Source organism: Dendropsophus ebraccatus, chromosome 6 (genome assembly GCF_027789765.1).
Source record: "Dendropsophus ebraccatus isolate aDenEbr1 chromosome 6, aDenEbr1.pat, whole genome shotgun sequence".
NCBI lineage: Eukaryota > Metazoa > Chordata > Amphibia > Anura > Hylidae > Dendropsophus > Dendropsophus ebraccatus.
Window position 1 is genome coordinate 124,285,827 of NC_091459.1, and position 144,179 is coordinate 124,430,005.

Sequence of the window (144,179 nt, forward strand, 5' to 3'; positions counted from 1 at the left end):
ATCTATCAAACATGGAGTAAAGTGAAAGGGTCTCAGTTGCCCCTAGCAACCAATCAGATTCCACCTTTCATTCCTCACAGACTCTTTGGAAAATGAAAGGTGGAATCTGATTGGTTGCTAGGGGCAACTGAGCCAGTTTCACTTGACACCATGTTTGATAAATCTCCCCCCAGGTGTCCGCAGTGTCTGCCCTCAGGCGTCCTCCTTTGTCTTGGTTGTCAGGCTGGATGTATATGGAGCAATGAGGACAGGATCCTCCGGTGAGTGGGGAGGTATATACTGGTCATAGTCTCACATAGGGTCATTCCTGATCAATGTAACCATTGTTAAAGGAAGGTTAACTGGTATATACTGGTTCTAACCAGTATAGGTAAAGGGGTTGTCCAGTGAAAATCTTTTTCTTTCAAATCCACTGGTGTCAGAAAATTATATAGATTTGTCATTTACTTCTATTTAAAAGTCTCCAGTCTTCCAGTACTTATCAGCTGCTGTATGTCCTGCAGGAAGTGGTGTATTCTTTCCAGTCTGGCACAGTGCTCTCTGCTGCCACCTCTGTCCATGTCAGGAACTGTCCAGAGCAGGAGAGGTTTTCTCTGGGGATTTGCTACTGCTCGGGACGTACAGCAGCTGATAAGTATGGGATAACTGGATATTTTTAAATAGAAGTACAGTAAATTACAAATCTATATAACTCTCTGACACCAGTTGATTTGAAAGAAAAAGGTTTTCGCTGGACAACCCCTTTAAAGAGATCCCAGGGGTTTCCATATTACCACATAAGGTCACCAGTTTTTAGGTTAATCTGGAGTGTGTTATTTGCCGATTTGCTGATGATGTCATAGTTATTATTGCCCTTGGAGAACTGTTTTTTTATATGAAGTTCTGAGGATTCCTCAATAAATTCCTGTGTTACACCGGCTGCGATCCTCGTGTATCCGTCTCTCTCCTGCAAGCGGTATAATCCATAATAAGAAGCCGCCTGGGAACAGAGACTCTAAGGTCAGTCTAATAAGGAACTGCTTCCGGATACGGACCGGTAATTGGACTCAGTCAATACATACATCACGACTACGACTACATACATCACGACTATGACTAGATACGTCACAACTACATACATCACGACTACGACTACATACATCACGACTACAAATAAATAATGACTACAACTACATACATCACGACTACAACTACATAAATAATGACTACGACTACATACATCACGACTACAACTACATACATCATGACTACAACTACATACATCACGACTACAACTACATAAATAATGACTACGACTACATACATCACGACTACGACTACATACATCACCACTACATAAATAATGAAAACAACTAAATAAATCACGACTACGACTACATTCATAACGACTATGACTAGAAAAAGTCATGTCTATGCACAAATTTTTCTAGTGCCCCCCCAATTCTTCAATCGAAATCTTGAAATCACATGAAGCAATCACATGACTTATACTAAAATGAGCATGAAAAACTGCTGGCCAATTTTTGGGTGTTTTTGTAAGATTTTTACAGCCCCCAAAAAAAACATCATGCAAAAACTTTGCCTGAGGGAAGCTGCAATACATTATATGCCCGAATACCTTCATGTATGGCCTCTATGTCTTTATTTGGTCATAATGAGCACCTTTATCCGCAGTGGGGAAGAGTCATGGAGGCGGGGTTTTTTGGCTTTTTGCTCTCAGTCCGGCCTAGGTCCATGATTATCAAGTATGGCCATGTACCATGTGTCTCCTGGTCCTAGCAGCTATGTGTCTGCAGTTTGGAACCTGAGTTCCATCTGACAGATTCCCTTTAAGGCTATGTTCACACATAGGCGGCTTCTAGATCATTGCACCCCCCTCCTCCTCAGCTTGGGTCTCTGTTCTCCTCATCTATAAGATACCGGGGTCAGGTGAGAGGTTTCCTGCTTAAAGGGCTTGTCAGCCTGTTATTGGAAGTGCATGACTCAAGGTATTGTTATTTAAAGGGGAGATTGCAGCGTCATGGCTGCAGTGTGTGGCTGTTGCACAAGGCTGCTCCGGTCAGGCTCCCGTTCTCCATTATACATGAGATGCCGGTAATGAGGTAACATAACCGGGCGGTGAGATCATCAGCTGTGTGCAGTCACCGGGGCACAGGCTGTGGGCGGGGCGGGCGCAGGTTCATTGTGACGTCACGGTGGGCGGGGCGTCCTCCGCCTGCTCCCGGCTGCCTGTCACTGAGGACTCAGTCCTCCGCTGCCCGTGGAGCCGGTGAGTGGCAGCTCCGGCTCAGAGATGGCCGCCGGTCTATGTGCCATCCAGCCCCGAGTACCCGCCCGCTGCCAGCCTGCCCTGCCGGAGCCCTGGCACTGCGGCCCCCAGCCCGGATACTGCTGAGAGCCGCCCGGAGCATGAGCTAACCCCCGCCCGGACCGGAGCGGCCATGGGGGCGACCTGGGAGAGGAAGGGGCGCAGCGCCCGGACATCTGCTGCTGCTGCTGCTGGCATCTGCCTGCTGGTGAGTGCCCGCCATTGTGTGCCAGGCCTCACCCCTGCTACTGCAGCTGCTGCACAACCTCTTCACAGGGACAGGACATCCAATGGCTAATGGCATGCAGCACTATATAGGAATCCAAGAGGTTCTGCAGCAGTATATAGGAATCCAAGAGGTTCTGCAGCAGTATATAGGAATCCAAGAGGTTCTGCAGCAGTATATAGGAATCCAAGAGGTTCTGCAGCACTATATAGGAATCCAAGAGGGCATGCAGCAGTATATAGGAACATAAGAGGTTCTGCAGCAGTATATAGGAATCCAAGAGGTTCTGCAGCACTATATAGGAATCCAAGAGGTTCTGCAGCAGTATATAGGAATCCAAGAGGTTCTGCAGCAGTATATAGGAACATAAGAGGTTCTGCAGCAGTATATAGGAATCCAAGAGGTTCTGCAGCAGTATATAGGAATCCAAGAGGTTCTGCAGCACTATATAGGAATCCAAGAGGTTCTGCAGCAGTATATAGGAATCCAAGAGGTTCTGCAGCAGTATATAGGAATCCAAGAGGTTCTGCAGCAGTATATAGGAACATAAGAGGTTCTGCAGCAGTATATAGGAACATAAGAGGTTCTGCAGCAGTATATAGGAATCCAAGAGGTTCTGCAGCACTATATAGGAATCCAAGAGGTTCTGCAGCAGTATATAGGAATCCAAGAGGTTCTGCAGCAGTATATAGGAATCCAAGAGGTTCTGCAGCAGTATATAGGAATCCAAGAGGTTCTGCAGCAGTATATAGGAATCCAAGAGGTTCTGCAGCAGTATATAGGAACATAAGAGGTTCTGCAGCAGTATATAGGAACATAAGAGGTTCTGCAGCAGTATATAGGAATCCAAGAGGTTCTGCAGCACTATATAGGAATCCAAGAGGTTCTGCAGCAGTATATAGGAATCCAAGAGGTTCTGCAGCAGTATATAGGAACATAAGAGGTTCTGCAGCAGTATATAGGAATCCAAGAGGTTCTGCAGCAGTATATAGGAATCCAAGAGGTTCTGCAGCACTATATAGGAATCCAAGAGGTTCTGCAGCACTATATAGGAATCCAAGAGGTTCTGCAGCAGTATATAGGAATCCAAGAGGTTCTGCAGCAGTATATAGGAATCCAAGAGGTTCTGCAGCAGTATATAGGAATCCAAGAGGTTCTGCAGCAGTATATAGCAATATAAGAGGTTCTGCAGCACTATATAGGAATCCAAGAGGTTCTGAAGCAGTATATAGGAATCCAAGAGGTTCTGCAGCAGTATATAGGAATATAAGAGGTTCTGCAGCAGTATATAGGAATCCAAGAGGGCATGCAGCAGTATATAGGAATCCAAGAGGGCATGCAGCAGTATATAGGAATCCAAGAGGTTCTGCAGCAGTATATAGGAATCCAAGAGGTTCTGCAGCAGTATATAGGAATCCAAGAGGGCATGCAGCACTATATAGGAATCCAAGAGGTTCTGCAGCAGTATATAGGAATCCAAGAGGTTCTGCAGCAGTATATAGGAATCCAAGAGGTTCTGCAGCAGTATATAGGAATCTAAGAGGGCATGCAGCAGTATATTGGAATCCAAGAGGTTCTGCAGCACTATATAGGAATCCAAGAGGTTCTACAGCAGTATATAGGAACATAAGAGGTTCTGCAGCAGTATATAGGAATCCAAGAGGTTCTGCAGCAGTATATAGGAATCCAAGAGGTTCTGCAGCACTATATAGGAATCCAAGAGGTTCTGCAGCACTATATAGGAATCCAAGAGGTTCTGCAGCAGTATATAGGAATCCAAGAGGTTCTGCAGCAGTATATAGGAATATAAGAGGTTCTGCAGCAGTATATAGGAATCCAAGAGGGCATGCAGCAGTATATAGGAATCCAAGAGGTTCTGCAGCAGTATATAGGAATCCAAGAGGTTCTGCAGCAGTATATAGGAATCCAAGAGGTTCTGCAGCAGTATATAGGAATCCAAGAGGGCATGCAGCACTATATAGGAATCCAAGAGGTTCTGCAGCAGTATATAGGAATCCAAGAGGTTCTGCAGCAGTATATAGGAATCCAAGAGGTTCTGCAGCAGTATATAGGAATCTAAGAGGGCATGCAGCAGTATATTGGAATCCAAGAGGTTCTGCAGCACTATATAGGAATCCAAGAGGCTCTGCAGCAGTATATAGGAATCCAAGAGGTTCTGCAGCAGTATATAGGAATCCAAGAGGTTCTGCAGCAGTATATAGGAATCCAAGAGGTTCTGCAGCAGTATATAGGAATCCAAGAGGTTCTGCAGCAGTATATAGGAATCCAAGAGGTTCTGCAGCAGTATATAGGAATCCAAGAGGCTCTGCAGCACTATATAGGAATATAAGAGGTTCTGCAGCAGTATATAGGAATCCAAGAGGTTCTGCAGCAGTATATAGGAATCCAAGAGGGCGTGCAGCAGTATATAGGAATATAAGAGATTCTGCAGCAGTTTATAGAGATCTAGAACGTTCTGCAACAGTGTATAGTAATCTAAGAGGTTCTGCAGCAGTGTATAGTAATCTAAAAGGTTCTGCAGCAGTTTATAGAGAAGAAAAAGGTTCTGCTGCAGTATATAGGAATCCAAGAGGTTCTGCAGCAGTATATAGGAATATGAGGTTCTGCAGCATTATATAGGAATCTAAGAGGTTCTGCAGCAGTGTATAGGAATATAAGAGGTTCTGCAGCAGTGTATAGGTATATATAAGGTTCTGCAGCAGTGTATAGGAATATAAGAGGTTCTGCAGCAGTATATAGGAATCCAAGAGGTTCTGCAGCTGTATATAGGAATCCAAGAGGTTGTGCAGCAGTGTATAGAAATATAACAGGTTCGGCAGCAGTATATAGGAATATAAGAGGTTCTGCAGCAGTATATAGGAATCCAAGAGGTTCTACAGCTATATATTTGAATCCAAGAGGTTCTGCTGCAGTATATAGGAATTCAAGAGGTTCTACAGCAGTATATAGGAATCCAAGAGGGCATGCAGCAGTGTATAGGAATATATGAGGTTCTGCAGCAGTATATAGAAATAGAAGAGGTTCTGCAGCAGTATATAGAAAACTAAGAGGCTCTGCAGCAGTATATAGGAATCCAAGAGGTTCTGCAGCAGTATATAGGAATATAAGGTTCTGCAGCAGTATATAGGAATATGGGGTTCTGCAGCAGTGTATAGGAATATGGGGTTCTGCAGCAGTGTATAGGAATATAAGAGGTTCTGCAGCAGTGTATAGAGGTCTAAGGTTCTGCAGCAGTGTATAGAGGGCTAAGAGGTTCTGCAGCAGTGTATAGACATCTAAGAGGTTCTGCTGCAGTATATAGGAATAGAAGAGGTTCTGCAGCAGTATATAGGAATCCAAGAGATTCTGCAGCAGTATATAGGAATATGAGGTTCTGCAGCAGTATATACAAATATAAGATGTTCTTCAACAGTGTATAGAAATATAAGAGGCTTTGCAGCAGCATATAGAAGTCTAAGAGGTTCTTCAGCAGTTTATGGGAGGGTGTTGCAAAACTACAATTCCCATCATCCCTGAACAGCTAAAATGTTGGCTTTGGCTGTCCAGGGATGATGGGAATTATAGTTTTGCAACAGCTGCAGGTCTGATCTAAGAGGTTCTGTAGCAGTGTATGATGATCTAAGAGGTTCTGTAGCAGCATATAGAGATCTAAGGTTCTGTAGCCGTGTATAGAGCTCTAGGAGGTTCTGCAGCAGTGTATAGAGATCCAAGAGGTTCTGTAGCAGCATATAGACATCTAAGGTTCCGTAGCAGTGTATAGACATCTAAGAGATTATGCAGCATTGTATAGAGATCTAAGGTTCAGCAGCAGTGTATAGAAATCTAAGGTTCTGCAGGAATGTATGGAGATCTAAGAGGTTCTGCAGCATTGTATAGAGATCTAAGAGGTTCTGCAGCAGTGTATAGAGATCTAAGAGGTTCTGCAGCAGTGTATAGAGATCTAAGAGGTTCTGCAGCATTGTATAGAGATCTAAGAGGTTCTGCAGCAGTGTATAGAGATCTAAGAGGTTCTGCAACATTGTATAGAGATCTAAGAGGTTCTGCAGCAGTGTATGGGAAAATGTAAGAAGTTTTGCATATGTGTATTGAGGTTCCACAATATTCTGCAGCTGTGTATGGATATCTGACTTACGCCTATAATTGACCATCCCTCAGCTATACTGATGTATTGTATAATATATATTGGTGCCTATTCCAAGAGGTTCTGCAGCGTCCAGTCTCCAGGCAGTTCTTTAGCCTGGTTCTGGTCACTGTCCCTGGGGGGCTGGGGCTGTCCTTGGGGGGCAGGGGCTAGTGCTGTACTTGGGGGGGATGTCACACTAGATGTCCATGCGTCACCCCAGCCGGTTAGTGATGTGACCCCTGGTGCCTTGATGGATGTGTCGGGGTACATTAGGGTCACACAGGTCACTGGAGCTAATCAGGTGACACCCCCCAGGAGCTTTGGACCTCATCTGTCTCCAGGAAAGCTGGGTGATGACCAATGCGGCCGCCTAGCCCAGACTGTTCTTTATACAGCCATGTAGGTGTAATTTTAAGGGGCAGGGGTTTAATCCCTTAAAACAACTCTGGGTGATGGAAGTGCTGTGACAGTAAAGAATCAGTGTTACCCATAGCAACAAACTAGACTTCAGTTATTTAGAATAATTAGTTGCTATGGGAGATCCCGACATGTTTCTTAAATGCACAGAGGGGCCAGCATGTTCCTGTATGACCTCAGAGCCATGGTAATAAAGCTGCAGGCTGTCAGGGCATGCTGGGAGATGTAGTGCTGACTGCAGACAACAGTGTACGATAACTCAGCGTTCTACATATATACCAGCACAATACACCACATGCAGGCTGTGTGCACATTACCGGCTAGAGTTACTGCTAGCATCCGTATTCACAGATCAGATAACTACAATTCCCAGAATGCAAATCACCACAGCAAGCGCTCAGATCTAATACCTGCTAAATAGAGAGTGCAGCTCTGGAGAAGTAATGTATGTACACAGTGACCCCAGCAGCAGAATAGTGAGTGCAGCTCTGGAGTATAATACAGGATGTAACTCCGGATCAGTACAGGATAAGTAATGTAATGTATGTACACAGTGACCCCACCAGCAGAATAGTGAGTGCAGCTCTGGAGTATAATACAGGATGTAACTCAGGATCAGTAATGTATGTACACAGTGACCCCACCTGCAGAATAGTGAGTGCAGCTCTGGAGTATAATACAGGATGTAACTCAGGATCAGTACAGGATAAGTAATGTAATGTATGTACACAGTGACCCCACCAGCAGAATAGTGAGTGCAGCTCTGGAGTATAATACAGGATGTAACTCCGGATCAGTACAGGATAAGTAATGTAATGTATGTACACAGTGACTCCACCAGCAGAATAGTGAGTGCAGCTCTGGAGTATAATACAGGAAATAACTCAGGATCAGTAATGTATGTACACAGTGAATCTTTATGTGGATGATTTCTCTATGTAACCTGTGATGAGAGGAGGCCATAGTGTTATCACTTTCTTACAATGTGGCACACAGCGTCGGCCATGTTTCTTCTCTCCTCCCGGCTATAGTGATATTGGGTGTGTGCGGTTACATAGAAGTCACATGAAGGTCTCCGTCTCCTTTCCTTGTCCATACGTTTCAGGTTTGCAAACTGCATAGAGCGTCAAATATTGTTTATGGTTTATTGTAATCCTATAACACAGGGCTAATCCCTATAGTCTGTCAGTGTGTATAATCCGCACATCCGTCTTGTTTAGAACGTCTCCATCCAGGAACTGAAGACGACACCAAGATGGAGGTTATTTGTTCAGCTTATGTTCCTTCTAATACAGTATATACATGTGTCAGCCACATACGGGATGATGAGATACATGTGGTCACAGGGGGCAGATTTTATAATATCTGATAGTGGTTGTTTGGGATTAGGGAAAAGGGTCTGATTTATCAAAACAGCGCCAATCTCTTTAAGAGGCCATGTCTGCTATTGCATCCCATTGATTTAAATGAAGATTTCCACTCTGACACTGTGCTCTCTGCTGCCACCTCTGTCCATGTCAGGACTGTCCGGAGCAGCAGCAAATCCTCATAGAAAACTTCTCCTGACATGGACAGAGGTGGCAACAAAGAGAGCACTGTGTCAGACTGGAAAGAAAACACCACTTCCTGCAGGGCATACATCAGCTCATAAGTACTGAAAGAATTGATATTTTGGAGTCTCTGTTGTTAGTGGGAACACGTCATCGCCTGAAGAGGTAGTCATGAGTCAGCACGTCCTCTCCTCATGACTCCATAACCTTCCTGCCGGTTACTATGTAACCTGTCATTATTTTTATAGACCATCAATTGTATCTTTTTATATTGCGCCGTTGGCGAACAAGGAAACAAACTATCTGCTGCCGAATGCTGAAACGTTGAGGAGATTCCTCTCTATTGTCTTGTGTGGTGACACGGACACGCCGCACTTATGGTCCCCATGTCTGCAGACGTCCCACACTTGTAGACTAGGGCAGATCTGTTTGTATATGGAACTGTCTAGGAACCCTGAGGCCTAAAAGCATCAACATAGTAATATGTATAGGGAAGGAACAATTACATTTTATTCAAAGCAAGGTTTTAATTTTGGGGTTATTTAGCCTATATACTATACTGTATGTGGTTATCTCAAAATATTCAAATATTCTAGTTTCCACAGGCTACTGGCACACACTTAACAGGCCGACTCTTCCTGTTTCCTGCAGCTCGCTTATCAGCTTTGCTGTATAGACTGGGATAGGATGAACAAAGTCATCTCATTATCATTAGAAGGTTGGTGAGTTAAAATGGTTGTTCAGGAATTTAAAATAGTGGCCAGGATAGGCTGAACAAGTGAAATCAAAAAGCTGTGCCCGCATGTTACGATCTCCTGCTGCCACCATTTCCTCTATGCTGGCTTATTCCTGATGACAAGAAAGTTCTCGGCTAATCATGGGCCATAGCGCCAATGTTTTTCAGATACCTAAGCGGCACTTTCTTGTGTGAGCAGTGGGAACCAGGCACCATCGGAACAGCAGTACTTTTTCTTTTGTAGTCTAGTCTTCTGGTTAACTCTGGCAAAATTGGCATGGTTGGCAAGTTTCAGTGCTATCTGTTTTCAGTAGAGTTCATCACTAATGTTAAAGGGGTAGTGCAGTCAAAAGGATTTTTTTCACTAAATAACACACATGACAAAGTTATACAACATTGTAATGTGTGATATTTAAGTGAATGCCCCCCCCCCCCCCCCTCCCCGATCGCGGACTCGGAAGTGTGATGCACTATACTTATGGAATCACTGTCAACCCGGCCGCCATCTTGGGTTGATCACGTTATCTTCACTTAAAAAACACACACAACAATGTGTTATTTGGTGAAAAAAGTTATACAACTTTGTAATGTATGTTATGTCTGTGAATGGCCCCCTTCCCCATGTCCCACCACCCCCACCCGTGTACCCGGAAGTGTGGTGCGCTATACTCACCTGTCACGTGCCGACACCCGTCCCCGATCTTCAGCGAGTGACGTCTTCTTCGGGCGGCCAATCGCGGCTGAGCACAGTTGTGACGCGGCGGAGGGGGGACGGGCGGCAGCGACTTGGATCAGGTAATGTATAATGCACTACACACTTCCGGGTACACGGGTGGGGGTGGTGGGACACGGGAAGGGGGCGATTCACAGACATAACATACATTACAAAGTTGTATAACTTTGTAATGTGTGTTATTCTGTGAATAATTTCTGAGCGCCGCACTACCCCTTTAAGTGGACTTAGTCAAACTATGTTGGATTCCCAGCGAAATTAGAAGTTGGATGCCGCCCTAGGCCTGCCAGAAAAAAACAAAGATACAGCCTAAGGCTGGGTTCACACTATGTATATTTGAGGCTGTATTTGGACCTCATGTCAGGTCCTCATAGCAACCAAAACCAGGAGTGGATTGAAAACACAGAAAGGCTCTGTCCATACAATGTAGAAATTGAGTGGATGGCCGCCATATAACAGTAAATAACGGCCATTATTTCAATATAACAGCCGTTGTTTTAAAATAACAGCAAATATTTGCCATTAAATGGCGGCCATCCACTCAATTTCAACATTATGTGAACAGATCCTTTCTGTGTTTTCAATCCACTCCTTGTTTTGGTTGCTATACAGCCTCAAAAATACAGCCTCAAATATACGTAGTGTGAACCCAGCCTAATGCCGTATCCATGTTTTGCAGGACTCCCTAGGGCAGCATCCAACTTCTCCAGTTGCGGGAAATCAAACAATGAGCATTCGGGTTCAGAGTACATTGCAGAACCCAAACAGTTTTTAACAGGTTTACTCAACACTATTTATCAGCAGGCATTTGTAATAGCTTCCTTGACGTGGCCGGTTTTTAAAACCCTTTTAAAGCTTTCTACACTGATGGCTACTCTTATGGAATGGAGAGAGCGCTCTTTAGAAAGGGAGCAACACAGGAGAAGTCTTAGGACTCTATTACATGGCCCGATATGATGTATAAGCAAATGCCAATCTGCTGGATCAGCATTCACTTACAGAGCCTCTTAGATGCCTCGATTATCACGTGAAAAGGGCTGTGTATATATCATTAGCGATGTCTGTGCAGTCCTTGCTTTATTTTGAAAATAATAAACATGTATACTTACCTGTCCAGGCTGCGCTGGTGCCTATTGCCTGCTGACCGGAGCCGCTGCTGAACACCTCCTAACCGTTCTCTGAGATGACAGGCCGATCAGCCAATCACTAGCCAAGTCAGGACAGCTCTGTGGCTAGTGATTGGCTGAGTGGCCTGTCACTTTAGAGACTGCTTAATAAGCTGCGGTGAGCAAGAAAAAGGCTGCAGGACACTGGAGGAGCCTGGACAGGTAAGTATTTTCTGTACACAGTCAACAGCCGCCGGCCACGGATCACTGTTACACGGAGCGATGCACAGTCAGCCGATGATTTTTAAACTTGTTGAAGGACAATAAGCAGCCGATGATCAGCTTTTTAGCTGATCGTTGCCTTTATTACACAAAGCGATATCTCCCTGAATCAGCCTGATTCAGCAGATAATCGCTTAGGCTGGGTTCACACTACATTTTTGCAGTCCGTTTTTTGTTTGCAAAAAGCTGATGAAGAAACGGATGCATTTGTGTGCATCCGTTTTGATCTGTTTTTCCATTGACTTCCTTTATTAAAACAAAACAAAAAAAATTGATCCATTTTTTTTAATGTTCACAAAAACATAGTCAACTTCATTTTTGCGTCCGTTAAAAAAAATGATCTGTATTGATCCCTTTTTATTTTGTTATGGAAGTCAATGGAAAAACGGAGGCACACAAATGCATCCGTTTCTTTCATCCGTTTTTTGCAAAAAACGGAGTGCAAAAATGTAGTGTGAACCCAGTTTTAGTGTAATAGGACCTTTAGATAGAGGAGCTTATTACCATAAATGAAGACAGTAGCTGGTCTTAAAGCGTAACTGTCATATTTTTTTTTATTGCAGAAATCAGTAGTATAAGCGATTTTAAGAAACTCTGTAATAGGTTTTATCAGCCAAAAAAGCCTCTTTCTGTACTCAAGAAGCAATCTCCCAGCCTCCCCCCCCTGACTTCTTATATGTGCATTATCAGGCAAACACGTCTTCATTACAGAGAAGCCAGTGAAGACGGCTCTGCTCTCTCCATTGTAAGCCTATGAAGGGGGGAGGGGCTGAGGGAGATGAGGGAGCAGGAAGAGGTGACATGAAGGTCAGCTGTTTGTAGACTGTCTGGGCACCTAAACCGCAGGATTCAGGGGTCAGAAAGGTCAGTGCTTATCTATGAACTTACTGAGAGAAGATTGCAGGGTGTTGTGCTTTGCAAGACTGCTCCGTGCTCAGTCACTCCTAACAGCCCCTCCCCTCTCCATAGCCACATAATGGAGACAGAAATCCTGCTTCTTCTGAAGTGAGGGGGGAGGCTGGGAGATTGCTTTTTCAGTCCATAAGGAAACTCTTTTGGTTTATAAAACCTATTACAGAGTTTCTTAAAATCGCTTGAACTGTTAATATTTAATGTTTTAAAAAAAAGTGACCCTGAAATGACAGTTACGCTTTAAGGCTGCGTTCACACTATGTATATTTCAGTCAGTATATGTATATTTCAGTCAGTATATTTCAGTCAGTAGTGCAACCAAAACCAGGAGAGGATTAAAACACAGAAAGGCTCTGTTGAAATTGAGTGGATGGCCGCCATTTAATGGCAAATATTTGCTGTTATTTTAGAACAACGGCTGTTATATTGAAATAATGGCAGTTATTTACTGTTATATGGCGGCCATCCACTCAATTTCAATATTGTGTGAACAGATCCTTTCTGTGTTTTTAATCCACTCCTGGTTTTGGTTGCAATACTGACCGAAATATACTGACTGAAATATACGTAGTGTGAACGCAGCCTAAGGCCGTACTAGAAGGTCGATCTCCTAGATGGCTTACTTACCGAGCCTCGATAATTCCAAATATTTCAGCTCTCCCAGCTCACATGCCAAACGTGCCAAAAATAAGACGTGAGCGGAGTCCCCTTTTGATCCTTGCGGCTTTCACTAAAGCAGTGTAATGGCCGTTGTTGTCCTGCTGTCTTTTATCTGGACCCTTTCTCAAGCAATTATTAGGTAGCAATTCATCAGGTTGCTCCTCTAATTGACATTGATTTCAATCTCTTTGTCTGAAGTAAGAGAGAAGTAAGGAGGATAATGGGTAGAAGAATCAGTGGAAGCAACGATCTGACAGACCCAGGACTATAGAGCAATGACCCAGGATACTGTATATAGATAGGGAAATACCATGCAGTCTTATTGGTGGACCATTGAAGGTCAGTTCCGGGAGGTCGTTGTATGTAGGGGCACTGACTTTTGACTAATGTATTTGTGGACGCTATAGCTAAATGCATGGGACTCCATGGTATTGTATGTCATATGGCTTGGTATGATGTTGGTACTAAATAGACATTTGAACATTTTAGAACTACAGGGATTTCCCAGAGAGCGTTGATTTCTAATTGTTGATAACCTTTGTTGTGCCCGAAAGTGAGGCAATGCCAGAGATAGCTTTATGTGAATAACTAATGAATCTAGTTTGACTATCCCAAGGACATGGTTGGGCTATCCAAGAGGGCCAGTTAAATTGTCCCATGGCACTGGTAAAGTTGTGTTTTAGGTTTGGTTGGGTTGTCCCAAGCTATTCATTCCCTATTAATGTACTAATAATTATAGGTTTTGAAGAGATCAAACTAACACTCATGGAGTCCATGACCCTTTAGAACAAAGTAGCGTGACCTTGATATTTAGATTGTTTCATCCCAAGGCACTAGTTGGCTTATCCCTTGACATTAGCTGAGGTTATTCTATGACATAGCTGGGTTATTCCTTGATGCTACTTGGATATCTCATGAGGCTAGTTGGATTGTGCTGAGAAACTAGATGGGTTGCCCCAAGGAGCTATATAAGTTGTCCCAAAACACCACTTAAGGTATGCCAATTTGCTAGTTGGGTTATCCTAAGAAACTGGTTGGGTTATCCTAGGACATGGTTTGGGTTATTCTAGGACACAGGTTGGGTTATCCTAGGACACGGTTTGGGTTATTCTAGGAAGACGGTTTGGGTGATTCTAGGACACTGGTTTGGTTATCCTAGGACACGGTTTGGGTTATTCTAGGACACTGGTTTGGTTATCCTAGCGCATGGGTTGGGTTATGCCATGACACCAGTTGGGTTATCATAGGAAATCTGTTGAATTATCCTAGGACACCAGTTAGGTTATCCTAGGACACTATATAGGTTGACCCTGTGCTCTGGTTGGGTCATCCCAAACTAGGCAACCCTTTAAGTAGCAATAGCAAGTAGTTATCAAAAGTTAAGGCTATGGGTGATATTTTGAAAGAATACTTTCAAGAACAAAGAACTGGAGTTTCCTCTTGATATCCCAACTTTTATCTCTGAAATCCCAACTGTATGGGGGACATTTATCAATGACTTTGCTCTATATTTTTGGCTAATAATGAGTTTTTATGCACGTTGTAGAAAGTCTGCAAGATTTATAAAGGGCTTTGCGCAAATTTTCTGTTTTTGCGCAAAAAAATGTGCATTAGTACACCACTCCTACCCTGGCATAATTGGGTTCCAAACAAGCAATGGATCAGACTTCCCGGTTTAGTCACATAGAGGTTCTTGATAGCAGCTTGTATGCCCATCACTTATATTATTAGATTGGAGAAACAAAGATGCTTTTACAGAATGAAATATATTATGGGAGCCGGAAGGCATTCCCATCTTTCTCACACGTTCCCGGCAGCCCATCCTCCTCTCCAGCTTTATCCCTGCTCTTGGAGATGCAGTAAAAGCTTCATCTGCAGATTCGACCCTGTAACCTCCATTGTTGCACTGCAGCCTCAGCATCTTCTGTTAGATCAGTGGGTGGATGTTGCTCTCAGGACAAGCCCAGGTTCCGTCCCGTCATTCCTGCAGAATATGCCATTGACACTAGCCCTGTGCCAGTCTTTGTCATCTCTAGTGTGGATGAGTCACGTTCCTTTAGGCTGGGATTTACGCTTGTTTTCTTCACCGTGATATCCGGCTTCTGCAGTGATCCGTGTCACGCAATCCTGTTTAGCGACAATTGAGGCTGTTACTATGTGAGTTATATCCATTCCCTGCAGACACGTGGACTATCCCATAACTCAGCACAGCATAACGTATCACCTCCATGCTCTACATCTTATGTGGGCCAGAGCCAAAGAGCTATTGAGTCATCGCTCTACTACACCAAACAGCAGAGCTGACAGATCCGCTATACTAATTAAAGAGCTGAGGTTGGCATAACCAGGGTACTCTAATACCCTATTCTGCCCTGCTGACACTGTTATGACAATGTCTGGGTTCCTGCTTATCTTCAGTATCTGGTCTCTATCCCTGTTCTCCCGGCTGAGACAGGTCAACGTTATGGCAGCTGATTGGTTCAGTGGAATCTCCTGTGTGTCGAGATCTGGATCTAGGAAGTGGAGATCAGTGGGGACCCGAGCGCCATCTGAACAGCAGTAGTAAAGGAATCAGCAACTCTAATCAACAAGTTTTTACAGTTAAAATTTTCAGTACGGTTACTACAATGTATCAAAAAAAATTGTAACAAGAGAATGGGGTATGGTGCATATATATGTAAGGTACGGTGCTTATGGATATAAATATTGGGTTTGGCAGGGAAGCATGAGAGAAGCCATGTCTATCAGTGGCTCTTCTTGGTCGTAAATATTGTCAGAGCAATTTTTTAAAAGTAAAAATCTCTCAGTACCAGGGTGGTTTCGCCACCAGGATGAAGATGAAACAGTCTTGCTCATGAATGAGTGCACCATAGTACTGACCAGACAGGATAAAAAGAAGCTTGCAGCTGGTGTAGGAGCCATTGGTAACAATAACGTCGATACCAGTCTCATCAGCTCGGTCCAGATAAGATCATGACTAGACGACGTCCCATCAAGCCATCATTGTCTTGTTGATGAGTGCATGCAATCCCGACTTCATTGATTTCTTGTTATTTCTGGAAAGCAATCATTCGTGTAGACCAGCTAGCCTGTAGGCTAGCATCAAACATCATTGTTCATAAGCTCTGCTAGAAATACTCAAGATGTTCCTGAGCGGGAAATTATTCAGACATAAAAAAAAATGTTCACTTCCTTTTGCAAAAATGACTGAGGCATCCGAGGGCCGTCTAGAGACTTGATGGATGGTTTCTTTCCAAAGCAGATTTTGCAGACCATGAACATGCCCTTGGATGTGGTTCTTTTTAACCATTCCAATGCTAAGTTTTTGACTAACTACCCTAATCTGCGCAGATTTCAGCATGTGGTGCATGTTCTTGACTTAGGAACCATTGGGATGAAGTAACTGGTTGTCCGTTTATGACCAGGGTGCCATGAGACCAAGGATGGCAAGGGTATAGATGCCCTCGTCTAATATATCACCAAGGACATATCCCTGAACAGTGCATTGTATATTCTTTGGGATGCAGGTCCTACACCCAATTCACTTTTTACTTCAGTAAAACTTTCGTACTTTCGTACTGGTCTGCGACTGATGCAACTCCATCACAATCCAGGTAATAAACACATTTTTCATCGGTAGTTTTGCAAATTAGGGCCCTATTCCACCGGACGATTATCGTTCAGATTATCGTTAAATCGTTCGAATTTAAACGATAATCGTTGGTTGAAATGCAGTTAACGATTAACGACCGAACGAGAAATCGTTGATCGCTTTATAAGACCTGAACCTATTTTTATCGTTGCTCGTTTGCAAATCGTTCGCATTGAATAAGACGTCGTTCGCTGTAGATACGAACGCAATAGCGAAGAAATAGCGAATAAAAAACTATCGCAAATACGATCATAAGTAACGATTATCGTTCCATGGAAATGAGTGAACGTTTTCAGGTCTTTCGCTATAGCGGTCGTTTGAGATCGTTAATCGATAACGATTATGTGAACGATAATCGTCCCGTGGAATAGGGCCCTTAGTCCTTGGGGACCAGTGGCTTTCTATTGTTTTTTTTTGAACAAAGACAAGGCACAATCCTTAATCCCTCAAAAGGTCTTCTGAGAACATTCATGTCCAGAGAGGTTGTTTGTGAACCAGGAAATTTTCAAGTAGTTTTGTTCATTCCTTCTCATAAGCATCTTCATATAATGATGTCTACAGCTTATAATCATATTCTATATCCTCATAAATGAACCATTGACCTGATAACACATTTCTCGACTCCATCGCAGTGATGACCTGTTGTCCATAATGAAGATCATTTCACCAAAATTAAAGAATAAAAGAAGTTCTTAAATCAGTCAAGTAAAGTCCTCCATTGGGTGTAGCCTCTATGAAGGAGCGAGATCTAGTTTGGCTGGGTGACTAATGCTAGAGCCCCTCCCTTTCCCTAGATCTGTTGTTCTTCGGTGTGTTCACATTAGCATCATGATGACTGTTATGGATCTATACGGGTTCTGATGAAACTCATTGACTCTAATGGAATTCATGAGGCTTCGGGGGACTAATGTTCAAGACATGTCAATGTCTAATGTCACAAAGTCGATGGAAACCCTGATGGCCTCGAAACGGATGGAACAGAACCTGGAAGGAGGGGAAGATAAAACAAATGCCTCCTGGAGAAGGTAGAAGGTGGGCAAGTGGATTGGACAACTCCTCTACCCAGACGCCAATGAAAAAGTCATGTAAAGCCCTGGCCTACTGCTAGAGTTGTTGACTGACTGATGGACAACACCCCATTTTTTTATTCAGTCACTTCAAGGAAATTCTGAACAGCATTTAAAAAAAATAACCATAAAAATGCGCTTTGGAGACCGCCTACGTGATAAAGCTCATTTATACAATTTATTTTGCCCGTTTCCTCCGGTTCCTGCAGCTTTATCTGCGATCTGTATTATTGATGAGCCTGACTGGGTGATAAAGGTGTTTTTTATGCTTCTGGGTAACAACTGCGATATATTTACGGCTTCTTGTTGGCGTTCAAGCGTAGTGTTGAAAGCAGATGTTACGAGCAGTCTCGAGGAGGCTTGGCGTGACCCACGTGTCATCAGGGTGACAGCTTTATTTACTGTCGTAAAATTGTTGTTTTAGGGCCATAAACTCTTTAGTCACGTGAAGCAAACACGGGACGCTCTTAAATAAGTCAGCAAGTCGGTGCAAAGGGATCTGTACCCTAACAAAACAAGAAATTATTCTGCTAAGTCGCCCATGTCTTCATATACACCAATAACATCAGCAACATATCTGCCCCCATATCAATGCATGACTAGGCAGGTTAGGAGTCTTAGGAGAAGGCTGGGGGACAATTCTTGTGTTCTGGATCATATCTAAATTGTGTTAAAGGGGTTGTCATCGTTAAAAACACATGGCTGCTTTCTTCCAGAAACAGCATCACTCTTGTCCTGTTTGGGTGAGGGTTTTACAGCTAAGTTTCATTGTAGTGAATAGAGCTGAATTGCAATACCACACGCAACCTGAGGACAGGGGGTGTGCTGTTTTTTTAAAGAAAGTAGCTGTGTTTCTTTTAATCCTCAGTATGAAGGGTCTGTCTAGCAGCACTGTTTTAAAGTGCTCAGGTTGGCTTAAACAGGGTACTTTCCTACTCTATCCTATGCTGCTGACACTGCTCTGACGGTGTGCTGGTCCTTTCTTATCATCAGTGCCAGGTCCACATCCTGGTCTCCCCAAAGAGCCTATAAGTGGCAGGTCAGCACTGCAGTAGCTGATTGGGTCAGTGGCACTATCTGTGTGTTGAGATCTGGACCAGTAAGTGGAGATCAGCGGGAACCCGAGCATCATCTGAACAGCAGAAGCAAGGGATCGGGCAGCTTTAATCCATGTGTTTTACAGTTGCAAATTTTGAAATGTAAAGTCACTACAATGTGCCCAAAAATTTTTTAGGCAGGGAACGCGAAATGGAGCTTTGACTTTCTTTATGAATTGAGGGTTTGGCCGGGAAGTATGATAGAAGCCATATCTATCAGTAACTCGTCTTGGTCATAAATATTGAGGCATGGGCACTGCAGTGGAATTTCTAAAAGTAATAATGTCTCAGTACCAGGGTGGTTTCGCCACGGATGTTTGTGGTCAGAATGAAGAAGGAACAGTCTCGCTCATGAATTACTGCACCATAGTACTGACCTTTTGATTCTACATTTAGAAGAAGGTGTTAAAACTAACATCTGGACTATGTGAAAATATTCTGACGTGTTTCTTCCTGAGTTCTTGTTGGGGCGTTGTTTTTTTTATACTCCCCACATCCTCTTTGATCAGCTTTTAAGTATATTCGAGGCCTGAGGTTTGTGGTCGACTTTTTAAAACCATTTATACTAGTAGAGGTGTTGGGTGGGGGACAAGCTTTTTTCCCTCAACTGGTTTAGATAGACACCTCCCCCTTAAAGGCCCTGATGGGGTGTTTTAAGACATATAATAAAGTCCCCAATTTTGGCCCTCCACAATGGGTAGGCCCATTAATTTTAGCAGACACCTATCTAGTAAGAGCTGAGCATGAGCAGATCTTGCGGTAGGATCCCTACATATAACTCATAATAGACTTTTCTAATGCGGGTTTGTCTCAGCTGGATAGATGTGATATAGGGGTAATTGAAAAACTCCTTTAAACATGTCAAAAGTGTGTGTACAGTAAGATAATTGAGGTTGTGTTTCATTGATGAGTCAAATCATGTCTTGAAAACTGGACTCCCACCTATGCGTGAAACAGCCAAGTGTCGATACTGAAGATGACTACTAAAGACAAATAGTTAGAAGTTGGACCCTCGTATACTGGGAACAACCAAGTGTTGGTGCTGAAAATGACCATTGAAGACCACCACTTGGTAGTTGGACCCTCATCTTTAGTGGGATCAACTAAGTATTAGCATTGAAGACGGTCATTGGTACCATTTGTTGAATACCAAATACCTACCCCGTTTCCTTGTGCCATCGCCAGATTTACCCTATATTCCAGGCCCATAGCTAGCAGAGGGGCAGTAGTAAGAGTTTCACCCAAACCCAAAGACCACATGGTAGGTTAGATCCCCGTTACAGATTTTTCATTGGGACCCGGGAGCTTCAATTTACACCTGTGCCAACCCCATTGCTAGGAAATTCTACTGTTGGTAGCAACCCCATTTGTTTATATGTCGGATACCTCCTCAGTAAGTAAGAGGCCTGCTGGGCGTGAAACATTGGCATGAATGGCATTTAGTATAAACAGAATGCTATGTTCTGGTTATTTCCCAGGAAGAGTCCTGGTCAGGTTTGAAGCTGTTGAGTTTTAAAAGCCATTTGCATGTATTATGTTGTAGGCTTTTATAGCCTTATTATGAGTCTGCACCTTGTGTTTGTTGTTTGTTCTCCATGGCAGCAGCCAGAGCAGATTATTCTGCATCCTCAGCTTATCAGGTCTCCTCTCAGTTCCCCAATCTTCTCTTGTAACCCCCCTCCCCTAGCTTATAATCGTCTGTGTACTGGTGACAGGATGTGGTGCATCTGGCTTCTTAGTGTAAAATAATATTTTCCTTGTTTTATGATATTTTCAGCAGTTACTATATGCGCTCTGCTTTCATCTGCCCTTAAAACAAAAAGCTTGAATGACTGGTTACACTACACTCCTCCCTGATAGGGATCGGCTCGAGACCGGTGTAGTACGTGAAATTACTGGAGGACAAACACATAAAATTAGATTTTTATTTATTTCAAACTGTGAACAATCTGTAGAGCCCTTCAGAATAGCCTTAAATCCATAAAAAGTTGAATAACCCTGTAATTGTTTAAATACTTATCCTGTACTGATCCTGAGTTACATCCTGTATTATACTCCAGAGCTGCACTCACTATTCTTTTGGTGGGGTCACTGTGTACATACCATTACATTACTTATCCTGTACTGATCCTGAGTTACATCCTGTATTATACTCCAGAGCTGTACTCACTATTCTGCTGGTGGGGTCACTGTGTGCATACATTACATTACTTATCCTGTACTGATCCTAAGTTACATTCTGTATTATATTCCAGAGTTGCACTCACGTTACACCCCCCCCCTCCCAAACTTGCTAACCTTGCAGTTTGTCATACCCATTGGAGCTCCTTCCTGTCTCCCCATTGTATACCCCTGTTCTCCTGTATACCCTTTACCTCACTTCTCATCCCTTTGCATTACTCAGAATAACAAGAAGAAATCTATTTTATCAGCTGTGTATAGATTATATGTTAATCTTAGGTTAATTGAAAAACGAATCTGAATAGAAGTGATTTTCTTTATTCCGTTACCGTGAACAGACTTCCAAGTTCATCCGATGTGCCTGAAAGAATTGTATCCCCCCCCCCCCCCCCCCCCCCCCCTTCACACACACATACATACTTAATGAGCCGCGTAGAACTTACATTTCTATAGAACAGGGAGATATTGCTTTCTACCTTCTGTCATTGGAATCTGTGTTGTATACATTGCGGCATCTATACAAAATCCGTCCAAATTATTGAGGTTGTGGCCAGTAACGGAAACCTCACCCATCAACAATACCCCAAAATGCTGAATTGGAAAAGCCTATAAATATCCTGTCATTTATATCACGTGATCCCACTTGGCTATGCTGCATTATTGGGACTACTCAATGGGTGGGAGCAGCCACATCATATGGTGAGCTGGTGGAACTCCTTGACTTAAGAAGAGTTCTGTTTCCCATCTCGGTGGGAATTGTCTATACGTCTTTTGGTACTCCATGCGGTTCTATAACGGATATATTTACAGGAGAACCTGTTCTTATTAGTCAGCTAGAAGGATCGGGATCTATTAGCTAGTTCTGAAGATCTACCTTGGTGTGGTACTTAGATGCAACGTTGTACAGTCTTAAATTTTAACACCATGGATAAGTCATGTAGTATTTTCTACAAGCTTCCCTTATAAATATATGTTGCACCTTTGTTATCTCTGATAGCTCGGGACTTTATTACACAGAATTCCCTTTCACATGTCCCGTCAGCCTCCAGGAATGCATCTAGTTATTCATTTGTAAGGTTCCTGTAACTAAACGGTGAGGTCATCCCGGCTCCTGCCAGTAACAAAGGGTTACGAGAGAGATGAAGCCGGTGACGACGTGTGTTTGCGGAAACTATCGGGTTATTCATGGGACTTAGTCATCAGCTAAACAGGTTGTATCTAATGATTTATTTGCCTGTTTTATTACGAACAATTTAACGTTCATTAACAGAAGCTGAAATCAGGAGGCGTACTGGTGCGTCATCGGCGGACGTGTTATTAAAGGTATCACTCAGGTAGAACGGAAATCCAGATCCTCCAGGGAAACAAGTGCCTATATACTGTATAATTCAGGAGTTCTCTAAAAAGTTGGAAGTTGTTGATGACTGTATACCACCTTCTCAGTATTGGTTAGTACTTTCGTGAGCCTTAAATCTGTCATTTAATGGGGAATTTTTAGGAAAATGGATACCCTGGATATTCTAATAACTCTTGTAGACCATAATGGAGAGAGCAGCACTCATGCTCATCCTTTGGAGAATGGGACATCTACCTATCAGATGCTTATGATGTACCCTATAGATGCACCATCATAAGGGTTTTCCAAAGAGGATGCTCACTACCTGATTTTTTTGGGATCCTCACTGATTATGAGAACAGGGGTCAATTGTACCTCTTTTAAATGAAGCGGAGCTGCCACATCATTCAGCTCCACGAGACACGGGGTCCTATTACACGGAGTGATTTTTAACGACTAACGATAAATGATCGCAAACGAGATTGTTTATCGTTAATCTGAAATTGTTCACCATATTACACAGAATGATAATTGATCGTTATTGCGTTCCTTATTATGATCATTTACTCGTTCTGATCCCAGCAAAACAATGATCAATGTGCAATTACACTAAACGATTAGTGAACAAATGCAGAACTTGAGCGAATGAATGTGGAATTGCAGCGAATGATTAACGATAATTTTAGGTTCAGATCTAAATCAACAATCAATGACATACAAACAATTTTTCGATCGTTGCCTGCCATTACATAGAATTATCGTTTAAATTTGAACGATATAACAATTTTTCGCACGACAATCGCTCCGTGTAATGGTGCCCTAACTCCATTGAGTTGATTTGGGTGGTATTACACAGAACGATCATAATTCGAAAAATTGTTAAATACTTCGGATTTCAACGATAATCCGTTTAGTGTAATAGCAGACAACGATTAAACGGCCACTGAGAAATCATTTAATAGAATTTGGACCTATTTTTATTTTTGATTGTTTGTTTGCAAATCGTTTCCATGTAATAAGATGTTGTTCAATTGTTCGCAGTAGTGGCGAACGCAGTTTCAACAACAGGTCAAACGCAATAACGATAATAAGTAACAATTATCGTTCCGTGTAATTGGGTGAACGATTTCAGGTTGTTCGCCATAGCGGTCGTTTGAGTTTGTTGATCGTTAATAGTTGAAAAATCACTTCATGTAATAGTACCCTTTAAGTTGAACCGCTCCATTGAACCAGGGATACATAGTACCCCTGTTCTTTTGATTGGTTGGACCTCCAATGGTCAAATAAACATAACCTATTTAAAGCGTAACTGTCATTTCAGGGCCATTTTTCTGAAAACATTAAATATCAACAGTACAAGCGATTTTAAGAAACTCTGTAATAGGTTTTATGTACTAAAAGAGTTTCCTTCTGGACTGAAAAAGCAATCTCCCAGCCTCCCCCCTCACATCACAAGAAGCAGGATTTCTGTCTCTATTATGTGGCTATGGAGAGGGGAGGGGCTGTTAGGAGTGACTGAGCACGGAGGATTTCTGCACAGCACAACACCCTGCAATCTTCTCTCAGTAAGTTCATAGATAAGCACTGACTTTTCTGACACCTGAATTTAGCGTTTTAGGTGCCCAGAGAGTCTACAAACAGCTGACCTTCATGTCACCTCTTCCTGCTCCCTCATCTCCCTCAGCCCCTCCCCCCTTCATAGGTTTACAATGGAGAGAGCAGAACCTGTCTTCACTGGCTTCTCTGTAATGAAGACGTGTTTGCCTTATAATGCACAGATAAGAAGTCAGGGGGGGAGGCTGGGAGATTGCTTCTTGAGTACAGAAAAAGGCTTTTTTGGCTGATGAAACCTATTACAGAGTTTCTTAAAATCGCTTATACTACTGATTTCAGCAATAAAAAAAAACATGACAGTTACGCTTTAAACTTTAGTATGTATGGTAAGACTACCTGCTAGGGGTGCTAATGTTAACATAGCCTAAGGCATTACTAGTTGATGGACTCTCATTGATGCATTACTTATAAACTAAGAAATTGTTGGTACATTGTTGAACTGCTTCCATAATAAAAATATTTTTTTCTCCTTTCCTTTTTTAGATTCTACTTTTCCATCTTGAAACCACGGGAAGTCAGCCAGTGCAATTTTCTGATAAAAAGACAATGATTCTACCATCTGGGAAATATCTCTACACCAATCCCGTGTCGAAGATAAATGTAACATGTGACAAATGTCCAGCTGGAACATACGTTTCCAAACATTGTACCCAGTTTGCCCTTCGAGAGTGTAGCCCTTGTCCCAATGGCACCTTTACAAGACACGAGAATGGGAATGACAGGTGCCATAATTGTAGTCCACCATGTGAACCACCAATGGTCATGAAAATGCCTTGTTCTGCCTTGTCTGACCGTGAGTGCTCATGTCCATCTGCAACGTACCTCCTCAATGGCACCTGTGTTAACCACACTGTGTGCCCCATAGGATGGGGTGTAAGGAAAAAGGGAAGTGAGACTGAAAATGTCAAATGTAAGACATGTGCCCACGGTACTTATTCTGATGTGCCTTCAAGTACTTTGAGATGTAAGACCCATACCAACTGCTCAGCTCTGGGCCTGACAGTCCTGAAGCCTGGTACAACTGAACGGGACAATATATGTGGACCTCTCCCCTCATCCCCTTCCAAAGACTTCTATACTCCACCCGCTGAATATGGTAAGTTATAAGTGATTTTGCTTTAAGAGCCTTTGTATGAGATTTTTTTCTCTCCCTCATCCCATTGACCTATCCTTCTGTGTTTGATCCCCTAGATCCTAGATGCCTCATCCCGTAGACCTGTCCCTCTGGGGCTCTTCCCCCTAGACCTGTCCCTCTACAGCTCTTCCCCCTAGACCTGTCCCTCTGGGGCTCTTCCCCCTAGACCTGTCCTTCTGGGGCTCTTCTCCCTAGACCTGTTCTTCTGGGGCTCTTCTCCCTAGACCTGTCCCTCTGGGGCTCTTCCCGTAGACCTCTTCCCCTAGACCTCTTCCCCTGTAGGTCTTCCACCTAGACCTGTCCCTCCGGGGCTCTTCCCCCTAGATCTGGGGCTCTTCCCCCTAGACCTGTCCCTCTGGGGCTCTTCCCCTTAGACCTGTCCTCTGGGGCTCTTCCCCCTAGAACTGTCCCTTTGGGGTTCTTCCCCCTAGAACTGTCCCTCTGGGGCTCTTCCCCCTAGACCTGTGACAATTTGTGTTTAAAAAAAAAAAAAAAAAAAAAGTCCATGAAATTTCTGCATAACTCGAAAGCTATAAAAGGGCTGTTTTGTAACATATTCTTAATTCTTTCACCAGGAAGTTGCATCTTCCCCCAAAATTTGAGGTAGGAGGTAGAAATCTCAGGGCTCCATGTTGCTGAAATTGCTCCTGCAGAGTTCTGCTAAGATATTTTTGACATGCTGAGTCATCTGTCCCGGCAGGGCTCTTTAGAGACATTCATAAGATGTCCAAAGCATCTGCAAGATGACTGAATCCTAAAGGCCCTTTTCCACAGAACGATTATCGTCCGTATTCGGCCGATATCGGCCGCTACGGACAATAATCGTCCCGTGGAATAGAGTGCAACGATCAGCCGACATCGTTCATGTCGGCTGATCGTTGCAGTCGCTTGTTTTTCAACATGTTGAAAAACAAGTGACTGATACAGCAACAATCTGCTGCCGTCGCTCCGTTGAATAGGGCTGCCCAGACGATCAGCAAACACCCGGGCAGCCGAGAGCGCTCGTTTTCTCCTCTGAACGACCCGTGAAATAGGGCCATTACCTGTAGATCTATACTGAGACATCCGCAAGATTCTCAAAGTTAGGGCCCTATTCCACAGTAAAGATAATCGGCCGGATCGGCCCCATTTGGCCCGACTCAGCTGATTATCATTCAGTGAAATAGAGAGAACGATCAGCCGATGATCCTGTCGCCGGCTGATTGTTCATTTAGGGCCAGACCTAAAATCATCGTTCCCCCACCGCAAATTGCTACGGTTGAATAGCGGTACGCGGCGGGCGACCGACGATTTGACAAGCAGCAGCATCATACATTACCTGTCCAGGCTTCTCCGCGCTGTCTTCATCCCCGGGTCCCGCGCCCTATATCTTCAGAATGGCCATGAAGATAGTGAGGATGAAGATAGCGCGGAGAAGAAGCCTGGACAGGTAATGCATGATGCTGCAAGGACATTGGTAATGATGTCCCTGCAGCCCTCACTCAACGATCATCGGGACGTGGAATAGGCCCAGTAACCGAGCGGCGATCTAGCAGATCGCCGCTCGTTTACATCGTTCATTGGGCCCTCCTTGGCCCGAGGAATAGGACCCTTACTCCTTCATCACTATGCCTTGCAAAGTTGCTTCTGGGAAGCTCTTCTAAGACGTACATGTTATGTCCCTGACCACCTATCCAAGCTTTGTAGAGACATCCCTAATGTGTCCAAAGCTGCTCCTGCAATGTAATGTTTGATACGTTCTTGTTTTAAAGAAAATTTTGCCTACAGGCAGATGAAGAAATTGAGTTATTTGACATGAAGTTGCACCCGATAAGCCCTGATATTCCGTTCCTTTGTTACTTGTGTTATTACATGGCCAATAGCCAAAGATAATCTGCTGAAACAGAATAAATAGTTATTAGAGATCACACCCGGAAGTAGCCCAATCCTCTGCTTCCATACAAAGCCCTTTTTTTCCATTGGCCTCCATCCAATGTCAACCCATTGTCATGTATTAAGGTCAACCGAAACCACACTGAGTGGGTGCGTGCGTCTTATCTGTGATGTAGAATGGATTACTCTATGATCTGTAAAATCAACATACAAACCTCCTACATTGGATGATAAGTTTTTACGTTAGTTTTTGAGTCATTTTTAAACATCACTTAAAGGATAGTTCCAGTCAGATCTTATATCTGTAACCATGACCATCATAGAGCGTCCTCATGTCTTAATTAGCCACAAAATCTCATAAGCTTATTACCATAGGGTCTTAAGGCCACGATATATAAATTAACCTTTTGGAGTGGTGACAATGTGATTTCAGTGTTGTTAATGTAGTTATTGATCACCTGAAAGTTGTGTTTTTGTTGCACAGCCACTTCTTATTCTTTCCATTTTAAGGGTAGGGACCAGAGCTAGTTTGCTAGTAGTATGTACACCATGGCTCTCTTTCCTCTGACTTCAATGGTCAATAACAGGACAACACCTTCTGCTCTCTGCTGTGCCATGGCATAGTTTCTGGAGCAGGTGCACTGGACTGAACAGGCTGGCCCTGTGCTAGGGGATGATTTAAGCACTGTAAGCAGAAATGTAATGATCTGTATTGGGATCAGCTAGGAAGGGGGCTACATCACAAAAATACCCCTATCAAACAATGAACTTCTGATGATGATGATTAGGTGAAGAAAGGAGGGAGGGCATTACTTTCAGGAGGCAGCACTGTGTACAAAGTAAGACCAGAAGTATTTACACAAGGAACAGCAGACATTAAACTTAGAGTGATAAGTGATAAGCCCTGATTTATCTGTGAGACAGAGTAAACTCTTTGGAGGATTTAGACAGGCTCACAGAGTGCTTATATATACAGTTTAGTCACAGTCTATACATAGCACAAACTAAGCCCCACCTCCCATGCTCCATCCTGGTCTGTCTGCTGCTAGAGACAGAATTCCCCTAACATCAGGCAGTGGACATCAGCTTTCACCTAGTGGCCAAGAGATCAGATGATGTGACTATAATATGGACAGATAATAGTAACACTTTTCTACAAAACCTGTAAAACGTGTTTTTAGGTCAACGCTTCGGTTGTTTTAGTAAATATGTTAAATAGTTCTATTCTCCAATAAATAACAATTCTAGAAGACCATTTCTTAGAACTCTTGTGTCGTACCTCTGTTGTTCCTTCTGAAAATCTCTGACTAAATAAATAATTTGGGGTTACTATTCCATTTGTTAATGGAACTTGCACCATAAATTCTGATATTGTCCCAACAGTGTTGATAGTGTCAGCTTGTGTTGGCACACACCCTATAAACACTTATCATGGTTACACCCACTTGTAAAGTTGTACATTTCTAGGAAGAATAACAGAGGAACTTGTTCTGGTATGTCATAGATATACTTGAGATGGTTGCATTGGTGAAGCCTAGATCAGCACTGATTGAAGGGCTCCATCAAATTAGATAGCTTGATCATAAACTGGCACATCTGCTAGATCAGCGCTCTTTTATTGAGCAATTAGATGGGCTGACTATCAGGCAGCAAGGGCTGCACGGGCAACGTTGTAATGACTCGCCTTACCACGTTGCCTGGTGTCCTCACACCTTCTCCGGTATCCTCGGAGGCCTTCCTGGTGTCTGCATCTCTGCCTTCTCTGCACTGACAGGCCGCCGGCCAGTCACAGGTCGTGGCCTGTCTCTGCCAGTGATTGGCTGAGCAGCCGACGCCCGATGATTTTACATCAGGACCTAAAGAAACATTCAGCCGATGATCGTTCTCTCTATTACAAGGAGCGATAATCAGCCGAATCGTCCTCATTTGGCCAATTATCGCTACGTGTAATAGGGCCCTAAGAATCAGCCCCTTTGGCAATTAGCACACCTACCTAACATAAATAGGGGTGCCAAATCAGTGGTAGTTTTAGACCTCTCCAATGTGATCTGTGTTGTGTATAAAGAGATCTTAAGGCCCTGTTACATGAAACGATTATCTGCTGAATACAGTGTAATAGAACACAACGATCATCCGACATTAACAATGTTGGCTGATCGTCGTCTGTCGTCTTTCAACATGTTGAAAGACAAATGACTAAGATAGCAATGATCTACTGCTGTCGCTCTGTGGAATAGGAGCGGTGGCAGCAGACCGCTGCTATCTTCTATGGGCTGCCCAGACAATTTAGCGATCACTCAGGCAGCTCCCCCTACTCTTACGGCTTGCTGCTGGATCGTGTAATAGTGCCGCCAGCGAGCAGGGAACGAGGAGCAAGCGAGCGCTGATGACGCTTGTTTGCTCCTGTGCATCGCCGTGTGTAATAGGAGCTTTAGACTAGACTTCCCCTTTTAAATTTCTTCTCCGGTAAACTGAGGTTAAACCAACAAAACGTATACAATTTTGGGTCGGGTTTAATAGCTGAATCCGCGAGTCATTAATTCAGCTCAGGTAATTAGGAAGTTCTGTGAGCTTTTTGTGCCAGGTATGGATGGCTAATGTTTAGAATGGAAAGCTAATGGGGTAAGACTTCCAAGTTCTCCTCTACCGCCCATGCCCCTTACACAAAGGTCTACTTCTTCTGCATTTTCCTTTCTCGGTGTTCACATCTGATTTCCTAAATTTTCCGAGCAGCAGGTGTGCGGTTTAGTGATCACTTGTCTGAGCTGGTTGAAGGCGCAGGCTCCTGCCAGAATAAATACTTGATGTCATAGAGGAGCTCGACAAAAGGGGTTGTATGTGAGTACAGGTTTTCTAAAACTAAGCTCCTAGCTGGAACTCTCATGTCTTTCTATAAGGAGCCGTCACTCGGAGGTTGGTCTTTCTCCAGAACATCAAGATTTGTAGGTTGCCAGATTCCAAGTTCAGATCTTCATGTCTGCTTTTAGCATGTTTGACTTCCTGGGATAATAGTCATGATTCCCGACCTCAATGCCGTCTTCTTCTCCTTGTCTTACAGAGCCGACAGATGTTTACAATGATACTGAGAAGAATGAAACAAAATACTTGAACACGACGGAAGATCAGGGCATGGGACACCAGCTGCAGACTTCGGACAGAAGGCAACCACAGCTGACAGATGATCTCCAGCAATCCGGCGTATCCAGAGGCGGAGGTGAAGGACTTAAGAACTCTGTTTATAAGACCACTAAGAGGGGTCCTCCCCGCCAGGTCCCCCACCACTTTGACATCAACGAGCACTTACCTTGGATGATTGTACTCTTTCTTCTGCTGGTACTTGTCATCATAGTTGTTTGCAGCGTCAGGAAAAGTTCCCGCACGCTGAAAAAAGGACCAAAGCAGGATCCCAGCTCCATTGTGGAAAAAGCTGGCTTCAAGAAGTCTACGGCATTGACTCAGAACAGAGAGAAATGGATCTACTACTGCAATGGCCATGGTGAGTAGTGTTAAGATTGGGGGGGGGGATTGAGTGGCCTTGTTGGTAAAGTGTTAGTTTCGTCTTGAAATGTTCCACCACAGACTAGTAACTCGCAGAGTACGAGTCTGGAGGTCAACAGGGAGGTGTTTAGGTTCTATGATAGTCCTTTACCATGTATAGACGCTATTAGCTTTAGCTTAAAGTGTCACTGCCGTTTAAACTTTTTTTGCAGAAATCAATAGTACAGCCGATTTTAAGAAATGTTGTAATTGGGCTCTCCCCCCTATCTTCATGATTGTCTATGGAGAAGGGAGGAGTGGAGGGAGATGAGGCACCAAAATAGGACAACAAAGAGTTAATTTACAGCTACATAACCGGGCTATCTCCTCTCTGACCTCTGAATACTGGTTTTCACACAGGTCTCGCTGTGTAATCCTTTGTTCTCTGCTTGCGACTAATCTCCCTCCTCCCCTTTCCCTCTCTATAGATTACACAGGGCCCGTCTGATGTAAAAGAGTCGTGATTTCCTGATAATGAGCAGTCAATGAGAGGGGGGGGGGACTGGGAAAGTCTTTTTGAATGCAGATGATGGCATATTTGACTAATAAACCCAATTACAAAGTTTCTTAAAATCGCCTGGACTATTGATTTAAAAAAAAAAACAAACAAAAAAACAGCTGTTTCTTTCACTGAGTGTAAGACTGTAGGGACCAGCAGGATACAGTAGGGACTTAGCCTTTGACCGCTTGTAAGCAGGCATGATGTTAGAGCTTTATAGGACTATTTTCTGCTTGGCTTAGATTAAGCTTTCAGAATAGTGATATGGAGATGTTAGTGCTGTCACTGCTATTATTGAGCCCCTGAGTGCCCCTTCCATGTTGCACAACTGTTTTTCATTGGGACCAGAGCTGGGTGTTTGTAGTCCAGTAGTACACAAACAGGACTTTTATTCCATTACTTTTCTGGTCAATTTAAATCACAAACTCCTTTCTGCTATGCCTTGGCACAAGTGCTGGTGAAAGATTTGCACTAGTACTAAAGTGTTGGGTGAGAAAGGGTTACTGATGCAGTGGGTTTACAAGTGCTATGCTAGCAGAAAGAAAAGAAACGGCAGCATCACAGCAAGGAAAGAGTTAAACTGGGCACTGAACTGCGGCTGCTCAGAAGCTTGAGGGAAAGGAAGATTACACTACAGAACTCTGTACATAGTGCAGTAGGTACCCTAGTATTACATTGACAGCTCCTCAGAGCTTTATAGGTGGAGAGAGATGATAGGGATGCCTAATTTATCTTTGAGGATCAATGTGGGTCATATACAGCAGGCAGACTAGCTCAGCTTGCAGGTACACAGCCCTGACTTTTTGTCCTGCACTTAGCCCCCCTCCTATGTTTTGTCCAGAGCTAGCTGTTACTAGAGACAGATTTCCCCTGACAACAAGCAGATTGCAGGAAAGTGAGAAGTGGCCTTTTTTTTTTTTCTGGGGTAAGGAGTCATTTGTTTCAGATCACACATGTTTGAAGCATCAGTGAGCGTTTAAAGGTTTAGTAATGACGATGTATAAAGGAATTGTGGCACTCGCTGATAATAATGCAAATTCAAGTTTTTAATCCATAGTGGTCATGACAGATGTAACAAAGAATGGCAACGGACTGTTTCACGCAAGTGCATGCGCTTCCTCTCGGCCTAATCTGTCACAACCATTATGGATTAAAAACTTGAATTTGCAATACTATCGCTGAGTGCCACAATTCATTTCTACATCGTTATTATTGGATGGACTCTCTTGCCTATATGTTGAGCACCGCCGGATGGGTAGTGAGCGTCGCTACACTCCAGGTCAGCAAGTGTTCCAGCTATTTACTAAATAGTACCAGAGAAAGGAGTGGTGCCAAGGATATTCCTCTGTTGTGCTAATAGTTTAAAGGTTTAGGATGGGGCTGGTTGCCTGGTCTTGATTTTAGAAGTCAAGTAGGCCACTAAAGGACACTGTTTAGTAGCCAGATTCATGTAAACCAATACAATATTTCTAGGCACGCAGCTTAATCCTTCCAGCTCTGGTTTGGGTTGCTTGTAGACATAATCCATCTATGTTTTATGATAACATGGGCTGAGATAAAGCATGACTGCTTCCCGTTTTTCCTAAGCACGTTGACAATCCTGTCAGTTTTCCATAGAAACCAGATTGTTAAAGCATTACTGTCTTGTATGGTGTTGCTAGGCACTGCTTCCCCAGCAACCAGTCTGTTTCAGATGATTTAGGCCAGGCTTAAGGCTGAAAACACACCAAACTGAAGACCGCTAAGAGACAAGACTGTTTACTGTGATTTCCGTGATTTAATTAAAGGGGTTATTCAGGATTTTCTTTAGCGGGCCTATCCGCAGGCTAGATTGTTAATGCATTATTGCAGGGGACACAAGAACTGTCTTTGTTGCCCATAGCAACCAAGCAGATTTCAGATTTCATATCCTGGGCTTAAAAATACAAGAACTTTATCTCAATGGTTGCTATGCGCAGTCAAGACAGCTATAGCAAAAAAAGTCTTTGTTGCTCTGGGCAGCGACCATAGTCTGGTACAAGCATGAGTCCGAAAACACCTGTGTCATGCTCCACCCCCTCCTGTTCTAGGCATAACAATGTTATAAAAATCCTTGAAATATATTCCATATATATATATATATATATATATATATATATATATACCAGTTCTGATCAGTGTCAGGAATTATTATTTTTTTCCGTGTGGGGGGGGCTGTCTTTCTGTGCAGAATTCACATATCTGCAGAGAATAACACTTTATATAAACCAGCCTCTCCCATAGATAACCCAACACCCTGTGTAATGTGATTTCAGCTGTGATGTCACCTTATTATCAATATAGTAACTCGGGAGGGTTTAAATGAGTAAGGGTCCTTTTACACTGGCCAATTATTTGCAACAAGCCTCTCACCACCTTAAAGGGGCATTCCCATCACACACTGAGGTGGCATAATGCTCATGCCTACCATCAATGGAGCGACCATTGTGTTCTCAGCTAGGAAAGTGCCATGCCAATTTGTCATCCTCATAGTCTTTGACCAAACATAAATAAAACTAGTAAGCCTCTCTGCTTGTATGGGTGCCATATGTACAGAGCTGTCCTCCTAGGAGCAATGCTCTGTTTGTATCTGATGGAGCGTGCCCCAGTGTTTCTCTACATAAGGCACATGAAGATGCAGTAGGGGCTCATTCCCGAGGCCCTACAGACATATCAGGGGTTAACCAGGGCCATCGCTTGGAGACGACTCCCATCCCTGCAATCTATTTTGTGAATCCGTCCTTGCAGCAGGCGCCACTCGTAGAGCGTTACTATTTTGGAAACTTAGAATAAGTGGGCAATTTCAAAGAATATAATCCTGTCTGCGGTTACCGTGGAAACGGCAGGCAGCAGTCCATACAGCGGCACCGAATCTGCAGGGTACATCTGAAAATAAAGAGGAACACGGTGAAACGTATCAGCAGTTGTGTTGTGACCTTGTGCGGGGCCGGTGGCTGCGGCGAGCCCTGTACTGGAGATGTTACAGATGAGCGGCGGACATGGACACTGTCTGGATGTTATACTCATCCTGATCTTCCTGGTTCCTGGATAGATTGCAGTGAAGACTCACACCTACACAGGCAGGGCTGTTTCTATAGGAGGGGGGATTGTAGGTGAAAGTTTTTCAGCTCATGTGACCCTGTGCTGGGGGTCCCGAGATTAAACATTAAGCCCAGTGGACCCCCATTATCCCCTCCGGCCGCTCATTAGCCATGAAGTATGTTGTTTGTCTTCTGTCGGACGGGATTTATGATGTGTAATAGCTATAACAGAACATTCATTTGTGCCAGGCTCCCCCGGGGTGAGGGCTTTATGAGCGACCACACTGGATATTAGACGCGTTTGGTTTCGGCTGATTAGCTGGGGACGTGCCTGGCGTGGATGGAACAGGTCTGAACCGGCTGCGAGGCCCCTCAGATGTGGGTGTGCATCGCTATTTGGAGGTTGCAGATGTATGGGCCGCATGATTCAGATGGCTTTAATTCTAGAAAATTCCCAGGGAAAGTGACTTTGTAATGCTCCGTCCTGCTGTGGTTTTCTCTAAGATCAATGTTGTCCAACCTGAGAACTACAACTCTCATCAGACCCTGAAGTGAGTTTGCCACAGTTAGGCTGGGTTCACACTGCATTTTTGCAATCTGTTTTTTTCATCCGTTTTTTTCCGTTTTTCCATCGACTTCCATTGTAAAAAAAAACAGATCCAAAAACGTTGCTGACACTATTTTTTTTGTCCGTTAAAAAAAACGCAGTGTGAACCCACCCCTAGAGAGATGCAGGTTGGAGAGCAATGTCTTGTGTACGTGTCCCTACCTACTTGTCTAAAGCATCGAAGAAAATGTAAAGGAGCATAGAATAGTGGGGGTCTGACTGCTTGGACCCCCACAGATCCCAAAAACAGGTGAATGGAGAAATCCACATGGTCAGCTATCATTCTTTGCAACCATTATGGGAGTCCCACCAAGTAGAGTGCTCACCTGTCATCAGACGTCCTACAGAGTTAATGAAGGACCTGCAAATAATCTGACTGATCACGAGAACAGGGGTACTGCTTCTTCCTGTTACAATGTCATCAGACCTCTGCACGACTGCTCCATTCAGCTCTATGGGACTGACAAAGCACTGTACTCTCTGTCTCTTTGTCACTCCCATGACCTTGGAAGTGTCACTGTCTTTAAAAAAAAGAAAAACAAAAACTACTTTTGATGTGTCAGAGAGGCATGTCAAAAGTATTGATCGGCCCGGTTCTGAGTGTTCAGACCTGACTGAACGATCCAGGAGAAGACCGCAGAGAAGTCCTCTCCCGGCTCTGTGTCATGTGATAAGTCGGACTGTTAAGTTTATGAGGTCAACTCTTTTCACTGCAGCACAGTCCCCTCCACGCTCATTCTCATCATTGATCAGGGTGTAACACCCGGACTGATCAAAACTTTTGATATTTCTCTCTGACCTGTGAAAGGGCTTTTTTATGTTCCTTAAAATCGCTCCATTCCCAGGCTTATAGCCTCCCTTCCCCCTTTACCACCTATAGACCTGATGTACGAGCTGCAGACTATTGCATCATCCTGGAGAATTCACTATTCCCGCTATGTTTTCCTGATCAGACTATTACAGATAAGCGCCGTTCTGCTCGCTGCCCGCTCCTGCCAGGTTCCAGTTTGTTTTTTCCTTCAAGGCGTCTAATAAATCAAACAATTTGGCTCGAACCTTGAATGAGTTTCAGTCCAGATACTTCCAGCGGCCACAGAATCTGATAGATGAGCTTCCTGTGTACCAGGATCCTTGTAGTTTTATGTCATTTCCCAGACTCCGACCTTGTGTTTAAAAAGCAGAGAACGTTGACTGTCTCTGTTGATAGACGATAGAAAACTAGAATTGGCGAGCCAGGTTGGGGGTTTGTCGGGATGGGCTTCATCAGCTATGGAACTATAACCTCCCATGTGGACAACTCTGTGGCAAAACATCTTGATGAGCAATTGTAAATTTTGATTGGAGATCCTTGGGGCCTTCTCCGATCATTAACACCCTTTCCTTGCCACACCAGACAGTGCTACGTCCTTACGAGTGCAGCTCACCTTTAAAGAGCAGTACCATGTGAACCAAGGCTTGCATGGATATCACCCCACCCCCCACCAATCATTCATTGTTGCCCTTTGTATAAACCAGAAGATTGGAAAACTTTGTTGGGAAGGAATCGGGATGAGCCAGATCAGCCTCTTATGCAGTAAAGTTGCAGTATGGTGAATCTTAAGAAGACCTATTTTAAACTTTAATGTGGTTTCTCGGGTGAAACAAGGATAGCCACCAAATTATTAATGAAATTATGTACCGAGAGAGGAGATAACCTCTCAGCCCTTCACGTTCTTATGTTTTAAAGCAAATCTTCACATGAAAATCAAAGCGTAGATGCTCCATGACCTCCTTCTCTTTGTCTATGTGCTGTGGTTTCTGCTGATCTTATCCCTCACCTCCTCTTGTAGCTTCAGGAAGAGCTCCGCTTCAGCAGCTGTTTCATCATTTTGGCATAAGTACAGATTTTTTAGCTTATCATGCATAGAACACATTTATTTTTAACAGGATTCTGATGTTTAACAATGTCTTGTATAGGAGAGTGTAGTGGGCATGCTCTATGACCTGTACAGGGAGTAAGATAGTTGTCTTCATCAGCCAACACCCAAGATTAACGGGTTTGGCGTCATTTTTCTAATATACGTTGTGGGACATTATAAAGTAGGAAAATTACTAAACGGAGGGTTTGGGTCCAGTTTTACATATAATTGGTATTGGCCATGAATCGTGTATTGCTGTACGATTTTTCACCATACCCGACTTAATAGATGCCGTACAATTATTCATTTCAGTAGGAAGGCTCGGGGCCTCAGGACTGAACCCTGCATGGAAAGGCCTTATCCTTGGGTGACAGTCAGCGGCTGTCTGAAGATGGATTGTTAAAATGTTCTAATAATTCCAGTTATGTTTGTAGGAGGAACAGTGTGACTTTGATCAATTTCATTGCACCAAAATGTAGACTATGCATGGGCTTTAGAGGGGGCCCAGGTCTTTTTTGGACTGAAGAAAAGGGTCTGCTCTTCCAGAAACATTGCCATTCATGTCTATAGGTGCTTGTCTGATATTACAGCGCATCCTCTTTAAAGTGACTATAGCTCAGCTGCAGTACCGAACTTGGCCATGGGCAAGGGTGGCTCTGTTTCTTGGAGTAAAAAACGTAGACCCTTTTGGATCCTGAATAACAGGGACTGTGATCTTTTGGATAGATTTGCAGATAACAATTGGTGATGGGATAGCAGAGTATGACTTTTGAGTTGTACTATGATGACATTAGGTGCCAAATCTTACGCCATGGCACTTAAAAGGAATCCCAAAATGTAGGAAGTGAATATTACAAATGCACCATCGGGTACGTCACTACAGGCCAGCCCCCCAGTGCTTGGGAAAAGACCAGCGCTGAGTGTGGGAACGGGGCGACATTTAAAAAAAAAAAAAAAAACTACTGCGCCGGCGGTATCTCTGCTCCAGGGTTTGAGTGGATAAGGTAACAAAATAAAAAGCGATCTACCTGATAGTACATTTGCTTTCAGCATTTGTCAAATAGGTCTTCTGTGAGGACCTGAAACAAGAAGTTGGGCCATAGAAATAGAAGTTCTTCATTGGTTTGTTGCCTCCTGGTTCCTTGGGGGTGGGGCTTAAAGGGGTGTCATTGTCTTTATTGCCTTTAATTGACTGTATGGGCAGTATTTTAGATTGTCTCCTAGTTAAGCTGTTCATATGGATAACTGGAATTTACGTTGAAGACCATTATGTGAATACCGCCATCCCCGGTGACTATCATTTTGTCCTTCCTGCAGGTATTGACATTCTGAAGTTGGTGGCAGCTCAGGTCGGCAGCCAATGGCAAGATATCTATCAGTTTCTTTGCAATGCCAATGAGCACGAGGTGGCAGCATTTTCCAATGGCTACACAGCGGATCACGAGCGAGCCTACGCAGCCTTACAGCACTGGACTATACGCGGGCCTGAGGCCAGCCTGGCCAAGCTCATCAGTGCCCTACGCCAGCACCGGCGAAATGATGTGGTGGAGAAGATTCGAGGCCTCATGGAGGATACTGTGCAGGTACTGTCACCTTTATACTGCTGTAAGCATGCTAGCTATGGTTCATGTCATACTCTGATTGGGAAGTGATGCATTATGTACACAGGGGATGGCGACTGTATCCATGTATAACTAATAGACTGCGTGCCGCACGGTGTAACATAGTGTTCTAGATGGAGTTCTCACAGAAATAGTACCTGATGCTCCCTCCTTAGCACATTCCTGCAGGGAACAGCTCCTAAATGTGTTGATGCTGAGCTCCTAATCTTAACTGCGACCTGATGCTAGAGCACAACGCCCCCACCTAGTGGTGACATTTGGCAGTCAAAACTATTACCAGTATGGGTACTCTGTTGTACTCTATTCTCTCCAATCTTGTTCTTGCTTTGATGCCAATTTTTCTAGGTTGATCTTTCCTGCCACTACCTGTTTGATCAGTGTCTGTTCAGTATTCGCAGTATAAACTCAGTCCATCACATACCATACTGGTCCCATCCAGACCCCTCCGACTGTGACATTACTCGCTGGATTTAGTTGCGCCACCTGCTGGACAGATATTCCCGTCTAGTTTCCTGACTAGTCTGCAGCTGCCAGGAGACGGATCATTTCTATTTTATCGAAGGGCGCGCTGTGGCCCCCGGCATCTCCTTCATGCTGCATCTCACTTATCAACTATGACAAGGCCGGGGTCAGTTCTCGGAGGAGATGTGGGGGGCTCGGGGAGTCTTGGCGCTGAGTAAACAGGCTGAGAAGTTGCTGCGTCAGACACTTGGTTCACAAGTTATTGGTTTTCTCTGGAGATGACTCCATGGCCTCTCTGTGCGAGGAGCGTTCCTAATTTATAACATGTCTCCGGGGGCCTTACAGCCAACTTCAGTGAGACAAAGACTTAGTTGACATGGGAAAGGGTCCTAATTTCATAGCGATCGTCTCCCTGAGAGGATAGACCATTTACTACCTGCCCTGACAATGCTGTTCTGGATTTGCAGTGTTAATACACTAGGGATGGGGCAGGACTATTCACTCTGGCACTTGTAGTGTTAATACGCTGTAGGGATGGGGCAGGACACAGCAGTCACTATGCGCTCCGGCACTTGTAGTGTTAATATGCCATAGGGATGGGGCAGGACACAGCAGTCATTATATGCTCCAGCACTTGTAGTGTTAATACGCTGTAGGGATGGGGCTGAACACAGCAGTTACTATTTGCTCCGGCACTTGTAGGGTTAATACGCTGTAGGGATGGGGCAGGACACATTGGTCACTATTCTCTCTGGCACTTGTAGTGTTAATACGCTGTAGGGATGGGGCAGGACACAGCGGTCACTATTCCCTCTGGCACTTGTAGTGTTAATACGCTGTAGTGGTGAGGCAGGGCACAGCAGTCACTATATGCTCTGGCACTTGTAGTGTTAATACGCTGTAGGGATGGGGCAGGACACATTGGTCACTATTCTCTCCGGCACTCGTAGTGTTAATACGCTGTAGGGATGGGGCAGGACACATTGGTCACTATTCTCTCCGGCACTCGTAGTGTTAATACGCTGTAGGGATGGGGCAGGACACATTGGTCACTATTCCCTCGGGCACTTGTAGTGTTAATACGCTGTAGGGATGGGGCAGGACACATTGGTCACTATTCTCTCTGGCACTTGTAGTGTTAATACGCTGTAGGGATGGGGCAGGACACATTGGTCACTATTCTCTCCGGCACTCGTAGTGTTAATACGCTGTAGGGATGGAGCAGGACACAGCAGTCACTATTCGCTCCGGCACTTGTAGTGTTAATACACTGTAGGGATGGGGCAGGACACAGCAGTCACTATTCGCTCCGGCACTTGTAGTGTTAATAAACTGTAGGGATGGGGCAGGACACATTGGTCACTATTCTCTCCGGCACTCGTAGTGTTAATACGCTGTAGGGATGGGGCAGGACACAGCAGTCACTATTCGCTCCGGCACTTGTAGTGTTAATACGCTGTAGGGATGGGGCAGGACGTATCAGTCGCCATCTGTATTGTTACCAGGGAGTACGGGAGATGTGCTGAGTGGCTGTGAATAATGGATGCTTGCGGTGCTGCGCTCCTGTTTCCCAATACTCTGTAATAAATCCTCCCCGGATTATTCTTAGCGCTGACGTTCTCCTCGTTCCCCATGCCTCTAGTAACCCATAATCCTACACACAACCGCTGATAGTGGGGACATTGCCCTTGTTTTCTGTCAGAACAGTTTTCCTCCCGTAAGTCTGACGGTCTGGTTGCTATGAACTTACTGGGTCTCTGTCACTTTCCTATACTGGGTCGTTGGGTAGTGGGTGTCCATAGCAACCAGTCCAAGGGAAAGATTTATGGTGCTGTCTTATAGTCGTCTTGTTGCCCTTAGCAACCAATCTCTGTTCAGAGTTTACTATTTGACAACTGAGCTGTGTTGCCCATGGCAACCAATCAAAGAGAGTCCTATTAATTATAAGAGGGTAGTCATACCCAGTGTCCCTCTTATCCACTATGCCATACTTCCAGTCTGGGGTCTAGGGAGCTGAGATATAAGGAGTTGTTTGATGAAGCCCCACATTATAGAGACGTGCTGGTTACATGGTGGCCATTGGTGATCTAACCCAGATGACCCATAGATTTCCGCTATAGACACACTGATACTAACCCTATAGGTCTAGGATTGGGAACTTTCGGCCCTCCAGGTGTTGCAAAACTACAATTCCCTTCATGCCTGGACAGCCAAAGCTGGGGCCTGCTTCTCCTGTCTCCAGACATGATGTTAATTGTAGTGTTACATCATCTGGAGGGTCATAGGTTCTCCATCCTTGGCCTATAAGCACACAAGACAAGCCGCCATTGTGGGTGATGGGGTGTTCTAGCCTGGACTTGGGTGTTTTTGCTCCTACATTGGAGACAAGTAGTGACGTCCTCTGCTCACCTCCTATATGTGGTTTGGATGGACGTGGTGTCTTCCTACTGTCAACATCTCTCGGAAGCTGAGCTCAGGGCTCCGGGCATAGGGTGTGATGTTTACAGAGGCGTCCGGATCTATATATAACCCAGTCCATTCCACATCATAGTAAACAAGCAATAAAAGGATCTGAGACGTCCGTAACCTGACGTGACAGTGTCTTGAGGAAGTCTTAAAATAAGATACCTACACCTGTTTGTGGAAAAATCTAGTGGTACAAGACATCATAAACTCCATCCCGCATTGTTGTCACTAGTTACTGATCATCACAGAGAAGGGATCAGCCATTGCTGGGGGGGTTCACATGATTTGAGGATCACTTTGATTCGGCTGCATAAGTAGAGGTATATAGAGTATAATGTTAGTGTATACATATACGCCTGGCCTCCTCATATCCATTGCAGCTTTAAGGAATGGTATACGTTCCTGTATATTATATAACACTGTTAGATCCGATATGTATGGGATACTGGTTAATCTTGTGATGGAGTTGTGGTGCGCCCTAGGAGTACAGTCCTGCCGGGCAGGATGAGGTGTGGATGTTATGTGTTCTCACATCTCCTCTTAGATCACTCATATAAACACTGATATTGTCATAATAATGTTATTACGAGCTTGTAGTCGGTGTAGGTCAGCCAGGGTTACACATGGGGTACGGCGTGTGGTCACACTAGGGCGTGGGATAGTCATGTACAGCTGAGGAGAAGGAGACGTTACTTTGTTTCCTCTTATTTGTAACATAATACACTGAGATTTATCCGGGAACCTGACACATCCATGAAGTCTATATATCGGATTGTCTAAAATTAGATACTGTTCCTAAGTAAGAGGTGTGTGCAGCGCAGCCTCAGCGGCTGGTAACAAAACTAATGAATACATAGCCGTCAGCCAGCTATACCTCCATATTGTGTATTATTGTAGCAGTGTGGCACAGCCGTCAGCCAGCTATACCTCCATATTGTGTATTATTGTGGTTGTGAGGTGTAGCCATCAGCCAGCTATACCTCCATATTGTGTATTATTGTAGCAGTGTGGCACAGCCATCAGCCAGCTATACCTCCATATTGTGTATTATTGTAGTGGTGAGGTGTAGCCATCAGCCAGCTATACCTCCATATTGTGTATTATTGTAGCAGTGTGGCACAGCCATCAGCCAGCTATACCTCCATATTGTGTATTATTGTGGTTGTGAGGTGTAGCCGTCAGCCAGCTATACCTCCATATTGTGTATTATAGCCTCCAGCTATACTTCCATATTGCCTGTTATTGTAGCAGTAAGGCACAGCCATCAGCCCGGTTGTGGTCTCGTAGCCTCCAGCTATACCTCCATGTTGTGTAGTATTGTAGCAGTAAGGCGCAGCCATCAGCCCGGTTGTGGTCCCGTAGCCTCCAGCTATACCTCCATGTTGTGTAGCATTGTAGCAGTGAGGCACAGTCATCAGCCCGGTTAAGGCCCCATACCTTCCAGCTATACCTCCATGTTGTGTAGTATTGTAGCAGTGAGGCACAGCTATCAGCCCGGTTGTGGTCCTGTAGCCTCCAGCTATACCTCCATGTTGTGTGGTATTGTAGCAGTGCGGCACAGCCATCAGCCCGGTTAAGGCCCCATACCTTCCAGCTATACCTCCATGTTGTATGTTGTTGTAGCAGTGAGGCACAGCCATCAGCCCGGTTAAGGCCCCATACCTTCCAGCTATACCTCCATGTTGTATGTTGTTGTAGCAGTGCGGCACAGCCATCAGCCCGGTTAAGGCCCCATACCTTCCAGCTATACCTTCATGTTGTATGTTGTTGTAGCAGTGCGGCACAGCCATCAGCCCGGTTAAGGCCCCATACCTTCAAGCTATACCTCCATGTTGTATGTTGTTGTAGCAGTGCGGCACAGCCATCAGCCCGGTTAAGGCCCCATACCTTCCGGCTATACCTTCATGTTGTATGTTGTTGTAGCAGTGAGGCACAGCCATCAGCCCGGTTAAGACCCCATAGCCTCCCTCCAGCTATACCTCCATGTTGCTTGTTTTTGTAGCTGTCAGGCGCAGCTGGTTGGCAGGCCTTGTTGTTCCAGTCGCTGTGTATTCAGAGCCTGCTGGTTAAACATTGACTCCGCTCGGCTGGGCTCATGACCCAAAATCACCTTAAATGCCAGGCACACGTTGCTACCTATTGTACGGCGCAGGTCGTGAGCGTCCGGCTTCACAATAAGCCACAAAGATAACTCCTCACAATGTCTTATTTCTGGCTCCTGTACTGCAGGGATCCCTATTGCTAGTACCGCACGTTATGCAAAAAAAGAGAAAGAAATGTTCCCGTTCTTCTCTTTTCTGCACAATTGGAAAGGAAACAATGTTGGCGTGTACGGATAAAATCTACATGTTGTGAGGGAATAATAGATACCGGAGGGAGCGATCCGAGCCGTGCGGCACACTGTATCCATTATATTGTCTCTTTTCTGCTCTTATTAGAAAACTCAGGATAAGGAGAAGAAGAAGGCGGCAAGGACATGGTGGGTGCAGGCTATGTTACATTATGGTTTAGTGGGTTTCGGCTAAGTGTCAGTCACCCCGACTTACAGAGTTTAATTTACATGCAAGGACTGCAAAATGGCACATAACAATTGTGTAGACAATGCTCTGTGAGCTAAACAGCCAGGAATCCAGACTGATACATTGTATATAGCTAGTCCTGCTCTCAGCTGAGAAGTGATATAATTGTATACAGTCTAGACAATGCTCTGTGAGCTAAAGAGGTTGTACTTTAGACTGATACATTGTACATAGCTAGTCCTGCTCTCAACTGAGAAGGGATACAATTGTGTCAAGTGTAGACAATGCTCTGTGAGCTAAACAGTCTGAACTCCAGACTGATACTGTAGACTGTACTGGATACAATTGTGTCACTTCTCACCTGAGAGCAGGACTAGGTATGTACAATGTATCAGTCTGGAGACCAGGCTGTTTAGCTCACAAAGCATTGTCTAGACTGGATACCATTGTTTCACTCCTCAGCTGAGAGCAGGACTAGCTATGTACAATGTATCAGTCTGGAGACCAGGCTGTTTAGCTCACAGAGCATTGTCTAGACTGGATACAATTGTGTCTCTTCTCACCTGAGAGCAGGACTAGCTATGTACAATGTATCAGTCTGGAGACCAGGCTGTTTAGCTCACAGAGCATTGTCTAGACTGGATACAATTGTGTCACTTCTCACCTGAGAGCAGGACTAGCTATGTACAATGTATCCGTCTGGAGACCAGGCTGTTTAGCTCACAGAGCATTGTCTAGACTGGATACCATTGTTTCACTCCTCAGCTGAGAGCAGGACTAAGGGGCCTATTCCACGGATTATCGCTCAGTGGAATAGAGACAACGATCAGCCGATGATCGTGTCTTCAGCTGATCGTTTCTTTAGGTTCAAACCTAAAATCATCCGGAACCGACCGCGCATCGCTGCGTGGAATATTGGTGCGCGCCGGCGACCAACGATTCCACAAGCACCATGCTTACCTAAGCATGTTGCAGGTCTTCTCCTGTGCTCCTTCTTCCTCCCGGTCCCGCGCGCAGCAGCAGCTTTGGTGCGGCCTGTCATAGCTGACAGACTGCTCAGCCAATCACTTGCCAGGACCGCCGCGGCCAGTGATTGGCTGAGCGGTCTGTCAGCTGAGACAGGCCCCACCAAAGCTGCTGCTGCGCGCGGGAACGGGAGGCAGGAGAAGACCTGCAACATGCTTAGGTAAGCATGGTGCTTGTGAAATCGTTGGTCGTATCGTATGGTGTTTAAACAAGGGCTGCAAGGACATCGGTAACGATGTCCCTGCAGCCCTCGCTAAACCATTATTGGGCATGTAATAGCAGATCGGCGCTCGTTTACATTATCGATCGGGCCCCCATCGGCCCGTGGAATAGGACCCTAACTATCTACAATGTATCCGTCTGGAATGTATACAGATATCTAGCTCTATCTAAATAAAAGAGGGATTTTTCTCAATTTCTCTCTCATTCCATGAACCCATGATTTGTAAGCTTGAGGCAGACGTAATATTTGCACGGATGGAACAGATCCTTTTGAAGTGACTCCCTACAGGGCTTCTAGTAGAACTGTGAAGACTTTGTTCAGTCGGTCAGGAAAAGTCACAAGTCCCGATCCTCTGACCTGACGGGATGCTCCGGGGTGAGCGGCTCACCATCTCGCTGACAGATGTGGTTTAGAGACTGTTCCGTCCTCTGTGTAACTTTCCAGAACTCGACAAGTTCATTTGAGTTCTCTGACCAGACGGACGCAGCTGCTGAGACTCATTGATTTTATATGATTCATCTCAGATGGCTTCAGAGTATAGATTAACATTCTGCAGACGCCCACAGGTAGAAAGGAACAGGTGCTACTGCTCGGAGCTTATATCTGACTATGAGAGCAAATAGCATGCATCTGATTAGCTGCAGAAAGAAGATGGCTGATGTGTTATATTTCATCATCGAATGTCATGTATTTTCTTGTTATCCTTAGGTTGTACCCCCCCCGTGTAAAAGTAGTCATACGCATCAAGAAGGGTAACAGGAGGGCACAGACAAGATTACATAAGTAAAAAGATCAGCTTGGGAAAAGGAGATTTCAGTCTGTTTGTTTGTTTTTTTTGTTTAGTTTTCTTTTACGTATTTACACTATACATGTATTATCAGATCAAGAAGGCTGACAGGGGGACACATCAAGCTTATTGGGTCTAAGAGGAGGTAATACTAACAGGAGGGCACATCAGGCTTATTGGGTCTAAGAGGGGTAATACTAACAGGAGGGCACATTAGCCTCATTTGGTCTAAGAGGAGGTAATACTAACAGGAGGGCACATCAGCCTCATTGGGTCTAAGAGGAGGTAATACGAACAGGAGGGCACATCAGCCTCATTGGGTCTAAAGGGCTAATACCTACAGGAGGGCACATCAGGCTTATTGGGTCTAAGAGGAGGTAATACTAACAGGAGGGCACATCGGGCTTATCGGGTCTAAGGAGGTAATACCTAGAGGAGGGCACATTAGGCTTATCGGGTCTAAGGAGGTAATACCTAGAGGAGGGCACATTAGGCTTATCGGGTCTAAGGAGGTAATACATAGAGGAGGGCACATTAGGCTTATTGGGTCTAAGAGGAGGTAATACTAACAGGAGGGCACATCAGCCTCATTGGGTCTAAGAGGAGGTAATACTAACAGGAGGGCACATCAGCCTCATTGGGTCTAAAGGGCTAATACCTACAGGAGGGCACATCAGGCTTATTGGGTCTAAGAGGAGGTAATACTAACAGGAGGGCACATCGGGCTTATCGGGTCTAAGGAGGTAATACCTAGAGGAGGGCACATTAGGCTTATCGGGTCTAAGGAGGTAATACCTAGAGGAGGGCACATCAGGCTTATTGGGTCTAAGAGGGGTAATACTAACAGGAGGGCACATTAGCCTCATTTGGTCTAAGAGGAGGTAATACTAACAGGAGGGCACATCAGCCTCATTGGGTCTAAGAGGAGGTAATACTAACAAGAGGGCATATCAGCCTCATTGGGTCTAAGAGGAGGTAATACTAACAGGAGGGCACATCAGCCTCATTGGGTCTAAAGGGCTAATACCTACAGGAGGGCACATCAGGCTTATTGGGTCTAAGAGGAGGTAATACTAACAGGAGGGCATATCAGCCTCATTGGGTCTAAGAGGAGGTAATACTAACAGGAGGGCACATCAGGCTTATCGGGTCTAAGGAGGTAATACCTAGAGGAGGGCACATTAGGCTTATCGGGTCTAAGGAGGTAATACCTAGAGGAGGGCACATTAGGCTTATTGGGTCTAAGAGGAGGTAATACTAACAGGAGGGCACATCAGCCTCATTGGGTCTAAGAGGAGGTAATACTAACAGGAGGGCACATCAGCCTCATTGGGTCTAAAGGGCTAATACCTACAGGAGGGCACATCAGGCTTATTGGGTCTAAGAGGAGGTAATACTAACAGGAGGGCATTTTGGACTTATTGGGTTTAAAGAAGAAGTCCGGCAAAATTTTTTATTTAAGTATTGTATTGGCCCCCAAAAGTTATACAAATCACCAATATACACTTATTACGGGAAATGCTTATAAAGTGCTTTTTTCCCTACACTTACTACTGCATCAAGGCTTCACTTCCTGGAAGAAATGGTGATGTCACGACCCGACTCCCAGAGCTGTGCGGGCTGTGGCTGCTGGAGAGGATGATGGCAGGGGGATGCTCAGTGTCCCTCCAGTGCCCTGTGTCCCTCAGTGTCCCTTTGCCATCATCCTCTCCAGCAGCCACAGCCTGCACAGCTCTGGGAGTCTGGTAGTGACATCACCATGTTATCCAGGAAGTGACATCACCATGTTATCCAGGAAGTGACATCACCATGTTATCCAGGAAGTGAAGTCTTGATGCAGTAGTAAGTGCAGGGAAAAAAGCATTTTATAAGCATTTCCCATAATAAGTGTATATTGGTGATTTGTATAAATTTTGGGTGGCAATAAAATACTTTAATAAGAATTTTCACCGGACTTCTCCTTTAAGAGCAGGTAATACTAACAGGAGGGCACATCAGACTTACTGAGTCCTTCACACGTTCCGTGTATGGTCCGTAAATATGGACGATGTGCTATAGAACAGAATTCAGAGTTTCCGGCATCATTGTTCATACATTTTGGGAGAAGTTAGGGTGGGCAGAAATCTTAAAGGGGTCTTCTTCCAAAAACCGTTTCACTCTTGTCCTCCGTTTGTGTGTGGTATTGCAAATGAATGGAGCCAAGCTGTAATACTTCACACAACCTGAGGACAGGGGTGGTGCTGTTTTTGGAAGAGAGCAACTATATTTTTCTAATCCTAGAATATCCCTTAGAACAGTGCTTCTCAAACTGTGAGGTGGGCCTTACCAGTGAGGCGCCCCCTAGTTGTTGGTGAGGCCCAGCTGAGGAGTCAGTATTTACAAAAGTGACTATAAGCTGTACAGTTCTTTCCCTAAATGCAACAATCTCTGGTTAAGGAACATTATTGTGACGGCCACGGGGGGGTCGCCTGCCGCAGCAAGTCCATCCCGCCTTGCAGCGGGCTCTGGTGAAAACCAGCGGCCCCTTAGACTCCGCTCCCTGGTGAGGTTAGTGCCATCGCTAGTGACGGTTCAGTGGATCCACTACTCCAGGCGTTACAATTATTGACTCATTTTGTGCTTATTTAATGTTATACAGAGGTTAGGAGACAAATGAAGGGTAGACTGAGCAATAGTTTTTATCTTTGCATGGACTTCTATCACAGATGGTGAGGCCCAGCATCTTCTTGGTCAGTCTGGTGAGGCCCAGGCATTATTTAGTCTATTAGGTGAGGCTCCAATAGAAAAAGTTTGAGAAGCACTGCCTTAGAGTATCCCAGTTTAGGCTGTGTTGCCAGAGATGTTGCTGTGCGGAGTTAACAGTGAAGGAGATGCAGCGTACTCTATTGATGCGGCACTTATTCTTGCAGTGGGGGTCATACAGGAAGAACCCCCTCTAGTGATAAGTCTTCAAGTTATAAGCTGGGAATTCCACTTTAAATTACTTCTATAACTGGACCTGCCCGGTAGCAGCCTTGATACCCATCTATATGCAGCATCAGGCATTGCTCTCTGTTTTCAGCTATTCTGACAACTCGGACATTGATTATGTGAGTTATAGATTGACAGCTAAGGGAACATTCTGTATAGACACGTCCCCATGGTGGTTTATTCCTACCAGCTGCTGCCGCCACCTTCTTGCCCATTACAGTTCGGGGTCTGGTGTTTTATTATGTAGTGAGCTCCCAGGTGCCGGATTAAGTAGATTAGTCGAGCAAAATGTTTCTGTGTTTGTGTCTGTAATTAACTTACTGGAAGAGCAGATCTCCTAGTTACGTCCTAATGCTCTCGTCTGCCAGAGACACCTGCATTGCAGAGGAATACTTATTGGCTCCAGGACCTGGGATCACAGTCTGAAGGTGCAGATTGGTAAGCCAAGGTAGAGGACTGCAAACATATCGGCAGTCAGCAAGAATACACTGATTGAAGCATATTAGCAATAGAGATGCTGTTCTATAGGTAACTCATATTAAACCAAAGAGAATGCCATGTACAGGATGAAATACTATGTTCAGGTTGGATCAACAAGAGAAATATCACTAAAAAAATAAGGAGGTTGCAATATGAACCTCCTGCACTTGGTGTCAGAAGTGGGACGAAGTATTGGAACTACTATATCATGAACACCATATGTGCAACTATACTGTACTATAGATACAGTCTCTGCTGGTAGGAGACCTTCTTTGTTTTAGAGGGGAAATGCATAGTTGCCAACAGTCCCAGTTTTGCCGGGACTGTCCCGATTTTCTGAGGAGACAGACCCGGGAAAACCATGTCCTGGGAATCCCCACCCCCTTTCAGCGCGAGTGAGGCAGAACAGGGACAGGAGTCCCTGGGGCACTAGAGGAACCATATTGGTGAGGTAAGTATAGCTTTTTTTTGTTTTAAATACAGATGAAGGAACAAGAGGATGCTGAAGGGGGTACTGGTATGATGCTGAAGGGACAGGAGCAGGATGAAGTAGGAATGAGTATGATGATGGAGGAGGATGAGAGGGGTAGTTCTATGATGATGGAAGCGCAGGAGGATGAAAGGGGGTAGTAGTATGATGATGGAGGGGCAGGAGGATGATGAAGGGGTAGTAATATGATGATAGAGGATGAAGGGGTAGTAGTATGATGATGGAGGAGAAGTAGGATGAAGGGGGTAGTAGTATGATGATATGGGGTGCAGCTGCATCATATGGGTACAAACTACCAGTATGTATAGTCAATCAGTATAATGCTATCTCTGAGTCTCAGCCTGCTCTAACTGGGGTGTGTTTTATATACTGGGGACCTAATACTGGGGTGTGTAATATACTGGGGACCTAATACTGCGGTGTGTAATGTACTGGGGACCTGATAATGGGGGGGTGTAACGCTCCTTTTGTGTTGTTCTGACTGTAAATTCTAACTGGAAAATGTTGAACTCGCACCCATGATAGGCCATACCCCTTTTTTACGCTAACTTGTCCCTGGAAAGAATTTCAAATGTTGGCAACTATGCAAATTATTGTGATTTTTCTTATACCCCAAACTAATGCCAGTCCCCATAAGCGGCCATGGACTTGTATCTGATTTAGCTGTCTAGGAAGTTGCCTATACCATGGGCTGCCTGTATAGATAAGAGTGCACCACTCCTATGACCACTCCCTGCCCCTCTTCTCTATTTGCAACCATCCTACAACCTTGGCTTTGTGCAGAAGTTTTTGCTGTGATTTCCACAATGTCTTATGTGGCTCCTGCAGATCTCCATGTGCTGATTGTAAATACTCATGTATCCCTTCACCATTACTGAAAATTTTGGGGGAGATTTATCAAAGGGTGTAAAATTTAGACTTGTGCAAACTGCCCACAGCAACCAATCAACAGAAACCCGTGTAAAAGTGACATTGATCTTCCGAGAAGCAGGAAAATGCGCAATCCTTGGCTGAGCACATCTTTTGGACTGCTTTAAAATTCAAACAATTGGCCTCACGTGTGTAAACAGGAGTAGTGTGACCGATAGCCAGTTCATCAGATCACACATGCAGTGCAAACATACCTAGTACGCTGCTGTGCGATCCTGCATCCCAGCCCTCCCATCCTTCTCTCCACAAGATGGGAGTGCAGGATGCCTGATCACCCAGCATCACAGAAGGTAAGTATGCACTACTTGTGTGATCTAGAAACTGACAGCATGGATATATATATATATATCGGGGAAGCAGTTTCCATGATCACTCAAATGATAAAAGAATCATTTGTGCGGGCCGGACGCTCTATTATTGTGCTGGGTAAAGGCACTGCAAATGAGCGCTGACCTGACTATTCGGCGCTCATATGCATCCTTGCAAGGCTTCATGTCGACCCATGTAAAATTACCTTTAGGTTACAAACCCACTTGGCGGGTCTGCAGCGAGTCTCCATGCTGCGTTTTTGCAGCGAGACTCGCTGCAGATCCCGGCCCTATGCTTTTAATGGCAGACAAACACGCAGCAGGGATGTACACGCAGCGATCGGGCGGCCGGGGCTGCGGGCGGCTGGCTGGAGCATATACTTCACCTGGTCCCCGCTCCGGCTTGCTGAAGACCTCGGGAACCGCCGGAGCCGGGATCAGGTGAAGTATCAGCTCCGGCGGCCGGGGAGTTAATGGGGTGGGCTGCAGACAAACTCGCAGCAGGGATGTACATCCCTGCTGCGTGTTTGTCTGCCATTAAAAGCATAGGGCCGGGATCTGCAGCGAGTCTCGCTGCAAAAACGCAGCATGGAGACTCGCTGCAGACCCGCCAAGTGGGTTTGTAACCTTAGTCTGTGACCTGCCACTTCTCTCTAATAGCTTTTTTACATGTTGACCATTGCCTGTCATTAAGCCTTGACCTCACAGGAGTAGACAGGTCACTGTCTCCCACAAGATCAGCACATGCGTTTGCTGCTGTCATTATTACCAAGGTTTCCTATCCCCACAGACGTCATGACCCTTGCCTGGTCATATGTTACCCTGTCCTTTATATCAGTATTAATATTATATCTCTACCGGTTACTGCCCCCTACCTCAGTATTTTTTTCTCTATCATGAGTGGACTGGTCACTGGCACAGTCATGTTGAGCACACTCCTCTTCTGCTGCTGCCATTTTTGCCTTGATTCTACAAAATGTGTCATTTTTTTGGTTTTCTTGTGTATCTGAGAGGCGTTCCCAATCGCCTGAAGTTAAAGGGGTAATCCAGCGCTACAAAAACATGGCCACTTTCCCCCTACTGTTGTCTCCAGTTTGAGTGGGGTTTTGAAACTCAGTTCAATTGAAGTAAATGGAGCTTAATTGTACACCGCACCTGAACTGGAGACAACAGTAGGGGGAAAAGTGGCCATGTTTTTGTAGCGCTGGATAACCCCTTTAAAAGGGCTGTAACGCCTCCTTGTTCCCCCTCCTTTCCCTTTTCCTGCTTAGTGCTCAATTTCCAGTCAAGCAGGGACAGGGATTGGAGGGGGAGCGAGGAGGCATTTCAGCTTGCTGCTGGTCAGGAGCCCGGGAAAGCCTTCTTTGACTCTTTGCACGGGATAATAAAAGTATTTTTCTATATTCTGGAAGCACAGACTGATATATGAAAGGCACCGTGTATCTTTTTGTCCTAAAAGCTAAATAACCGTGTCAGCATTTGAAAAATGATGCAGCGTTTTTCTGTATGCTGATTCTTTTGTGTAACGTGTTCATGTGGATAAGTCGGGAGGTGCTGGGTTCCACATCTACAGCTCTTCCATCTCCTCTTTAGCCTCCTGTAAGCACACAGCGCACATCTCTACAGGGGACAATAATTCTACCAGGTATATAGCGGTTTATTGCTCACACAGGTTATTACGGAGGAATTTATTGCTGATTGTCGCCTACTGTAGGATCTGTGTCCCTGCTGCTGTCTCCCTGTATGATTATGTATTACCTGTTTATGGTGCTTGGCTGCATCTATATACATAGGGGATGAGCAGCTTTACCCTGAACTTTCTATTTTTCCAGTTAATGGCGTTCTTCATTTTCTTGCTACTCATCCTCCTAGTCTTTCCCTTCAGCCATAGTTAATATACATAGAGGAAACTCCTTCATCCAGCAATGAGATAACTCTGCGCACCCATGTTGAGGTTCTCATGTATTCCTTATTTCTTCCTTGCCGTCCATGTACTACAAATAAGATCTTGTATAGCAATAGATAATGTGTACAGAGCTGCCGGCAGCAGGCACGTCCCCCCAGGTGTAGTCTCTAATAGACTGCACTGTCTGCCGGTGAGGGGCCAGTCTCGTAGACTCCTGGATCGACTAATCGACTCTGGCTGTATCACCGCGTAATTGAGTCAGTAATAAAATTTGCTGTGAAATAATAACTAGAGAAGCGCCAGACAAGTTTTAGAGAAAGAACTAGATGTTTTCATGTGACGCTCACAGACCTGAGATGGACGTTTTTTTCCCCCTGCACATTGACTCTCCCAGCCACCCACCTTTATAGGGACCTGCAGCAACACTCATAGCTATGTGAATGGGGCCATGTTACAATTCTATGCGGATGTGAGACAACATTGAGAAGGAGATGGGCTGCAGTGACCACACTCTCTTTATTCTCTGGATTGGAGACTTCATGCCCCCAAAGAGTATAGTGTTGTGGACTATTTTAGGGTATTTTCTTTGGACAACCCTTTCTATATCCTCGTATAGGCCATGGTATTTCCATATCATACAGTGATGGATGTACCATGATCAGTGGAGGCCCATTTAGTATGACACTCTTAGCATTGTTTCTGACCAGCCAACTGTGCATAAAACTACAGTCTCTATTTACCTGAATGGGTCCGGGCTACAGTTTTCCATGGATACAAGGGGCTGCAACCATTGAAGAAGATGCAGCCTTCAGCAGAGGTTCCAGTGGTTGGATCCCCGCGATCGCTGTAGCAAAATGCCATTACTTTATTGTTTGGCAATACCCCTTTTAAGTTGGGGCTCTTTTTTTTATAAATTTAAGAGGTTCCTTTATGGCCCAAATTTGGGAGTTCCTTTATGGCCCACTGGCTGTAATCTTGGAATAACACCTTTATCACCTATCCCCAGGATGTCTGATTGGATCCGAAGGCTGGGCTTCCCACTGGTCAAGAGAATAGGGGTCTCATGTACCCCTTTGTAAATAGAAGAGAGATCAAGCACGCACACTTCTTTATTGACCCTCTGCGGGACTGACAGAGATATCCAGACACTGCACTTGCCCATTTTCAAAAATATTCAAAATGGCAATCATGAATGCTTCACCACCATTCAATTTACCTAGCTTTCAGACCCCCAGCAATCAGACTCTATAATCACCCATCCTGACCCCTTAGAGCCCTGGTTGTCTTCCTGGACCCCTTTCACCTAGCCATTGCTTGCCATGGAGCCCTTGACATTCATGGTCCATCCATTCTGTCTTGGGCCTGGGGCCGGTTGTGCAGTATTTTTCTATCTAGGTAGATACAAGGACTCTTTAAGCTGCAACATTTTTGAGGACAAAGACTATGCTGGTGGGATCTTAATAAGATGCCATGACTAGTAATTGTACGGGAGAGTATGTGGGCCAGGCATGACTCTCCGTAGGGTACGCTTGTATCGGTTATTTATGAGGTTGTTATATTCCCCCCCCCCCCTGTTGTGCTGATACCAGTCGGAAGGCATTGGTATTCATACCGAGTCCTGTCAGACTTAGCTGCCAAGGCACGCGCTGAGATTCTCTGTCACTGGGAGCGTCTGCCCCGACGGTCTCCCTGTAATTGCTGAGAGACGTCTAGAGCCGCATCTCTTTACTGGTTACACATTACCCTTCCTGTCCTCTGACAGCCATCAAACTGGTAACCTTCATAAAGCCGGGGCTGTCGAATAATTTATCCCGTCTTCTAGGACAAGGTTGTGAGCAATAGAGAGGGCCCCTTTAGTGATTAGGGGCCCATGAGGTGGGGTGACTCCATTCTGATTGCTTCCATTGTTCATCATGTCCCCAACCTCAGGGTGAAAAAAAATATCTTCTCTTGGAGTATTGGTGACATGAACTTGAAAAAGATGTAAAGGATACTTTTTTTTAGGAGGTACCCCTTTTTAGGTGCCCCCCAATGCTGCACCCCATCCCCTGACGTACTTGTGCCCACTCTAGAAACCAGCCACGTATCAAATGGGTAGATGTAGTGGATGCTCTGTGTAATGTCATTTAGCGATGTCTTCTTTCTCAGACTTGGCAGCTGCAGATACAAATGTTTTTCTTCCGTAAGGAACGAACATAAATGGTTTTTGACAAAAATTAAATTTGCTTCCTAGCCGTTAGCTCGGATGTTCTCCGCGGCAGCAAGGAAATTAGATTGTAAGCTCCGCCGAGATGGGGAGCGCTGTGAATAAATTAACATCGTATCCTGCAGTAAATAATCAGATGTTGCCATCTGCATCGGGGAACCATTATGTCTCATATCTACAATTTGGCTTATGAACTCCACGTAACTCCCTCAACGTGCATGTAGTGATGTCCTCACCTTGCAGCTCCTCTCCCTGAGATCACTTTTTATTAAGACTTAAGTGACTGGTGATGTCATGAGTAGAGATGCACCATGACGTGATACACTGTTGTTGAGATGCACTATGACAACAGTATATCCACTGTATGACATGTCCACAAGGTTGCTGGTTAACCCTGGGTCACACCAGACCTTTTAATATTTTAATATATCTCAAAAAAATTACACAATTTAGCAACAGTTTGGGTTAAAAGAATCTCCAAACATCTTCTGTCTACAGCTCCTGTGCAGATCTATGGGTCTCCATGGATACAGACTACAAATAAACCCTGTGTAGTCAGATCCTATTGTCATGTCTTACTGTTTTAATGTTTACTGTTTTAAAATCAAGAAGAAGAAGCGCTCACAATAGACACTGTCCCTGATTTATACGACCATAAAAATTGTCATTCTCGGGTTTTTCTGACCCTAGAACCGGTTTTCTTTAAATCATGATTGTAATCTGGTCACCATGGGCAACAGTCAAAAAAAATCTCATAGCAACCATCACCCACAGTAAATTAGTCATCATTACCAAAACGGCAAGGGTTGGCACAGGAGCAATACCAGGTATGTTGGGTAAAATGTTCTAGTGATGGGCTGCCATTGGCATTAACTATCATAAAAGGGGCAGCTTAAAGCTACAGGTGGCACATGACAAGCTACCCCAAGCAACGATCATCACATGACAATCTGCCCTGGGCAAGGGCCAACACAGGAGCCAAAGCATTGTCCTAGTATTACATCCTGCTCAGACAGAATAACATCTCTAATTTACAGCATAGAACAGTGATTTCTGCTGTGAGGAGGGTGGGAGTTGTCTTCCTCCGTGCAGTGCCACACCCGTCCGGCTCTGCTGCATTCCCTGTATCAATGTGCTCTACGCCACAGGCAGCTGTCAGTGACAAATGAAAGCACTTACATTATCTGCTGAGGAGCATGGACTCTCTAATAGACTCTTACAAGATGAAATGCCTGCGAATATGAAACAGAATTTTGCTAAATGCAATGAATGTGTTGGTGTTGGAGTTGCTTGGAGTTGTAGTTTTGCAATAGCTGGAGAGGGTGGGGACCATAACGCTGCAATATGTAGACTGGACAGGGATATGGCAATAAATACTGAATCAAGAACAATACTGCAGCTTATATACTTAAAGGGAACCAATCAATACAATTGTGCTGATATGGTTTCCAGCAACACAGTATATACAAGTATATAACTACTATAATGTATGGAGTAGATAAATCAGCACTCACCCGATAGCAAAAACAGCTTAGTTTATTCCAAGATCCACAGGTAGCGGGGATGGGAAGGATGCAGGTGCTAGACGTGCTAGACTGGTCCCAGTGCGTGTCTAGCACCTGCATCCTTCCTCTCCCTGCTACCTGTGGATCTTGGAATAAACTGAGCTGTCTTTGCTATCGGGTGAGTGCTGATTTATCTACTCCATACATCACATATTGCTCTCATCCAGTCCTGCACCCCTGACACACAGCCGTTATTTCACAGATAAGACTTGTCTGCCTCTGCATACCGCTGATCCCCTGACATGGCATACTTGGAGTGTGGTGCGGGTCAGCTGTGTCTCTATGCTGCATAACTACTATAATACTGCCGCTATGTACAAGAATATAACTACTATCATGCTGCTCCTATATACAAGAATATAACTACTATAATACTGCCCCCTATATAGAAGAATATAACTACTATAATACTGCCTCCTATATACAAGAATATAACTCCGTGGGGGCCCTTTAGGGTCTGGTCCTGTGACAATGGGGTTGCAGGGCCATTCCGTGGCCCCCCTTCTTTGCTTGCGCACGTTTTGCGGGGATTGTGGTCACTGACCGCCACAGTGATGTTTTTTGGTTAGGGACTCGTGTATCAGAAGACCTGCGCATGGAACATGAGGCAATATGGTTTGGCCAAATTATATACTAACTTCTGATGTTGGTTTTAAATGTAGCTGAATAAGCTTTCGTGTCAGCCATGGGTGCGATGTGCAGCCATTTCTGTCTTTTTGGCTTGTGCATATAACTACTATAATACTGCTCCTATGTACAAGAATATAACTACTAAAATACTGCTTCTATATACAAGAATATAACTACTATAATACTGCTTCTATATACAGGGATATAACTACTATAATACTGCTCCTATATACAAGTATATAACTACTATAATACTGCTCCTATGTACAAGAATATAACTACTATAATACTGCTCCTATATACAAGAATATAACTAGTATAATAGTGCCCCTATATACAAGAATATAACTACTATAATACTGCTTCTATATACAAGAATATAACTACTATAATACGGACTTGGAGAGAAAGGAGCGCTGCACCTCACACCTATGGCTGACACTAATGCCTCTCGGCTACATTTAAAAACCAATACCAGGATATAATTTGATCAAACCATATTACCCAATGTACCACGTGCAGGTTCCCTGGTTCACATGAGTCCCTACACTAACTCAACACTATGGCAGTCAGTGACTGCTAACCCCGCAAGGCGAGCACAAACAGGGAAGGGAGGCCTTGGAATGGCCCTGCAACCCCAATGTCACAGGACCAATCCCCAAGGGCCCCCCAAAACCCAGCAGGCGCCACCGATGGAGAAAGCGGCCACCAAGCAACACAAGTGTGAACATGGTCTAACCACTCACCATTGCTCCTGCAGGTAGAATGGAAAAGATAGGAGGTACTTACCATGTGTGCACAGGTGCCTCCTGCTGATTGGGGTCACATGGGTCTTGCCAGGAGGAGTGCTAACACTAAGAAAAGAGAGAAACTCCATATACGGACTTGGAGAGAAAGGAGCGCTGCACCTCACACCTATGGCTGACACTAATGCCTCTCGGCTACATTTAAAAACTAACGCCAGAATGTTGGTATATAATTTCATCAAACCATATTGCCCCATGTACCACGTGCACGTCCCCTGGTCCACAGGAGTCCCTACACTAACTCACCACTGTGTCAGTCAGCGACCGATAACCCCGCAAAGCGTGCACAATGTTTCTCTCTTTTCTTAGTGTTAGCACTCCTCCTGGTAAGACCCATGTGACCCCAATCAGCAGGAGGCACCTGTGCACACATGACTAGTACCTCTTATCTTTCCCATTCTACCTACAGGAGCAATGGTGAGTGGTAAGACCATGTTCACACTTGTTGCTTGGTGGCCTTTTTCCTCTGCCGGCGGTGCCTGCTGGGTTTTGGAGAGGCCCTTGGGGATTGGTCCTGTGACACTGGGGTTGCAGGGCCGTTCTATGGCCTCCCTTCCCTGTTCGTGCTCGCTTTGTGGGGTTAGCGGTCCCTGACTGACACAGTGTTGAGTTAGCGTAGTGACTCATGTGAACCAGGGGACCTGCACATGGTACATGGGGCAATATGGTTTGATCAAATTACAGTGGTGCCTTGGATTACGAGCATAATTCGTTCCGGGACCGTGCTTGTAATCCAAATTTACTCTTATACCAAAGCAAGTTTTCCCATAAGAAATTATAGAAATGCAGACAATTGGTTCCACACCCCAAAAATAATGATTTATTGTTCTGAATAACATGTAAAACAGATGAAACAAACATTCAGAAACAGCAGAATATGTGATATTCTAAGTTACTGTACTGTAATGGAGAGGATGGGAAACACAAGGGCTGACAGAGACTGCAGGGAGCATGAAGGAATGAGCAGGGCAGATGTGGGCACACACATGCAGCGCTCTCTGTCCGGGGAGAGAGGGGTTACAGCTATGGAGAGATTACCTCCACAGTCCTGTCCCCTGATGTGAGCCCCAGCCTGAAGTGGATTTGCTATGATTTGGAAGGTGAGGGAGACTTCCTGGGTCAGAGTGCAGGGCTGTAGACCCCGCTATGCAGACCATGCCGCTCCCCCACTAGCGCTCCCACCCAGTACAGGGAGCTCTTAAACCAAAACAATGCTCTTAAACCAAGTCACAATTTTGAAAAACTGTGAGCTCTTAAACCAAAATGCTCTTAAACCAAGTTACTCTTAAACCAAGGTACCACTGTATATACCAACATCCTGGCGTTGGTTTTTAAATGTAGCCAAGAGGCATTAGTGTCAGCCAAAGGTGTGAGGTGCAGCGCTCCTTTCTCTCCAAGTCCGTATTATAACTACTATAATACTGCTCCTATATACAAGAATATAGGTACTATAATACTGCTCCTATATACAAGGATATAACTACTATAATACTGCTCCTATATACAAGAATATAGGTACTATAATACTGCCACCAAGCAACACAAGCGTGAACATGGTCTTGCTACTCACCATTGCATCTGCTGGTAGAATGGAAAAAATAGGAGGTACTTTTCTATGTGTGCACAGGTGCTTCCTGCTGATTGGGGTCACATAGGTCTTGCAAAGGAGGAGTGCTAGCTACTCAGAAAAGGGAGAAAAGCAAAATAAGGGACAAAAAGAGAAAGGAGAGCTGCACCTCACACCTATGGCTGATACTAATGCCTCTCGGCTACATTTAAAAAACAAGGCCAGGATGTGACCCTGTGATATGGGGGTTGCAGGGCCATTCCGTGGCCCCCCTTTCCTGCTTGCACACGCTTTGTAGGGTTGGCGTTTGCTGACCGGCACAGTGTTGTTTGGTTAGGGACTCGTGTATCAGAGACCTGCACATGGTACATGAGGCGATATGGTTTGATCAATTTATATACTAACTTCTAATGTTGGTTTTTAATGTAGCTAAATAAGCTTTAGTATCTGCCATGGGTGCGATGTGCAGACATTTCTGTCCTTTTAGGCTTGTGCATATAACTGCTATAATACTGCTCCTATATACAAGAGTATAAACACTATAATACTGCTCCTATATACAAGAGTATAAACACTATAATACTGCTCCTATATACGAGAATATAACTACTATAATTCTGCTCCTATATACAAGAATATAACTACTATAATACTGCTCCTATATACAAGAATATAACTACTATAATACTGCTCCTATCTACAAGAATATAACTACTATAATACTGCTCCTATCTACAAGAATATAACTACTATAATACTGCTCCTATCTACAAGAATATACTATATTACTGCTCCGATATACAAGAATATAATTACTATAATTCTGCTCCTATATACAAGAATATAACTACTATAATACTGCTCCTATATACAAGAATATAACTAGTATAATACTGTTCCTATATACAAGAATATAACTACTATAATACTGCTCCTATATACAAGAATATACTATATTACTGCTCCGATATACAAGAATATAATTACTATAATTCTGCTCCTATATACAAGAATATAACTAGTATAATACTGTTCCTATATACAAGAATATAACAACTAAAATACTGCTCCTATGTACATGTATGTGTAATGTATGACGCACAGTAAATCCCCTGGTTCTCTCAGACTTTGCAGACCTGTTTGTACTTGAATGTGTCCTTCATCCTTGGACATTTTGCTCGTCCTCCTCATTTAGCAGAGTGATCTTACTCCTTGCAGTCTCTCATTACCCACATGATGCTTTTCTATATAAGCTTCCTTTCTTCATTATCTTTATTTTTAGGGTTGGTTTTTTTAGTGATTTTATTAAGTGATACGGTATGTGATAATCTGCAGAGCTCCCCACGCCCTAACCTCTGACAGTACAGTATGTTCGTGTTATAGTGCCCACCGAGCCATGCGAAATGCGGCCAAGCCTGTCGACGGAGCCTTGGCTTTGTATCTTGGGAAATAAATAAATGAGTGCATTGTCTAGCGCTATTCATGTATATTTCTTCTGTTTGCTCTGACAGATAGAAGATGACAAGCCAACCCTTCCAGTGAATCCTAACCAGCCAATGCCAACTCAGGATCCTGCCCTCAAGGCACCCGAACCCGCTGCCCTGACAATTGAACCATCTCCGCTGGATAAGAACAAAGGCTTCTTTGCTGATGAGTCAGAACCTCTCCTGCGATGCGACTCTACGTCCAGCGGTTCCTCTGCCCTCAGCAGAACGGGCTCCTTTATAACCAAAGGTAACTTATCCAGGTTCTCAGTGGTGCCAGTCCCAGTCACATGTCTATGCATAAGGGGTCCAATTGATCATAGGGAAGGGACCAGTTGATTCAAAAGACAGGGCAGTTCCTTTGTCAGTGACCTTTTGAAGGTTACAGATTTTATTAACTTTATTAAATATTTTGATTACCAACAGTGTATTGCAGGCTGTTCACCCGCCATTTTTTTGTGCCTATTTTGCCGCTTAGCAGTGAAAGGGGCTCCCAGTGTGTCATAATGCTGACAGCAACATCCAATAATTGCAGATCAAGAGAAATGGGCAGGTGCTGGAGCTGGAAGGAGAGCAAGAGAAGTGGGAAGGGGAAGGAGCCAGAGCTGGAAGGAGAGCTAGAGAAGTGAGGAGGAGCAAGAGCTGGAAAAAGAACTAGAGAAGTGGCAAGGAGCAGGAGCTGGAAGGAGAACTAGAGAAGCGGGAAGGGGAAGGAGCCGGAGCTGAAAGGAGAGCTAGAAAAATGAGGAGGAGCAGGAGCTGGAAGGAGAGCAAGAGATATGAGGAGGAGCAGGAACTCAAAGGAAAGCTAGAGAAGTGAGGAGGAGCAAGAGCTGGAAGGAGAGCAAGAGAAGTGGGGAGGAGGAGCTGGAAGGAGAGCAAGAGAAGTGGGCAGGAGCAGGAGCTGGAAGGAGAGCAAGAGAAGTGGGGAGGAGGAGGAGCTGGAAGGAGAGCAAGAGAAGTGGGGAGGAGCAGGAGCTGGAAGGAGAGCAAGAGAAGTGGGGAGGAGCAGGAGCTGGAAGGAGAGCAAGAGAAATGGAAGGAGCAGGAGCTGGAAGGAGAGCAAGAGAAGTGGGGAGGAGCAGGAGCTGGAAGGAGAGCAAGAGAAGTGGGGAGGAGGAGGAGCTGGAAGGAGAGCAAGAGAAGTGGGGAGGAGGAGGAGCTGGAAGGAGAGCGAGAGAAGTGGGGAGGAGCAGGAGCTGGAAGGAGAGCAAGAGAAATGGGATGGAGCAGGAGCTGCAAGGAGAGCAAGAGAAGTGGGGAGGAGCAGGAGATGGAAGGAGAGCAAGAGAAGTGGGGAGGAGCAGGAGATGGAACGAGAGCAAGAGAAGTGGGGAGGAGCAGGAGCTGGAAGGAGAGCAAGAGAAGTGGGGAGGAGCAGGAGATGGAAGGAGAGCAAGAGAAATGGAAAGGAGCAGGAGCTGGAAGGAGAGCAAGAGAAATGGGGAGGAGCAGGAGCTGGAAGGAGAGCAAGAGAAGTGGGGAGGAGCAGGAGATGGAGAGCAAGGGAAGTGGGGAGGAGCAGGAGCTGGAAGGAGAGCAAGAGATGTGGGAAGGAGCAGGAGCCGGAAGAAGAGCAAGAGAAGTGGGGAGAAGCAAGAGCTGGAAGGAGAGCAAGAGATGTGGGAAGGAGCAGGAGCCGGAAGAAGAGCAAGAGAAGTGGGGAGAAGCAAGAGCTGGAAGGAGAGCAAGAGATGTGGGAAGGAGCAGGAGCTGGAAGGAGAGCAAGAGAAGTGGGGAGGAGCAAGAAGGAGGGGCAGGCAATGTTGAAGGGAGAAAACCATTGGGGTCAGGGGGAACTGTTGCGACAGGGAGGCAAATGGACAGAGGGGAAAGGAGAAAAACATTAGGGGCTGGGAGGGGTACAGCTGGAGCGTGCAGGAGGAGTGGGAAGTAAAACAACATTACAGAGGAAAACAGGAGGAGGGGGGCAATGGTGGTGGGAGGATCAGCGGGAAATGCTGGGAGGACCTAAATGGATATGAGCATATTTGTTGGTGAAAGTCAGGAATGCAACAGCAGACAACTCCCCAATTAGTACTGTACAGTGACTTTTGTTGGGGGTGGATAGTCTGACAAGGTATTGTTCAATCTTATGGCCAGAAATAGAAGAGACACCACTGCAATATTGGTATACTGTAGTGTGTCTTTAAATGCCCTTATGGTGCCTGCTTAAATGATCCCAGGAGGATTTTCACAGTGGTGGATTGTCTATGGGACTTGGAACAACACAACTGTTGGCACTGATGGGTGCAGCTCACCATTGCATTGCTTCCAGTTGGCACCTACTATCTGTTCCTTTCCTACCTTTTATTGGGACACACCTGTCTCCTGATGATGTTTCTAATGAGGGAAGCCTGACTAGTCACACTGTTATGAAATGTTCAACGGTTACACCATAAATTTTAGTTGACCCTAGTAATTGTTGCATTTCTGACCTTTTAAATCCGTATTGACAGTGTTTGCTCTTCCTCCTCCCACAGAAAAAAAGGACACGGTACTCCGCCAGGTTCGCTTAGACCCCTGTGACCTGCAGCCGATCTTTGATGACATGCTCCCCATCCTCAGTCCCGAAGAGATCCATATCATTGATAAAATACCACAGGCCGAAGACAAGCTGGACCGTCTCTTTGAGATAGCTGGCGTCAAGAGCCAAGAGGCCAGCCAAAAACTCCTTGACTCTGTCTACAGCCACCTCCCCGACCTGCTGTAGCCTTGGTAACATCTACCGTAAAACTGCTTGCCTTGAATGACAGAATAAGCGGGTACCTTGCTTTTCCGGGCCAGTCGTAACTAAACATCTCCACCTATTGCATTCACCCCGACCGCGGCATCGACGGGGATGCCGCGCGTGCTGCAAACGTATGTTGGATTTGCAGCTTTGTACATATCATGTCCCATTTTCAGTTCAAGGTAATTTGAGTCACCTCGTTCGCATATGAAGTGTAGCCCTGGAGGGTCTCGAAGGCATTCCACTACACAAAGTACACAGTATGTTGAGAACCATTACGTTGCATAATACAGACCACTCTTGGCACCACTCGTATCTTCTGGTTTTCTGTATATTGCTGTTGGTTATTATCACAGGGCTGGAGATGATAGCCTGCCCCACCGAGCTGCTGATGAGACTTACAATGCATGGTACTTACCTATATCACAGCCGGTGCAAGAGTATGGGGTCCTAGGATTCCTCGTGGGAGGGACTTCAGGTTCTGAAATGCTGCAGCTGTCTCAGTCACCACATCTTCATCCCGCCCATGAGGGACTCGTGTCTTATTGTTAGAGCCCACTTTATCGGAATCAGCAGTTTTTTTTTTTTCTCTACGTACTGTTTAAAAGTTTCATTTCTCACGAATGATTGCACAGACAGAAGTCACCTTTTGGGTTATTGATCGGTTTCTGGAAAAATGAAGTAAAAAATTATATATTTTGTCATAATTAGTCATCTGGACTAGTTTTTCTCAGGATGAGAGTACCTGCCATTTATGTATTCTTTTTTTTTTTTTTTTTGCATGACAACATAACCCAACACCCCCACGGTGGCAGGATCCATTTTGTGGGCTAAACCAATGCTTACTGTTATGGTGCGAGTCACGACTCCTCCGTACCTGGGTCATGAATGCTCTGGATGTTGGCCCCCAAAATGGCCACCTCGTCTCTATTTAGGTGCACTTTAATTCATGGAGATATCATGCAGAATTTTGTTGCTATAGTCAATGTATTTTTGGGCACCTCATAAAGTAAAGATCCGACTGTGTATGTACACAGCTGAAGAAAATATCTGGCACATTTGTTTGTATACCTATTTTTTCCTCTTCTTAATTGGTTTTTACTCTGTGTAAAAAAAAAAAATAAAAAAAAATCTCAAAACAATCAAGCAGACAAGCTTCTGTTGACAGATCTCATCATGGCTTTATGTTCATACATTTCATGCTTCCCTCCCGCCCCACCCCCCACAGATGCTGGTACCGTTGCATTCCTGTGGTCAATCCATGACTGGTCCCAGGGTCCAAATTGCTCCTGGCACCGCCCTTTTTATAAAAACGCACTTTTAATCTGGCAGCGCAGTGTCAATGAGGTGTGGCCTAGAACTTCCGTGTCCTATGCCTCCAGCGCCTCTCTTATCTTGCTGCCTGCCCTTTTTATTCGTTATGCTCCTGGGGTGGGTAGAGAGCAAGAAGAGAGAGGCACTGCAGGCCTAGGACATGAATGCTCTAGGCCCCGCCTCATTGACACTGTGCCACCAGATTAAAAGAGCGATTTCATAAAAAGGACAACACCAGGAGCAATTTGAACTCTGGAACCAGACATAGATTGACCGTGGGAACGCAACAGTACCAGCAGTCTAGGTGAGTCGGAGTGCCTACAGATTCCCTTTAACCCTTATGGAGGTGTTCCTCCAGTTACGTAATCCCAGAATACACAGCTCACCCTTCATGGTCGGGTTGTAGAGGCATCTGCACAAGGAATTGGGAATTCCTATTATTTAGGCCTCAACTGCCCTGCATGAGCTCCAATCAGCTTGCTGCCCCACTGCAGCAGAACATTGTTGTGTAAAGAATAAGATCTGCCAACAGCAGCTTGTTTACTGTTTCCAGGTAAAATGAATTTTTAAAAAATGAATACTTAAGTTTATATAAATGTTAATATTCAAGAATTTTTAAGCCACATCATCATCCTGGATCGTTCACAATACAGTCGATCAATCCCTTAAAAGCAGATGTTAACCACTAGCACTTCACCGGTTACATATGTATATTGCACTTACCAACAATCTTTGTACGAGGTCTCCGTGTATTTTATGTTACGTCTCTTAAAGGGAAATTCCATCTCCATAGTTTAAATTATTTTAACTATTCATCGTTTTCCTGCCTAAAATTGGCTGCAAACCACTCAGACCCTGAGACTTGTACCTGATCAAAGGTCTCCAATGAGTTCCAGCTGTTTCTATGATGATAGAGGTCGGTAAGGATGGCCAGCACTTTAAGAAACTTTCAGCAAGTAGCCCCTCTAAGGGCCCTATTCCACCAGACGATTGTCGTTTGTATAATCGTTAACGATTAATGATCTCAAACGACCACTATTGCGAAAGACCTGAAAACGTTCACTCATTTCCATGGAACGACAATCGTTACATATGATCGTATTTGCGATCGTTTTATCTTCGCTAATTCTTCGCTATTGCAGTCGTATCTACTGCGAACGACCGAATGGCATCTTATTCAATGCGAACGATTTGCGAACGAGCAACGATAAAAATAGGTCCAGGTCTTATTAAGCGATCAACGATTTCACATTCGGTCATTAATCGTTAACTGCTATTCAAACGAACGATTATCGTTTAGATTCGAACGATTTAAAGATAATCTGAACTATAATCGTCCGGTGGAATAGGGCCCTAAGTCTGGGTTTTTAGCAGGTAATTTCTGGCAGGTTGAGTCATCACCATTATTCTGAACTCTAACTCATCCTCCATCCATTCCGCTGTCATTTTTGGAATTGCCCTTTAAATTATTTTGTATTTTCAGGTGCTTTTTTTTTTTTTCTATGTTCTCCACAAAAAAAAAAAGTCTGACAAGAATGAGATTTGCCTTCGATAGAACTAATTTATTACTAGCCGTTTGTTACTGGACGATGCTTCTGTATGTTCACCTCATGAAGACGAGATATTCCGTGTACTTATCTAACCCTATTAGTAAGCAATCAGATATGTTAAGCATTAAGCAAGTGCGTTCTTTTTTTTTTTTTTTTTTTCTTGTTTTCTAAGAAAAATATTAAAAAAACCTATTTATATATCAAGAGCTGTTTGTGTTATTCTGTTCACGGTGACGAACACCAGGGGTCATGTGACGACGTGACTCATGCCAAGGCTGCGTGTTTGTGTTATGTCTGGTTGGCTGGCTGTATTTTTAGTACTTTTTTTTTGTGTTTGCACTATGACCCATATACAGTAGAAATACAGTATAATCCTCGGGCTTATTTCTTTTTTTCTTCTACCCTATTTTGTTGTATGTCAGGCCCATTAGGGCCTTCATGGAACGTTGCATCAAAACAGTTAACACTTAAAGGGAACCTGTCACCCCCGACCCCCATTGACAGGCTCCCGACCCCCATTAGAGCCCCCTATACTCACCTAATCCCGCCGGGTCCCGCTTCTGGAGGTGGTCGGGTGACGGAGATCTCAGCCGCTGCAGTCCGGCGCGCCACTGAGAGATGAGTCCAACGCTCATAGAGAATGACAGAGCGCTGGACTCTCCTGTCATTCTCTATGGGTGTTGGACTCATCTCTCAGCTCTAACGGGGGGTCGCGAGCCTGTCACCCCGGCACGGGGGGTGACAGGTTCCCTTTAAGACCTCTTACAAAATGAACCTTCAAGGGTAGAGTCTATACCTGTTACTTATCCCTATGCCTATTTGCACATATCTTCTCATAATCACCAAAACTCTCCATGGTCGAGAGACCAGTAAGCATCCAAGTCCACAAATAGTCAATGGAGGTTGTGCATGGAGAGGATGGCCGTGAAGGTGGCCATACAAGGCCTTCAACTTTTCCACATCTCCCTATTCCCTCCCCTTGGCTTTATTCTGAAGCTCTTCTTTTTCAGACTGGCTGCCGGGTATAAGCACAAGCCCGGCGCTCAGCAGGTAGCCATTACACAGAAAGATGACTTCCATTACAGGTAAGTATGGAAAATTTTAAACCTAAAAACACATTTTAATAAAGAAGAGAGAAGAAACAATTTTATCAGCTTTTCCTCTCCCTATTAGTAAGCAAAAAAAAGCTTTCTGGCAGTGGATCAGTAGATTTTAGATTCTGATTTCATAATTTAGATGAAGTAACTAAAGTTTCCAAATGGCTTTCGCTGCTGTAATTTGCCTTCTGGAGCCCCGCCAGCTGTTATGGATATTGTGCTGCGCCGATCAGGATTAGACTGTGTCCTGTCTCCGCGGTGAGCACAAATAGCAAAAACATGCCACCCTATCTTAGTAACAACCCCCAAATCTAGTACCTTCCAAACTGCCCAATATCCACCTCCAAATATACTACCTGCTGCACAACTGAATATTCACCCCCAAATATAGTACCTGCTACCCTGCCCAATATCCACCCCTAAATATAATACCTGCCACCCTGCCCTATATCCACCTCCAAATATAGTACCTACCGCACTACCGAATATTCACCCCCAAATATAGTACCTGCCGCACAACTGAATATTTACCCCCAAATATAGTACCTGCCATACTGCCCAATATTCACCCCCAAATATTGTACCTGCCGCTCAACCGAATATTCACCCCCAAATATAATACCTGCCGCACCGCCCTGTATCTGCCCCCAAATATAGTGCCTGCCGCACTGCCCAATATCCACCCCCAAATATAGTACCTGACGCACTGCCCAATATCCACCCCCAAATATAGTACCTGCCATACTGCCCAATATCCACCCCCAAATATAATACCTGCCGCACCGCCCAGTATCTGCCCCCAAATATAGTGCCTGCTGCACTGCCCAATATCCACCCCCAAATATAATACCTGCCGCACCGCCCTGTATCTGCCCCCAAATATAGTGCCTGCCGCACTGCCCAATATCCACCCCCAAATATAGTACCTGACGCACTGCCCAATATCCACCCCCAAATATAGTACCTGCCATACTGCCCAATATCCACCCCCAAATATAATACCTGGCGCACCGCCCAGTATCTGCCCCCAAATATAGTGGCTGCCGCACTGCCCAATATCCACCCCCAAATATAGTGCCTGCCGCACTGCCCAATATCCACCCCCCAAATATAGTGCCTGCCGCACTGCCCAATATCCACCCCCCAAATATAGTACCTGCCACACTGCCCAATATCCACCCCCAAATATATGCCCCATCATGCCTGGACAGCCAGGCATAATGATAATTGTAGTTTTGGAACAGCCGGAGGGCCGTGGGTTCCTCATCTCTGCTTTTCACTATAGCACCAACCCTATTTCAATGTCAGAAACAGTTCTAGACTTCCCACTGTCATATGTTAGCCATAGTACCCAAATACAGCACCAGTTGCACCGCCACATATAGCCCGTACCACCCAATATCTGCCCAAGTCTCCAAACTTAGGGGAAGATTAAACCATGGGCAGAGGATCGGTGGAGCAGTTGTTCATAGCAGCCAATCACATTCCAGCTTTCATTTTCTAGTTAAAGCTGTAATCTGATTGGTTGCTACGGGTGACTTCTCCCCTGTACAAACTTTAATAAATCTCTCCCATAGTGCCTGCCATATGGCCCAATGTTAGGGATGAGCAAACTTCAAGTTTATGTCCGTGTTTGGCAACTTCTCTTTACCCAAACACTCAGCATTTAACTCCTCGCGTCTGGAAAAATTGTTTTTCGCCCTCGGGAGTCCTGGAAAACATGGGCTTGTAGGCTATATCCATGTTTCAAGTGATAGTTCTTCCATTACAATGCCAGTAATACCTTCCACAGTCAACCATACCCATCATGCATAGTGCCAGCCACACTGCCTAATTTCATTCACCGACCCAAAGTATAGACCTTGCCACCCAGCTTAATGTCACCCATAGTTCTACAATCATGGTGCCACCATTCCCACTTTGCACCATAGTCATCAAATATAGCATCCACCATACCACCCATTGTCTGCCATCACCACCAAATAACTCGATGTCTTTGCCCACTGTCCCATACTTTTTGCCCTTTTTGTCTTTTTTTTTTTTTTAAATAAAACTACCAGCCAGCCATGTCTCACCAACAACTGGGGGTCCTTCACCAGTAACATATGGCAGAACCAGATAATTATCTACAGTAGTAGTAGTAGCAGGGACATCCCAGCTATCTTGCTGCAGATGATGTTGAGGAGGGAAGGATTGGGCAGTTGGGTGTTTACTGCCTGATCCTTTTGTTCTCAGGGAACATACGACAACACCAGAGGATGCATGACAGAAGCTCACTCCCCTCCTCCCAGGCATATGCACGCTCAGCCGAATACACTTGTTCCCGAGCCTCTCTACAGATGAAGCCAAGGGCCGACAGCTGCTCCAGAGGAGACGCCATTCGTCCACAACTCACCATGTCTGAAATGATAGCAAAATACTCAATCATTACTGACAGCTCCTGAGATGAGAGAGAGCGCTCTACACGTCCATTACAAGATGCGCAACTCTAACTCTAACTCACATCAATAGAAAAGAGACAAAAAAAACTGCTCGGGGTCTGGGGGAGGATTCACTCGCTGCATTAAAGTTATCAAGATATTTAAGTGCCTGGAAATTGACTGAGATCAAAAAAGAGATTTTTTTTTTTCATGACTGGGTTCATTTTTGAGACACAAAGAAAACGGTGGGGGCAGAGAGGAGGAGAAGTGCTCACCGCTGCCAGCAATAATAGGAGAGGTGATGACGGAGACGCCATGATTATGGGATTAGGTGCCGACGGCCAGAAGGAGTTTGGAGAGGAATAAAAAGAAAAAACTTTGCAAAAGTTTTTGAAGTGAAGACAAAAAAAGTGTTTGGAAAGGATGAAACCTGCAAGAAAAAAGCAGAAATTCATAATAAGTAGTGATGGGGGCAACTCTAACATGTTAAAGTCCATCTGAGCCCAGAAGTCTTTGCATTTGATTACCGGTGGCTGAAGAAGTTTGATGCCGCCCTAGGGGTGCCTGAAAACCATGAATATACCCATAGGCCATAGGCTGTATCCATGTTTTCCCGGACTCCCTAGGGCGGAATCCAACTTCTCCAGCCATCAGTAATGAAATGCAAAGACTTCTGGGCTCAGGTGGACTTCAGTATGTTCAAGTACACTCATTCCTAATTATAAGTCGTGTGACTATAAAAAAATGAGATCATAAAAAGGTGGGCATACAATAGGGTAGGCAATCAATGGGGTGGGCATACAATAGGATAGGCAAACAATGGGAGGCGAATACAACAGGGTAGGCAAACAATGGGGTTGGCATACAATAGGATAGGCAAACAATGGGAGGCGAATACAACAGGGTAGGCAAACAATGGGGTGGGCATACAATAGGCAACTGGTGGCAGCATCTGGGGCTGTAATGGGGCCCATAAAGAGAGAGCACATTGCTTGTCTTCATTGGTGGTAGAAGACTAAGTAAGGTTCCCGGTTGGAAACTAGGTAGCAGGTCATACCACCCCAAGGTAGATTAGTGAATCTGGAGAGATTCATTTCAGGTCAGATTTGGCAAATCTGACAGATTCAGAATTAGAAGTGTCCCAATTGCCCTGTAATTGGCCACTTAAATTGTGTACAGGGCCAGGGACTCCTGTCAAAGGCAAGAGATCTTGCTCCTGTACAGTGCACTGAGTGGCCAGCCTGGATTCTGAGACCACCAACAACCCCCCCTCCCCCCAAACACACACACAGGCTGCATGATGCTGGATGGTATGAGACAGGTGACTTTTTTTAGTTTAGGTGTTCTCTTTGCAAATTCCAGGTGGTTTTTTTCTGTCCTTTGCTGAGGAGTGGCTTGGTGGAGGCTGTAGCAATGGTGACCTTCTGGAAGTTTCTCCCAGCTGCACACAGGGTATTTAAAGCTCATCCAGAATGACCATTGATTGTTCTTAGTCTCCTCTTTTATGAAGACGATTCTCCCCCGATTAGTTTGTTGGGGCGGCAATTCTAGAATGAGTTCTGGTTGTTCCTAACTCCTACAGTATGTATGTCAGAATTATGTAGACCGCTGTGCACTTGGGAGCTTTCAGTGCAGCGAAAATGTGTTTGTCTCCTCACAATCCTCACACAATCCTGTCCCTGGCTCTACAGGCTGCTCTTTCCTACTCACAATCCTGACTCTGAGCTTTACAGGCAGCTCTTTCCTCCTCACAGCTTGGTGTTTGCTCTGATATACATTGTCAGCTGTAAGACCTTATATAGACCTTATAGATCCTGTCCAATCAGCTGAATTTACCACCAGTGACTCCAATCAAGAAGCAGAAACATTTCAGAGATGGTCAAGAGAAATGGGAGGAGCCAGAGCTGAACATCACATGTTTTTGCGAGGGGTCTGGATACTTATGTTCATTTGAAGAATTTGTAGTTTTTTGGGTGATGATCTGCTAAGCGCTACCCACATACACAGAGGTGGAGCTGTCCTGATTCCAGAGATCCACAGAAGTCCCGTTGGTTCGGACAAGAGCCATCAACTGTATTGGGCTCAAGGGAATAGTGGTGTTGTACATGCCCAATAGGCCAAAGTGGAGACCATTAAAAGTTATTGTTTGGCGTCATTCAAGAGTATTCATTGGAGAAACCACCAAGCCTGTGGCGTCACTAAGAGTGACTGTAACCCCCAAGCTTAAAAAATAAATTATTTGCCACATTTTAGCGATGTCCTTGGCACAATAAGAGTTAACATGTTCCTATGCAGTGCATGTGATCCTCGGTACGCATGACATTATCCAACGCAAATGCCATGGTACATGAACTTTCCAGTCTAGATGCGGTTTTGCCCCACATCAATATGTAAAACGGAGAACACTGAGTCTTTGTTATCTTATTCGGCCCATTCATTCCTATTACAACATTGTCCTTCCTGGAAAAAAAAAAGAGAAAACAACTGACCCATTAAAGGGCCGTCTGAGGGCGACCGCCCGTCTGAATGTACAGAGTGTTTGTCATCAAGGGGAATTCTCAGAATGATAGGAAGGAGTTATTTGTTCAGGCAGGAGAAGCTTGGTATTATATACATGACGTGGGCGTACGGCAGAACAAGTTGTATGGTCTCAGTGAAATCAGTAGACAAGTTGTATGGATGTGACGGCGCTTACACAATGGCTGCCACTGGTACAATCTCAATGATTAATCCATGTGACTTCAAATATAACAATGCCCTAGTGTTGGGTAACAATACAAGCTAATGAGAGATTTTATGGGGCCCTCCGGGGGTTGTCTTTTATGGGGCCCTCTAAGCATTGTGGCTCAGACAAATTGCTCAATTAATGTTGTAATTCTATGAACGAAAAGGCACTCTTCCTATACAGTGAATAATGGGATCTACATAGTAGTTTTGTTTAATTTTTTAAATTAATTCCATTCCAAGAAAAGTAGGAATAGGGGGCGCTGTTGCATAGGTTTCTATAGAAAATATATGTTACCCATTGAGGCCATAAATGGGATTGTAAGTGATGCAAGTTATAATGTCGTTTTGTTAATCGGCAGAGCCGGAAGAGGTCCGTGGATGGGACTTGTTTCACCAGCACATCCCACAGATGATCAATTGGATTGAGACCTGGGGAATCTGAAGGTCAAGTCACCACCTGATCTCTTGTCTGCAGTGTGGCAGGGGGCATTATCCTGCTGCCATTAGGGGGGACTTGGTGTGTACAATGGTTACTTAGGTGGTTGGTGTCACAGTAAGATCCACATGATGCAAGGACACAAGGTATCGAACAGAATATTGCCCATCACACTGCCCCCACCATCTTGTCTTCTTCCCATAGTGCATCCTGGTGCCATCTCTTCGCCAGGTAAGTGACGCACATGGAGAACGTGATCCATCAGACCAGGCACCTTTTTTCATTGCTCCATGCTCCAGTTCCGATGCCATTCTGTGGTACTCGACCGGTGACGTGCCATTCTGTTACTGGTGATGCCACTTCTGTGGTGGTCGGCTGTGCACTACTTGCCCAGTGATGGTACTGTTGTGACGCCAGTGCTTGTCCAGCACGCAGGTGTGATGTTGGTACCTGTTTTATTGTGGCTGGTCTGTAGTGTTCCCCAAATGGTCGGTGACCTGCCGGGCTGTAGTAGGTCCCTTGGGCTCTTCTCAAGGTAGTCCTGAGTGTCAACTGACCCACCCAGACTATTGGTATCACCGCCGACAGTCCAGGGAAAAATAACCCAAGGTGTACAGTGCTGTGTGTATGGGTCCTGTGCATACGAAATATGACCCAGTAACATAAAAATAGAACAGCTTTACTGGAAAGTCTTTCAGTAGTACAATACACTTCAGTAGAATAGATAAATCTTCACATAGACTTTAGTGCTGGAACTTGGTTGTGCTTGAGGAGGTGCTTAGAGAAGTAAAATAGCAGAGAGGCAGCTGTATCAGTGCTTGGAGAGTTGAGTAGAGTGGAGGAGAAGTGTTGGTCGAAGGAGCCCTGACCCAGTGTAGCAATGCACTCTGCCGGAACCATTGAGAATACTTTGTAGCGAGACGTTTACTTGTACCCATGTTTAGACTATGTCTGACCACCTTGTGTCCTACAGTGTCGAGTTACCCGTCCTAATAGGGTGATACAAGCACCAGTCATGGTTATCTGGGTGAAGCTAAGTTTCCAGGAGTGTCTCTGTTACCTGCACTGTGAGATAGGATATGTAGACCTTCCTTTGGTAGCTTTGTCCTATCCAGTATCCAGTGTTCCTTTTTTATTTCAGGATACTGCCTTTTTTAGACTTAGGTTAGGGTGTTCCTGGACTCTTCTCCTTTTCTCCTCTGCATAGTAGAACTAGTTGCTTACTTAGAAGAAATCTCTGTCTTTAGCTCCATCTGAGCTTGGCTCCTGTCAGGGGTCCTTGCATTAGCCAGGCCGTAGCTTAACTACAGCAGGAACAGTTGTCTTTTGTGTCCTCTCTCTGTGAGAATCTGGATAAGACTGAACTGCACTTCCTTCACCATGCAACTACTTCCTACAGGGACCTCTGTATGCCTCACTGTGAGTGGTGGGGATGAGTGTGTGCATAAGAAAGAAGGAAAGAGAGAGGTCAGAAGTAGAAAGCACCTCCTATCGATCAATAACAACACATGTTACATATAAAACAGTAACCCTTTACCTTCCTCAGCTGTGCAATACATAGAAATACATAAACACATAAAAGATACTAACATATAGTGGCGAAACTGTAAAGTTCCCTTCATCACCACTTAACCTGAAGGAAGGAGTTTTTTGAGAAGTGCACAGGAGAGATACAAAACCACCTTGTACCTTACATTGGACTGATAAAGGGGCGTTGCACATGGGTTGAATGGTAATTGTAGTCCCCCAGTGTATGCAGTGCCATTAAGGAAAGCCAGGCCTAGAGGTAACTACAAGATGGAGACACAGTATAAAAGTAAACAGCTTGAGCTGGGTTATCCAAGGTGTTGGAGCCAGTTTTCTAGGTTCCCAAGAGCTGGTCCTTATCAATAGTATTTGTTTTTGAGGTTTCTCCCTAAAGCAGGCGATAACTTGATCATGACAGGTGGCAAAACACATCCATTTGTCTCTCCTGTACAGCAATTCCCATTGGTGGGCTGCAGGACTGAAGAATCATCACTTCCTGTTCTCAGATTAGATGTATGGGAGAGAATACCTTGTGTTACAAACGATCAGCCAGTGCAGAGGGCATGGTTAGACTCTCACCTTAAAGGGGTTATCCAGCACTACAAAAACACTTTCACTTTCTTCCCGAAACAGCATCGCTCGTGTCTCCAGTTTGGGTGCAGGTTTTACAACTCAGTTCCATTGAAGTGAATGGAGCTTAATTGCAAGCCACACCTGACCTGGAGACAAGAGTGGAGCTGTCTCTGGCAGAAAGTGGCCTTGTTTTTGAAGCACTGGATAACCCCTTTAATGCCCCTTGGGCTTTGCGCGTATAACCCTCACGACAGCCACTGACTGACTGAGCGGGACGTCAGGGAGCCGGGAGCCACAGAAGCAGGTGGGAGCACAGACGGGTAAAGTATTCACTCGGCTGCGGGGGGTTAAGGGGGACAGGGCTTTACATACTTGCAACGGAATGAAAGACCCTCTGCAAATATGTGAACCCATACAAACTGACAGTAGCGGGAATGACAGGAACTTGCAGCGGGAAATCTGCAGCGACTCTGGTACGTGTGATGCTACCCTAAATCTTTATACATATACTGTAGCTGTGCACAGACCCAAGATGTCCCCTGCCATCGATGCTATATGAGCCGGCCATGACCCCGTAGCCCCCCGGCTTCACATCTATCCAGGTTCTGTGTGATCAGTAATAAGAATATTACAAGGGAGGATAGGAAGCGTCCCCTGGCTTTGATGTACCGCACGGGGCCAATGTATTATTCATGACAGGAGCCATGACTTTCAGATGATCTAATAGGAATACAAATAGCTTTCAGCGGAATTATTTCATTCATTTCCATCTTCAATCAGCGAACGGCCGCCTACTTTACATTGCAAAACAAGAGCAATCTGCTGCAGGAGGTAAAAGCTTCCTTAACCCCTGAGCTGCTGGAGTGAGCTGGGTGAACAGGACTGCCCCTAAAACCAACCCCTCTAAGGACACTTAAAGGGAACCACGACACTGTCCAATCTGCTAGTGTCATGTTACAAAGTAGAAGCTCAGCAAACCGACATATAGATCTTGTATTGATTGAATCTCTTCTTAAGAGTCTAATGGGCTGTCACTGATACAGACCGCCCACCAGACTCCTAAGGCCTAAAAAAACATAGATACAAATAATTAAAATACATAGGGAATGATAGCATAACCTTGAAATGCATCCACAGCCTTGCACACAAGACTTGATATTAACCACTTAAGGACCGGACCAAATTTCAGGAATATGACCTGTGTCACTTTATCCATTAATAACTTCGGGATGCTTTTACCTATCCAGCTGATTCTGAGACTGTTTTCTCGTGACATGTTATACTTTATATTTCTGGTAAAATTGAGTCGATACTTACAGCCTATCTTTATGAAAAAACCCAAAATAATGTGAAAAATTTAGAAAAATAGCATTTTTCTAGCTTTGAAATTTTGTGTTTGTAAGGAAAATGGTTATGCCACATAAATTAGATATGAAATAGCATTAGAAACATGTCTACTTTATGTTGGCAGCATTTATTAAACTTGCGTTCAATTGTTTACGACAGTAGAAAGCTTCAAAGTTTAGCAGCATTTTTCCAAATTTTCACAAGAATTTTAAAATCAGATTTTTCAAGGGACCAGTTCACGTTTGAAGTGTATTTGAGGGGGCTGTATATTATGAAGCCCCACAAAGCACCCCATTTTATAAACTGCACCTCCCAAACTGTTCAAAATCAATTCTAGAAAGTTTTTTTTAACCCTTTAGGTAAGTCATAGAAATTATATTGTGATCTAATATTTCTCATAATAGAAAACCTATTTCCAGAGAAATGCACCACAATTTTTATTGCCCCATGTCAGCAGTGTATAGAAATATATGATATGTGGCCCTATTGCGCTATTTGACGCAAGCACAAGCCTCAGATGTAAAGGAGCGCCTAGTGACTTTTGAAGCCTCCTTACAATTGGCCAATTTTCAAAGTACCACTTCTGGTTGGCAGAGGCATTGGGGTAACCTAACAAACACCCCTAAAGGGACACCATTTAGGAAACTACACCCCTCGAGGAATGTAACAAGGGGTATAGTGAGCATATGGACCCCACTGGTGACAGGCACAATGTGCTATGAAAATGAAAAATTAAATTTTTTACAATAAAACGTTGGTGTAACTTTGAATTTTTCATGTTCACAAGGGGTTAAAAGAAAAAATAAATGACTATTCATGTAGAGCAATTTCCCCCGATTACAGGAGTACCCCACATGTGGACACAAAGTGCAAAGTCGGTGCGCGGATAGCCTCCAAGGGGAAGGAGCACAATTTGGATTTTAGAAGCTGGATTTGTCCAGAATGGAGGACGAAGGCTATGTAGCGTTCGCAGAGCCCCCGAGCTGCCAAAACAGCGGAAACCCCCCACAAGTGACCCCATTATGGAAACTACACCCCTTAAGGAATGTAACAAGGGGTATAGTGGGCATATGCACCCCACTGGTGACAGGCACAAATGTGCCGTGAAAAATTTAATTTTTTACACTCAAACGTTGGTGTAACTTAGAATTTTTCATGTTCACAAGGGGTTAAAAGAAAAAATAAACCACTAATCATGTAGAGCAATTTCCCCCGATTACAGGAGTACCCCATATGTGGACACAAAGTGCAAATTCGGCGCACGGAAAGCCTCCAAAGGGAAGCAGAGCAATTTGGATTTTGGAAGCTGGATTTGTCCAGAATGGAGAATGAAGGCCATGTTGGGTTCGCAGAGCCCTCGTGCTGCCCAAACCCCCCACAAGTGACCACAACAAACTCAGGAATCTGTGTCTCGTTTGGGGTGGGGTCACTTGAGGGGGGCTTGTGGGGCTTCCTGGGGCGGCGCCTTGGGGGCTTATCATCACTAAATGATGATGACGATGAGGAAGAAGAGGAAGGAAGAGGGAACGAGGGATCTTCCTCTTCTCCCTCACTGGTTGTATCGGAGGCATTCATGGCGTATGCCTCCTCAGCCGAGAACAACCTGTGGGCCATTTTTATGTTTTTTTCTTTAGGGTGCCTTCACACACACACAGGATCCGCAGCGGATTTCACGTTGCGGATTCGCAGCAAAATCCGCTGCGGATCCAGTGTCAGTGCATCCCTATGAGAATATATACTCGCAGCAGGAATGACATCCTGCTGTGTGTATGTAAGTTAACCCCCCACTGGCCGGAAGCATACATCACCTCCTCCCGGCTCCGGCTTGCTTCGGGCCTCCTGGCGTCTGCTTATCCCGCGTAGCCAATCAGTGTGCTGCCACGCAGCAGCCACTGATTGGCTGAGTGGGACATCCTGCCGAGAACCCCTGAAGCAAATCAGAGCAGGGAGGAGGTGATGAATGCTTTCGGCCAGCGGGGGGTTAACTTACATATACACAGCAGGATGTCATTCCTGCTGCGAGTATATATTCTCATAGGGATGTACTAACACTGGATCCGCAGCGAATCTGCAGCGTGAAATCCGCTGCAGATCCAGACACCCTTAGAGGGGTGTGTAAGTGTAAGTGTTATGCTTTTACACGTGTTAGTGTGTGTGTGTGTGTGTGTGTGTGTGTGTGTGTTTTATGTACTGTTCTACATTTTTTGTGTGTTTTTGACTTCTTTTTTTACTTGGGGGGCACAAGGGGGGGCAGAAAAAAAAAGATTTTTTACTAAAAAAAACAGCAGGGGACACTACATCACCACCAATCCAGGGGAGAGGTTGGCAGGAGAGGGTAAGAGGAGAGAGTGGCAGGGGAGGCGAGAGGGTAAGAGGAGAGAGTGGCAGCGGAGAGGGTAAGAGGAGAGGACGGAGGGGAGAGGGTGGCAGGAGAGGGGCGGCAGGATGGAGGGGAGAGGGGAAAAGGTGGCAGCGGAGAGGGTGGCAGGAGAGGGACGGCAGGACGGAGGGGAGAGGGTAAGAGGAGGGAGGAGAGGGTGGCAGGAGAGGAGAGAGGGTGGCAGGAAAGGGGAGAGAGGAGAGGGTAAGAGGAGAGGGTGGTAGGACAGAAGGTGGCAGGGGAGGGGAGAGGGTGGAAGGGGAGGGGAAAAGATAGAAAGGGAGGGGAAAAGGTGGCAGGAAAGAGGAGAGAGGGTAAGAGGAGAGGGTGGCAGGAGAGGGGCGGCAGGACGGAGGGAAGAGGGTGGCAGCAGAGAGGGCGGCAGGACAGAGGGGAGAGGGTGGCAGGACGAAGGGGAGAGCGGCGGCAGGACAGAGGGTGGCAGGAGAGTGGCGGCAGGATGGAGGGGAGAGCGTAAGAAGAGAGGGGGCAGGAGAGAGTGACAAGAAGAGAGGGTGGCGTCAGGGAGAGGGTGGCAGCAGGGAGGCAGGGAGAGGGTGGCAGCAGGGAGAGGGTGGCAGCAGGGTGGCAGGAGGGAGGGTGTCAGGGAGAGGGTGTCAGCAGGGTGGCAGGAGGGAGGGTGTCAGGGAGAGGGTGTCAGCAGGGAGGCAGGGAGCTAGGAGGGAGAGGGAGGCAGAGGGTATCACAGGGTAGCAGGTAGGCAGGAGGGAGAGGGTGCTATAGTAAACAGCAGCCATGTTCCTGCGATCGCGACCCGGCCGGTTCCTTAAGTGACAGGTCAATAGTACAGGCGATTTTAAGAAACTTTGTAATTGGGTTTATTAGGCAAATCTCCCATTATCTGGATTTAAAGAGACTTTCCCCAGGTCCCCCCCCCCCTCCTCGCTCTCATTCACTGCTCATTATCAGGAAATCTTGACTCTTTTACATCAGTCGAGCCCTATGTAACCTATGGAGAGGGGAGGGGGGAAGAGGGAGAAGGGAGATTAGTTGGCCTCAGAGAGCAGAGAACAAAGGATTACACAGTGGGAGCTGTGTGAAAGCTGTATTCAGAGGTCAGAGAGGTCAGTGCTTACTTCAGAGGAGATAGCCGGTGATGTAGCTGTACATTAACTCTTTGTTGTCCTGTTTTTGTGCCTCATCTCCCTCCACCCCTCCCCTCTCCATAAGAGAACCATAAAGACAGGGGGAGAGCTTCAAACTGCTTTTTCATGATATAAATACATTTTTCAGCTAATAAACCCAATTACAAAGTTTCCTAAAATCGCCTTTACTATTGACACTTTAAGGATATGATAATGGAACTTGTAATGATGGTTCCCTCGAAAGCCAATGGCCAACAGGGACAAGAAACTCAATAGCAAATCCAGCTCTGCTCACTCCCTGACTGTCATCCTCATCAGCAGGATGGAGGCTTCAGATGCCATCTAGTCTCTAGTAAACATCATGCAGACTGTATATGAATCAGCTGGATTCCCATGGTTACTCTATGCTGCCATCTGGTGGTCATGTGCATGCATTTCACCTTTTCTAAAAAAAATTTTTTTTTAACTTTTTGTAGGTTTTGATTCATAATCATAACCCTTATTTCTCCAGCACATCCCACAGATGATGGATCGGATCAAGATCTGAGGCTGAGTTGTCATCTTGATCTTTTCTTCATATTCTTTGCTCCTGAACAATGTAGTGTGATCCCAGGGGCTTTATCCTGCTGACATGTAAAACGACCCACCATTCATGCCACTACAAGGACTACAACCAGGGCTGGTTCCATAGATCAGTGCTTCTCAATTCCAGTCCTCAGGCCTCACCAACAGGTCATGTTTTGGGGATCTCCTTAGTATTTCACAGGTGATCTAATTATACTCAGTCTATCAGGTATTATCACAGGTGTCCTTTGTATGGGAAATCCTCAAAACATGACCTGTTGGTGAGGCCTGAGGACTGGATTTGAGAAGCACTGCCATAGATAATGGGGTGTTAATAGTTAGATGCTTGTTGGTTTGTGCAGATGTTCCACAATGAATTGTTATTTATAGCAAACTCAGCTCTGCTACACTATGAGATAATTTTGTGGATTACTCAGGGAGATCAGATGCGACAAACATCTGAGCACCATGTGAGTGACACAACTTTCCTCCGTACGCTGCATTCCTCCCAGGACACGCGTTCATGCCATTCCTGTGACAAACACATTAGCGCTGTTCCATGGGGCTGAATTCCTCAGGCTATTACTATAAATACTGATGTAAAATCCAGTAATAAATTATACTGGTAATATAATGGAGCTCCCAGTCGCCCTCTAGGAATGTCACTCATTAGTTCTTAGAGGAAAATCATGTCACTGATTCATTGTGCCAGTAAATGGTTATAAGTGGGGCGTCTCACACCAGCTGTGCCCATAAGGTTTTAAGTTAAAGGGGTATTAAAGGGGTCTTCCTACTTTACTGATTTATAATATACACTCAATTCCAAAAAATAATGTACCAAGAGATAAAAGTCTGATTGCTGGTAAACTCATCCTGCCGTTATGTGTCATGCAGATATGTAATGATTATAGGTTAAGGCTGATTATATACTGGGTCTCAAATAGAAAATTTCTGCCATATAGAATTTTATTAAAAAAAACATTTGATCATTTATATACTGGGTCTCACCACAAGAGAGCGTAAAAGTGCTTCCTCTCCTGTCCTATAAAAAAAGACTCTCAGAGGCTAATTTTAGGTAGTGCAACTCTTGTACCTCTTGGTACACTAGTAGGCACTACAAGGCACTACAGGACGTTTTGTTCAGTTGACAGACTATGAGAGGGGTGCATCACTAGACTGAGAGAAGCAGGATGGTCATTCTGTTGGGACCAGCCTGACCAAGTTGTTAGGAGGTATTGGGGACAATACCCCTAAATATAATAGTGTCATATACGATACCCCCTAAATATAATAGCGCCAGACACTGCACCTCCTGAATATAATAGTGTGAGATACTGCACCCCCTGAATATAATAGTGCGAGATACTGCACCCCCTGAATATAATAGTGAAAGACACTCTACCCCTTAATATAACAGTGCCAGACACTGCACCTCCTGAATATAATGGTAAACACTGTGTCCACTGAATATAATAGTGCCAGACACTTCACCTCCTGAATATAATAGTACCAGACACTGTACCCCCTGAATATAATAGTGCCAGACTATGCACCCCCTGAATATAATAGTGCTAGACACTGTATCCCCTAAATATAATAGTACCAGACACTGTACCCCCTGAATATAATAGTGCCAGACACTTCACCCCTGAGTATAATAGTGCCAGTCACTGTACTCCCTGAATATAATAGTACCAGACACTGTATCCCCTGAATATAATAGTGCCAGACACTGCACCCGCTGAATATACTAGAGCCAGATACTGTCCCCCCTGAATTTAATAGTGCCACACACTGTACCTCCTGAATATAAGATGCCAGACACTGTACCCCCTGAATATAATATTGCCAGAAACGGTACCCCCCGAATACAATAGTGCCAAAAAACTGCACCCCCTGATTAGTGTCAGACACTGCACCTCCTGAATATAATAGTGCCAGACACTGCACCCTATGAATATAATAGTACCAGACACTGCACCTCCTGAATATAATAGTGAAAGACACTCTACCCCTTAATATAACAGTGCCAGACACTGCACCTCCTGAATATAATGGTAAACACTGTGTCCACTGAATATTATAGTGCTAGACACTGCACGCCCTGAATATAATAATGCCAGACACTTCACCCCCTGAATATAATAGTGCCAGACACTTCACCCCCTGAATATAATAGTGCCAGACACTTCACCCCCTGAATATAATAGTGCCAGACACTGCACCTCCTGAATATAATAGTGCCAGACACTGCACCTCCTGAATATAATAGTGCCAGTGTCAGGAATGTGACTTTGCGCTCCTCGGTCTGTACTGGGCGACCGAGGAAGCGCTGAGCCTCTGGTTGTTTTTTGTTTGCAGTCCTGTCTGAATGCTGTCTTAGTTTCCCAGCCACACCCGCATTGCCTGTTACACTCTGGCAGTGCAGGGGTTACTCCTTATAGACCTGTCCAGCTGAGCTGGGTGCTCGGATCAGGGCTGATCCAATCAAGTGCTGGACCCAGTCCCTGATTCCAGATAAAAAAGCAGCAGGCTCTTCATTTCCCTGCTGGCTATTGAGTGTTACTCAGCTAAGCGCTTCAGCTCTCCTGGTTCTGTTACTTCTGTTGCCTGACCTATTGCTTGATCTTCCAACCTGCTTTGTCTGCTGCCTGCCCTGACCTCCTTGCCTGTCTCTGACTCTTCTTCTGCCTTACGTTTTTGTACCTCGCTGACCGCCGTTGCTGACCCGGACCGTAGACTTTGCATTATTGTGTTTGTTTCGTCTGTCTTGTTTTGTGTATCACCTGGTGTAGGACAGGGACTGACACCGTGGTTGTCCACGGCCGTTTAGGGCCGTTGAGGTAAGTAGGTAGGGTCAGAAGGTGGGTTCTAGTGGTTAGGGCTCACTGTCTTGTTCTGTTCCCCACCTACGTCCGGCGAGTTTGTGACAGAATAGCCAGCCAGAAAGAAGATTTTTGGGTCACCTGCATCATGGACCCTATGAACACCCTGGTGACCCAGATGCAGGGTCTGAATACGTTGGTTCAGACCCTTGCTGAACGTGTGCAGGAACAAGAGTCCTTGCCCAGGCAGATGTGTCTGACCCCCCCGCAGGCTCCTGAACCCCCAGTGCAGCTCCCTGAGAAATTTAAGGGGGACAGGAAAAATTTCCGGACCTTTCGGGAGGGGTGCAGATTATTTTTTCGGCTACGTCCCCGCTCCTCCGGAGATGAGACCCAGAGGGTGGGCATTATTATGTCCCTCCTGCAGGGCCCACCCCAAGAATGGGCATTCTCACTACCTTCTGACTCCCCTGATTTAATGACCGTTGACAGATTTTTTTTCAGCCTTGGGCCTTCTGTATGATGACCCAGACCGAGCAGCAGAGGCAGAGCGCCAATTGACGACACTCAGACAGGGTAAGAGACCAGTGGAAGAATACTGTGCTGACTTTAGGCAGTGGTGTGTACCCTCTACTTGGAATGACCCAGCTCTGCGTTTCCAGTTTCGTGCGGGCTTGTCTGACCAACTGAAGTACTTGTTAGTAGCCTATCCTAATCCTGAGACTCTGGAGGAAACTATGACCTTAGCCATACGGGTAGATAGGCCAGGGCCGTTTTAATACATTGGTGGGCCCAGTGCACAGCCCTCAAGAGTGGGCCCCCCCTTACCTTTCTGCACATTGTATAATGTACTGAATTTGCCCCCACACTGTATCAGGAGCCCCAGTACATACAGTAGTTACCTTATAACACTATTTCCACCATTCAGTGATTACATATTACATAAAAACTGCACTAAACAAAACAGAAAGATATCACCATTGATACCATTACATAATACCGCCACACCATGACCCCTATCAGTACAAGCCTATAACAGAGTGAAGTTACATCCAGTGACTCACCGGGGGCGTCTTCTCCGATCAGAGTCTGTCACCTTTTCTTTTTCTCTCCATCCAGCGTGGGCCACCTTGAAGTCTTCTCCTGGCTGTGAATCTTCTCTCCAGAATCTGCCAGACAAATATTTTAGGCTCCAACACATACAGTAGTTAGGTCCCTTGTACCCCTATACAGTAGTTACACCCCTCTGTACCCCTACATAGTTACACCCCTCTGTGCCTCCATAGTTTTAAGGTGTCCCTGTAGTATATAGACCCTCATGTGCTCCTCCAGTTATATACAGCCCTCCTGTGCGCTCCCCCATTAGTATATAGCCCCCCTGTGCACTCTCCCCAGTAGTATATAGCCCCCTGTGCTCACCCACAATAGTATATAGCCCCCCTGTGCTCTCCCCCAATAGTATATAGCCCCCCTATGCTCTCCCACAATAGTATATAGCCCCCCTGTGCTCTCCCACAATAGTATATAGCCCCCCTGTGCTCTCCCACAATAGTATATAGCCCCCTGTGCTCTCCCCCAATAGTATATAGCCCCCCTGTGCTCTCCCACAATAGTATATAGCCCCCCTGTGCTCTCCCCCAATAGTATATAGCCCCCCTGTGCTCCCCCTCAATAGTATATAGCCCCCCTGTGCTCTCCATAATATATAGCCCCCTGTGCTCTCCCCCATAGTATATAGACCCCTGTGCTCCCCAATAGTATATAGCTCCCCTGTGCTCCCCAATAGTATATAGCCCCTGTGCTCCCCAATAGTATATAGCTAACCTGTGCTCCCCAATAGTATATAACCCCCTGTGCTCCCCCATAGTATATAGCCCCCTGTGCTCCCCCATAGTATATAGCCCCCTGTGCTCCCCAGTAGTATATAGCCCCCTGTGCTCCCCATAGTATATAGCTCCCCTGTTCTCCCCCATAGTATATAGCTCCCCTGTGCTCCCCCATAGTATATAGCCCCCTGTGCTCCCCCAAAGTATATAGCTCCCCTGTGCTCCCCCATAGTATATAGCTCCCCTGTGCTCCCCAATAGTATATAGCCCCCTGTGCTTCCCAATAGTATATAGCTCCCCTGTGCTCCCCAATAGTATATAGCTCCCCTGTGCTCCCCCATAGTGTATAGCCCCCTGTGCTCCCCTTAGTATATAGCTCCCCTGTGCTCCCCAATAGTATATAGCCCCCTGTGCTCCCCCATAGTATATAGCCCCCTGTGCTCCCCAGTAGTATATAGCCCCCTGTGCTCCCCATAGTATATAGCTCCCCTGTGCTCCCCCATAGTATATAGCTCCCCTGTGCTCCCCCATAGTATATAGCCCCCTGTGCTCCCCCAAAGTATATAGCTCCCCTGTGCTCCCCCATAGTATATAGCTCCCCTGTGCTCCCCAATAGTATATAGCCCCCTGTGCTTCCCAATAGTATATAGCTCCCCTGTGCTCCCCAATAGTATATAGCTCCCCTGTGCTCCCCCATAGTGTATAGCCCCCTGTGCTCCCCTTAGTATATAGCTCCCCTGTGCTCCCCAATAGTATATAGCCCCCTGTGCTCCCCCATAGTATATAGCCCCCTGTGCTCCCCAATAGTATATAGCCCCCGTTCTTCCCCATAGTGTATAGCCCCCTGTGCTCCCCCATAGTATATAGCTCCCCTGTGCTCCCCCATAGTATATAGCCCCCTGTGCTCCCCCATAGTATATAGCCCCCTGTGCTCCCCCATAGTATATAGCTCCCCTGTGCTCCCCCATAGTATATAACTCCCCTGTGCTCCCCAATAGTATATAGCCCCCTGTGCTTCCCAATAGTATATAGCTCCCCTGTGCTCCCCAATAGTATATAGCTCCCCTGTGCTCCCCCATAGTGTATAGCCCCCTGTGCTCCCCCATAGTATATAGCTCCCCTGTGCTCCCCCATAGTATATAGCCCCCTGTGCTCCCCCATATATAGCCCCCTGTGCTCCCCCATAGTATATAGCCCCCTGTGCTCCACAATAGTATATAGCCCCCGTTCTCCCCCATAGTATATAGCCCCCTGTGCTCCCCAATAGTATATAGCCCCCGTTCTCCCCCATAGTATATAGCCCCCCTGTGCTCCCCAATAGTATATAGCCCCCGTTCTCCCCCATAGTATATAGCCCCCTGTTCTCCCCCATAGTATATAGCCCCCTGTGCTCCCCATAGTATATAGCTCCCCTGTGCTCCCCCATAGTATATAGCTCCCCTGTGCTCCCCCATAGTATATAGCCCCCTGTGCTCCCCAATAGTATATAGCCCCCGTTCTCCCCCATAGTATATAGCCCCCCTGTGCTCCCCAATAGTATATAGCCCCCGTTCTCCCCCATAGTATATAGCCCCCTGTTCTCCCCCATAGTATATAGCTCCCCTGTGCTCCCCAATAGTATATAGCCCCCTGTGCTCCCCCATAGTATATAGCTCCCCTGTGCTCCCCAATAGTATATAGCCCCCGTTCTCCCCCATAGTATATAGCCCCCTGTTCTCCCCCATAGTATATAGCCCCCTGTGCTCCCCAATAGTATATAGCCCCCTGTGCCCCCCCCCCGTAGTATATAGCCCCCTGTTCTCCCCCATAGTATATAGCCCCCTGTGCTCCCCAATAGTATATAGCCCCCTCTGCCCCCCATAGTATATAGCCCCCTGTGCTCCCCAATAGTATATAGCTCCCCCTCCCATATAACATTGAAAAAAACAAACACTGTTACTCACCTGGGTCCACGCGTTCCTCTTCTCTTCCCTCCTGTGGCCGCACTTCCTCCGGTCACAAGAGGCTGCACTCCCCTCACCCTCGCGCCGACGCTCCAGTGACGTCGGGCGCTAGAGGGAGAGCGCGGCCTCTTGTGACCGCAGGAAGTGCGGCCACAAGAGTGAGTGACTGACAGGGAGGGAGCCAATGGCTCTCTCTCTGTCAGTGTCGCTGCTGCTGCAGCGCTGAAGCGCCGCAGCAGCAGCGGACGGGGGCAGCGGCGGACGGGGGGGCCCTGCAGGGGGCGCCATGGAGGGGTAAGTAGATTACTCATCCATGGCGCTCCCCCCTGACAGGCTGGTGGCCGGAGCCCTGTGCGACCGCACTGGTCGCACATAGCAACGGCCGGCCTGCTCGGGGGGGCCCCTTTAACCAGGGGGCCCGGTGCACGTGCACCATGTGCCCTCTGGTTAAAGCGGCCCTGAGATAGGCGTATGCGGGACAGACGCAAAGAGAGAGAAACGTCTAAATTTCCTTCTAGTTCATGTCCTTTGACCTTACCTCCTAAACCTTCTTCTTCCTCTCCTGTGTCCCCTCCGCAAGACGAACCTATGCAGATCGGGTCAACTGACGCCAAGGCCAGACGTGCATATCGCCTCCAGAACCATCTGTGTCTCTACTGTGGCAAAGCGGGGCATCAAGTACGACAATGTACCGCTAGACCTGGTTTACCACCGGAAAACTTCAGCGCCTGAATGATTATCGAGGGGGTCATTCAGGTGCACAGGTAACCTTCGACAAGAAAAAGAAGTTGTTGTTGCCTATTTCTTTGACTTTGGGAGATAAATTTATCTCGGGATATGCCCAGGTTGACTCTGGGGCTTCTGCTAACTTTATTAATACTGTTTTCTGGTCTGGTCTGGGGGCATGTCCGCTTCAGCTTAAATGTCCGTTGAATGTGACTGGAGCGGACTCTGCCCCTTTTGCTCAGGGTAATATACGCTACATTACCCCCCATCTTGAGGTAAAGGTGGGATCAGTTCATTTTGAAAAGCTTGACTTTTTGCTTATGGAAAATTTGTCTGCTGATATTATTATGGGGTTACCCTGGTTGGACCAGCATAACCCCGTGTTTGACTGGCCCAACAGGGAACTGGTTCGATGGGGACCAGAGTGTGCTCCTCATTGTATTTCTTTGTCGCTTGCTGAATGTTCTTCTAATAATGGGGAGATTCCGGAGTTTCTGCTTAATTATGCTGATGTGTTTGATGAGAGATCGGTGGATGGATTACCTCCCCATCGTCCCTATGATTGCACTATTGACTTGATACTAGGGTCTAAGTACCCTAAGGGTAGAATATTTAATTTGTCCTGTCCAGAAAGAGAGGCTATGCGAGATTATATCAAGGATAGCTTGCGTAAAGGTCACATCCGTCCCTCCACTTCTCCCATGGGGGCGGGATTCTTTTTTGTGGGTAAAAAAGATGGTGGTCTATGCCCCTGTATTGATTATCGAGAATTGAATAAGATCACTGTGAAAAATCAACACCCTCTGCCTCTCATTCCAGACTTGTTTAACCAAATTGTGGGAGCCAAATGGTTCTCTAAGATTGATTTGCGGGGAGCATACAACCTAATAAGAGTAAAGGAGGGAGACGAGTGGAAGACTGCCTTTAATACTCCTGAGGGACATTTCGAATACCTCGTTATGCCCTTTGGATTATGTAATGCTCCGGCAGTCTTCCAACATTTTGTTAATGACGTGTTCCGTGAACATCTGGGTCGTTTTTTGGTGGTATATCTAGATGATATTTTGATATTTTCTCCTGATTGGTGCTCTCATGTTCAGCATGTTCGTACTGTGTTAGAATTGCTAAGGCAAAATCACCTCTGCGCCAAGCTGTCAAAATGCCAGTTTGGGATACAGGAGGTCTCATTCTTAGGGTATAAGATCACCTCCAACTCATTTTGTATGGACCCCCTTAAAGTGACAGCCATTGAAAATTGGGAGCGACCCAGTAGCCTTAAGGCCCTACAAAGGTTCCTGGGATTCGCCAATTACTATAGAAAGTTCATCAAGGGTTTTTCTGTTATTGCTAAACCATTAACTGATCTAACCAAAAAGGGGGCAGACCTGGTTAATTGGAGTCCTGAGGCTATCCTGGCATTTGACAAGCTTAAGAGGTGTTTTGCTGAAGCTCCTGTGTTAACTCAGCCTGACTTTGAACAACCCTTTGTCATTGAAGTTGACGCATCTGAGGTTGGGGTAGGAGCAGTTCTCTCACAAGGTTCAGAGACCCTCACCAACCTCAGACCCATAGCCTACTTTTCTAGGAAGTTCTCCAAAGCCGAAAGCAACTATGACATAGGTAACAGAGAACTTCTGGCCATTAAATTAGCCTTTGATGAATGGAGACATTTTCTGGAAGGGGCTAAACATAGAATTAAGGTGTTAACAGATCATAAGAATCTGATATATTTGGATAAAGCCAAACGTCTCACTCCTCGTCAGGCCAGATGGGCTTTGTTCTTTACACGATTTAATTTTGATTTCTTTTCGACCTGGGTCTAAAAATGTTAAAGCTGACGCCTTATCGCGCAGCTTTGACATCGACACGGTTCCCAGGGAGCAACCAGAGACCATCCTGTCACCCGGGGTGGTGGTGGCCACTTTGCAACCCGATCTGGCAGCTCGGATTGCGGAATCTCAGTCTCTGGCTCCCCGGAACACTCCTGAGTCTAAACTGTTTGTTCCTCCAAACCTTCGCCTTAAGGTTTTGGAGGAGATTCATAATTCTGTGTTGGCTGGTCACCCGGGAATTGCAGGTACTAAGTACTTACTCTCACGGCATTATTGGTGGCCTTCATGGGCAAGAGATGTCAAATCATTTGTCGACGCCTGTGAAACTTGCGCCAGATCCAAGGTTCTGCGTAGACTACCTGAAGGTCTCCTCCATCCCCTTCCGGTGCCTACCAGACCTTGGACTCATATTTCTATGGATTTTATTACCGATTTGCCACCCTCTAAGGGAAAAACAGTCATTTGGGTGATTGTTGACAGATTTTCTAAGATGTGTCACCTTATTCCCCTGCGTAAGCTCCCTAATGCTCGCACCTTGGCTACATTGTTCATAAACCATATCTTACGTTTGCATGGTGTTCCAGAAAATGTAGTTTCTGACAGGGGGGTACAATTTGTCTCCAGATTTTGGAGAGAATTTTGTGGTCGGCTGGGCATCTCATTATCCTTTTCGTCGGCTTTTCACCCACAATCTAATGGCCAGACAGAAAGGGTGAACCAATCTCTGGAACAATTTTTGAGGTGTTTTGTTGCAGGGAGCCAAGATAAATGGAGAGAGTTTCTATCCTTAGCGGAATTTGCTCTAAATAATCGTGAAAATCAGTCACTCAAGATGTCGCCATTTTATTGTAATTATGGCTTTAATCCCAGATATTCTTCTGTACATGCGTCAGAGTCCGTAAACCCTTCGGCCGAAGGTATTTATTCTAAACTGTGCACAGTTTGGGCCCAAGCTCTTCAGAACTTGGTCAAAGCCCAAGAGACAGCTAAGAAACAGGCGAACAAAAGACGCATATCTGGCCCAGATTATGGTATAGGAGAAAAGGTATGGCTCTCAACTAAAAACTTGAAATTGAAGGTTCCCTCTGGTAAACTAGCACCCAAGTACATTGGTCCGTACGTTATCACAGAGATCATTAATCCTGTTTCATTCAGATTACGATTACCTGGGTCTATGAGAATTCACAATGTATTTCATAAGTCTCTTCTCAAAAAAATATGTTAATCCTGTGCTTCCTTCAGTCCTCCCTGCTCCTCTGGTCATCCAGGGGGAGCTGGAGTTTGAAGTGGACAGGATATTGGACTCTCGTCAAATTCAAAATTCCATCCAATATCTTGTCCAGTGGAAGGGATATGGTCCTGAAGAAAATACGTGGGTTGCCAGTAAGGATATACATGCCCCACGTCTCATCCGGAAGTTTCATGACCATAACCCCTCTAAACCGGGTCCTTTAAATAAGGGTCCTGAGGCCCCTCATAAGAGGAGGGGTACTGTCAGGAATGTGACTTTGCGCTCCTCGGTCTGTACTGGGCGACCGAGGAAGCGCTGAGCCTCTGGTTGTTTTTTGTTTGCAGTCCTGTCTGAATGCTGTCTTAGTTTCCCAGCCACACCCGCATTGCCTGTTACACTCTGGCAGTGCAGGGGTTACTCCTTATAGACCTGTCCAGCTGAGCTGGGTGCTGGGTTCAGGGCTGATCCAATCAAGTGCTGGACCCAGTCCCTGATTCCAGATAAAAAAGCAGCAGGCTCTTCATTTCCCTGCTGGCTATTGAGTGTTACTCAGCTAAGTGCTTCAGCTCTCCTGGTTCTGTTACTTCTGTTGCCTGACCTATTGCTTGATCTTCCAACCTGCTTTGTCTGCTGCCTGCCCTGACCTCCTTGTCTGTCTCTGACTCTTCTTCTGCCTTACGTTTTTGTACCTCGCTGACCGCCGTTGCTGACCCGGACCGTAGACTTTGCATTATTGTGTTTGTTTCGTCTGTCTTGTTTTGTGTATCACCTGGTGTAGGACAGGGACTGACACCGTGGTTGTCCACGGCCGTTTAGGGCCGTTGAGGCAAGTAGGTAGGGTCAGAAGGTGGGTTCTAGTGGTTAGGGCTCACTGTCTTGTTCTGTTCCCCACCTACGTCCGGCGAGTTTGTGACAGCCAGACACTGCACTCTATGAATATAATAGAATCAGACACTGCACCCTATGAATATAGTGTCAGACACTGTACTACCTGAATATAATAGTAAAATAGTGTCCTCTAACTATATAATGTGGAAAAATAATATACTGCTAAATATAACAGTACAAAAACTGGATGACTGAACAGAAACTATGATGACTGAATAAAATAGTACCCATAATGCCCTGCCTGATTAAGGCCATATAAAAGTGTTCCAAATATCAAAAGCTACAAATGTGGTGCAATCCTCGCCAGTTGTATTGATATTATTTGTTGTGACGCCAGTGCTAGTCCAACACACAGGTGTGATGTTGGTACCAGCTTGTATATGGCCAGTAGTGTATTCCCCAAAATGGTCGGTACCCTTCCAGGGTTTTTTGTGGGTTCCTTGGGCTCTTGTCACAGCAACCTGGAGTGGCAACCCACCCAAGATGTCGGTACACAGAAGAGGGGAAAAATAACCCAAGGTGTATGGTGGTGTTTGTATGGGTGCAGACAGAGGTAGACAGGGTCTTGTGCATTTGAAATATAAAACTGAAGAGCTTTGATAAGACAGTACATGTTTTGCAGATAGAAATAATCTTGACACAGACTTGAGTACTGACTTGGTGCTTGAAGTAGGCGCTTGGGAAGAGTAGAAGTAGTAATGCTTTGTAGAAGGTTGAAAGGAGAGGAATTTGCCAGAGGAGTCATTTTGCCCAATGTAGCCTTTGTACTCTGCCGGAGTGAAGACCTGTAGTAAAGTGATACTCATACTCATGTTTAGACTATGTCTGACCGCCTTCTACCCCCTGGTATTGTAGAACCCATCCCAGATAGGTAACATGAGCCCCAGTCATCAGTTTTCTGGGTGTAGCGTGGTGTTCGAGATTTTCCAGTTGCCTGCACTGCGCAGTAGAATACGTAGACCTTTTGTATAACGGTAGCTTTGTCCTACTGGGGTCAGCTCCTCTCTCTTCAGGAGTCTGTCCTGCACTTTTTAGACACATTCGTGGCATGGGCTAGGGTGTTCCTTGGTGGCTGCTCTCCCCTACTGTTGCTTAGCACTACATAGTAATAATAACTGCTTGCATAAGGAAAGTGTCCGTCAGAGCTAGTCTCTCACACATCTGTCCTCACAGATCTCCAACCACTAACTCGCCTTTTGTTCCTGTAAGGGGTCCTGGCAAAAGCCAGGACCTGGCTTAACTACAGCAGGGACTGTCTTGTTTTTGTTTCCTCTCTCACTAGAAATCAGACAAGAACTTTACTTCCTCCACCAGTGTAACTCCTCCTACAGGGGTGTTTGTGTACCTTCCTGTGAGTGGTGGGGCAAAGTGTGTGCAAGAGTAATGATAGAGAGGATAAGACAGACAGAAGAAGTCCAGAAGCTAGTCCAGCACACAGGTGTGATGTTGATACCTGTTTGTTATATGGCCGGCTTGTATTCCCCAAAATGGTCGTTATCCTTTTGGGTTGTTGTGGGTTCCTTGGGCTCTCGTCATGGCAACCTGGAGTGGCAACTGACCCTCCCAGATTGTCGGTACCGCCACCCACAGAAGGGGGGAAAATAACCCAAGGTATGCAGTGGTGTGTGTATAGGTGCAGGTGCAGACAGAGATGAGCAGAGTCCTGTGCATTTGATATAAAAATAAACTTTACTGTAGAGTTTTGGCAGGTTTACAGTACACTTATCACAGACAGTAGAACCCTTTGACATAAACTTGAGTGCTTGACATAGGTGGTTAAAAGAGAAGAAGAAGTAGTTGTATTAGTGCTTTGTAGTAAGTAGAGAGTAGAGAAGAGTTTGCCGAAGGAGCCCTAAACCTAGTGTAGCCTTGTACTCTGCCGGAACCTTAATAGATCTCTTTAGTTGTGAAGTGTTACTCGTACTCACGTTTAGACTGTGTCTGACCACATTGTGCCCTACAGTTGCAAGCTACTCAGCCATGGTTATCTGAGCATAGCTCGGTGTCCAAGGTGTCCCAGTTAGCTGTAGGATACGTAGACCCTCTGTCTGTCTCTCTTTACTTTAGATTCTTTAGAACTCTTGGTCTCTAGCTGCATCTGCTCGCTCTGGTAGCTAGACTTAATTGAACTAGTGTCCCTGATAGGGGTCCTGGCATAAGCCAGGCCCTTGCTTAGCTTCTGCAGGAACAGTTTTGTTTGTGTCTTCTCCTACTGAGAATCTGACTAGAACTGCACTCCACTTCCTCCACCAATTTAGTGGAAGGTCGTCATTAAATGGCAAATAATTGCCATTATTTTAAAACATTGTCCTTTGTCGTAAAATGACGACCATCCACTAAATTTAAACAGTGTGTGAACATAGCCTTTCTGTGTTTTCAATCCACTCCTGGTTTTTGTTGCAATATGAGGACCAAAATACTGAGCAAAAATACTGTGTGTAAACATAGCCTGTTGGTGGAATCAAGTTTTATTGCCGGAGGTTGATATAAAGCTGTAACCATATAAGGCTGGGTTCACACTATGTATATTTGAGGCTGTATTTGTGAGGCTGTATAGCAACCAAAACCAGGAGTGGATTGAAAACACAGAAAGGCTATGTTCACATAATGTTGTAATTGAGTGGATGGCCGTCATTTAATGGCAAATTTTTGCTGTTATTTTAAAACAACGGCTGTTATATTGAAATAATGGCAGTTATTTACCGTTATATGACGGCCATCCACTCAATTTCAACATTGTGTGAACAGAGCCTTTCTGTGTTTTCAATCCACTCCTGGTTTTGGTTGCTATGAGGACCTGACTTGAGGACCAAATACTGCCTGAAGTATACAGTGTGTCAACCCAGCTTTATAGTGGAAAAAAACAACATATAAATTATACCAGCAACATTGTAATATCTGTACAGTCCAGACATTACAGTACAGTCACCTTTGAATCATTTCTTATAAAAGTCTATTGTAAACCAAGACGGGAGAAAAGCAAGAGATAAGCGAAAAAGAAGAGGCAAGAAAGTATGAGGGTGATGTGCTGGGTTATAGCAATGGGAAGGTGGAAAGATTGGGAAATACCTTAAAGGGGTACTCAGACGCAAAAACAAACAAACAAAAACTTCAAATCAACTAGTGTCAGAAAGCTATACCGATTTGTAATTTACTTCTATCTATAAATCAGCTGCTGTATGTCCTTCAGGAAGTGGTGTATTCTTTCCAGTCTGACACATTGCTCTCTGCTGCCACCTCTGTCCATGTCAGGAACTGTCCAGAGCAATGGCAAATGCCCATAGAAAACCTCTCCTGCTCTCCAGACTGGAAAGAAAACACCACTTCCTGCAGGACATACAGCAGCTGATAAGTACCGCAAGACTGGAGATTTTTAAATAGAAGTAAATTACAAAGCTATATAACTTTCCTACACCAGTTGAATTAAAAGAAAAAAAATACCTAAGTACCGCTTTAATGGAGTTATCTAGGAAAGGTCTTATGGTCCTTTTACATGGAGCGATTATCTCTCAAATCTGCACAATGGGAGAAGATTCCTAGGACTGGATCCAGCTTTTCCCATTACTATATATGTGTGTGTGTGTGTGTGTGTGTGTATATATATATATATATATATATATATATATATATATATATATATATATCTGTCAGTTTATTATCTGCTATTCCTATGGCATTATAAAGAACAGCCAGCAGAGGGAGACAGCGCACCACACATCATACTGACTGCAGTCATAAGATTGTTCTTCATCCTGAGCACAAAATGCTCAGTGTCTGGTGAGAACATCTACATCCACCTGTAGTATATGTGTATGCCATGACTATAATAGGCAGCACCGTGTATGATCATGGCTGCCGTGGGGGTTTGATGTCATTTGTTCAAGTCAGGGTAACTTGTCTTTAGAAACATTGATCTTGTTAACCTCTAAGTAATATGTGGTCCTGAATACTGACTCCACACTTATCAATCTCTTAAGCCAATATCTTATATTATCCCAACTTATTATTATTATTATTATTATTATTATTTATAGTGTTTACAGGTTTCTTACACATCTGGAGGTCAGCAGAGCACCCAGGCAAGGAGTAAGCAAAGCTTGAGCCATCACTTATTGCGCAGTCTAAGGCTATGTTCACACCTTGTATGAGAATGGCCGGGTGATCTTTCCGGCCGCGGAGCTCTGATGCGGGCGCATCAGTTTGCGCCCGTATCAGAGCTTACCATAGCCCACAGTGAAGCGAGCGGCCGGAGCCGCTTGCTTCACTGTGTGAACTGACAGGTCTTTCTGCCGCCGGAATTCACTGAATTCCGGCCGCAGAAAACTGACCTGTCAGTTTTTCCGGAGCCGTATGGGATCCCGGCCAGAGCGTATACCATGTGTGTACGCTCCGTCCGGGATCCCATTGCACATAAGGCTTTGTTACACACCGCAAAACTACGGCCGTAGTTCTGCGGCGAGAACTACGGCCGTAGTTTTACGTTGTGTGAACGTAGCCTAAGATGGCACCAGACGCCAAGCCACCCACCAAGAACACGGACTCCTTCACAAAAGTTCAAAAAGACGTATTCCAGCACAATGTCCAGCACAAAATTCTCAGCCTGGGCCTGTTCTTCACATATATGGGGGTCCAGGAAATGTTCATCCTCAACCACAGGGATAGGAAACCTTGGCTCTCCAGGTGTTGCAAAATGACATCTCCCAGCATGTCTGGACAGCCAAAGCTAAAGCTGCTTGGCCTGCTGCCAAAAAAACAATAACAGTGCTGACACAGTCTGATCCTGGGCAGTTTGATTGCCTAGATGCTGTATGCTGTCCAAAGTGACTGCAGCATCTAGGGGGTTAAAAATGGTGCATATCACCTGATCCCCCCCCCCCCATCCCTACAAAATGAATGTGGGTTGCCAAGGCCTCCAGGTCTGATATGATAGAATATAGGATAGGCTTCCCAACTTGTCATGATTGTACTCCAGGGTGAAATAGGGGATCAGCAAAATAATAGTGTTCTAGTGCATAGCATGGAGTGTAATGCAGTGTACTGGAGGGGGACTAAAAATGGAGCCAAAAACAGGGATCAAAAGCAACTTAAAGGGACCTACTCAATAATGATATCATTAAAAACTATAACCCACCCCACATAAAAGGTGTCCTCGTATCTCTGTAGAAGGAAAAATCTAAAATAAATGTTTTATATATTTAATTTAATTACATTGTAAAATATTAACACAGCTAGTTTAATAAAAAAAAAAAGAAAAAAATAAACAAAAAAAGCCCATATAGTGCTCTGTTGATGGAATGATAATAAAGCTATGGAAAGTGAGGAAGAAAAAAATAAAAAATAACTACATCCTTAAAAGTGTACTCACCTTTTCTGTTCCCCTACCAACCTCCATTCCAGCAGTGCCCAGTCCTGCTGCCCAACACCTCCCAGTGTTAATCTCAATAAAAGGTTCAGCCAATCAGTGACTGAGGCGGGGCACTGCTGTGGTCATTTATTGGCTGAGCAGGCACTTTTTTGTGTTAGTGGGGGAGCCAGGATGATGATTTTTTCTCCAGCCATTTTAACTCTGACGATTCGTTTTAAACCTCTGTTCACATACAGTATTTTTGTCAGTATTTGTACTCAAACACAAGAGCGGATCCAAAACACTGAAAAAGGTGCAAAAATTTCCACTATCGCTTTTCACTGCATTGTTTTCACTTCGAGTCTTCTAGATTTGACTACAAGCAGAGATGAAAATCCGATGTGTGAACACAGGCCAAGTAGATTGGAAGAAACGTAACACTTCACGTTAGGCTTGGTATCCCTAGTAAAGCTTAAGGCGCTCGCTCCACTTGTGTCAACCTATAAAAAAATGTTTTAAATTTTAGCCAATTTTTTAAAATTCTTTTAAAGCATAAATCTGATAAAGAGACACAAATGTAAGAACAAAGGTGGATTTTCTAGAAAGTTCCGAGCGGTGACGATATTGTCCTGTCAGGGCTGTTCACCACCCTTCCCTTCTAGCTAAGATTAATTGTAAGTTTTTAGTCATTTTCTTGCTAGAATCTAGGCGTTTTCCCCTAACAACGGGACAGGCTGTGAAGATTTAAGGAACTGGAACTTGTATGGACAATAAGAGGAATTCAGGTGTCAATGGCCGTGATGGATGGTCATCTGTAAACGTAAGCGGAGAGGGATGGGAACTAAGCATCCTCCATATAAGTGATCCTGAAATAGCTATAAAGGCTGCATGTGATCACCCCAACTTCAAGGCTGATCCCCAACATTAACGTGGTTCATGATTGTCTCCATACAGTTGGCTCCTCCACCAAAGAGGTCTATTCAGGTCCCGATCAGTGGTCACTATGAGCTGCCCAGGAATCTGTATAGGACAAAAGGTCTTTGCATGGACCCCTATGAAGGTGCTCTTGGATCTCTGGAATGGTGGAGATGGTTCGAGCCTTCCTTCAGCTTCTTCCTCAGGGAACTATGTCCATATAACAGCCCCATACTGTGCCCTTATAACAGCTCCATAAGGTGTCCATATAACAGCCCCATACTGTGCCCATATAACAGCCCTCTACTGTGCCCATATAACATCACCATACTGTGCCCATATAACATTTCCATACCGTGTCCATATAACAGCCCTCTACTGTGCCCATATAACAGCCCCATACCGTGCCCATATAACAGCTCCATACGGTGTCCATATAGCAGCCCTTTACTGTGCCCATATAACATCCCCATACTGAGTCCATATAACAACCCCATACCGTGCCCATATAACAGCCCCATGCTGTGTCCATATAACAACCTCAATACTGTGTCCATATAACAGCTCCATACTGTTCCCATATAACATCACCATATTGTGCCCATATAACAGCCCCATTCTGTATCCATATAACAGCCCCATACTGTGCCCATATAATAGCCCCATACGGTGCCCATATAACAGTCCCATACCGTGCCCATATAACAGCCCCATACCGTGCCCATATAACACCCCTATACCATGCCCATATAACAGCCCCATACTGTGGCCATACAGTGGGGAAAAAAAGTATTTAGTCAGTCACCAATAGTGCAAGTTCTCCCACTTAAAAAGATGAGAGGCTTCTGTAATTTACATCATAGGTAGACCTCAACTATGAGAGACAAAATGAGAAAACAAATCCCGAAAATCACATTGTCTGATTTTGTAAGAATTTATTTGCTAATTATGGTGGAAAATAAGTATTTGGTCACCTACAAACAATCAAGACTTCTGGCTCTCACAGACCTGTAACTTCTTTCCTCCTCTTTCTCTCCTCTTTCCTCCACTCATTACCTGTAGTAATGGCACCTGTTTAAACTTGTTATCAGTATAAAAAGACACCTGTGCACACCCTCAAACTGTCAGACTCCAAACTCCACTATGGTGAAGACCAAAGAGCTGTCAAAGGACACCAGAAACAAAATTGTAGCCCTGCACCAGGCTGGGAAGACTGAATCTGCAATAGGCAACCAGCTTGGAGTGAAGAAATCAACTGTGGGAGCAATAATTAGAAAATGGAAGACATACAAGACCACCGATAATCTCCCTCGATCAGGGGCTCCACGCAAAATCTCACCCCGTGGGGTCAAAATGATCACAAGAACGGTGAGCAAATATCCCAGAATCACACGGGGGGATCTAGTGAATGAACTGCAGAGAGCTGGGACCAATGTAACAAAGCCTACCATCAGTAACACACTACGCCAATAGGGACTCAGATCCTGCAGTGCCAGACGTGTCCCACTTAGGCCAGTACATGTCCGGGCCCGTCTGAAGTTTGCTAGAGAGCATTTGGATGATCCAGAAGAGTATTGGGAGAATGTCCTATGGTCTGATGAAACCAAAGTGGAACTGTTTGGTAGAAACACAACTTGTCGTGTTTGGAGGAAAAGAATACTGAGTTGCATCCATCAAACACCATACCTACTGTAAAGCATGGGGGTGGAAACATCATGCTTTGGGGCTGTTTCTCTGCAAAGGGGCCAGGACGACTGATCCATCAGCAAGGGCATTGAAGATGAAACGTGGCTGGGTCTTTCAACATGACAATGATCCAAAGCACACCGCCAGGGCAACGAAGGAGTGGCTTCGTAAGAAGCATTTCAAGGTCCTGGAGTGGCCTAGCCAGTCTCTAGATCTCAACCCTATAGAAAACCTTTGAAGAGAGTTGAAAGTCCGTGTTGCCAAGCGACAGCCCCAAAACATTACTGCTCTAGAGGAGATCTGCATGGAGGAATGGGCCAACATACCAACAACAGTGTGTGCCAACCTTGTGAAAACTTACAGAAAACATTTGACCTCTGTCATTGCCAACCAAGGATATATAACAAAGTATTGAGATGAAATTTTGTTACTGACCAAATACTTATTTTCCACCATAATTTGCAAATAAATTCTTACAAAATCAGAGAATGTGATTTTCGGGATTTGTTTTCTCATTTTGTCTCCCATAGTTGAGGTCTACATATGGTGTCAATTACAGATGCCTCTCATCTTTTTAAGTGATGGAACTTGCACTATTGGTGACTGACTAAATACTTTTTTCCCCCCACTGTATAATATCACCATGCTGTGCCCGTATAACAGCCCCATACCGTGTCCATCTAACAGCCCCATACCGTGTCCATATAACAGTCCCATACTGTGTCCATATAACAGCCCCATACCGCGCCCATATAACAGCCCCATACCGTATCCATATAACATTACCATACCGTGCCTATATAACAGCCCCATATCGAGCCCATATAACAGCCCCATACTGTGGCAATATAATATCACCATACCGTGCCCATATAACAGCCCCATACTGTGGCCATATAATATCAACATACTGTGCCCATATAACAGCCCCATACCGTGCCCATATAGCAACCCCATACTGTGCCCATATAACAGCCCCATACTGTGCCCATATAACAGCCCCATACCGTGCCCATATAAGAGCCCCATACCATGCCTATATAACAGCCCTATAATGTGCCCATATAATAGCCCCATACTGTGGCCATATAATATCACCATACCGTGCCCATATAACAGCCCCATACCGTGCTCATATAACAGCCCCCTACCGTGCTCATATAACAGCCCCATACCGTGCTCATATAACAGCCCCATACCGTGCCCATATAACAGCCCCATAACGTGTCCATATAACAGTCCCATACCGTGCCCATATAGCAGCCCCATACCGTGCCCATATACCAGCCCCATACCGTGTCCATATAACAGCCCCATACCGTGTCCATATAACAGTCCCATACCGTGCCGATATAGCAGCCCCATACCGTGCCCATGTAACAGCCCCAATTCCGTGCCCATATAAGAGCCCCATACTGTATCCATATAAGAGTCCGCTACGTGCCCATATAGCAGCCCCATACCATGCCCATATAACAGCCCCATAACGTGTCCATATAAGAGCCCCATACTGTATCCATATAACAGTCCCATACCGTGCCCATATAACAGCCCCAATTCCGTGCCCATATAACAGCCCCATACCGTGCCAATATAACAGCCCCATACTGTGCCCATATAACAGTCCCATACCGTGCCCATATAACAGCCCCAATTCCGTGCCCATATAACAGTCCCATACCGTGCCCATATAACAGCCCCAATTCCGTGCCCATATAACAGCCCCATACCGTGCCAATATAACAGCCCCATATCGTGCCCATATAACAGCCCCAATTCCGTGCCCATATAACAGTCCCATACCGTGCCCATATAACAGTCCCATACCGTGCCAATATAACAGCCCCATACTGTGCCCATATAACAGCCCCATACTGTATCCATATAACAGTCCCATACCGTGCCCATATAACAGCCCCATACTGTGCCCATATAACAGCCCCATACTGTATCCATATAACAGCCCCATACTGTATCCATATAACAGTCCCATACCGTGCCCATATAACAGTCCCATACCGTGCCAATATAACAGCCCCATACCGTGCCAATATAACAGCCCCATACTGTGCCCATATAACAGCCCATACTGTGCCCATATAACAGCACCATCCAGAGATGTCCAAGCCCTAAGACAACCAGTTATCTCTGTGCCAGAAGATGTACATGTGATGTTTCCCTTACAGGGTTTGATATAAGAGGACTCTCACATTCTGCACAGTGTATGTATCTGATGTCGTGTGTGATCGCTATTCCTGCTGCTGGCGGCCATTTCCTGTTCCCCACTGATAAATTCCTCACATTTCCTAAGCCTTGCATCCTCTGGAGTGACATTCCTTCCCATTGTCAGCCGGAGGAGCTGTAGCTTGTTTGTGTGAGGACGCTGGCCCTTTAAGTCGCTGTGCAGTAGAGCGCACCATCCCTGGGGATTTCATCTTTGTTTTAATTGATTGCTGGACGGTGGGAAGCTATTTCCTGCCATTGTGCGGCCATCCGTTTCTTCTCCAGAGGGACTTCCTCTTAATATTTGACAAGATCTGTTGAAGTATCCGCCATCAATGTTTGCAAATTCTGTGACAAAAGTTACGCAACACCATTCCCGTCTAGCATTCTTTTGCAAAGTGGCATATATATTGAATTTAAACACAACTGGCGAAGTTGATGCAGTGATCAGATGATCACTATTGATCTGTAATGCTGGTAATGCCCTTTCCCTGCAGTGGCCACTACAGGTGAAATATAGTACTGCATGGTGGCCATTCAAATACATGTGTGTCCATGTAGGACAAAGGGTTTCCAAGACTCCAGACGTGGATGTCACCTAAGGTTTCGAGGTCCTCTAAATGTTCATCGGTTTAAAAATGGTTACTGTGGTACATCAAATGCCCTCCAATCACTCGCACCATGTTGCATTGAAACTTTTGGGACCGTGCAGTCACTTGATGTTAAACATCCCACAATATAAATGGATATGCTGAGGATTTTACAATAAAAGACAAGAGGGTGTAGCTGGGGGAATATTCTTGACTTCAAAATTTTCAGGGCAACAGTTCCTGATTTTTTTTCTTTCCAGATTTCACCAAATTTTGGACATATTCCACAAGCAACACATAAAAATTTTTAATTAAATTTATCTACATTTTTCCCTCCATCAATTGCAAACTCTTAAAGGGGCTTCCCAGCTCCATAAAGTAGGTGACAGTAATAATAATAATAATAATAACAATAAAAAACTGATACTCACCTGCCCCTGATGGTGCCTGGTCTTTGCTAGGCAGTACTTTCTAAGGCCACTCACCACTACAGCTAGTGAATGGCTTAGTGGCACTTCCTGTGTATCGAAACAAAAAATGCAGTAAAGCTGCTGCCAGGACCTGGAACTGTCAGTATGGAAGTGTCAGAGGATCAGGGGGAGGTTAGTATAACTTTTTTTTTTATGCCCATGAACAAATATTTTGTGTAACCAGACAATTACTTTAGTATATATTGGGACTTTCTTTACCTCCATATTCTGGAAATGGTATACTTATTCTATAAGGGAGAGTATCTATTTATATTGGGCACCTTACAGGGCACTATACAGTTCCATACCTACAGACAGAGGCCTTAGATTGTTGGACAAATAGTCTCCTTCCATTACTGGCCAACCATAGATTTGCAACTGGAAGGCATGAAGCCACCTCTATATCTAGTTGTAGCCACCGAGTCCTAATAGCCTGCCGAGGGTGCTCTTTTATTATCTATTAAAACTTCTACTATTTTAGTTGTAATTTCCTTTTCCTTTGCAAAGTCTAAAATAGCAAAATACCTATTCACGTCCATCAATGGCTGATTGTGGTCCCCAGTGCCCGGGAGGAAATTATTAACAAGGGGCGTAGCATTATTTTCGCTGCTGTTGCCTCTGTTTACTTGCTCTGTGCTGTGGACAAGTCCAGTTCCTGTTTGATTTTATTTTTAACTCTATAACAAGTTGCTCCTAGTAGTTGTGTCTTTCTCACACTCCAGGAGCAGTTTACACATTCATGTACACACGTCACTGAGAACTCCTGCAGACATAGCAACACAACGCGCACTGATTGCTGGGCGTAGTTGTTTGTCAGTCATCACTTTAATGGGAAAGTGGTATATATGTTACACTCAAGCTGCAACCTCCAGCTCCCAACCGGTATTCTCTGTTGGTAGTATCGTCTAAAAGCAGGTTGACTGTGGTTTGCAGGTGCAGTAAAATTGGGGACCATAGTGTAGGGGGTAATAAAAGGTTGCAAACTATAGGTAGACAATATAGGATTAACAGAATAACAGTTGTTCCCATACTTATTCCAAGCTTTTGGAAAGTAGTAGCACAGTCTTTATACATACAAAATTCCTATACTGCATACCCACTTTTACAATATTAGCAAAGTGCTAGGATTATGAGAAAATGCATTAACCCACCAGGTGCTGGTGTTGGGAGTGCAAAGACAAAATACTATCGATCCAGGCAGTGGGACACTGCATACCCCCTCACTGTTGTTGGCTGCAGAGATGTTACTTAATGCTCCTAAGTCATGTGCCATTTATAATATTTCCTTCTTCTTATGTAGTAGAGGAGCTTTGGACTTTTTTGTGCACCAGGGCCTAGATGACACACTGCATCCTCTTTGGCAATGCACGAGTTGCCACAACTGCCTTTATACAACATTTTAAAGGGCCTGACAGGTTTTCAATAGCATCTAAGTAGAAGACAATTTGCCTGTATGACAGAGATAATCACCCATAGAAGCAAATATACTTAGGATTGGAGGCAACATATGGCAGTACCAGGTCTGACCGCTGGGACCTCCAATACTGTAATTTCAATCTTTGTATAATACTCAACAGTGCAAATCCTGAGGGTCAAAGTCTAATGATCATACATTGAAGACCTACCATAAAGATACACCATCATTGTATATTCCTGGAAAGACCCTTAAAAGGATTTATACGGTTCTATTGCAACTTTCCATTTCAGCTTATGGCTATGGAAACAACTGCTGAGGTGTCACAGACTGGTCTTAGACTTGATATATACTGAGGCGACTTCTTGCTATAAACAGATTAGTCCACAATGATTATTTTTGAAATGTAATTTCTTTAAGAAAAAAAAAACCCATTAGATCCCGGAAATGTTCTGAATTGCTGACAACGAGGAGCGGATTGTTTAACATTCTTCACATTCAGGATGTCATCAATGTAAGATGCAAAGACCGCACAACAATGCAGCCAGGGGACAAGAGAGAGCAAGGTAAAAGCCGGGATAAAAAAAAAATGTGCAAGGATTAACGTCTAGAGAATACATGCGAGGGCACGATGGTGGGTTCAGAACAAATGTATATACACTGAGGTCAATGGTATAGGCAAAGAGAGATATAATGTGTAATTCTGCTATATATAACTACTATATATACAAGAATATAACTACTATAATACTGCCTCCTATGTACAAGAATATAACTACTATAATACTGCTCTTATACACAAGAATTTAACTACTAGAAAACTGCCTCCTATATACACGAATATAACTGCTATAATACTGCCCCTATATACAAGAATATAACTACTATAATACTGCATCCTATGCACAAGAATATAACTACTATAATACGAACTGGAGAGAATGGAACGGCTGCACATCCCATCTATGGCAGATACCAATGCCGCTAGGCCTATATTAAAAATCAACACCAGAGTGTCTGTATATGAATTGATCAAGCCATATTGCCCCGTGCCCCCGGTTCCATTCTCTCCAGTTCGTGTTTCACAGTTCTCCCTCTCTGAACAGCTAGCACTCCTTTATAAGACCCACGTGACCAAAATTAGCAGGAGATGCCTGTGCTCACATGTCTGGACCCTATGTTTTCCCCATTCTGTGAGAGCAGCAATGGTAAGTGTAATACCATATCCATACTTGTGTCGTTTGGGGGCAGCCTTCCCCGCTGGTGGTGCTGGCTGGGTTTTGGTGGGGCTTTTTGGGTCTGGTCCTGTGACATTGGGGTTGCAGGGCCGTTCCATGGCCTCCCTTCCCTGCACGTGCACGCTTTGCGGGGTTGGCGGTCGCTGACCGACACGGTGTGGAGTTAGCGTAGGGACCCGTGTGGACCAGAGGACCTGCACGTGGTACACGGGGCAATATGGCTTGATCAATTCATATACAGACACTCTGGTGTTGATTTTTAATATAGGCCTAGCAGCATTAGTATCAGCAATAGATGGGATGTGCAGCCGTTCCATTCTCTCCAGTTCGTGTATAACTACTATAATACTGCTCCTATATACAAGAATATAACTACGTCGGGAAGACAAAAAGAGCCCTCAATATACGATACAAGGAACACTGCTATTCTGTGAAAACAGGGAAGGGGGTACCTAGGCATATCTCCTACGTTCGGGAGGCGCATGGTGGAGACACCAAGGTACTACAATTCCTGGGACTAGAGCGAATTTTTGGTAACAGCAATGGCGGAGATCGCCACCAATGTTTGCTCCAGAGAGAATCCATGTGGATAAGTAGACTGTATGCTTTGGGACCCATGGGTCTTAACGAACGCAATGACTTTGGATCCTTTTGGTAACAGCTATGTTTTGTTTTTAATTGTTTTTCGTTTATTCACCTGTTACGTATATATACAAGATCCTTCCCCGGTAGTGACGTCCCTGGGCCTGACGAAACTTGCGAGTGCAAGTGAAACAGCCTGTTTCCTAGACGCACCTGCCTTCACCTCCCTCCCCCGTACCCATGCTGAATTATCCTGAATAAATGGACTCTATTTGCAGCAGACGGTGAGTGCTAGCTCTTTTTGGCTCTTGGACTGGATAACTACTATAATACTGCCCCGATATACAAGAATATAACTACTATAATACTGCCTCCTATGTACAAGAATATAAATACTATATGTTACTATATATTGGTGATGTCTTTGGAGTTTTTATATCTTTCCCTGGTGCTGATGTTTTCATTATTCTTCTCTCTTGCTGGGGTCATAGAGACAGATTCTGGATCTTGGAGAAGGAAGCCATGCGGCAAGTAATAGGAAGAGAGTAGAGTCGTTTGCATTGACTTCAGCCACTGATGGAAAAGGCCTTTGAACCTAAAATCACTGTACAAACAATATGCAGCTATACAGGACGGTGAAGGGAAATATGAGAGGTGCGGGGGACGTCACTCCAAAATGACATGGAAAAGCTTTGCCAGACCTGGCTTTTAGGATATAAAGCAAATCCAGAAGAAAGCAATGTACAGTAGATACAACTTAAAGGGGCTATCCACAGACTAGGTGATCAGTGCAGATTATTGGAGATATGACCACTGAGACCCCACCAGTCATGGGAACTATTGTCCAGCGTGTCCCTGTTTGAACAGATCAGCAGTCGAGTCCTTTGCGGCTCCATTCACATTCTATGGGGAGCACTGCCCTTGGCTATGTCTGTCAGTGGGGATAATCCTTTAAATCTCTTATTTTGTGCAGTCCACGGTCATTCTGATAGAAAGTCCTCATCTCTGCTTCTCTCTTTCCTGAATGACAGTGTTTAAAGATTTTGGTACTGAATTTTCAACACAAATCATCCATTACACACTGATAAGGAAGATCAGCAGTGACGCCAGCACTGCCCTTGCTTCCTGTTTTCTCCTATATCCTCTTTGTTGTTAGCCGGCAGCAGCATAAGCTGTACTGATGATGACCTAGAATGATACTGGGGCTATATGCGGTCTATAGGATGTCTTTAGTACTTTACCCATCTGAGTATTCACTTCCTGTTGTGGATCTATTTGTACATGTAGTATGGGTTATAGAGGGTACTGGCCGTTACAGAGGCCTGGACTCCATAGGGAAACTGTCTGGTTGTATCTGCACCAAGAGGTCAGCAGTAGATCCTGTGCGGTGTGAGGTTTGGCCTCCATGATGGGACCTGTTTCTCCAGCAGATGATCGATCACAGTGAGATCTGGGGAATCAGGTGACCGAATGACCACTTTGACCTCCTGTCTGCAGTGTGGCCCCCAGGTCATTATCCTGCTGCCATTAGGGGGGCCTGCTGCCATGAAGAGGGGACTTTGTGTGTACAATAGTTAGTAAGTTGTACGTGTCACAGTAACATCCACATGATGCCAGGACACAAGGTCTCCAGCAGAACATTGCTTATTACACTGCCCCGCCATCTTGTCTTCTTCCCATAGTGCATCCTGGTGCCATCTCTGCCTCAGGTACGTGACGCACACAACCGGCCGTCCACATGATGGAGAATGGAATCCATCAGACCAGACGCCTTCTTCCATTGATTCGTGCTTCGGTTCTGATAATCATGACACCACTGTAGATACTTTTAGGGCTGGAGAGGGGTCACCTGGGCTTAGACCGGTCTGCGGGGCCCCATACACAGCAAGTTGCCATGTCAGGTGTAATCCGACTCCTTTTAATGATAAGCAGTATGAACTTTTTTAGCAGTTTGCCCCATAGCAGATCTTCTAGGGGCCTTCATCCTGCATATGCATTGGTGGGCTATAGTCACCCTTAAACCCATGGTCAGTTCACTAGTTGCACTACCTTAGACTACTTTTGGTTAGTACTAACCAGTTTAGCTAATGAAGCACCACCTCCATCCCCCGGAGCCGACCATTCCTCAGCATATAAGGCTCTATGTTATGTATTCAAAGGTAAATTTTGTCTATCCATATAATGGGGTGTACTATTGTTATTAGCGAATGTTTCTTAGGAGGAACACATGGGCTTCCCAGAATTTTATGGGCAGTTAGAGTGAAGCCTTAATTTAATTTTTAGGCACAGTGTGGATCCTTTAGAGGAGGCAGACTGGTTCTCAGGCACACAACACAGGCTCACTCTTCCCCTCTCCTGCCCATAGCACTAGCAATGCCGTGTTCCCACTCCTTGTGTTCTGTCTTGGTTTCACTGCTGCTAAAGACAGAATTCCCCTAACAACAGACAGTAGACAGCAGTGTGCAGTAAAGAATGACACCTAGTGGCCAAAACATTAGAGTTATTTTTTTCTGGAGTAAAGTGTCTTCTTTTGGCAAATGATGTGATTTACATTGGGCCCAAGAACTCCAAGTTATACTGTATGTCTTGACTGAAGAACTTGTTATAAATTTGTGGTGTCCGATATTATATTACATTTCCATGAACCTAAGTGTGAAAGAACGATTTTTTTGTTGTCTCTCCTTCCATCTTCCATATTGTGTTTTATATCTGGATCCAACCCAGCGTCCTGTAACTTCTCAAACCCTTGAAGCTCCCTAGAGACTTATGTCTTGTTCCATCTGCTGTACGTCCCAGTGTCATCCACATTGCCCCGATGACCCAGAGATCCGCTCACGGAGTCGCTCCCACATGTCTCTGTAACACATTTCAACACATTTTTCTCAGTCGTATAAAGATAAAAGGGTTAATGCCTGGTATCAAAAACGTTGGTTTTCCCATGATTTCTTAAAACCGGCCCTGGGGAAGATAGAATGGATCTTGTTCTCACAATGTTCCCAGAACTGAGAATATCATCATGAAATACAGAAGCTCTTCGCAATTACGAGTGACTTATATGTGATTTTGAAGGGTCTGACATTTTGAACCGTCCTATGGCGAAGAATGTTTGGACCAGACTATGTTACTTTATCTGCAACCTTCTTAGCTGGAGGGATTGAGCATCTTCGTAAAAATAAAAAAGTTTTCTGAGAAATATGTAAAAAAAGGTTCAAAAGAACCAAAAAAGGAAATGTGGGGAAAAACATTTGAATAAGCTGATTACCCCAGGGATCTGTTTTATTTGATAGATATGATTTGACATTGATAAAAATTACTTACTGGCTGCCTTTTCTGAGAGTCAACAAAAGTACTGTGCACACTCTGCAAGTATAAATTACCGACAAGTAGTGTTGAGCGGACTTGCTGAACTTTTCAGGTTCAGCAATGTCTTCCGAACCCAAGCGCTCGACATTTGACTACCAGCTAAAAAAGTTCAATGATGCCCCAGAGAGTCCTGGAAAACATGAATACAGCCATAGATGGTTCGGAAAACGGTGCCAAATCCAAACGATTGAGCAAGTCTGCTCAACACAACATACAAGGGAATCTGGAAAGAGGCATTGGACCCAAGGAATTGGACCCAAAGGCATTTGAACATGACCATTCACTGTGATCACTATTACCAATTTTGGAAGGATCATCTAATTTATAAGGCCCATTTCCAACTACTGGAATTCCAAGCAGGTCAGCAAACCAGGATCCTCACCTACTAGGCAGAAAAGATGTCTTTAAGGACCCAGCATGTTCCAATATTCCATAGGCTGCATTTATGGAACTATTCCATACAAAAAGAACCTTGCATTGTCAGCAACTGGACTTATGGGGTCCACTATTGTGTCAGAGTCAGAACCTTCTGGACATTCCTTTGATAATTTTATGGACTCGTCAATTCCTGTTAAGGCACATATCAGCAAAAAGATATACCTTAAACCTTTATGGACAGGATAAGTTGCCTTTAGGTTAATGAATCTATAAAATGCCTGCACAAAAATGAATAGTTAGTCAAGTTTATGCCCAATGCCTACTTCTTACTGCTGTGCCATGACATAGTGCACTAGACTGAACAGGCTGGCACTATGTTAGGGCATGATGTACAGTACACCACTATAGATGGCATGTGGGGTGGAGAAGGGGTCATTGATGCACTGGGTTTTCAAAGTGCTATGGGAGCAGAAAGGAAAAAACAGCAGCAGCAAAGCAAGGAAAGAATTACATTTAGCACTGAACTGCTGCTCAAGTCTTAAGGAAGGCAAAGATTATATTTAGGAAGCAGTACTGTGTACACTGTGTAACTTTACAGGTAGTGAGCGCTTAAAGGAAAGTCTTAATTTAACTTTCATTTATAGTATGAATCATTTCGAGAAGGCTCACAGATTGAATGTACATAGTCCAGACTCTCTGACACTCCCCACTATAGCACAAGCTAAGACCTGCCTCCAACTTCCTGTGTTCTGTACTGGTTTGTCTGTTACTAAAAGATGGACTGTGCCTAAGGACAGGCAGTGAGATACCTAGTTGTCAAGACTTTAAAGCTTTTTTCTGGGAGCCATTTTTAGTAAATTAAGGTAATTACAGGAACCATATAGGCAACAAATGGAGGTAAAGATAGTTACCACTACAGCAGGTACCTTTTGACGTTTTTCTTTGCTGGTCTATTCCCAATAGGTGTAATGGGGAGTCACCATATGTCACCGTAATTAGTAAACAGTATATGGCGTTCTATGCCCCAACCACCTTTGGGAAGGACACAAATAGCCACATTTAATAGGCAGACAAGCCACTGAACAAAAGATGTCTTATACAGAGGAATCAGCACAGTACTTCATACGAATTGACAGCGATAAGATTTATGTAGAGCTCCATCCAAGTTATATGACATCTACTTCATAAGATAAACACCACAAGGGCTTTTCTAGACGGGTTCACACAACCGCTCTGTGACCAGATGAGAACCGGCAAACAATATTTATTTTTTTTTTTAAGATTTTGGTTTCCTATCCTGGGAACACATGAAAAGTAAAGACATGATGTTTCAAGCGCGCTCTTTATCTTGTCTTATATTTTTGGCAACCCAAGACTTTTATGTGTACAGACATATGTTAGCACCCAGGACTAGAGATGTTCGAACACCAGAAAAAGTTAGGTTCTTTCGAACCTCAAACCCAGGTAATAGGCTGCATCCCAGAATTCCAGTCTCCTCCTTCCCCACGGAACGGGAAGGCATCAGGAATCAAATGCGAATGGTTCATCAAGGTTTGAGTTCGATAGAACCTAAGTTTTTCCGGTGTTTGAACATCTCTAGCCAGGACATGTAGCCCCAAGGCCCCCCCCCCCCTTCCCCGGTCCAATAACTGATGGTTGGCGGATCCTGTCGCAGATTTTGCATGGACAAATGGATTTGTAGTTAGGGTGTTAGAACATAGTATATTTTATAGTTCACCCTTTTCTGAGCAGCTGGCACTCCCCTTCATAAGACCCACATGACCCAAATTGGCAGGATATATCTGTGCTCACATGTCAGTACCTTATGTCTTTCCCATTCTGTCTGCAGCAGCAGTGGTGAGTGCCGGCTGGGAATTGGTGGGGCATTTTGGGTTTGGTCCTGTGACATTGGGGTTGCAGGACCTGACCCTGCATAGTGATATAGTTTACAGGAATGTCATTTTTCCATCTTCATCGATTCTCACCAGAATAACAGCAGGCGTCCACCAGAGAACATCGAGACATATGTTTCCTATTACGACTTCTGTACAAGACTGTGGTTTTATACATTTTGGAATTTTTTTTCTTTGAATCCCAACATATCATTTCTTTCTTCCAGAAAGATCACGTGTTCTGCCAGCCTCACCCTCTGCTAACATTAGTAAAGTGCTCTTACAACGTGAGGCCATTGGCACACACATGCAAGCGTAGTATCGCCCCCATGTGGTGGTCACAACATATGGTTCGCCCTATTGACAGAGCCCACCTCCTGCAGACAGACAGGAAAGTAAAAAGCAGTGTCGGCACAGTCCCTGAAAGTTGAGTGATAGAGGGCAAGACTATGTAATACCATCTGGGATAACCCCTTTAAAATCGGTTTGGGGCCGGTAAAACCAGTTCAGTAGGTGCCAGCCAAACATTTGTTCTTCCATACATACACGTACGTATTACATCTGAAAGGGACGACAGGAGCTAAGCTGCTGCCACACAGTGCTGTCGATAGCTTATCTCCCTGACAGTAAAAGGTAGTTGAAATCCAATATAGCCGATCCTTCTCTATGTCAACATCATCTGTCAGAGGAGAGCCTGGAGGTCTTAATACCCATTAGACAGTTGACCAGCCCCACTGAAATTGGAAGGTTTAGCCAACATTTTAAGGTATCTTTATTTTATTATTTTTACTCGAACTCTTTATGGAAGTATGGCTTTTTATAATCATATATCTAGGAGTCCACCCTAAGATCCCCATGTTTCTACCCAATGTAAAAAAAACAAAACAAACAACAGCTGAATAAAAACAACTGAAAAGGGAAGAACTCCAGGTTTCTACCCTAAGAGTCTCAGGTTTCCACCCTATGAACCTCAGGTTTCTACCCTAAGATCCCCAGGTTTACACTGTAATAACCCCAGGTTTCTAACCTAAGATCCCCACCCTAATATAGACTTGTTTCATCCCTAAGATACCAAGGTTTCCACGTAGATACATAGATTTCCAACTTAAGATCCCTAGGTTTCCACCATAAGATCCTCAGGTTTCCACCCTATTATTTCTCTGCTAAGATCCCTAGGTTTCTACCCATTGTCAAAAAAACAGCTGAACGGAAGGGAATGAAATGGTAATGCCAGCATCGGAAAGGACTGGTCATTGGAAGTAGACACCATTGATGGTTCAGCATCCAGGGTTACAATGGATATATCATAGACAGAGCAAATCAGGATTCGATCCTCAGTAGCTGAACAAATCCAGAGGTGTTAACTAAAAATGCAAAGCAGATATAAGCAGAATGTGAAGCCAATGACACAAGACAAATGTCATCAAAAATGAAAAGGTTGTCACCAAAACACAGTGGCGGTTTAGTAGCACACCCAGAAGTTTTTTACAGCAAGATACTTGTGCAGAACCGAAAGAGGAAGTGACCCTTTAAATTCTCATACCAAAAACATTACTAACCTGCACCAGTAAAAAGTCCTCCAATGTCTGACGCATAGAGAGCAGTGTGTAGCTGATACATAGTCAGCCACTATCTTCAATGACTCTTCTTTCTTTGACCATTGGCCATCCTTACTCATAGTGACAAAACCCTGCCCATTACAGCCACCATATGCCATTTGTAAGACTGATATTTCGTTATCTAATAGAGGGGCATTTGGACCTCCTCAGACACCAGGGCCTTGGTGCAGTAGTGGATTATAATAAGTCAATTTCGGTCTGTAACCCAAGGCCCTGAGTTACTAGGGGGCCCATTGCCACCCAAACAGACATACTTTCAGTGGTGTATTGTCTCCTAGCCACAGTTCTGCCATAATAAGCAAAAAAAACTATCCCGTATATGAGAGCACCATGCTAGTGTTGCCATGGTTACAGTGAGGTATAGGGGGGACCAAGCTTGATGAACAGCCCAGGGCCTATGGTAAAGTGACTATAAGGGATGGTAAGGAGTAGTTCAGGGTAAAAGAAGTTGATTTATTTTCAATTTTGGCCTTAAAGGGAACCTGTCACCCCCCGTGCCGGGGTGACAGGCTCCCGACCCCCCGTTAGAGCCCCATATACTTACCTAATCCCGCCGGGTCCCGCTTCTGGAGGTGGTCGGGTGATGAAGATCTCAGCCGCTGCAGCCCGGCGCGCGCGCTGAGAGATGAGTCCAACACCCACAGAGAATGACAGGAGAGTCCAGTGCTCCGTCATTCTCTATGAGCGTTGGACTCATCTCTCAGCGCGCGTGCCGGGCTGCAGCGGCTGAGATCTTCATCACCCGACCACCTCCAGAAGCGGGACCCGGCGGGATTAGGTAAGTATAGGGGGCTCTAACGGGGGTCGGGAGCCTGTCACCCCGGTAATACAATCCATTTTAAGGTAGCGAATCAATCTAGAGTAAAACTGGACATCAATGGTACCCGAGGGAGTTGTCCCTGGCCCACAGCTCTGGGTCCAGCACCAGTTGTCGCCCCTCCAGGATGACGCATGTCTAAGCGGGGCTCTCTCTTTCTCCTGTAACTGCGGGATGATCTTATAAGGTACTTTCATACCAGTAAAATTAGTGAAAAATTAAGTCTGCAAATCCAGACACGCAAAGTGTTTTCTATGTTACTCAAACCAAATATCTTATTTTACAAAAATATATTGTATAAGCACGGGCTCCGCCACAAAGTCATCTGAGTTCGAAGACATTTACGGAGACGTGATTGTTCTTCATTTTTACAAGAAATTTCTGTGGTAATGAGACTGGGGGGGATTGTGACTTTTATAACAAGGACTAAACCAAGTAAGGTGAACGTATCCATGGGCATTCAAGGAAAAACATGTGAAGCACAATATGATGAAACAATAACATGGAGAAATATGGAAAAAACACCAATGTGAAAAATGCTCAAAAACGTTTATTGACTCACAGGAAGCTATCACTAATCTGAACACCCAGAGGGACATAATGATGGACTGTGGTTCTCTCTAAAAACAAACAAACAAACAAAAAACTATCAATGACCATTAAGCCACAGTTCCACCCTTTACCCAGGTTGTTGAACTTGTTGGAGAGGTTAAGTACTTTACTGTGCCCAAGTGTCTGGTATCATTACAGATAATAGTGGTTACAGTGATGTCAAAGCCAATCTCTGTGCCCAGAGCGAGCTTGTGGTGTCCCACCAAGGTTGTTGCTATTTGTTACACCCTTCGCAAAAGCCTGGACTTACTGTAAGTGGTGATGTAGAAGTGATAAAGTTTTGCCACTAGATGTCGCTATTGTTGGTATATGTACTCAGTTGCTGCACAGCTGAAGTATGGAAAGGGTTATTGTTTACTTATGTGTCACATGGATATGTGAACCTATGGGAGTATCTTCTTCTTCTGTCCTATCATCTCTTTCTTTACTTCTTTTTTATGCACTCTTCACCCATTCACAGCACACCTTACAGGGAGCTGTACATAGGAAATCATGTGGGTAAAGGAAATGTAGAGTCTTTTTGTATTGGACATTGTAGGGAAGGACTCAAGGTAGAATGCTCCCTACAGTGGTTCCTTTGGGCCCTGGCCCTCTGCCAGGTCCCCATCAGCATTCTTAGTCAGGTTCCTGTATGGTGAGGAAGCAAGATGCACCTAACAGTTTCTCTTCAAGTAACCTTACTCAGCACTATGCAATGTTAAAACCCTCACAGGAGAGGACAAGTCAGAGATTATCTTAACCCACGCTGAGGACTAGGAGAGTCACAGTGCCGGACAGTATCCACAAAGACAGCAAGATAGGAACTGATCCAGATAGAGCAAAGTTAATGGAAGCCTATGAACTCTCGCAGTGCTGTTGTCAGCAGGAAACCCTCAGCATTCCGCTCATCCCAGGTAACAGGGTCTGGGGCTTGTGTCACCCTCCAGGACGGGTCGCACGACACTGGTAGGGCAACAGGTGGTTCATTCTGACCAAGGTCGATGCACGGGAACAAGTATTCTCTCTCAAGTATTCTTATATCTCTACCTCCTGCTCCAACATCCCGGCAGAGCACAGTACTACTCGGGTTGGGACTCTCACGACCTCCCCCACTCTGCTCCTCTGATTCTTCTACGTATCTCAAAGCACGCTACCCAGTCAGCACGACTGTACTACTCTCTACGCTCTTATCACAGATCTGGATCCTGTACGATCCTGTATTATCAAGTCTAATGTATCCTGTCAATGCACAGCTGTAGGTTCTGCTGCACACAAGTACTTTTAGAGTAAATGAGATATTATTTATGGTAAAGAGACTCTGTGATTCTTCGTCCCACACCAACACAGTATACACACACTTTTTGGGACATTTCCCCTTTTTGTGGGTGAACGTACCAATAGTCGGGTGGGTCAATACTCCACTCCGGACCACCGTGACTACAACCCAAGGACCCCTTAGCAACCTGGCAGGTCACTGACCACAGGGGAACAAGCTGTAACTGGCCCTTTAAAATAAAAGCAGGTGTGCCCTCATACCTGTGTGCCCAACCAGCACTGGCATCACAACACAACATCCTAGGGTCCGGCTACATCTCGGCCAACCACCACGGGAGTGGTGTCACACTCTACCACCTGGCAAGTGACCGGCCATCCCTCTACCATACCTCTGCAGGGGCTCACCACAAGCTTTTAGTTTCACCACCCAAACCATTTAAAGGGGAACTCTGGTTAAGAAAAATTTAGCCCTGTTCAATCCCCACCCATAATCTAAGCTTGTTTGTAATAGGTTATTATTACATGAATTGGGCTGTTTGTCTGCAGCACATCCTGACTCACATCCGGAAGCTGCAGAAAATCCTCACTTCCTGGTCCACTCTGGCTCCACTCCTCTGTCCTCCCCCCTCCCTTCTGAAAGAGGTCACATGATCTCTGTCTCTTCTGTTACAGGGCAAGCTGTGACACCTCATGCGTAACCCCACCCACCACAGACATCACACAGTGATCAGCTGGCCAAAGGCGGGAAAACAACAGCCTCTCCTGAGTAGTATAGGGGATGTAGCAATATGTATATGCTGTATGGCCTCTAGAGGTCTCACTACTTACAGTATGTAGGTTCAACTGTATTGTTGCAAAGGAATCTGTTCTTTCATCTATCTCTTGAATCTGGGGATAGAAGCAGCGTAGACAAGTAGGAAAGGTGTCAAACAATTGGGGAGGATCAGTTAGTGCATCTATATGCTGTTTGTGCATTTAATTTATTTATGGGATAGCTGGAGTTTCCCTTTAAGTCATAGCTTGGCCCACCTCCTCAAGAGTACAGTTTCAATTCACTCCTAGGAGGCAGTAGTCCCGCCCCCAGTTCACCAAAATGCCAAATTAGCATAAGGAGAAAACTCTTAATATCACAGAAACAGAGCTGAGAATAAACGTAAGAATCCTTTATCCCCAGCGATCCGTGCGCTATAGGGAGATATCAGCAGGCTAGCATCAACTAGTGACAGAAATGCTGAACAGATCAGTGTATTACTTGTATAATTCTCTTTAGCCGTTCTGCTAATATGCAGAAGAATAGTATTCCCCTCCCCCCACTCTCCAGCTGATGATTGACAGTTGACTGCCTATACACAGCATGGATAGCTAACTGCCAATCAGCAGGTGGTGGGCAGAGTTTTCTGCTTCTCATGAATATCCAGGACTACTGAGCTCATGCACATAACGGAGAGGACTACTTATTGTCCATGTTATTCAGGAGGAGATCTCCGGATCAGCTGCAGAGAACAATGTAAGTGATACATCATTCTGTTCAGCTTCTCTGTCACTAATTTATGCTACTCTTATATAGGACGGCATAAACCTGCTGACAGAGTCTCTTTAAGGGCCCTTTACATCCACACATATGGGTAGACCTGTAACATCATTGGTCGTCCGTTATACTCTCTATAGTCATATGAAGTGCATTGCCAGTAACCTGATTTTACACAGTACAGCTGAGCTCCAGACTCAGGACATTGTTGTGCAGCAGCCAGACGATGAATCGACAATGGTCGTGGTTTTATCTCAGGGTAACACACAGCCGTCTCGCCCATGTCTGCCTGTTGCTGTTACAATAGCTGATCTGACCTCTGTACAATATTATAAGTGAGGAGCGTAACACTTCCCGCACTTCCCAGTAGCCATTGGCCGTAATCCACAGTAGAAATAACAGAGACTTATTTATTAAAGATGTGTGTGTGATACGGCCATTATTAGTATTAATATGTGTATATATAATGGAGAAAATGTGTCGCTAGATAACAAGAGAAACAATGATATTAACGTCAATATAAAAACTTCAATCAAAATCAATTTCTTAACCCCTTCCTGCCTAATAAATGTTGACCCCAGTGTTTTAGTCCTTTTCCTTCTTGACGTAACTTTTTGTACTTACCTCGACAGAGCTTTTTTTTTTCTTTTTGCACAACAGGTTGAATTTTTTATTGGCTTCCCTTATTTTACCAAATATATGTTCTGCGGGGTAACATGGAAAAAAAATAAAATTCTGCTACTTTGCAGGGGTGTTATGTGAGGCATTTACCCAGTGGAATTATGTTATCTGCATTCTACATGTTAGTACGGTCGCAGCGATGCTAAATTTCTAGGTTTTATTTTACTACTTAAAAAAAAACTTTAACTGAAAATTTTAACTTTAAAGTTTAAATTTAATCTAAAATTTGAAAGTTTTTTTTTTTTTTAAATTAGTATAAAAGAAAACTCGGTTTAGCATCGCTACAATTAAAAACATTTGACCCGTACAACTTAAAAAAAATTTGCCTACAGAACTGTTGGAGGACTTGAGAGCTGGTACCATTGGTACCATCTTGGGGTGGATGTTACTTTTTATGGCTTTTTAGTTTGTTCTTTCTTGGGAAGAGGTGACAAAAAAATTCTGGGAACTAAGTGAAACCTTATAGATTAACCATTTACAGTACATGCCAAGGTGAAATCATGATCAGGACATGTAAAGAATCTATTCTACCCACTGGCGTCCTAGCAGCATGATCTCTATTGATGGCAACTAGGTGGTTAAGTGACCTAAATCAGAGATAACTGCATCTGCCTGATATACATTTGACATAAATATATGTCAAATTTCAGGAAGAAGTTAACATCAGAGATGAACACAACTCAATCATTCGACATTTGAATACCGACTTTGGAGGCAGCCCTAGTGAAAACATGGATAGAGCCATAGGACGTAGACCATATCCATGTTTTCTCAGACTCTCTAGGGCTACATCCAACTTCTTCAGACACCGATATTCAAATGGCGAACAATCAGACTTGTGCTCATCTCTAGTCAACATATCTTTATTGAAGTCAGAGCACTGTCTTTCTAATTCTAAACTCCAACTCCCATAATAATAAAATTCTGGCCACCACTAGAGGGAGCTTAGGAACTTACTGCATACAATATTTACACTGAACCCAATGATGACACAGTATACGGTAGCCTCCCTCTTATAGCATCTGAGGCAGCTTAAATAGAATTATTGAGTTCTGAAGACTTATGAAGCTAATAGGGTAAAAAACTAAAATAAGTAAAAAAAATAGTGCTGGTAGATTGATATTCAAGTTTAGGCCATGTTCACATGGCTTAATAGACTGGCCGTTCTGTCACCCGCGGGAGCCGCTCGCTTCATAGTGTGAACTAACTGAGCTTTCTGCGGCCGCTATTCAATGAATAGTGGCCGCGAAAAACTGACATGCCAGTTGTTTGCGGCATGTGTGTATACGCTCCAGCCAGGACCCCATAGACAGCAAGCCAACGCATTTGTTTGTATTAACTACGGCCGCTGTTGCAATCGGCAACAACAGCCGTAGGAATTAGAAAAAATACATTGTGTGAACATAGCCTTATAGTGTTGCCAGCTCTGTTTTTACAGAACTGTCTGTAAAACAGATGAGGTAGTCTGGAGATTTTCTGTCAGTGCCAGAAATAAATCCTCAATGATCAGTCTTATGAGGTGATATTACCACATCTAAAACTTAAAGGTCAAAGCCTTTCTCTACAAGCACAGAGGTATATGGATTGTGTGGATTTTTGTGCTGATATGTTGGACTTGCTGAAAAAAATTAGGAAATTTACTAAAGTTTAAGATTGGAAATTGAAAGGATACAACCATCAAACAAACCAGTAATAAGGAAACTGTTTAGTATCCATTACAAAAATAAGAATGTAATATTGCAGTTTGCACATTGACCACTAGATGTCAGCACAACAGGCTGTAATCCAGAGAAGCATCTCAATTTACAGCCTGCTGCAGAGCAAAATGTCATGTTATCATCTGTTGAAGTTAGAGGTCACAAAAAAAAGAATACAGCATATCTTATAGTTGTACATGATTAACGTAGTTATATATTTATCCTTCTGAATCTTTTTTGCCAGTTTTGACCCCCCCCACCCCCAATCATCTGTAGGTTGCAGCTTAGTAGGGAAGGGGGATGATGATACTTATTAAAGAGACTTACTTTTAGGCAGGGCTTGATGGGAAATAAATATGCAAATTATGCATATTATTCTTTAAACCTTTTTTTAAGAAAACTAGAATAAACCTATTGGGTGCGTTCACACCTACAGGATCCGCAGCAGATTTGATGGTGCAGATTTGTTGCTGTGTGCAGCGGATCCGCAGCGGAAAATACCTGCGGATCCGGTAAGTGTGAACGCACCCTTAAGGAAGAAAATATCCTAAATAAACATCTTGTGATGGATCAAAAACACTTATAGGGCTCCTCGCTGCTGTCAAGTCAAACGTCTCACATGACATGCCTGTGTTTCGATGACATGACATGCCTGTGTTTCGATGCTTATCTGACAGGCGATGTCCCTCTGAGAGCAATTCAGTCTTGTGGCAGCGCCCCCTGTAATGACACAAACACATGGACTGTTCCTTCTGTGTAAGGACAGATCTTATCTACGTCCCTCTCAGCGATGGCCGATGGTTGCTATGTGCGGTCATGGTCTCCAGCCAATAATAACATTTACCTTCCTGCCTGAGGTCCTGCAGCCATAACACAGACTGCGTCCTACCCCAGTGGACTTTTATCTAAGGAGCCGTGATTGACATTAGAGATGGTCCTCAGTGCTGGATGTATTTGGTTTTTAGTAGAGATGAGCGAACCTGGAGCATGCTCGAGTTGATCTGAACCCGAACTTTCGGCATTTGATTAGCGGTGGCTGCTCAACTTGGATAAAGCTCTAAGGCTATGTGGAAAATATGGATATAGTCATTGGCTGTATCCATGTTTTCCAGACAACCTTAGAGCTTTATCCAAGTTCAGCAGCCCCAGCTAATCAAATGCCGAAAGTTTGAGTTTGGATCGACTTGAACCCGGACCCGGTTCGCTCATCTCTAGTTTTTAGCCTTCTGTGGCTTTTTCTTTTTGGAGTATATGATGCATCTGACTATCGGACGTGCCCAGGGTTACACAGGCCACAAGATATAAATATTATGGTATATATGCACACCATGTCCAGCTTCCTCTAATGCACTGAACATACAGGTGACTAGATCGAAAAGAGGACCCAAAAGCTATGATCAGTCACACAGTTCCCTCAGTGATCAGGCAGAGGATTTATGAGCATTCTGCCTGATCATTAAGAAAACAATCAGGGGTATTTGGTGCTGTCAGTCATCCCTAGGGCTAGGATAGACCTAATTCTTTAGAGGGGCATTAGAAGGGGATGTCTCCATCGCAGCATTTAATGAAGTCACAATGTACCACCAACCCAGCTGGGTTGCTGTTGTAACTTCCTTGCTCAAGGAGAAAGCAGGGTGACAAATGTGTATAGGGGCCTCACAATTATATCTAGACTTGGGTGTATAGGGAGGATATTTCACATGCAAGTTCTTAAAGGGAACCTGTCATCACTTTCCTGCTGCTTGAACTACAAGTAATGGGGGGCAGTCCCTGGTGGTTTCTCGCTGCCCCATTGATCTTGATGGATGTGTCCCCTATCCCCAAACAGGGAGAAATCTATCAATCAAGGAATGTGGGGTGAAGCTGTTGGGGGCGCCCCAGGGACTCAGGTTCAGGTAGCATTAAAGGGGTACTCCAGCGTGGGGGCCCTTTTTTGCTGGGATCGGGGAGGAGGTGGCCGAGGGAAAAGATGTCCACTCACCTCCCCGGTTCCAGCGGCAGGTCCCGCATCGCGGCGCTCCGGTGCCCAGTTCCCGGCCGCTTCTGGGTCTCGGGCCCGAGACGTGACGTGATCTGTGCAGACTTGAAACGGATCCCGCCTCCTTCACAGAGCGGCTGAGCGAACCTGAGACGTTACGTCTCGGACCCACGTCAGACACCCGGAAGCGGGCACCGGAGCGACGCGATGCGAGACCCACCGCTGGAGCCGGGGAGGTGAGTGGACATCTTTTCCCTCGGCCACCTCCTCCCCGCTCCCAGCAAAAAAGTGTCCCCTACGCTGGAGTACCCCTTTAAAGTGAGAAGCTATATGAGACTATCAGTCTATAGGTACTCACTAAAGATGAGTGAACCGAACTTCTTGAACCAAAATTTGTTCCAAACTTTGCAAAAACATTGGATTGGTACCGAACCAAACTTTTTGCAAAGTTTGGAACAAGTTTGGAAAGATGAAGACGGCACATCGAAAACCCCCCAAAATTGTTTTCTCACCTGTCTGCGCTCCCCCAGTGTCCTCCTCTGGGTCTCCAGCCACCTCTAGCCCATTCAGCCAATGCTGAGCGGGCTGTCACTCTCTTCTCTGGAGAGACAGATTTTGATGGCTGGGGGGACACCAGAGAAGAAGGACACAGAGAGCACGGACAGGTAAGTATAGATGAGACATTTTCTAAAATGCACTAAAACTGCTACACTGCAATGACTGAGCTGTTTTAGTGCTGTATGTTTAAGGTTTAGTTTGGACAAAACCGAACTTTACAATAAAGTTCAGCGGACCTGCCAAACAAAACTTTTGAAATGTTCACTCATCTCTAGTACTCACCCCAGTTTTGTCCCACATTGTGCTGCTGTTTTATGTGCAGGCCGTACCCTAGCAGTCCACCTGCATCCCTAATGTGTTTCAGTACGATGTGGGGAAGCAGAGATGATGACAGGCTGCCTCAGGATGTGAACAAGAAGCATGGTTTTGTAGGAAGGCAGGAGAAGACCTTGAGTAGATCATGTCTTGAGACCTAGTACCATGAAGCTACTTGTCCAGTGGGCAGATCTGCTGTCTATCCCTAGGTCACCACCCAAGTCTGAACAAGATTCAAGAATTGTTGTCCCCTAGACCTTAGAGGGTCCAAATTAAAAAAATATATATATTTTGTAGCATGTCATGTTTAAAAAAAAGTCCTCACCTAGCTTTACAAATGTAAAAAGAAAAGATTGGTCTGACTATGAATTAACTTATATTCAGGATAGGCGAGATACGGGCTGGAGACTTTAGGCTCTTTTACATGGCCTGATGTTTGCTGCATACGAGCACAGATCAGTAAAAGAAAAATTTTAATTAAAAACCTACGGATCATTTTTTTTGCACCCTAATAAGTACAAAACATGAATAAAAAAGCATTCATAGGTGTCCAGTGACCTGCAGCGCAGATTGTATTTACCCCATTGTTCTGGTGACTGTGGAGGTCTCTTTACTCAGACCCCCACCAATTCCCCCATAGCTAAACTTTTATAGGATGACAGCAGCCCATAACCATTGTCCACATTAAGATCTTGAGTTATAATGACAGGGTTTAAAGAGACGAAGGCAGACAAACTTTATAGGCTTGGACTGGCAGGACGTCCTGTTGCAGATGATGTTAGTGGTAATTGGAAAATGAGAGATGAGTGGAGCCAAGAGGACTGGAATCATCACCCGCTCTATTACTGCTCTGTTTATTTTCTCTTCGGGGATTATAAACTTTAGCGTTCACATGGCCGGCACTGGTCTACTCAGAAAATCCCAATATATTTCAGTCACTTCAATGTCCAATTTTGCACAGTATCATGACATTAAAGGGTCACAGCACGCCAGCGCATTGCGACCTCTTACCCCACACTTTGCATTGACATACACTACACTTTCCGTGGTGCCCTAAACTATCAGGTACAATACAAAGTATATACAGGAGCAGGGACATCAGTCTTTGATAGGAGTCCCTGCTACTGTAGGTATATTCAATTGTTCCCTACCCTAATAGTATAGCTATTCCTGAGAAACATTCAGCACACCTCCAATAAAGCCTGCAGCAGCTACATCTGTAGCCGAGGCGCATAAGACTGAAGAACTGACATGGACTTGAATGGACTTGACAAGTTTAGGGGGAAAAATTCATAAAGGGGTATTCCTATCTGGGGTAGTTATGCCCTATCCACAGTATATTCAGGATAAGGCATAACTAAGGGATTGCAGAGGGTCAGACCACCGAGGCCCCTTGTGATCTCTAGAACGGAGTCCCCAAAATCCCCCAAGAATCCCTACATGCTGCATCTCTATTCATTCTCTATGAAGCTGCTGAAGAGAGTCAAAGCTGCATTTGGTTCACAGTAGCAGCTCCACAGAGTATGTATTCCTGGGCCCCCATGCTCGGGGGCCCTGGTGGTTAAATCTCCCAGAAAAATCTTTTAGTTATGCCGTATCCTATGTGTATTTCGGAAAGGGCATAAGTACCTCAGTGGAGAATACCCCTTAAGGGTGCCTTCACACCTACCGTATCGCAGTAGAAAATCCGCTGCGGATCCGCAGCAGATCCGCAGCGGATTTAACTAAATGAATGAACACAGCAAATCCGCACTTACAAATCTGGTGCGGATCCGCAGCGGATTTGACAGTGCGTATTTAATGCTGTGTTCATTCATTTAGTTAAATCCGCAGCGGATTTTCTACTGCGATACGGTAGGTGTGAAGGCACCCTAAAGCTTATCTGTACTCTGTAAAAAAAAAAAAAACATTGCTAATTTTCCTAAACTGGCCAAAAACATCAGCGAGGTGGGGTGTCAATGAGACGGGGCCTAGAGCATCCATACCTTAGGCCTGCACAGATGCTCTAGGCCCAGTCTCATTGACACCCCGCCACAAAGCCATAATAAGAGTTGTTTTTAGCCAAAATACAGGCCCCAGGAAAAAGCAGACCTGCCATGAAAAAAACTACCATCAGTTCTCAGTTAAGGAAGAACTCCAGTGACAATGATAATTTGCCCATAGGCAAGGGCAGGGGGAAAGATAAACAATCACTAGAAACAGGCTCTGGGACCCCTACTCAAAATAATTTTCCTCCTATTTCTAATGTCGTCACAACTTGGTGGAAGAACCCAACCCGGTTAATGGACTGCCTGCTCCGCCAATCAGTGACTGCAGTGGTGTGCCGCCCCAGTCACTGATTGGCTGAGTGGGTAATCTATCGGCCTAGTCTTTACGTCCCTTGAGAAGCAGATCCAGGAAGTCTTGGTGCGGTACGGCACTGCGGGGGCACTAGGAAAAGTGAGTAGTTCTTGTTTTTAATATTATTATTCTTATATTCTTATCTCTTGGCCAGTATGGAGTGCAGCTACAAAGAGCGTCTCTCATCCTGGAGGACCTGTCCTCTTCATGTTAATAAGTACAGTGCAATACTTCATTCTTCCTGTGGTGGCACTGCAGAGAATCTGATCTCTTAGTTCCAGGTTTCCACACAGATTAAGCTGCTCACTGGGGATTACTGTCAGTTTATTGTCACAGGACTCTTCCCACAAGTAAGAATAGCCAAAGTTGAGAACTCCTTTAAGATTTAACACTTTTTAATTAGGGAAAAAAACATATAAGGTTCTGCAGAACCTCTTTAAATCTTTATTGACTTGTTAACACATTGTGTAATCCCTCCGTGATGCCAAGTTATGCGTAAAATATCACTATAATAGATATTATGTTCAGAAACATATCGTAAAAAATTGATCTTTATTAAGTGAAGGGGAATATTTTAGGAATGGAAGAAAACGTCTGTTTGTTATAAGGAGCGTGAATTCATTATCGCCCTCTCAGGTTATGGAAACTTTGTCCGAAGCAAACTAAAAAGAAACATTATTGCATATGCAGATCAACCAGAACATTAAAACCACTGAAAGATGAAATGAATATCATAGGATTATTCGGTGACAATGGCGTCTGTAGGGGATGGGATATATTAGGAGCAAGCGACCAGTAAGATCTTGTTGGGATCTTTAGAGTGATCCATATTCCCTACATAGACATTGAGTTACATAATTAAATTTTATCTTCCTTCAGTCACCACTAGGGAGAGCTCAAGAGCTTACTGTGCACTGTGATCTTATTGAGATGAATATATAAGCAGTATGCAGCAAAGATTTTACCATTCTATCTGTGGCATTTGTCAGTATAGAACATCTCATGATACGTCTCAGAATTTTCATCCCATCCCTGAATCTTTGCCCCTTTGTTTATAACGTTGTTTCCTTTCTCAGATGAATGTTCCAGTGTCGTTCTCTGTGACAGACAATGTTATGTTTGGCTTTGGGCAGAGTCCTTGGCCTCTAATTGATAGCAGATCACTCTCACTATGAGAACACGCTCATTCTTTGCCCTAAAACATTGCAGTGTCTTTGATCTTCTGTGCAGCAGAGCTAAGTTTGTCATTGAACTGTTCCTTTTATGCAATGCAACTCATTGTCATTGACAAACTTGGCTCTGCTACATCACTGTGTAACTAACAATCACTTACTGGGGCTTTAATATTGAAGCGTTATCCATAGGGTCGATCATTGAGCGTCCAACTCCTGGCTTGGCCAATGACAAGCTGTATGAAGGGGCCATCGGGCTCAGGTGTTCTGTAGAGCACTGTACATAAAGATATGCCTAGTATTATGCCTTGTAATGGGACTAAGCTGCAGTCTCAGCTGAAGCCCCACCCTACAGCTTACATCACCATCTCCCTATCATATACACAGATACATACAGTGGCGTAGCTACCATAGAGGCAGGGCAGGAAGCTGCTATGGGGCCCTGGGGGAGGGGGGCCCAGGGATGCACGGGGAAGATAAGAGCCTCCTGTGCCCTTCTGCTTAACCCCTTATGTACTGTAGTGTAGCTGCAATTAGCTCTCTGCTTCACTGCATTGATAACTTCTGACCTCTGTAGGAGCTCAGAGAACAGAGGTCAGAGGTTATCAGTGCAGTGAAGCAGAGAGCTAATTGTCTTATGCTTATTAACCTTTTTTTGTGTTGCAGCTTGTAAGAGAACACTGGGTCACTTACACACTGCAGTACATAAGGAGTTAAGCAGAAGGTAGTCTGCTCCTGCACCTATGTATATAACCATAAGGGCCCCTAATAGGCTCTTATAGTTAAATACAGTTGACTGACAGAACAAGCAGCCATTGACTTTCTGCTCTGCCAGGCACTGTTGTGGCTGCACGCAGGACTCTGCTTCTGCCCACAAGAGATTTTATTTTTTGGCCACATCACTGAGTGTATATATATATATATATATATATATATATAGTGCGTAGGGAAGGGGGGCCCCTTACAGTTTTTTGCTATGGAACCCCATGAATCCTAGCTACGCCCCTGGATACATATATATCTTTATTAGGACATTTAGGGAAGAGTGAGGAGTGATTACAACATGCTGCCTTGTGCTGAGCTATGACACAAGCAGAGGAGGAAACAGGAAAGGAATACAGCAGCGGCAACATTCTGCAGTGGTATGCAATGTTCTGCAGTAGCTGGGCATGGGAAGTGCTGTAGGAGAAGAGTGAGCAGGGTGGGAGGGCATGATTATTTAAGTGAATGGCTTCAATGCCAGAAACAGATATTAGAGAAGAAAGACGCTGCTTTCTTCAAATCAAACACAAATCACAAAAATATCACATCTACTGCAAACCTACCTCTGGCCAACAGGTGGCGACGGCATCTGCTTTCTCTTCCTGAAAGACCTTTGTTCACTATGTTAGGGTAAGCGGAGTTTACAGGAGGGAGAGAACTTTTTATATACATACCACACATGTCATGGGCTGTACAGTTCATGGCCACATTTTCCCTTTCATTTTATAAAATTTATAAGAAAAAGGTGATTATTGTATAGCCTGACCGGTGTCCTCTACTTGCCCTGGACCCCCCTAAGCATTAAAGGGGTTGTCCAGCGAAAATCATTTTCTTTTAAATCAACTGATATCAGAAATTTATATAGGTTTGTAATTTACTTCTATTAGGAAATCTCAAGTCTTCCCATACTTGTTATCTGCTGTATGTCATGCAGGAAATGTTGTTTTATTTTCAGTCTGACACAGCGCTCTCTGCTGACATCTCTGGCCGAGACAGTAACTCTGTCTCGGTTTTCTATGAATGCCCATAGAAAACCCTTCCTGCTCTGGACAGTTCCTGTCTCGGCCAGAGATGTCAGCAGAGAGCACAGTGTCAGACTGAAAATAAAAGTACGAGAAGATTTTTTTTTATAGAAGTAAATTACAAATTAAGGGTGCCTTCACACCTACCGGATCCGTAGAGGATCTCACTTCTGCGGATTCGCAGCGAGATCAGCTGCGGATCCAGTACCATTGATGCCTATGTTAGCACATACCCGCAGCGGGATTGACATCCCGCTGTGACTATGTGCTTTAACCCCCTGGCGCCCACAGCCCCGCCGCTCGCATTAGCCCCGCCACCGGCAAACTCTATCCCCGCCGCCCACATCCTCCATCCCGGCCCCCCATCCTCCCCGCCGCCCGCATCCTCCATCCTCCCTGCCGCCCGCATCCTCCATCCCTACCGCCTGCATCCTGCAGCCCATCGCCGAGAGCATACATTACCTGCTCGGCGGCGTGGCTTCAGTGAGGCTCCCAACTCCGGTCCCGCTCAGCCGATCAGCGCACGGCAACACTGATCGACTGAGCGGGACCGGGAGCCTCACTGCAGCCGCGCTGAGGAGCGGGTAATGTATATGCTCTCGGCGACGGGCTGCAGGATGCGGGCAGTGGTGCTCATAGGGGGCGGGGATGGAGGATGCGGGTGGCGGGATGATGGGGGGCCGTGATGGAGGATGCGGGCGGCAGTGCTAATGGGGGGCCAGGATGGAGGATGCCGGGGGCTAGGCTGATGGGAGGCCGGGATAAAGGATGCGGGCGGCGGTGATGATGGAGGCGGGGATAGAGGATGCCGGTGGTGGGGCTAATGCGAGCGGCGGGGCTGTGGGCGCCAGGGGGTTAAAGCACATAGCTGCGAGTATGTGCTAACATAGGCATCAATGGTACTGGATCCGGAGCTGATCTCGCTGAAAATCCGCAGAAGTGAGATCCGCTACGGATCCGGTAGGTGTGAAGGCACCCTTATATAGTTTTCTGACACCAGTGGATTTGAAAGAATTTTTTCTCCCTTTAATAGGGTTACCCCTGAGGGGTGTTATTAAATATTTGTGGGGCATAGTGCAAAATTTCAGCTCCCCTCCCCCCCCACACACACACAGATGGCAAACTACAACTCCCAAACTCCCAACTCCTTTAAGCAGGACATAGTGGGGGGTATAGTTCTCTGTCTAGAGAGCCACAGGTTGGGAGGCACAGCCCCCTGGGTAATCTCACCTGTCCTGGCGCCTGCTCTTCTCCAGTGCTCTGGCCTCTTCTGGTCAGGTCTGCCTCCTGTGTAATGGGGGCGGAGCTGTGCCAGCATCACACAGAAGGAAGTGGCAGAACAGGGAGCTCAGGGCTCCCCTCTCTTGTCACTGCTGATACAATTGCCAATACAATGGGCTGTCACTATCACAGCTGATTTAGGAGAACTACAGATCAGCATGTGGTGAGGGGGTCCAGTGGGCCCCCCTGGTGTGCAGGCCAAATCATAAGGGCAACCGTTGCAACCCCTGTAGGGTTACTACAGTGCCAATTCTCATGCCCAGCAGATGCCAGCCTCCAAATCTGAGTATGGTAAGTGACTCTACACAAAGTACCCTTCATCTGTCCGGTTATGGCGCTCCCAGTATGGAAACAGAGACCCCCATTCTCCCCGTATCCCTGATTTTCCATGAGGGGTGGTGTAGTAGCCAGCAGACATGGCTTGTTACCAATACAATGACCATAAATCTGGGACATCCGCTTGGATCTATTTCAGGCTGCGGCCGCCGGACCGCACAGCTTGAAGATTTTATTTTTCTTTTATAGCTGATTTAAGCGAGGAAAATCCACTAATTATATATCCCACCGGGAACAACAATAGCTGCGGCTTGGACATGGTAAGAATAGATGTATGAGAAACATACAAGTGGAACTGTCTGTCTTCATATCCTCTGAGTCATGATAAGTATACAGAAAGTATGTACTACAAGTGCCAGAAACACAGGGAAATATCTACTCTGCATAGCAACATATTAAAGGGGAACTCCGACCAAAAAATGCTTTCTTTCAAATCAACTGGTGTCGGAAATTTATAAAGATTTGCAATTTACTTCTTTTTAAAAATCCAGCACTTATCAGCTGCTATATGTCCTGCAGGAAGTGGTATATTTCTTCCAGTCTGCCACACTGCTCTCTTCTGCCACCTCTGTCCATGTCAGGAATTGTCCAGAGCAGGAGAGGTTTTCTATGGGAATTTTTTGTCAGAATGGAAAGAATACACCACTTCTTGCAGGACATACAGCAGCTGATATATACTGGAAGACTGGAGATTTAAAAAAAAAAAAAAGTAATTTACCAATCCATATAACTTTCTGAACCAGTTTATTGTAAGAAAAAATCACAGTTGCGTCACACAATGTGTTGCGCAGAAATTACTCGTCAGAAATATGTGGAATAATTATATATACTGCCGGGATCACGTATTAAAATTTAACTTTTATTAATTTATTTTAAAAAGTGATAAAGAGCCTGATATATGACTCCCTTTGTTCTACAATTGATAAAGTCACGTATGACATACTCTTTGTTGGTAATAGCTGATTTAAATGACTTGGTGTTTTTAATGTGTTTGCATGCATTGCATCTCCCACATTTAAAGCAGCCTGGTATCTGCCGGTCAAGCCATGTTGTAAAGTTGTTGTAAAGTTTTCTTAAAAGTAGTACACGTCCTTTAGCACTGCATCAAATGTATCTTGCCGGGGATCTACAGTAACTCATATAACCCCACTGTCCACTTTAATCCATTGGGTAAAAACTGCTGTCACTTACCAGGCCATGGACTCCACATGTCCCAGAAGTGTAACCCAATATATGTTCTTCGTCCCTTACCGGTCTAAGTATGTCCACAATATTCAGATTATTGATATGAGTGTGCTTGGTCTAGGTCTGAGATCCTTTGAAGGTGTTAAGTGAACTTAACTGAAAGAATGATGAATGAATGAAGAGTCAGGGGGTAAGTTGCCTTGGATAACTACAGTATTTGAAAAAGGCGACTGACCTTGGTTGTCCGTGATAGAGCTTGTAAAGTAGACCAGACTTCCAATACCTGGGGGCTAAAAAATGTTATTGACCTTGGCTGACTGAGAGAATCATAGTAAAGCAGACTGGACTCCCAATATAACTGGGTCAATAAAGGGTTATTATATCCATTGTTTCAAAAATGTTCCCTGGTTTTATGAGATTAACCCTTCAGATCAAGAGATGTTCCTGATGATTGGAGAATGTTACACCTATCCACAAGAAGGGTAGTAAAGAAAATCCCAGTAACTACAGGCCAGTGAGTCTGACGTCTGTAGTAGTTAAAATGATGGAAACTGCTAAAATAAAAAGGAAGATAGTGGATTACCTAAAAATCCAAACCAGCATGGCTTTACTGAGGGCAGATCATGGTCAGACTAACCTCATCGATTTATTATGTCATAGGAGCTGAGGTGCAATTACAGGTCACGACTGTTACATCCTTCTGAGAAGATAAGTCATCGGCCTGTTTTGGCTAGGAAACCCCTTTACTCAAAAACTTGCAAACTTCCTTGTTGCTTTAAAAAGTCCCCGAGTTCTCATGCCCTATGAGGCAGAAAAATATTTTATAAAAAATAGTGGAAAGTTGTTTTAACCTGATGGGTCTAGATTCCAACCTTGTGATAAATTGCTGGTGGGGAGCTTCAGCTTTAGTTTATGTGAAAAATAAGAGGACGACTTCTTTAATGGTTGTTTTCAGAATGGTGCCTATCTAAGTTATTGTTACAAACTGCAGAATTACCACCGTACCGTGTCATTTTACCCAATGAGCCCCCTCTTTGCACTTTGGATATTATAGAATTACATGGCAAGACAACAAGCGATACCCCTGAAGAATTAATTAAAACTAATCACCTATTCACAAGAGTGGTTATAAGTGGTGGACTAATCACTAGAATCCCAACTGATAACTCTTTTGTGAATGGAGCAGAGGTCGAGTATGCGCATGTTTGCTTCATCCACCTGCTATGAACTTTGCAGAATATACAGATGAAGTGAGCAGCAATTTCATAGTTGGTTGGTTATATTTATTGCACTACAAGTGCAGCATTCTATGCATCCATATCCATTGTGCCCCATGCTTTTAGAAAAAAGAGTAGAGACAGTAAGCTAGGAATGCTTTATGCATCCCTAGCTTACTGTTAATAGATTCCCAGGGCCAGGTGCTCTGCCAGCCCAGAATCTATGGCACCAAAGTTTAAGCTAGAGCTGGCTTACCTTGTCTAATAGCATGGGTTCCCTGAGTTGGGCACAGTGCTAATCTAAAAATCTGACCCAAAAACACACAGATAGGTGAAGTGCTGCGGAATCTGTGTGCGCTATACAAAATAAAGTGCTATAACGTGCAGATGGCTGCCCAGCAGTCGGCAGTATAACATTGTCTGTTGCTATGCAAGGGACGATGTTACACCTAGTGTGAACATAGCCATAGAGTGTAAATAAGAAGGTAATATGTATCCACAACTGCCCCTTCATTCAACAAGGGGACAAGTAACTCCCGTTTGTGTGATCAATGGCACCCGACTAATGAGATACATCACCTGTCCTGTAGATGAGGGATAAGGAACCTTTGTCCCTCCATCTGTTTCAAAACTACAATTTCCATCAGGGAAGGGGGCGCTACTGGTGACCTGAACACCTGGAGCTTCTATCTCCAGCTTGTTTGTTGCGTTATCAAAGGCTAAATTCTTTAAAGTGTACCTGTCGTTATAACTTTCAAAATCTAAATGTGATATAAAGCAAATCTACAAGATACATTCCTTATTTTTTTGTTGTTATCATGCTGTAAAAAAAAAAAAAAAAAACTGTACTTACCAGAAATCCAGGTCCAGTCTCCTGAAGGCAGATTTTCTGACTTGTGCTGGTTGAAAAAAACAGACTAAACCCAGGAATTCCGGCCAGTACAGTATGTCCATCAGTCACATGACTGCCTTCTCTCTGTGAGCGCTCAGATGGCCTGGGATACACAGGACTTCCTGTTTTCTGACTCTTAGAGAAAAAAACAGGAAGTGCCGTGTTTTCAATGATAACTAAAAAAAAAAAAAATTACTGTAAATTGCAAACTTGCTTTATATCACATCTACTTTTGGTTTAGATTTTGAAAGTTATAATGACAGGTACACTTAAAGCTAAAACCTGTCTCCATAATCCTTCCTCTAAACACTTAACACCAAACAAAAATTTTCTCACTTTTTTGAGGAGTGCAGAAGAACACCTACAGATCACCTCTGTCTATACCCTCTTGGTACCAGAGAGGGGTCAGCACTTATAATGCCAGATGAATAGGCTGTAATACCGTATAGCAGAGACTTAGTAACATGAGCCACTACAAGTATTCCAGCAATGTCTCCTGGCCATCACTTACCTATGCCTCACATTACCAGGAAATAGACCTGGGAGTCAGAAGAGTTCACAGCATTGACAATCACTTATTTGCATGTGTTGCCGGAGAGAACATAGAGCAGCAGATGACAGCCCTGCACAATAGAGGTGAAAGGAACAATTGGGTCCTGGAAGAGAACAATATAACGCTCAACAATAGTGACCCATTATCTAACCTAGAGTCAAGGACAATGTTTTTCCCTATCATAGAATAGAATTCCCTATCATTTCCCTATTCATATGAATATGCCTGTGCGCAGGTATACAAGGACTGTCTGATAAGTGCGAGAGTCATCTCTGCTCTAGACCACCAGGGCTTTGGGAATTACCACATTTCTGCCGCAGAGTACTTGACTTAAATGAAACTGCACAGATCAATAGTACAAGTGAATGTGAGAAACTTTGTAATATATCTTATCAGATAAAAATGCTTCCTTCTCCTGTTATCAAGCATCTTCCCTTTTCCCCTGACCTGCTCAATTATAATAAAGCATTATAACTCAGTAAGGACTGGAATAAAAGGTCACTCATTGAAAAGTAGTTTGTGAACCCTTGTTCTGAAGCCAATAGGGCTCGTACGTAGCAATTCCGGTCCTGTTACCTCCTGTCTATAGGACTAGGGGAATATCTTATCTATATTTCCTGTGTAGCTCTGTACAATGCGCTGCTCCCTGTTATCAGCCATAAGAGATGCTGACTAGTGAGATGACTGACAGGAAGCCAAGGCTAGTGTCTGCCCTGCGATCAGTCACCATCACGTCTCCCAATACCGGCAGCTTTGTGTTTTCATTTCCCACCATTATCATTATCATGCTTGCTGTCTAGTCCCGTTCACACATTAAGGTGACCAAAAATTGCAATTCTGGAAAGTGTCTGAGGACAGGGGTGGCGCTGTTTTTACAAGAAAGCAGCTGTTTTTATTTCAATGCAGGATGACCCTCTTAATTTGCAAACAGTCCTCACAACCAAAAATTATTTATTATTATTTATATTTATTATTATTTACATTATTATAATTTACATGTATAATAATAATAATTTTTTATTATTATTATATCCTCAAAAAAACACACAAAAAATTTCAGGCCAATAGGTTTCATTCAAAAACACATTTTTATCCACTCCATATTCTAAAAGAAGAGGAAAAGAAGGTGACCTACTTAGTAGAACAAAAAAAGCAGTTGAAAATACAAATGGGTCCAAGGGAAATCCCGCTGGGGAGCTAAAGCACAACGTGTATCACGGAGGTCTACAGCTTCTTCAGGTACACATGAATATGCAATGGACATCCACTCTCCCCTTGGTTATCAGTGTATTGGCTGCAGGGCTGGCTCCAGCTTTTTGTGGGCCCATGGGCGACATATCTTTCTCCTCCTGTATCTCCTGATCTCTGTGATAGTCAGGACTCTGAAGGAGTCAGACCCAGATAGGTAGATAGATAGATAGATAGATAGATAGATAGAAGATAGATAGATAGATAGATAGATAGATAGATGATAGATAGGAGATAGATAGATAGATAGATAGATAGATAGATAGATAGATAGATAGATAGATGATAGATAGGAGATAGATAGATAGATAGATAGATAGATAGATAGATAGATAGATAGGAGATAGATAGATAGATAGATAGATAGATAGGAGATAGATAGGAGATAGATAGGAGATAGATAGATAGATAGATAGATAGATAGATAGATAGATAGATAGATAGATAGATAGATAGATAGGAGATAGATAGATAGATAGATAGATAATAGATAGATAGATAGATAGATAGATAGATAGGAGATAGATAGATAGATAGGAGATAGATAGATAGATAGATAGATAGATAGATAGGAGATAGATAGATAGATAGATAGATAGATAGATAGATAGATAGATAGATAGATAGGAGATAGATAGATAGATAGATAGATAGATAGATAGATAGGAGATAGATAGATAGATAGGAGATAGATAGATAGATAGATAGATAGATAGATAGATAGGAGATAGATAGATAGATAGATAGATAGATAGATAGATAGGAGATAGATAGATAGATAGATAGATAGATAGATAGGAGATAGATAGATAGATAGATAGATAGATAGGAGATAGATAGATAGATAGATAGATAGATAGGAGATAGATAGATAGATAGATAGATAGATAGATAGGAGATAGATAGATAGATAGATAGATAGATAGGAGATAGATAGATAGATAGGAGATAGATAGATAGATAGATAGATAGATAGATAGGAGATAGATAGATAGATAGATAGATAGATAGATAGATAGATAGATAGATAGGAGATAGATAGATAGATAGATAGATAGGAGATAGATAGATAGAAGATAGATAGATAGATAGGAGATAGATAGATAGATAGATAGATAGATAGATAGGAGATAGATAGATAGATAGGAGATAGATAGGAGATAGATAGATAGGAGATAGATAGATAGATAGATAGATAGATAGATAGATAGATAGGAGATAGATAGGAGATAGATAGATAGATAGATAGGAGATAGATAGATAGATAGATAGGAGATAGATAGATAGATAGATAGATAGGAGATAGATAGATAGATAGATAGATAGATAGATAGATAGGAGATAGATAGATAGATAGATAGATAGATAGAGATATCTAGTTGTTTTGTGTATAGAGGTCCTGCTGTAATATATATATATAAGGCCGTCCAGTGGCCGAGCCAGAGTCACCGCCATTCACCAGGAAGACAGACGGAGAGAAGACACTTCACACTCCCTAATGTCAGCGACCTGAACTTCCTACAGGAACAATTCCCTGCCGTCCCATCCGCCCCTATATACCCGGCCCTCTGTATGGGAAAAAAGGAGATCACTTAGGATGAACGTGGCCAAGAGTCATGTGTGGGAAAGATGGATTTGGGTTTTATGAAAAGCATATGGCTCCAGATCATTACAATTAACCAGAGCCTCAGGAGTCACATAAATCCATCACAGTGTATCAAAGGAGATGAGGTACAAGGAGCTATGGGGGTATCTATTATTCACTCTATGGCTCTGCAGGGATAGTAGTTATATTCTTGTATATAGGGAGCAGTATTATAGTAGTTATATTCTTGTATATAGGAGCAGTATTATAGTAGTTATATTCTTGTACATAGGGAGCAGTATTATAGTAGTTATATTCCTGTATATAGGAGCAGTATTATAGTAGTTATATTCTTGTATATAGGAGCAGTATTATAGTAGTTATATTCTTGTATATAAGAGCAGTATTATAGTAGTTATATTCTTGTATATAGGAACAGTATTATAGTAGTTATATTCTTGTATATAGGAGCAGTATTATAGTAGTTATATTTCTGTATATGGGGGCAGTATTATAGTAGTTATATTCTTGTATATGGGGCAGTATTATAGTAGTTATATTCTTTTGAACCCCTTATACACCAGCCAAGCCAGCTTACTGCATATCCTGTAATATGACTTGGCTGTGTATGGTGCGTAACTCCCCATGGCCACATGTCTTCATGTCTTTAGGATCCATCAGCAGAACAGGGATAATCCCAGACATCAATATTGCTAAATTTAACAGTGAAATATCGTGATGATTTCTCTGTCTTTAGAATAATGGCCAAGGAGTCCTTGTATAGAAAGAAAACATCTAACAGCGCTAGTAAACAGGATGCTTTAGACTTAGAGAAGATGTAGTACATCATGGCAAACAATCATTCATTTTATGCCATTGTCTTTTTAATAGGCTCATAAAACAATTATTTGACTGGCATAGATTCCTACATGTGCTCAACACCATGTTATGTGACAGGCGATAAAACCCTATCCCTCCGCTGTGTTCATTTATATTTCAACTTGTAATATCCAGTGCTGTTGGGCACAATCCCAGAATCAAGAAATCTGTGCATATTGGGCAGTGCCAGGACGATCAAGACAACAACCATAGTCTTAACTAGAGATGAGCAAAGCGAATCTGGAGAATTAAAATTCTCTGCGAATTGGGCCGTCAATTCGCTTCATTCTGCAAGGCGATCTCCCGCCAGTCACAAACTGGTGGCTGCACATGCTGTCTGGAGCGTCACTGGGTGGGAGGAAGAGATTAACCATAATCCTTAGCGCCCATCCAATTAGCGGCAGGCTCCTCTGTGATGTCAGCACCTCCCACTTTTCCTCTATATAAGGTGGTTCGGTAACGGAGGCGGCCAGTCGGCTGTGTGTGGAGGAGAGAACAGGATGGTAACAGGCAGTTATAGCAGAGTAGGGAGAGACTAACAGAGCGATATAGGGACAGAGAGGAGAGACTAACAGAGCAATATAGGGACAGAGAGGAGAGGATAAGAGGGCTGATTGTGGGGGATTGTTGTAGCTGCCAACCAAGTGTCCAGTTTACCAAGTAACTGGGTGCCTATAGGAATTCACTGGGACCAGTGAAGACACAGGGGGAGATTTTATATTATATATAGGAGAAGGGAGGGCACCACAAAAATAACAGAAAGAACAGGGGTGCTGCAGAACTAAATACTGAACTGTAAATGTAAAAAAAATGTAAAATGGTCCCTGACGAAGTCGCACTGTGCGACGCAACGCGTTGGGCGGTTCTTTCCCATTTTGTCCATTTATATTGGCTGCGGCACAGGTTGTATTCATCAGTCCTTCTTTTTCCTTGGGACTAGTGTATGTTTGTACTTTAGCCTGTCTGTCTATAGGGGAAAGTGGCAGTTTACTATGCACTTGTGATACTTTATTTTTGCACTACCTGCACTTTGCCTCTATACACAGCAACTTATCATCTCCTCTTTCCTTATTGTGGGATTTAGGCAGCTTACGTGCTGCCACCTTGTGGACAATGGTTTTAGTGCGACTTATCATGGTATGCACTATATGCACTTGTTTTTAAATGTTTTTATGTTTGTGTCTGTACTTCAATAAACTTATATTTTTGATATATTACTTTGGGTGTGCTGGTTCAGTACTTTCTTTCCCTTTTTTTACATTTACAGTACAGGGGGAGATTTATCAAACATGGTGTAAGGTGAAACTGGCTCAGTTGCCCCTAGCAACCAATCAGATTCCACCTTTCATTTTCCAAAGAGTCTGTGAGGAATGAAAGGTGGAATCTGATTGGTTGCTAGGGGCAACCAAGCCAGTTTCACTTTACTCCATGTTTGATAAATCTCCCCCACAGTCCCTATTATTAACTCTCTCGACACTGTAAACTCCTAATGAGTTATACCAATTTACTGGGATCAGTGAATGGAGCGTGCACCTTACATAATCAGTGCTCGCACTCCACTCCTACTGTGTTATACAAGTTGGGCTTTATTAGATTGGATGTGACTGGCTGATTGACATTTTTTTTAAATTGTGATTTTCCAATTTAACATGCGTTAACAAATTCGCCATTCTGTAATTGTCCCAGTATTGTAGCTACTATAGTTTTGCTATTTTTTTAAAAAATTGTTAAGATTTGATTCACGAATATTAAGGGTACGTTCACACATACCGGATCCGCAGCGGATTTCTCACTGCGAATTCGCAGCAAGACCCGCTGCGGATCCCTGCCCAGTAAACTCTATGGGCAGACAAACTCGCAGCAGGATGCACATCCCGCTGCGAGTTTGTCCGCAGCCCGCCCCGTTAACCCTTCGGCCGCCGGAGCCTATACTTCACCTGGTCCCAGCTCCGGCTTGCTTTGAGGCTCCCGATGTCTTCAGCCCATCAGTGTGCTGTGGCAGGGCAGCACACTTATTGCCAAGCGGGATGGGCCGAGAACCCCCGAAGCAAGCCTAAACGGGGACCAGGTGATGTATAGGCTTTGGTGGTCGAAGGGTTAACGGGGCGGGCTGCTGACAAGCTTGCAGCGGGATGTGTGAGTTTGTCTGCCCATAGAGTTTACTGGGCAGAGATCCGCAGCGGGTCTCTCTGCGAATTTGCTGAGAGAAATCCGCTGCAGATCCGGTACGTGTGAACGCACCCTAAGGAATTTGACCCAAAATTCGTTAAGCTTGCGAAACAAATTCCCGGCTGCTTCACTTATCTCTAGTCTTGGGGGATCTTGCTGGGAGATCTTGCAAGAAAGCAAACTAAACAATAAGTAGGCTTTGAATTGTGCTTCATATTACTGTATAGCTGGATGATATACAGTCCTCTTGTTTATACGTAGGAATAGTGAAAGGAATAAGACAAGTGATGAAAGGCAGAAGCATCAATGTGAGGAGGAGGAGGGGGAGCAGCAAGGAGCTGGAGCCATTTCTAGGTAAGGAGTCGGACTACAAGGGAAATCTACAAAGGAGCAATAGATGTGTGATGGATCTGAACCCAGGTACTGATGGAAATACATCCCCTGCATCATCCCCTTCAAGATAACTGATATGGTGAGATATATGATAAAGACATCATCTACCTTTAATAAAGGGGTTAATGCGCATTGGAAAAATAGATCTGCTTTCTTATCAATAACAGTCACACCTGTTCACAGGTTGTATATCGTATTGTAATGCTGCGTTTACACGGAGGGATAATTCGCCCGATCGTACGATTAAAGTTATCGAAAGAACAATTTTTTTTTTTTAGAACGATCAGCGTTTAGGCGGAACTATATATTGTACGGAAAAATCGTTTTGCGATTGCTTAGGCCTATCTCGCACATAGGTAAAATCGGTGAACGACTGTTTACACAGAACGATCTGTGAATTTTTTGCGAACGACGATTTAAGAACATGTTGTAGTTATCAAAATGAACGATTTCTCGCTCGTCGCTTGATCGTTTGCTGCGTTTACACGTACGATTATCGTTCGAATTCGATCGTTCGAATATCGTTATTGTAAACGCAGCATCACTAAACTTCATTAACGTGAAAGGCACTGCGCTGCACTACCATGGGCACTATAGAGGAGGCAGACAGGCTCACAGACTGTAGCTATACAGGTCCGTATATAGATATTTTAAGATAGATAGATGTTAGATAGATAGGAGATAGATAGATAATAGATAGATAGATAGATAGATAGATAGATAGATAGATAGATAGATAGATAGATAGGAGATAGATAGATAGGAGATAGATAGATAGATAGATAGATAGGAGATAGATAGATAGATAGATGATAGATAGATAGATAGATAGATAGATAGATAGATAGATAGATAGAAGAATGATAGATAGATAGATAGATAGATAGATAGATAGATAGATAGATAGATAGGAGAAAGAAAGATAGATAGATAGAAGATAGATAGATAGATAGATAGATAGATAGATAGAAGAAAGATAGATAGATAGATAGATAGATAGATAGATAGATAGATAGATAGAAGATAGATAGATAGATAGATAGATAGATAGATAGATAGATAGGAGATAGATAGATAGATGATAGATGCTTTGTTAACTGAATATTATTTCCTACATAGAACAATATACTGTCCCACCATCTATCTGTATACTGTTCTATCATCTACTGTAGCAGTATACTGTTTGGCCATCTAGCTGTATACTGTTCTTTCATCTATCTGTATACTATTCGTCCATCTAGCTGTATACTGTTCAGCAACCTAGCTGTATACTGTAGCAGTATGGTCAGGGATGGAGCAGAGTTAGTTGCAGCAATCATTGTACGAGGAGACATACAGTAATAATGACAGCCATAAGCGTCCCCCTCTATAAGGAGAGGAAACACCGGGTGATCGTCATTCTAACAATCTGGGGATCATTCACTGCCGGCCGCTGTATTGTGAAATGAAGAAACTATCTTGTATCATTTTTCACACTTAAAGAACAAGTGGGGTCAGCCATGAAGAGTAATTTAAGGAGTCAGAGGATGACCCTCCAAACAATCATACCAGTCCAATCCCATGAAAGCGTATGGAATAGATATTAATAAGACGGCAATGAGGGCTTTCCTGTGACATCTCAAAGGGGGAGACATTTTTTGAATATTTTTGTCTCCTATTTTTATACATTTGGCAGAGGATTGTAAGGACATACTGGACGGGTAATAGCATTCTACACAGAATAAAAGCCTGTCCTGCTATCTATCCCTAGCGCCTCACTTACTATACTATTTTATTAGAGGAACATTTTTTGGTGGGGAAAAAACAACAACAACAACATTCTCTTTAACCCTTTAAGGTTATGGCTCTTTTTTTGTAGTTTTCTTTTTGTTGTTTCCTCAGACAGATAAGAACTTTTTACAGGCTTCCTTTGTGTCACTATAAAATGTCATGTGAAACTGAAACAAGTTTTGTGAGGCGAAAGAAAAAATAATAAATCAAAAACTATTTTTGTGTGGGGTTTTAGGCTATGGTCACACGTAGTATAAGACCAGCCATTCAGTGACCCGGCCGGGTCACGGAATGGCCGGTCTCAGATAAGTACCGGCCGGATGATCTTTAGCGATCTTTAGCGCGTCTGCATCAGAACTCTCCACTGCACACAATTGAGTGTGCGGCCGGAGCCGCTCGCTCCACTGTGTGCACTGACAGGGTTTTCTGCGGCCGCTATTCATTGAATAGCAGCCGCAGAAAACTGACATGTCAGTTTCTCACGGTGCTGCTAGGGATCCCAGTCGGAGCGTATATAATGCGTATACACTCCGGCCGGGATTCCTTCAGCCTGCAGCACAACGTAAGTACTGCGGAAATCCGTTGTGTGAACATACATAGTCTTACTGTGCAATAGAAGTCACATTAGTCTAGTCTGTTTTTACAGTAATACAATTTATGTCTTACTACTTCATAAAAATTAAAACCTTTCCGTATTATGATAGATTTTAACTTTTTTTTTTTTCCGGGAGGCAATGTGACAAAAAAAAAAACAGCAATTCCATTTTTTAATTTTTAATAATACTATGGCTTGTACAGTAGACTGCAATATATACTGTATGTACTGCCGAACGCCTATTCTAGGCGGCCTATTAAGCTGCTGTGCACTAGGAGAGAGAAATCCATGGTAGAAAACCACAACATGGTTGTTTGTTCATGTGGGAAATTTCTACTACATATGGTTTGTGTATCCCAAACACCATCTATGTGGATTGTACTATACTGTGGACTATACTTGGGGAGATGAATATATATTAAAAACCTGTAGCAAATGGCTCAGTTACACCAGTTCTGTAGGGAGGAACGGGCCCAAATTCCTGGCAACTATAGTGAGAAGCTTGTGGAAGGATATGCCAAAGGTTTGACCCAAGTCCTACAATTTAAGGGCAGTGGTACCAAATGCTAATGAAATGTATGTAAACTTTTGCCTTGCAGAATGTAATAAAAATGCATTTAAAAGTCTCTCTTTCTCTCTTTCATTATCCTGGCATTTGGCAAATATACCGTATTTTTCTCTTTATAGGACGCGCCTTTTGATAAGACGCACCCCTGATTTCAGGGGGGAAAATAGAAAAAAAATATTTTGCTCATTGTCACAGTTTGGAGATAGCAGCAGTGTGATTGGTGCCAATCCCCCCCATATAGTGCCCCACATAGTAGCCAATGCCCCCATACAGTGCCCCATATAGTAGCCAGTGCCCCCATATAGTGCCCCAGATAGTAGCCAATGCCCCCATACAGTGCCCCCATATAGTAGCCAATGCCCCCATACAGTGCCCCCATATAGTAGCCAATGCCCCCATACAGTGCCCCCATATAGTAGCCAATGCCCCCATATAGTAGCCAATGCCCCCCATGGTAGCCAATGCCCCCATACAATGCCCCCCATGGTAGCCAATGCCCCCATACAGTGCCCCCCATGGTAGCCAATGCCCCCATACAATGCCCCCCATGGTAGCCAATGCCTCCATACAGTTCCTCCATATAGTAGCCAGTGCCCCCATATAGTAGCCAGTGCCCCCATATAGTAGCCAATCCCCCCTGCGACCAGAAAAACAACAAACAGGCTACTCACCTGTCCGCCGGCCCCAGCAGCTCCTCTCCCGACACTCCGGTCTCCCGTCATCCTCCGGCACAGGCAGCGGAGCGGAGAGATACTGCCGCTGCAGAACACTTCCAGGACACAGGCAGCTTCTCTGTACCCCACTGCCTGTACCCGGAGGATGACGGGAGACCGGAGTGTCGGGAAAGGAGCTGCTGGGGCCGGCGGAGAGGTGAGTAGGACAGCGATCCCCTCCGCCCGCCCAGCCGGCCCCCTCCATCGCCGCTTAGCCGATCAGGAGC

The 144,179-nt window shown here is 44.5% G+C and overlaps 2 protein-coding genes across 3 annotated transcripts in view; both read left to right on the plus strand.

Annotated features, from left to right (window-relative positions):
- The first annotated feature begins 204 nt into the window (after positions 1 to 204).
- TNFRSF21 (TNF receptor superfamily member 21) lies at positions 205 to 66,874 on the plus strand. 2 transcript variants are annotated; one of them, XM_069975833.1, is made up of 6 exons: positions 205 to 260; positions 24,505 to 25,117; positions 30,087 to 30,524; positions 37,946 to 38,211; positions 61,103 to 61,325; positions 63,559 to 66,874. In XM_069975833.1, the coding sequence occupies exons 2-6, from the start codon at positions 24,568 to 24,570 to the stop codon at positions 63,786 to 63,788; spliced, it is 1,707 nt and encodes a 568-aa protein (XP_069831934.1). In that variant the 5' UTR covers positions 205 to 260; positions 24,505 to 24,567; the 3' UTR covers positions 63,789 to 66,874. The 2 variants fall into 2 exon arrangements, with proteins under 2 accessions (XP_069831934.1, XP_069831933.1); XM_069975832.1 differs by lacking the exon at positions 205 to 260 and adding an exon at positions 2,219 to 2,516.
- Positions 66,875 to 118,007: 51,133 nt separating this feature from the next.
- The window catches only part of LOC138796001 (adhesion G protein-coupled receptor F5-like), a 154,077-nt gene continuing 127,905 nt past the window's right edge, over positions 118,008 to 144,179 (plus strand). The window contains exons 1-2 of the mRNA XM_069975838.1: positions 118,008 to 118,022; positions 140,175 to 140,267. The gene's annotated coding sequence lies outside the window, so the exon portion shown is untranslated. The remainder of the gene's footprint in view (positions 118,023 to 140,174; positions 140,268 to 144,179) is intronic.

What these genes read in the sequence shown, in the direction of transcription:
- TNFRSF21 (XM_069975832.1), top strand. Translation starts at nt 2,442, where the DNA reads ATGGGGGCGACCTGGGAGAGGAAGGGGCGCAGCGCCCGGACATCTGCT. An exon ending in TACTCCACCCGCTGAATATG is followed by an intron (nt 25,118 to 30,086) that starts GTAAGTTATAAG and finishes CTTGTCTTACAG; the next exon opens with AGCCGACAGATGTTTACAAT. An exon ending in GGGCTCCTTTATAACCAAAG is followed by an intron (nt 61,326 to 63,558) that starts GTAACTTATCCA and finishes CTCCTCCCACAG; the next exon opens with AAAAAAAGGACACGGTACTC.